This window comes from Ranitomeya variabilis, chromosome 4, assembly GCF_051348905.1.
Source record: "Ranitomeya variabilis isolate aRanVar5 chromosome 4, aRanVar5.hap1, whole genome shotgun sequence".
NCBI classification, from domain to species: domain Eukaryota; kingdom Metazoa; phylum Chordata; class Amphibia; order Anura; family Dendrobatidae; genus Ranitomeya; species Ranitomeya variabilis.
The window spans coordinates 445,909,903-446,054,081 of record NC_135235.1 but is presented as its reverse complement, the minus strand read 5'-3'; positions in this window follow the sequence as shown (position 1 = coordinate 446,054,081).

Here is a 144,179-nt window from a genome sequence, read left to right as displayed (position 1 = left end):
ATAGGGTACGTGCACACAGTCAGTAAACGCTGCAGGTTGGACGCTGCGTACATCTGCAGCATCCAACCGCAGCATCCATATGTTATAGCATAGTGAAGGGGATTTCAAGAAATCTCATCTCCGCTATGCGTTCAAAGATGCAGGCGCTAGACCTGCTTATACGCACATGTGGCACGTCTTTCCAGACCACAGCATGTCTATTTACGATACGGAGACTCTCAGTCCCCGCAGCGTAAATTTCCCATAGACTATCATTGCAAGCAGTAAAACCACATCTAATTATTAGTCGCATGCGTAATAACTGCGGGAACGCAGTGTACTAATTTAAATATGTTGAATCTTGTGTCACATTCGGAAGTACATGACGGGCCGGTGTCAAACTTGTGAGTGTGATGTGAGAAACTCGCGCGAGTGTCTCGCATCAACACCTGGCACTGCCGCCAGCACTCGGACAGGCGTGTGCAGCTGCATGTATTTCTATGCAGCCACACACTCTGGTCCCGAGTGCCGGGTGTTGATGTGAGAGAGTCGCGCGAATTTCTCACATCACACTCGCAAGTGTGACACCGGCCACACAGGAATATGTAATGTCCTTTCCTTTTTTTTTACTAAATAATTTTTTGTTTTAATAATGGCGTGGGCTCCCATGCAATTTTCCAAACCAGCAGAGGGAAAGCCAGTGACTGGGGGCTGATGATAATAGCCTGGGAAGGGGGTAATACCTATGGAGCTTCGCAGGCTATTAATATCAGCTTACAGCTGTATACTTAGCTTTTACTGGCTAGTAAAATAGGGGGACCCCCCAAAAAATGACGTGGGGTCCCGCTATAATTAATAACAAGGAAAGGCTAGGCAGACAGCTGCGGGCTGATATTCATAGCCTACGAAGGGCCCATGGATATTGGCTCCCCCAGCCGAAGATGTGTCAATTCTGGCACTTAGCCTTGCTCTTCCCACTTGCCCTGTAGCGGTGACATAGGGGGTAATAGTTTGGGGTATAATGTCACCTTTGTATTGTAAGGTGACATCAAGCCTGGCTTAGTAATGGACAGGTGTCTAAAAGACACCTATCCATTACTAATCATATAGTTGTTGCAGATATAATAAAGACCCAACCAGAATAAAGTCTTTTAATGAAATAAAACACCACACAGTTTTCCCATCTTCATTGTTCTGCTAATTCCCCAAATGCCTCAATCTCCTGCAAAAAAAAATAAATAAAAATAAACCAACACAAATACTCCCTGTTCCGAAGTAGTGCTTAATAACGAGTGTCCTGTGACGGGTCCAGCTCTGCTACATCTGGATGCCTAACTTCCAGATGTAGCAGAGCTTGTAGGTGACCACCGGAGATAACTCTCCGGCGGTCACCTGCACTGCAGTTCCCACAATCAGCTGATCAGCTTAGTGACCAGAGGTAACCCTGGTGGTCACGTGCACAGCAGTTCTCATGGTGAGCTCAGTCATCGCGAGAACTGCAGTGGACGTGGAATTCTGGCGGTCACAAGGTAAGAGATTATTTAAATTAGTTTGCATGCATAGTAAGCTGCATTTCCGCAGTTATTACGCATGTGACTAATAGATAGATGCGGTTTTTCTGCATCTAACGATAGTCAATGGGAAATTTATGCTGCGGGGACGGAGCGTCTCCTCATCATAAATATACATGCTGCAATCTATAAAGACGCACCGCATGTCCGGATACGCAGGTCTGCCACCTGCATCTCTGAATGTATAGTGAAGATGGGATTTCATGAAATCCCCTCCACTATGCTATAACATCTGGATACTGTGGGTTTGATGCTGTGGCTGTACGCAGCGTCACAACCCACAGCGTTTCCTGACCGTGGAAACACACCCTAAAGGTCTGTGTATATTATTACTGGAGAACTGGCGCCTACCAGTAGACGTTGCTATTCCTCAAATGCCATCTGAATGGCCAGAAGCTCAAGATCACCAAAAGTATAGTTTCGCTCAGCCGGAGAAACAGTTTAGAGAAGAAACCACACAAGACAGACTTAGGCCATGTGCACACGTTCAGTATTTTTTGCGTTTTTTCGCTATAAAAACATGATAAAAATGCAAAAAAAACGCTTACATATGCCTCCCATTATTTTCAGTGTATTCCGCATATCTTGTGCAAATGTTGCATTTTTTTCCACGAAAAAATCGCATCGAGGGAAAAAAAAGCAACATGTTCACTAAATTTGCGGAATTGCGGGGATTCCGCAAAACTAGGAATGCATTGATCTGCTTACTTTCCGCATGTGGCTATGCCCACCATGCGGGAAGTAAGCAGATCATGTGCGGTTGGTACCCAGGGTGGAGGAGAGGAGATTCTCCTCCACGGACTGGGCACTGTATAATTGGTTAAAAAAAAAGAATTAAAATAAAAAATAGTCATATACTCACCTCCAATGGCCCCCGCAGTCCTCCCGCCTCTCAGGTGCACGCTGCCGCTTCCGTTCCTATAGCTGGTGTGTGTGAAAGACCTGCGATGATGTCGCGGTCACATGACCGCGATGACGTAGCGGTCACGTGACCGCGACGTCATCGAAGGTCCTGCACACACCATCTATAGGAACGGAGGCCGCTGAGGAGATTGGCTGTCTGCAGAAGGTGAGTATAACCATTTCTTTTATTTTTTTTATTATTTTTAACATTCTATCTTTTACTATTGATGCTGCATAGGCTGCATCTATAGTAAAAAGTTGGTCACACTTGTCAAACACTATGTTTGACAAGTGTGACCAACCAGTCAATCAGTTTTCCAAGCGGTGCTACAGATCGCTTGGAAAACTTTAGCATTCTGCAAGCTAATTACGCTTGCAAAATGCTAAAAAAAACGTGAAAAAAATGGGAAAAAAACGCAAAAAGAAACATGTGGATTTCTTGCAGAAAATTTCCGGTTTTCTTCAGGAAATTTCTGCAAGAAATCCTGACGTGTGCACATACCCTTAAACAAAGAAGTTCTTTGCAGGAGAACTGCTGGAGCACAGGTAGAGAAGGCACATACCTCCAAGAGAAACTGTTTGTCAGGATTGGGGTTGCGCAACACCAGAGGCCAAAGGCATCTTTCAAATGCTGGAAGGCCTACACAGCCGACTCAGGCCAGACTCTGGCATTAACCTCCTTTCTTGGTTAAGGCGGAGATAGGTGCCATGATGGACAAGAAGTGCAGAATAAATTGTTCTCTATTTGCAATTACGGTAAGTTGGGTGCTAGGTTTTTCTATCTATCATTTAGTATTTTGCACCTGTGTTAACATCTTGCTATATTGGCTGGCTGCACCCTGTAGTGCATTTGTTCTAAGACCTGGGCAGGTAAGTTGTGCTGCCTTTTTTCTGCTGGATTTTTGAATTTTTGGAGGATTTTCATCCTCTTTGTGCCTTTGCTTTTACTTTGGAGGCAAGGCCATGAGAGAACAGCAGAAACCTTTTCATGATCCATTTTGTGACCTTGGCTGGAAATAATGTAGCCGTGGAAAGGCTGGGAGGGTTTTTCGAAGACACATTTGGACAACTTGGCAAACAAACTGTTCTTCCCATAGATGTGGCAGAACCTGACAGATGTGCCTTCTATGGGTTCGTAGATCAGGAGCAAAATCAGGATTCTATCCAAATACATGACCATAGAAACCTAGAAGAGATCCTGGAAGATATCGTTAACAAATTCCTGAAACTCCGCAGACGCGTTGCACACCAAGATACTCATAGTGACCATCACGGGTATTTAAAGGCCGTTTTCCATTCATTACCCTTATGGATACTAATTGAGTTGTAAGTCCCTTGCAGATTCAATTTAGTGAAGACCTTTGCTCCACAGATTCTGTCAAATAGTTCTGAAATCAAAGACAAGGGATATGTCTCGACTCTTTTGTCGAGTGCCCTGGGACCAGGGTCTACTTCCCTGGGACCAGGGTCTACTTCCTTGTCCCTAATGCTAAAGGCGCCTTAGCCCACCGTGTTCATAGTTAAATAGTTACATAGTTATTAAGGTTGAAGGAAGACTTTAAGTCCATCTAGTTCAACCCATAGCCTAACCTAACATGCCCTAACATGTTGATCCAGAGGAAGGCAAAAAAAACCCATGTGGCAAAGTGTAACTCCACCATGGGGAAAAAAATTCCTTCCCGACTCCACATACGGCAATCAGATTAGTTCCCTGGATCAAAGCCCTATCAAGGAATCTAGTGTATATATACCCTGTAACATTATACTTTTCCAGAAAGGTATCCAGTCCCCTCTTAAATTTAAGTAATGAATCACTCATTACAACATCATACGGCAGAGAGTTCCATAGTCTCACTGCTCTTACAGTAAAGAATCTGCGTCTGTTGTTATGCTTAAACCTTTTTTCCTCCAGACGTAGAGGATGCCCCCTTGTCCCTGTCTCAGGTCTATGATTAAAAAGATCATGAGAAAGGTCTTTGTACTGTCCCCTCATATATTTATACATTAACATAAGATCACCCCTTAGTCTTCGTTTTTCCAAACTAAATAGCCCCAAGTGTAATAACCTATCTTGGTATTGCAGACCCCCCAGTCCTCTAATAACCTTGGTCGCTCTTCTCTGCACCCGCTCCAGTTCAGCTATGTCTTTCTTATACACCGGAGACCAGAACTATTCACAGTATTCTAAGTGTGGTCGAACTAGTGACTTGTATAGAGGTAAAATTATGTTCTCCTCATGAGCATCTATGCCTCTTTTAATGCATCCCATTATTTTATTTGCCTTTGTAGCAGCTGCCTGACACTGGCCACTGAATGTGAGTTTGCCATACACCCATACACCCAGGTCTTTTTCATTGACGGTTTTGCCCAGAGTTTTAGAATTAAGCACATAGTTATACATCTTATTACTTCTACCCAAGTGCATGACCTTACATTTATCCCCATTAAAGCTCATTTGCCATTTATCAGCCCAAGCTTCTAGTTTACATAAATCATCCTGTAATATAAAATTGTCCTCCCCTGTATTGATTACCCTGCAGAGTTTAGTGTCATCTGCAAATATTGAAATTCTACTCTGTATGCCCCCCTACAAGGTCATTAATAAATATGTTAAAAAGAAGAGGGCCCAATACTGACCCCTGTGGTACCCCACTGCTAACCGCGACCCAGTCCGAGTGTGCTCCATTAATAACCACCCTTTGTTTCCTATCCCTGAGCCAGCTCTCAATCCACTTACACATATTTTCCCCTATCCCCATTATTCTCATTTTATGTAACAACCTTTTGTGTGGCACCGTATCAAAAGCTTTTGAAAAGTCCATATACACTACGTCCACTGAAATTGATGAGATTAGTCTGACATGAACGGTCCCTAGTAAACCCGTGCTGATACTGGGTCATAAGGTTATTCCTCTTCAGATACTCCAGTATAGCATCCCTTAGAATGCCCTCCAGGATTTTACCCACAGTAGAGGTTAAGCTTACTGGCCTATAATTTCCGAGTTCAGTTTTTGTCCCCTTTTTGAATATTGGCACCACATTTGCTATACGCCAGTCCTGTGGTACAGACCCTGTTATTATGGACTCTTTAAAGATTAAAAATAATGGTCTATCAATGACTGTACTTAGTTCCTGCAGTACTCGGGGGTGTATCCCATCTGGGCCCAGAGATTTGTCAATTTTAGTGATTTTTAGACGCCTCCGTACTTCCTGCTGGGTTAAGCAGGTAACATTTAATTGGGAATTTTTATCACTATTCATTTTGTCTGCCATGGGATTTTCTTGTGTAAATACTGATGAAAAAAAGTCATTTAGCATATTGGCTTTTTCCTCATACTCATCCACCATTTCACCCAGACTATTTTTAAGGGGGCCAACACTATCATTTTTTAGTTTCTTACTATTTATGTAGTTAAAGAATATTTGGGGATTATTTTTACTCTCTCTGGCGAAGAGTCTCTCTGTCTCAATCTTTGCTGCCTTGATTTGCTTTTTACAGAATTTATTTAAATTTTTGTATTTATTTAATGCCTCCTCACTACCTACGTCCTTTAATTCTCTAAATGCTTTCTTTTTGTCACTTATTGCGCCCCTTACAGCTCTATTTAGCCATATTGGTTTCCTCCTATTTCTAGTATGTTTATTCCCATACGGTATATACTGTGCACAGGTCCTATCCAGGATGCTAATAAACGTCTCCCATTTTCTTTGTGTATTTTTATGTCTCAGGATATCGTCCCAGTTAATTGCACCAAGATCCTCTCTCATCCGTTGGAAATTTACCCTCCTGAAGTTTAGTGTCCTTGTAACCCCTCTATTACACATCTTATTAAAGGATACATGAAAACTTTTGTGATCACTATTCCCCAAGTGACCCCCAACCCTTATATTTGATATGCGGTCTGGCCTGTTGGTTAATATTAGGTCTAGCAGTGCCCCCCTTCTTGTTGGGTCCTGAACCAGTTGTGAAAGGTAATTGTCTCTCATAGTTGTCAAAAACCGATTACCTTTGCTGGAACTGCAGGTTTCTGTTCCCCAATCTATTTCAGGGTAGTTGAAGTCCCCCATAATAATGACTTCTCCTTGAGTCGCAGCTTCATCTATTTGCTTTACGAGGATATTCTCCATTGCTTCCATTATTTTTGGAGATTTATAACAAACCCCTATCAGTAATTTATTATTTTTTCCCCCTCCCCTTATCTCCACCCACAGGGACTCTACATTTTCATTAAATTCACCTATATTATCACGCAGGATGGGTTTTAAGGTCGATTTTACAAACAGACACACCCCTCCCCCTCGCTTATCTGTACGGTCATTTCTGAAAAGGCTATAGCCCTGCAAGTTAACAGTCCAGTCATGGCTCTCATCCAGCCATGTTTCAGATATCCCCACCATGTCATAATTATGCTCCAACAACATTAGTTCTAATTCGTCCATTTTGTTGGCGAGGCTTCTGGCATTAGCATACATGCACTTGATGTTCCTCTCTGTACCTCTATTCTTTCTTAAATTATTAACTGTTCTAACCCCACCCCCCATGCCACCGCCACCCCCAACTTCCCCGGATTACTTCTGATGGTGAAAATGTCAGGGCCACGTACCTTGCCTAAGCTCCTGAATCTGCCCATAGTCTGTAGGGGTGTAATAGAGAACCATAATACACCAACCAGACTATCAAGGTAATACGAACAGGGATAAAGAAAAATACCAATCATACAAATATACACACATAAACAACAGAGGTAAACACCGGGGAGTAGAGGATGGGGTTAATCCAAAGTAGGAGAAGAAAGGGAATTATCACACACTCAAAACCTAGCAACAGTCAGGTCGGGTGCACATGATTCGGAAGTGGCAGCACTTTGGAAACAGTGCATGTTCACTGCAACAAAAGCGTTGCTGTCTATTTAATGCAGATGAATTCACATGTGTTCACTGAACCAAGTGGATTCACCGCATTCAATACATTCTATTGGTGAAATTTAGCGTCTCTGTAAGAGAAATAGACATGCTGCGGTCTGGAGAGACGTACCACATGTCCATCTCCATGGGTGAGTCGCGAGCATCTGTGGACCCATAATGGGCATAAGATTTCTTGAAATCCCATCCACTTTGCTTTAACATCTGGATGCTGCGGATTGGATGCTTCACAAGCGTCTGCACATACCCTTTCAGATAAATCCACCAAACGCCTTCTCCAACAACAGCCACCAACAACCTCCAGCCATGGATAAGCTATCTCTGACAATGATTGCTAGCCAGAGTCCAGATTATGTAGGAGATGGGAGTGCACAGGTGAGAACCTTAATGCAGAAAAGCATCAAGGAGCTCTCAACTGAGCAGATTAACCCTTGCACTGCTAAAATAAATTTACACTGTTTAAAATTAAGGTGAAGTGCAGGAGCAGGAGAGATCAGACGCTGTGGTCTTCTTGCTCCTCTCTTTTACTATAAACCGATGACAGAATACTTGTTCTTTATAGCGATTGTGCTAAAATCTCAATAGTCAATACAAGAGCGTAGGGAATGATCCTTCTTAGTCACAAAGAAGAAGCTGGCACCAGCGGGAGAAGAGTACTTTTGGATGAATCCCTTGTATACATTTTCTGGGATGTACTCAGACATTGCCCGAGTCTCAGGTAGAGATAGAGGATACACCCGGCTCTGGTGTGCACAGGTACTAGACAAAAGATTGATAGGTGGTAAGACTGTGCCAGAAGGTTGCCAACAGGGCTTCTTCATTCCAAGCCAGTGCAGCGCCCCAGAGTCCTGGTCATTGCAGTACTGATGCTCCGCCACTAAGGGGGGCTATGGTACGTCTGATGGCACTGAAGGAGTTCACCTGACCAGGTATCACAGACACCAATACACTTCACAGTCTGGCCTCCAGGGGGAGCTAAGGGTGCTATGTATTAGGCCACTCCTCACAATCTGGTAAAACTGGGGGTTAGAAAGGAAGTTAGTCAGAAGCTGACTGGGTTGGAACCAGGCAACATCCTGTGGCAGAGGGTGTTGCAGGGGAAGATTCAGGGGGGTCCCTGTCAGGGGTGGGATCCTGACAGCGGCCTAGCAAACAGAAAGAACGTTACGGGACCACGCCTGCACTTCATCGCGGTGGTACCCCAAGAAAGGACAAGAAGCGAGGTTTATTGTGCTGAGTGAGAAACGAGATCAACGCAACAAGGAGAAACACCAGTAGGAGTCGTGCTGTAAGACGAGGCAACATCCTACTGAGGCGCGTAGCCGGTGGCCGGAACGCCAAGGAAGTATTGAGCTCCAGGCCTTACTTCAAACCTACGGCAGGACAGTCAGTTATAGGCGGGCTGTCTCACCCAACATCACCTAAGCAGACACAGGGGGCAACATCTGGAGAGGGGCGACTCTAGGGTCCCGGAAGACCTCCGAGCCTACCCGTCATACGGGTGCGTCCTAGCCATATCATCTGGGGGACAAAACAGAACATCATAATCGAGTTGTGAGGGAACTTCAGAAACAGACACAACAGTTGTGAGGACTATCCCGTAAGCGCAGCAGGGAAGGACTACAACACACAAGCGCTAGAAGGTAGGCACAGATTTCCACCTGCACAGGGAACTCTGGAGGTGCCATCGGACCGGCTGGACTCACGCAGCCCGGTTAACCGTATTCCGGACTGAGGATCTGGAAGCCTTCAGTAAAGAGGTAAAGAGACTGCAACCAGTGTCCTTGTTATTTACTGCGACCGGCACCACACCACAACACCATCACTCTCCACCTTCATTGGACGCCCCTCAGCAGGGTCACGGGCCGGGCCTAGCCACCGTGACAACCCCAGAACCGAGACAGAGAGGCCCGGTACCGGGTACCCCTCGGCCCTGCAGCAGTGGGGGCGCTCCAACTTGGCGTCACAAACAGGATCTACTTAAGCCTGAAGAATCAGGTCATGTGTGCCTTGGAACTGTGATTTATTATACTTGGACTGTGACTTATTGCAAAGACTGTGCATTGCCACTTGCCGCCAAAAGTTCCCGCCAAAACCCGCCGCCTTTACAGCGCTAAGGAGAGCGCAGAGGAAGAAGGGTGTGTCATGGGAGGAGACTACCAAAGCGGCGCCAAAAGCAGCGACCGCCCCCTCCGACTTCTGCTGCGAGGTGACGACCTGCCCAGCAGCAGAGGAGAACCGCCCCCTGATTTGCAACGGCGGGAACGAGGTGAAGAGGGAGCTCGACCTCGGAGAAATGGCGGAGTCAGGTGCATGCACGCCTGCCGATCTCAAGACAGCGAAGATGATCAGCAGGTGCCCGAGCGAAGGCGAAGTGATCCCGGCTTGCCCTCACCCACCAGAGGCGGAACCGCATCCACCGCAGCTGAAGGATCTGAACTCCTTGGAGCCGCTGGCGGAGGAGCCGAGCCTACCTATCCTGACCACGGAGCCAGCAGGTGCGGAGCCATGGAGAGCGGAGCCACATCGAGAGGCCACCTTGGAGGAGCCGCGGTCCGAGCTGCAGCCGATTCCAGTGTCCTTGTCAACGGAACGGATCGACATCGGTGGAGTCACATCAGGCGCAGGTATGGAAGGCGCCCCTACTCCCCCGGCCGATTCTGCTCCCCCGACCGATCCTGCTCTCCTGACCGATCCCGCTCCCGCGACCGATCCTGCTCTCCAGACCGATCCCGCTCCTGCGACCGCTCCTCACCCCAACAATAACTGTTTCCTCTCGGGGGAGCGGGTGATCCTCACCCCCGACACGATGGGGAGGCTGGTACCTCCACTACCGACCAAGATGGGAGAACCCATAGACGTGAGCGCAGAAGGGGTGATCCTCCAGTGGGACACCCCCTGGATCGGGCCAGATGGAGCTCGGGAGAAGGGCCTCACCCTTGCTGTGCTCACTTGGGAACAATATAAACAATGCTTGATCCTACATTGGAAAAACCGAAAAGAGACAGAACAAACTGACGCGCCAAAAGTGAAACACCCAAAGCCTGCACACGGCAGGAAAGACGTGGTAAAGCGGGGAACTGTGCTGGCCTTTCACCCAAAGCGAGGTTGGGGCTCCATAAAGGAACCGGGACTACCGACTTACGTCTTCGTTACCAGTTGCAACGTGAAGACTCCTTTCCACAACCGATATGGTGACCCACTATTGCAAAGGGGGGATCAGCTGACCTACACCCGCCACCAGAGTGTACAAGGATGGTGCGCTCAGAACGTCCAATGATGTGGGCCTGAGGGGGTGTCACCTGTTGCCTCGACCATGATTGAACCAGACTTGACAGATCTTGCTACTATCACCACCATACGCCTTGTTGCGGCTACTGAGCTTGCAGCTAAGGTTAGCCTTCGAATCCAGACACCGGGTGACCTGACTGCACCCGAGAGACCAACCACTGACACTGACACCACATCAGCCGGGGACCAGGGGCCGAAGCCTGTACGGTCAGGAGTAGTGTTGAGCGATACCGTCCGATACTTGAAAGTATCGGTATCGGAAAGTATCGGCCGATACCGGCAAAGTATCGGATCCAATCCGATACCGATACCCGATACCAATACAAGTCAATGGGACTCAAGTATCGGACGGTATCCCTGATGGTTCCCAGGGTCTGAAGGAGAGGAAACTCTCCTTCAGGCCCTGGGATCCATATTAATGTGTAAAAGAAAGAATTAAAATAAAAAATATTGCAATACTCACCTCACCGAGGGAACCGGCACCGTTGTTTGCTTAAAATTCGCGCGTTTACTTCCTTACGTGAAGTCCCGGCTTGTGATTGGTCGCGTGCCGCCCATGTGGCCGCGACGCGACCAATCACAGCAAGCCGTGACGTAATTTCAGGTCCTTCAGGATTTAAAAATGACGTTCCGGCTTTGTGATTGGTCGCGTCGCGGTCACATGGGCGACGCGACCAATCACAAGCCGTGACGTCACGGGAGGCTGGACAAGCGCGCATTTTTGCGCGCTTGTCCAGCCTCCCGTGACGTCACGGCTTGTGATTGGTCGCGTCGCCCATGTGACCGCGACGCGACCAATCACAGCAAGCCGTGACGTAATTTTAGGTCCTTCAGGATTTTAAAATTACGTTCTGGCTTGTGATTGGTCGCGTCGCGGTCACATGGGCGACGCGACCAATCACAATCCGTGACGTCACGGGAGGCTGGACAAGCGCGCATTTTAAAATGCACGCGTGTCCTGCCTCCCGTGACGTCACGGCTTGTGATTGGTCGCGTCGCCCATGTGGCCGCGACGCGACCAATCACAGCAAGCCGTGACGTAATTTTAGGTCCTTCAGGATTTTAAAATTACGTTCTGGCTTGTGATTGGTCGCGTCGCGGTCACATGGGCGACGCGACCAATCACAATCCGTGACGTCACAGGAGGCTGGACAAGCGCGCATTTTAAAATGCGCGCGTGTCCTGCCTCCCGTGACGTCACGGCTTGTCATTGGTCGCGTCGCCCATGTGACCGCGACGCGACCAATCACAAGCCAGAACGTAATTTTAAAATCCTGAAGGACCTAAAATTACGTCACGGCTTGCTGTGATTGGTCGCGTCGCGGCCACATGGGCGACGCGACCAATCACAAGCCGGGACGTCACGGGAGGCAGGACAAGCGCGCATTTTAAAATGCGCGCGTGTCCAGCCTCCCGTGACGTCACAGCTTGTGATTGGTCGCGTCGCCCATGTGACCGCGACGCGACCAATCACAAGCCAGAACGTAATTTTAAAATCCTGAAGGACCTAAAATTACGTCACGGCTTGCTGTGATTGGTCGCGTCGCGGCCACATGGGCGGCACGCGACCAATCACAAGCCGGGACTTCACGTAAGGAAGTAAACGCGCGGATTTTAAGCAAACAACGCTGCCGGTTCCCTCGCTGAGGTCCAGGCTGCGTCGGAGAGGTGAGTATAGCAATATTTTTAATTTTAATTCTCTCTTTTACACATTATTACATTAATGTTATTTCGATACCGATACCCGATACCACAAAAGTATCGGATCTCGGTATCGGAATTCCGATACCCGCAAGTATCGGCCGATACCCGATACTTGCGGTATCGGAATGCTCAACACTAGTCAGGAGATGTCCACTATCGGCTGATGTCTTGTAATATACTATGAAGCCCTAACACTCGTCAAAATTGTATATAGTTAACTGTCCGTCTTTCTATTTGTCTTCTTGCTGATATAACCCGATTAGGGTTAACTCTTAAAGGGATCCCTTAGTTTACCCGGGATCCCTATTTTTGTCTTTTTGCTTTTGTTTCTTGTTCATCATTGTTGAAAAGAACTGCTGGATCATGAACACTGCATGATTACAAACTTATTGTAAATAGTTTGCACCTTCTTAAAGGTGCCCTCTACTGGTTTTACAAAGAAAAGGACTCTTTGCGAAGAAACCGTTCTTGGAAACAGCACCGGAGTCCTTGCTGTATACGAACTTGCAGCTTGAGAAGTTGCACTACCTCCGAGAGACTTGGTCCCTTCTTAAAGGGGACGTTCACCAATAGCACTTAAAGTCGAATAATGCTTGCATGTCAAAGTTATATGTAGAAAGCTAGTTAATTGTAAGAAATGCTTAATAATGTGTTAGAGAATGAGGACAGGAAGTGAACCCATATGGGGTTAGTCGGTGAGTCCTCCTAGGAGCCAACCTGAGATGGCTCAGCGATCTTGAACTGAGAGAAGGATGATAAGTTCTATACTGTGTATAGTAGCAGAAAGGCAGTAGGCCCGGATGAGAGATGGGGCGGTCCTGAAACAGAGCGAGAGGCAGTAGGCCTGGGGCAGATAGACAGGCGGTCCTGCAGATGTAAAGGTGGAAAATGAAGAAAAGTTGATTAGCCTTATAGTGTTTTATAAGAAGGTCTTTAGTGGATTCAGTGTGTACGTCCTTAAAGGCAACGTTAAATTATTGTTCAGAAATTGCAATAAGTAGAATACCCGGTTGGGTAAGAGAAGTTATTTATAGTATGTTATTTAAAATATTTAACCATGTTTGTAACGTTCAAGTGTCCTCACCTCCCATAAAGGGAAGCCTTGTTAAAGTTTACTTGTTATTGCATTTCAAAATTGTATGTCTTTTTGCTGACATGTATTGTTGTTTTCTTCCCAGTCCAGGAGTACTGGATTTAACCGGGGGGAGTGCAGCGCCCTAGAGTCCTGGTCGTTGCAGTACTGATGCTCCGCCGCTAAGGGGGGCTATGGTACGTCTGATGGCACTGAAGGAGTTCACCTGACCAGGTATCACAGACACCAATACACTTCACAGTCTGGCCTCCAGGGGGAGCTAAGGGTGCTATGTATTAGGCCACTCCTCACAATCTGGTAAAACTGGGGGTTAGAGAGGAAGTTAGTCAGAAGCTGACTGGGTTGGAACCAGGCAAAATCCTATGGCAGAGGGTGTTGCAGGGGAAGATTCATGGGGGTCCCTGTCAGGGGTGGGATCCTGACAGCGGCCTAGCGAACAGAAAGAACGTTACGGGACCGCGCCTGCACTTCATCACGGCGGTACCCCAAGAAAGGACAAGAAGCGAGGTTTATTGTGCTGAGTGAGAAATGAGATCAACGCAACAAGGAGAAACACCAGTAGGAGTCGTGCTGTAGGACGAGGCAACATCCTACTGAGGCGCGTAGCCAGTGGCCGGAACGCCGAGGAAGTATTGAGCTCCAGGCCTTACTTCAAACCTACGGCAGGACAATCAGTTATAGGCGGGCTGTCTCACCCAACATCACCTAAGCAGACACAGGGGGCAACATCTGGAGAGGGGCGACTCTAGGGTCCCGGAAGACCTCTGAGCCTACCTGTCATACGGGTGCGTCCTAGCCATATCATCTGGGGGACGAAACAGAACATCATAATCGAGTTGTGAGGGAACTTCATAAACAGACACAGCAGTTGTGAGGACTATCCCGTAAGCGCAGCAGGGAAGGACTACAACACACAAGCGCTAGAAGGTAGGCACAGATTTCCACCTGCAAAGGGAACTCTGGAGATGCCATCGGACCGGCTGGACTCACGCAGCCCGGTTAACCGTATTCCGGACTGAGGATCCGGAAGCCTTCAGTAAAGAGGTAAAGAGACTGCAACCGGTGTCCTTGTTATTTACTGCGACCGGCACCACAAAACAACAGCATCACTCTCCACCTTCATTGGACGCCCCTCAGCAGGGTCACGGGCCGGGCCTAGCCACCGTGACAACCCCAGAACCGAGACAGAGAGGTCCGGTACCGGGTACCCCTTGGCCCTGCGGCAGTGGGGGCGCTCCACCAGCTCATCAACAATGGTACAGAATTGTGAAGCATACTGAGCCATGATGTTGGTGCCTTGTCTTAGAGTAAGCAGCTGAGACAGTACAGATTGGTTCCTTGAACACAGCTTGGAACTTCTCCAGGAATCTCCCTAAATTGCAGATCACTGGGCTTCCACACTTCCAAATAGGATTTAACAAAGCCAGAGGAGAGAGAGACACCATAAAGGCAATCTTGCTCTGATCTGAATTAAAAAAATCGGTGTGGAGAGTGAAGTGGATCTGACATTGGTTTATGAAGCTGCGGCTCTCCTTGAGGTCTCAATTATAGCTATATAGAAGTAGAAGCTGGAGTTCAGCTGCTCCACCAGAATCTGGTGCCATAGGTGGCTGTCCTGGAGAGGAAGTTGACCTTGAGGAGGGATGGCCTATCATGGTTGGATAGTGGGACAAGGTGGAAACAGAGGTGAATAAATCCTGCAGCTGAGTTATCAGCACCAAAACTACTTGCATCGGCTGGTCTTGGCGCTCATGCTGAGAGTGAATCCCAACTGGATTTATACTTTCGAATTGGAGTTTCTGTGATGATGGTGGGTCCACTGCACCACGGGCCAGACTTCCCCTAAAGGAGCTTGACTAAGCGACTATCTGGTTTTCGGTAGAGCCTTAGATAGTGAGGATAGGCTTGGCCGCAGGTAGTCACCAGTTGTCACTCCAGGGCAGTCCCTGAACCTGCAGCAAGCTAGCCAATGGGTCAGAGCAGGTATACAAAGTACAGTAGGGTGAAACAGAAGCGTAATCAGACAGATGGTCTGAAGTCGGGGCAGACAGTACAGGTTCATTATACAAAGCCAGGGTCAGAAATGAAGAAGTCTGACAAAATGGGTAAACAAGCCGGGTCAGTAGCAGGGAAGATAAGACTAAAAAACACACTGACTGAGTGCTGGAGACAGACAGGAGAAGGAACCTAACTTCAGCCAGGGAACAAGAGGCGGAGCAGATTAATACAGTATATCACATGCAGGCAGGGGAGAAACTGATGAAGCCAAATGCTGCAGCATAAAACAGGGTTAAATTCCTGCAGAATGCGAATGCACCTCCCTATAGCCTGGTGGAGAGAGCAGGGATATGTAGCAGAGGTGTAAGTACAGCTTGAGAACTCAATGTGGCGGCCTGACACAGGGAGAACAGCAGTGAATGAAATGAGTAGCACAGCTCTGGGAATGTGCGTTACTGCTTTGACATAGTATTTTATGCTGATATGAACCAAATTCATGTTGAAATTTTAGGATTTTGATGAACTCTGCAAATTTGTACAATTACCAATCTGCTTAGTGCCAATCACCAAAAATCGCTACTTCCATTTTACAAATTGCAGACAGAGAATGATCACATGACCTCAGGCATGGCTGGGCGGATTTTACCATAATGCGTTGCAGTGATCACATGGTATAGCACAGCCAATCAGGAGTGACTATTGACGCGCCCACAGGGCCGTGGGGTACTCGGTACTGCGTCCTGCGGTTCACAGGGGGATGTCACAGTGGCAAGCCGGTCTGTGGCCCTGGGCATCAACATTAAAGGGAAAGGTCTTTAAAGGGAATAAAGTTTGTGTTCGTGATGCCACCTGTGGTATTCGGTCAGTGGGGACCGACGCTGCTTTAAGGGGTCCTCTGGGGTGATGTTTTGGCAGCTAGATGGTATAACTTCCCACATGTGAAGTATGTCCCCAGGGCTCCCGATGTGTAGATGGAAGATGGTAAGGAGTGCAGTAAAGAATGAGGACACAAGGTTGCAGTCTCTTTACCTTGGTTTACTGAAGACTTCAGCATCCACAGTCCAGAGCACCAAATCACAGGGCAGGCAGGGTCAGGCTGGCTTGAAGGCAAGTTAGGAGTCCCCTTACCCAGGTGGAAATCAAAAGCCTTCCTCTAGCGCCATGGTGTTGTAGTTCCTTATGGCTTAAAGCTCCACATATGGTCCTCACAGGTGTTATCTCTCTCTCTCTCTGTCCCCCGGATAGGATAAGACATAACCCGTATGACTGGTGGCTTGAGGCTGTTTATAGGGACTCTAGCACGCCCCGGCCTCTGAGGGGTGCCACCGTGCTTCCTGGGTGTTAGGTCGGACAGGTAACTTAAAGTTCGGCTGTCCTGCCGATCTCTGATATAAGTCATAGAGGTCCTTACAAACTCGGTGTTCCGGCTACCGGTCTCTGCGCTTCAGAAGGAGGCAGCCTGCTTGGGGCTGGTCTCCCTCTGGTATTCTCTCCTGTGCTTTGCTCTCCTGCACGTTCACTGCAATCAATTCGGCCTTCTAAATGTCTGTTTCCAGGAACTGCTGCACTGCAGCGGCACAGCTCCGTAAAACCTTCCTCTGCCTCAGACTGATCCAGTCTGTTTCCTGGCAAGACTCAACTAACTCTCCCTACAGACTACCAGTTATATATATATATATATATATATATATATATATATATATATATATATATAGGGAGTCACCTAGCAAGTAGGATCAAAAGCTCCCCCTGGTGGCCTGGAGTGTGAATGTGTTGCATGTTTGTGGTACCTGGTTGCAGTTATCCCTTCTTGCCTTCAAGCGTAACATCACTCTCCCCGTGAGGAAAGCAATGCTACTGTGATGACCAGGACCCTGGGGCGCCACACTATCATAGCCTGTACTAAAGTAAAGTCAGGGAATGCAGCAGTCAGTTTGGGGTGAATCTGGATAGTGAGAGGATGTCACAACTCACACAGCTCAGCAATAGAAATAGAGAGAGAAAGCCATAAATAAGTGAACAAATTTCACAGAGAGCAAAGAATTGAAGTATTATTTCCATTCGTTTACCCAGAGCCAGATATGGTAAGGTCGCTTTGGCATTATTAGAAGACTTCAAAGAGTGGTATACTCATCTTTTTAGGGTAACTGTAACACGTGACTTGAGGTGACTCAATTTGCTGCAGATTGAATTTTTTCGTAAAATTATGCGATTTTATGGCGAATTTGAATTTCAAAAGATTCGCTCATCTCTACTTACAGCGTATTCCTAGTTGCATAGCCACACTGCACCAATAGACACAAGTCATTTGTGGATGTTTTGCCACAGCCAAAATATTTCAAAGTTATACCTTTTTGTTATACATGAAAAAAATCTAAAGAAACCAGAGCATCCATCACAAAATAAATGTTATTTATCTTCCCATAATATAATCTTTCTTGTGGCCTTTCCAAATGTTTGGTCAAAGCATTGCTATATTCTGCATTTGGGAAAAATAAATAATATGTTTCTATGATGGATGCTGCAGCTTTCTTCTGATTTTTAACATTTGATTGATTAGACTGTGGTCCTGGATCATAGGCTGTGCTTATGATCTTCATAGTGCTGTTCGTTTATTGCTAGATTATATATACTGTATGATAACGTACAATATTATATATGCTATAGTATATTGTGTTTAAATGTTATATTACTTTACGTCATTATACAGTTAAGTTCATATATATTTGGACAGAGACAACATTTTTCTAATTTTGGTTATAGACATTACCACAATGAATTTTAAACAAAACAATTCAGATGCAGTTGAAGTTCAGACTTTGAGCTTTCATTTGAGGGTATCCACATTAAAATTGGATGAAGGGTTTAGGAGTTTCAGCTCCTTAACATGTGCCACCCTGATTTAAAGGGACGAAAAGTAATTGGACAATTGACTTGAAGGCTATTTCATGGACAGGTCTGGGCAATCCCTTCGTTTTGTCATTCTCAATTAAGCAGATAAAAGGCCTGGAGTTGATTTGAGGTGTGGTGCTTGCATTTGGAAAGTTTTGCTGTGAAGTAAACATGCAGTCAAAGGAGCTCTCCATGCAGGTGAAACAAGCCATCCTTCAGCTGCGAAAACAGAAAAAACCCATCCGAAAAATTGCTACAATATTAGGAGTGGCAACATTTTCTGCCAGCGCAGGAACTGCGATACTGTAGATAAAGTGATCAGAATTTTAGATAACTTGCACGGTGCCACTAACCTAGGTAAGCTACGCATACACATGTGAACACTTTGCAGGCTTTGCAGGAAGTAACGGCCCATATCACTAAGAAGATGCAGGAAGAGGACCAAGGGGTGGCACCATTAGACAAGATGCTGAGGGATCAATTAATTGCAGGCCTGAGAGGCCCCCACTTAAGACAGGCCCTGAAGGAATTCCAATGCTCCAACCCCAACAGGAGCTTTCTGTAAGTTGGGACGGAGGCGAGGGTGTGAAAACGAGAGGCCCCTATACTGACAGGTATGGTCTGGAGCCATGAAGTGATCGTCTCTGAATCACCAAATACTGAACTGGACTGGCTCAAGATCAATGACAGGAGATCTGGGACATTAGGGGAGAATTAAGCAGTATAGGGTAACCTCTGCTAACACCACAATGCTTGGACCTGCGGCCCAATATGAGAAGAAGACAGAGCAGGAATACCTTCCTCCCTGTGGTCAACAGCCACAAACACACCATCCATCAGAAGAACGTGGTGTGGAAAGCTGGGTTTGTGGCGGAAGGGGACACATCTCCCAGTGCAGTCTAGCTCAGGAAAGAAAGTGGAGGGGGTGGCAATTAAACGAATGCACCCCACAGTTGAGGAGCCCTGAGTGGGGCTCAGCACTCCTGGAAGAGGGGATGTAGACTATAAAGATATTGTTTCCAAAAGACTTACTACTTGGGCTGAGTTTAATGGATCTGAAGCTTGATGAATACAGGGGCCACTTCCCAGACGTCACCCGCTCCAGCAAAGAGCTGACTATATGACTTGTGGCTGCTAACCAGCTGCCCATTCTTGTAGCCAGAGTAATGTGGATGTCTATACGAGTGTATAGAGAGCTTCTGGGCAAACCTGACTGAGTTCTCCACCAGACAACAAGTGGGGCAGGTAGAAGACCTACTACAGCGGTACCAAGGGGTGTTTGCTCAACATGATGACGACTTTAGGTGCACTAAAGCGATTCAGCATGAGATCCATAAGGGGACTACAACCCCTATACTAGAACCATGAAGTGAAGGATTTGCTGTAACATATGCTGCAAAATGGAGTGATACAGGGGAGCCAAAGACCCTGGGCTGCACCCATTGTACTGGTTCATAAGAAGGATGGAACATTAAGGTTGTGCATAGACTACCAACAATTGAATACCTGCACTGCATGAGACTCATACTCTCTACCAAGGATAGAAGAATCATGTCTGCCCTGGGGATGCCCAAATATTTCTTGCCCCTTTATCTGGCCAGTGGCTATTAGCAGGTCCCCATACATGAGAAAAAACAACCGAAGACCCCCTTCATTCTTCCCATTGGGCTATTCGAGTTCAATCAGATGTCTTCGGGTAAATGCGCCAGGGACATTTCAGTGCCTGATAGAAAGGTGTATCCGGGGACCTGAACTTTAAAGCATTACTAATATATTTCAATGACATCATAATCTACTCTACCACCTTTGAGGAGCATCTCATCAGGTTGGAATAGGTGTTGGAATGGCTTCAGAGATATGGAATGAAGATAAAGACCCAGAAGTGCCTCTTGTTTCAGAAGGACATTGAGTATCTGGGATGTACAGTCTCCAGCGTAGGGGTCTATGCTCCCATGGAGAAAGTAGCTGCTGTACAAAAATGGCCTACGCCTACAACACTGAGGGAGCTGAAAGCATTCCTTGAGTTGGCCAGGTACTATTGGAGGTTCATCAAGAACTCTGTCAAAACTGCAGCATCATTACATGAGTTATTAAGGGGAGCAGCAAAGGGATCAAGCGACAGCCGATTCAGTGGAGCTCCAGATAACTACAGGCTTTTTGGACTCTGAAGTTGGCGCTGGCCAATGCCCCCTTTTTGGCATATGCTGATTTCTCCCAGCCCTTTCCACCGCCAAGTCACCAGGATGCACCAGGAGACCTAGACCGGTGGAGTGTCGTGAGGCAATGATACAGACAACACCAGTTAAGACCTCTGAACCACACTGCACCAGTCAAGACCCGTGATCCAGGTTTTACTGGTCAAGACCCAAAGCCCAGCTTTATTCGTCCTTGGCCAAGAGACAACCATTGTAGGTCAAGCACCGAAGACCGGGTGCTGACCCACATCCTGAAGTGGATGTCCACTGTGGTGATCAGGAGGTGCAAGTGAACCGGGCCATTTCTTCCCACGCTGACATACAGTACAGTGTACGGTCCAAGACTGTGCAGCAGGCAGGATGTGGTCTGGCTAGTGTGAGGATGGCCCATATTTGATTTGTTAGGAGGACTTAAGGCCTTGTTGAAAATATCGGTGACCACTGTTAACTGTAACTTAAGCAGATCGTGTTGAAGAAACATTTTAGTGGCGTTCTTATTGTTTTCAGCGTCGCTATCAGGAGTCAACACATAGGAGAGATTGATGCACTACACCTACTAGAAAATAGCCAGATAGTATAGAGAATCCTTGCTGCAACTGTTAAAATGTGTTTATTGTCATTTTTGCTGATATTGTATAAGTTAATATCCTGTATTTGAATAATTAACTTCCTACAAAACTTGCTTTTTATCCGTGTTAGGAAAATAAATAGTTTAGTTGGTTACTTCTGCCTTATCCTTCTCTAAGTGTTGCATCCTGTAACCAGCTTTGTTCACATAGCCCTAGCTGAAGCATACACTGTACTGAGTCTGGTAATCTCCAATTAGGAATCAATTTGCATGGCAGTGATTGTCTTCAAGAGTAATCTGAAGCAGGGCCACCCTATTAATTTTTAACCAAGTACGAAAGCTGCATCAGCAGACAGAGGCCTAAAAACAATGTAAAGAGATGTAAAGACCAGATTGAATCTTATTCAGGACTCAATGACACTGCTGGCTTTTAAGATACTCCCTGCCAGTCAGGAGAGAATAGAGAAGACAGAGGAACTAATTTGTGTGGGAGCTATGAGTGTGCATCAATGCAAAGCAGGTGAAAAACAACAACTTTATTGTGCTGACACAGCCCACTTCTTACACGACGCAGGCAGGCATAGGGACATGGTCAATTTTGGTCTTAATAGGTTATTCCTATCTCACATATTTATGGCACATCCATCACACAATATGCAATTAATGTCTAAAACATCCAGGTCCCAACCCTGTGGCTATGTTGAGATTGGTAGTGGAGGTATCTATTTTATACTTGAAAGTTAAGTGATTGTCTGGCCTTCTGTTAAAAGTCTGCAATCACTGTCTATGACTTTAGTTTGCACTGTACTTTGCCAGGATTGTAAAATACTGCTGCCGAGATTGGGCGGTCACGTGACCAAATGTCATTTGCATTCTTTCAGACACACTCTGACTAGACATGCTTGTCCATCTAGTAGGAATGTGGCTGGAAGTATGCAAATCATGTACTTGTGGTGACTTTACCACCCATTCTCTGCAGCAATACCAGAGAATCCTGGCATCATGTGGAGCATGGGCTGAAATGATTCAGAAGTCTGCAGTGACATAGAGTGACTGTAGACATTTAGTAGAAGACCAGATAACCATTTTAAGGAAAGTAGTCAAGCAAGCAGGAGGGACCAAAATATCTAATACATTTATGGCATATCTTGCATGTCATAAATTAATGAGAGGGAACAATCTTTAACGGGGGTTGCTTGAATATGATGACCCTTGAGCATATGCCCATTTAGCATGTTGTGGGGAAGACTCTTCACTTGAGGCTATGTGTGCCGAGTCAGATAGCTGCATTGAAGGAGCAGCTCTTGTTCTGGTGGACATAATTACCATTTAGTGTCTGCCATGGAGTGCTACACTTCCCTGCAGAAGTTATTGAAATATATGGCTGCCCAGAGCTCTAGGACCGGCGTCAGCACCCGGCGCACCTGGGCAAGTGCCGGGGCCCTGGCGAGACGGGGGGCCATTCACAGTACAGTACATTGAGGCTCTGGGGGCCCCTGCAGGTAGGGCCGGCGTTAGGAGCAGGCAGCTGCCTAGGGCCCCCGCTCCCCCAGGGGCCCTCAGCTAGTGGCACATCATGCAGCCGCTATGGAGCCCCTGTGAGGCAGGGGGGCCCGCCTGTCGCCAGCGCCGCCTCCGCCGCCGCATTGAACTATACCAGTATCTGCCGGTACAGTTCAAAGCAATGATGGAGGAGAGAACGTCAGCTGACACTCCCTCTCCCATCATTCTCCGCTCTGTGGGCTGTGTTACATGCTACGTGGGCTGTGCTATATACTATGTGGGCAGTATTATATGCTATGTGGGCTGTACCATATACTACATGGGCTGTGTTATATACTACGTGGCTGTGCTATATACTATGTGGGCTGTGTTATATACTATGTGGCTAAGCTATATACTACATGGGCTGTGTTATATGCTATGTGGCTGTGCTATATACTACATGGGCTGTGTTATATGCTATGTGGGCTGTGCTATATACTACATTTCCTGTGTTGTATACTACGTGGCTGTGTTATATACTACGTGGGCTGTGTTATATACTATGTGGGCTGTGTTATATACTACGTGGCTGTGCTATATACTACGTGGGCTATGTTATATACTATATGGCTGTGCTATATACTACGTGGGCTGTGTTATATACTACATGGCTGTGTTACATACTAGTGGCTGTGTTTTATACTACGTGGCTGTGTTATATACTACATGGCTGTGCTATATACTACATGGCTGTGTTATATACTACATGGGCTGTGTTATATACTATGTGGTTGTGCTATATCCTATGTGGCTGTGCTATATACTACATGGCTGTGCTATATGCTACCCATTTTGCACTTTTACAAATATTCTACATTAATACTTTCTAATGTTTACTTTAAAAAGTTTGCCATTAAAAAATTGTCATATTCAATGTATGCTGTTTTTTCTTTGCAGCAAGTTTAGCTAACAATAAAAGTGCCTACTGGTAACTGAGGAAGAGGGAGTAGGTCTCAAAAATTGACATATAAGGGGTTGACTTATGTAAAGCCCCTCTGCTGTATGGTATTGTAGAATTTACAATAGCTATCACTCATGTAAGAAGTGAAATCTGGCATTGTTCTATACCTATATTTCTCTGCTGTATCAGTGCATCATGAATCGTGGTATGTGTTAAAGGGGGGGCCCACTGAGACTCTTTCGCGCGGGGCCCTCAGGAACCTGAAGCCGGCCCTGCAGAGCTCCCCTGAGTAGTGATGAGCATGCTCCTCACTGTTCGTAACTTGCTTGAGCATCTGGGTGCTTGAGATGCTCGTTACTCGGCTAATATTTTTGAATGCTAGCTCACAAGATTGAGTCCCCATCCTGCATGTTTTGCTCATGTTAGACTGCAAGTAAACATGCTGCGATTGCCTGCCAGTCACTGTAATGCTGTAGCCATAATCAGGGCCGTATTTGCCACTAGGCTCTTGAGGGCACGTGCCTAGGGTGGGACGATTTGGGGGGCGGCACCTGAGCAAGTTTTTTTTTTTTTTTTTTTATTAAAGTCCGGGGTCACCTCCCACCTGCGTACCCCCCGACCGACCACCTCCTTGAAGACGTCATACTCACCTACTCCAGGGATGCCAGGTCTCAGCGCCGGCAGCTCGTCCTGTGTGAGCGGTCACATGGTACTGCTCATTAAGGTGATGAACATGGACACATATTCCGTATTCCTCACCTTAATGAGTGGTACCACGTGACCACTCACGCTGGAAGAAGGTGCTGCGCCGGGACAGAGATGGAGGAATGTTTGGTGCGGTGTGGAAAAGGTGAGCATGACAGCCAGGGAGGACAGGGGGAGGATGAAGGAGGATGGGGAGCGGAACAATGCAAGATGGGAGCGGGGAGCCGATGAGCCATGCATACAGGGAGGGGGGATGATGAGCCATGCAAGATGGGAGTGGGGAGCTGATGAGCCATGCATACAGGGAGGGGGGATGATGAGCCATGCAATATTGGAGCAGGGAGCCGATGAGCCATACATACAGGGAGGGGGGGAGATGAGCCATGCAAGATGGGAGGGGGGATGAGCCATGCATACAGGGAGGGGGGCGATGAGCCATGCATACAGGAGGGGGGAGATGAGCCATGCATACAGGGAGTGGGGGAGATGAGCCATGCATACAGGAGGGGGGGAGATGTTATGGACTGGTAATTTAGGAGCGACATGCGACTAGCTCTGAGCAGGTGGTAACTATACAGACCGCAGTTCCTGATCTTAACACAACACTAGCAGTAGCCGTGGGATGTTCCTGTCACTCCCTGGACACCTCGTCACAGCCGGAGAACTAGCTACCCCTAAAGGTAGAAATAGGAAAGCTATCTTGCCTCAGAGAAAATCCCCAAAGGATAGGACAGCCCCCCACAAATAATGACTGTGAGAGGAGAAGGAAATGACACACGTAGTATGAAACAAGATTTAGCAAAGGAGGCCACTTCTAGCTAGATAGATAGTACAGGAAAGAACACTGTGCGGTCAGTAATAAAAACTAGAAAAAGTCCACCGCAGAGATATGCAAAAATCTCCACACCTGACTAAAGGTGTGGAGGGCAAAATCTGCAGCCCAGAGCTTCCAGCTTAGGTGAATAGATCCATACTGATAAGCTGGACAAATGAGCAAAACATAGAATGTGCTGAACAATAAAGTCCACAACAAGTGGACTGCAAAAGGACAAGCAAGGACTTATCTTTGCTGAACTGGACAGAGTGTCAGGGAAATCCAAAAGTGCAGTGACTCCAAGCAGGAACAATTGAAACTGGCATTGATTGAGGGATAAGGCCAGACTAAAATAGCCGAGCCAGAAAGACAATCAGTGGAAGCAGCTGCTGATGCTAAATCCAAGAAGCAGCTATACCACTCAAAACCACAGGAGGGAGCCCAAGAGCAGAATTCACAAAAGTGCTACTTACAACCACCGGAGGGAGCCCAAGAGCGGAATTCACAACAGGGAGATGAGCCATGCATACAAGGGGGGGGGGGTGGAGATGAGCCATGCATACAGGGAGGGGGGAGATGTGCCATGCATACTGGGAGGGGGGAGATGAGCCATGCATACAGGAGGGGGGAGATGAGCCATGCATACAGGAGGGGGAGAGATGAGCCATGCATACAGGAGGGGGAGAGATGAGCCATGCATATAGGAGGGGGGAGATGAGCCATGCATACAGAGAGGGGGGAGATGAGCCATGCATATAGGAGGGGGAGATGAGCCATGCATACAGGGGGTGGAGATGAGCCATGCATACAGGGAGGGGGGTGGAGATGAGCCATGCATACAGGGAGGGGGAGATGAGCCATGCATACAGGGAGGGGAGAGATGAGCCATGCATACAGGAGGGGGGAGATGAGCCATGCATACAGGAGGGGGAGATGAGCCATGCATACAGGGGGGGTGGAGATAAGCCATGCATACAGGGAGGGGGGTGGAGATGAGCCATGCATACAGGAGGGGGCAGATGAGCCATGCATACAAAAGGGGAGAGATGAGTCATGCATACAAGAGGGGGGAGATGAGCAATGCATACAAGAGGGGGGAGATGAGCGATGCATACAAGAGGGGGGAGATGAACCATGCATACAGGAGGGGCGGGAGATGAGCCATGCATACAGGGAGGGGGGGAGATGAGCCATGCCTACAGGGAGGGGGAGATGAGCCATGCATACAGGAAGGGGGGGAGATGAGCCATGCCTACAGGGAGGGGGGGAGAGATGAGCCATGCATACAGGGAGGGGGGGAGAGATGAGCCATGCATACAGGGAGGGGGGGAGAGATGAGCCATGCATACAGAGAGGGGGGAGATGAGTCATGCATACAGGGAGGGTGAGATGAGCCATGCATACAGGATGGGAGGGGGGAGATGAGCCATGCATACAAGATGGGAGGGGGTGGGCCATTATACAGTATGGAGCATCATATGTGGCCATTATACAGTATTGAGCATCATGTGGGGTCATTATACAGTATTGAGCATCATGTGGGGTCATTATACAGTATGGAGCATCATGTGTTGCCATTATACAGTATGGAGCATCATGTGTGGTGATTATACAGTATTGAGCATCATGTGGGGCCATTTTACAGTATTGAGCATCATGTGGGGCCATTTTACAGTATTGAGCATCATGTATGGCCATTATACTGTATGGAGCACTGTGTGGCCATTATACAGTATGGAGCATCATGTGTGGCCATTATACAGCGTGGAGCATCATGTGTGGCCATTATACAGTATTGAGCATCATGTGGGGCCATTATACAGTATTGAGCATCATGTGGGGCCATTATACAGTATGGAGCATCATGTGGGGCCATTATACAGTATGGAGCATCATGTTTGGCCATTATACAGTATGGAGCATCATGTGTGGCCATTATACAGTATGGAGCACTGTGTGGCCATATTTTTTTGTTTATAATTATTGTTTATGAAACAGTGTGATCAGCAGTGCTAAATGGGTGTGGTTGGGATGTGGATATGGGTGTGACTAGTTGTGAAATGGGTGTGGTCAGAGGTGTAGCCTAAAATTTGCCGCGGTGCGCTAAGGGCACTGCAAACTTTATCCCTCTTTCACCACCTTCAAAAGTTGGGAGGTATGGTACCGCATTTGCCGGATCACAGCAAGTGCCATAAATGTCCGCAAATCCCATAGGGAATGAATGAGGCCAAACTCAGTGTTGCCGTAAGTGATCTGTTACACGGCAGATGCGGAAAAACTGGCGGATCTGCTGCAAAAGGCTACTTTCACATCAGTGATTTTTGCCAAAAGTCACTGCCGATAGGGTCATACTCACCAATGGGGGAGGCAGCACTAAAAGTGCCTAGGGCAGCAGAAACTCTAAATACGGCCCTGGCCATAATGGTAGTGGCATTACTGTGATTGGCTGGCCGAATAGCATCATTGGGTCTATTATAAGACCTTGGACTCTATGCTCGGCAGAATGTACCAACAGAAACAGGCAGAGCAGGTAGAAGTGCTGCTGAACTAGAGACAGAGTTTTACCTGCATTTAAGCAGGGATAATCATTATCAATACTGCTGTTAGCAGCACTAAAGGAGAGATTGTGCCAAAGGGATAGTGTAGGACAGGATCGGGTTAACTGCACATCCTTCCTGCTGCAACTCAAACCAAAAGCCCTTCTCAGAGATAATAATATTCTTTTTGCTCTTAATCTTGCAAATTGTTCTGAGCAGGGAAATATTATATGTCATTTATACTACGCCAGTTGTGCATCAAAATCATACAGCCAGACTCAGTTGGTTGCAACAGAAGTCCATCTGAGGTAGACAAATTTTCCTGTAATATTAATCCTGCAGAGTTTTTTTCAGCAGGGAAATATTATACGCCATTTACCGTATTTTCCGGACCATAAGATGCACTTTTTTCCAAAATTTTTTTGGGGGAAAATGGGGGTGTGTCTTATGGTAGGAATATACTTACAAATTCTGTGATGGTGGCGGTCCCGATGTGGTGCAGCGGTGGCAGGGCTCTGTGGTGGTGGCGGCGCTCCGCCAGCATTTCGTCAAAGCCCGGAAGCCCCCACAGCTCTGTTGCTGTGATGCGGTGCGTTGGTCTCCAGCAAAATGGCCGCTGGGGTGGTGCATGCTCCGATTCTGATCTTTGCAACAAGATCTCGTCCTGAGATCTCATCTTCCGCGATCTCGGGATGAGATCTTGTAGCCAAGATCAGAATCTGAACATGCGCCGCCCCCGGTGGCCATATTGCCAGAGACCACCGCATTGCAGCAACGGAGCTGCGGGGGCTTCCGGGCTTTGACGAAATGTAGGCGGAGCGGAGCCCTGCCACCACATACCACCACAGAGCGCTGCCACCCCACAGAGCCCAGCTACCCCACAGAGCCCAGCCACCCTTCAGAGCACCCCCGCAACACAGAGAACTGCCACTGCACAGAGCAAAGCTGCAACACTGAGCACCGCCACCACACCAGCCTGGGATGGGATTTCGCAGAGGCCACCACAACAGCCTGGACCACCAAACAACCCCTGTGACAACTCCTCCACATGTGCCAATCCCTTCCCTGGTAACCTGAATTCGGACTGTAAGACGGGCCCCCATTTGACACATTTTTTTCCCCTATTTTCCTTGTGAAAATTTGGGGTGCGTCTTATGGTCCGGTGCATCTTATAGTCCGAAAAATACGGTTTACTAATCCAGTTGTTTGTCAAAAGCATACAGCCACACTTAGTTGGCTTGCAATAGCATTGCTATATTGCTACTGCAGTGTAACAAGACCATCTGAGGTGTTCAAATTTTCCTGCGATACTAATCCTGCTAATTTTTTCAGCAGGGGAATATTATATGCCATTTATACTATGCCAGTTGTGCATCAAAAGCATACAGCCAGACATGGTTGGTTATCAATAGCACTGCTATATTGCAACTGCAGTATAACAAGTCCATCTGACGTGGCCAAATTTTCCAGCTATACTAATATACTAATCCTGCAAATATCAAAAGACAGACCAGCACATCCAAACAGGAAATAGGTGTGAACAGTTACCCACTAAGAGTAGCCATCTCCATATATAACCAACAAATAAAGTAGCACTCTGTAGCGCTGTAGCATGCAAACAATAAATATATGAAATTTGAATTTCATTACTGCTCTAGAAAATTAGAAAACTTGAGAATACTTAGCACATAAATTGGACTATATATGTGTACCCAGCAGCCACAATAAAGCAATTCTCATTGCTGGGAACTTGCCTATGTAAATTGTCTCTTGGGCTAAATCCTACATTTATATGAGTAGGATCCGAAATATAATACCGATACAATTTTGAACAATTTTTTTTTAGGCTTATATAGCAACTAAATGTACCCAAGAAGATATAATACCCTATGGGTGAGAAATATAATACTAATACATTTTTAATAAGTTTTCTTAGGCTTTTATAGCTACAAAATGTGCACAAGAAGATGTAATACCCTATGACTGAGCAATATGACACCGATAAATTTTAATCACATTTTTTGAGGGTTATATAGCAATGAAGAGTACCCAAAAAGATGTAATACCCTATAGGGAAGCAATATAATACCGATAAATTTTGAACACGTTTTTTAGGGTTATATACCAACTAGACCACGGAATACCCTATGGGTGAGCAATATAAAAACAATAGCATATTGAACAATCTATGGGTAATCAATAGAATAATGATAAAATAGCCAAGAACACGTAAGACTGTATGTCAGTAAAAAAATTTAACTTTTTTTTGAGTCTTATATATCACAAAAATCTACCCCAGAACAAGGAATAGTGAATGGGTAAGAAATGTGAAGAAACAAGCAAAATTTTCAAACTCTTTTTTCTACTGTTGCAAACCATAAAAATATGACATAAAGCACTTAATACTTTATGGATGAGTAATATAATCTTGAACTATTTTTCTACGCTTTTTGTACATTTTACATACCACCGTAATGCAACAATAAACATGTCAAACTGTGTAGATGAGTCAATAAATCCATAACACCATTTTGAACAAAAATATTTTGAAAGTGTAGTTGATGTACTTATAGAGTCATAAAGATTTTGCAGAAAGTGTAAAGCTAGACAGAAATTATGAGGAGGGTCATCCATACACCTCTGTAAGGCAACAACTGGCATGCCTCATTAAAATATTGAATATTACAAACATTTTATGTGCTGCTTTCATCTGATGTGGAAAGTTGTGGGCTTATACAAGCTTTGTTCATTTTTATGAGAGTGAGCCTGTCTGAATTCTCTGTTAACAGGTGAAAGTACCTGTCTGTTATGACCACCCCTGGTGACACTAAAAAACTGCTTAAAGAAGATGCAAACGGCAGGGCAGCACAACACCTCCAAGGCATAGAGGGACAGCTCATGCCAGGTGTCAAGCTTTGAGACCCAATAATTGAAAATTCCAGTGGAATTAGGGAGTACACTGGTTTGGTAAGCCAGGGCGCTGGGCGCTGAGCTGGTGTCATGAAATTGGCCCTTTTACAGTGTATCTCTGCCTCTGCTGTGTGTCTCCTTGGCCACCTTTCCTCCTTGGTTGGGCAAGGAAGCTTACCCCGTGTTGCTAGCATTGTTTGTGGGGAATCTTTTCAACATATTTTCCATATTGGCCTTCTAGTATAGCACCATTTTAGAAGACCTCTTCACCACAGGAAGAAGAGATGTAAAGTTCTCCTTGTAACCTGGGTCAAGCAGGATGAACCACTAGTACTCTTTTTTTGGCCAAGACTAATGTAACATGAGGATCAGGGAAAGGCAATGGTATATAAAGTGTTGTGAATTCTGCTTTTGGGCTCCCTCCGGTGGTTGTAGGTGGTAATGCAGTTGCCCCTGAGTTGCAGCCCTGGTCAGGTGTATCTGCTGATTGCAGTTCTGACTGGGGTATTTAGGCATGCAGGATTCATTTGTCCTTGCCAGCTATCAATTGTTCTTGGGAGGTTATGGACCTCTGCCTGGTTCCTCCTGCCTTTCTGCCAAATCAGCAAAGATAAGTGTCTGGGTTTTTTTTTCCTGTGGCACACATGCAGTGTGCTTCACAATTCAGTGCTATTCTTTGTGTTTTCTTGTCCAGCTTCGATTGTGTCAGTATTTTCTCAGTCTTGCTGGATTCTCTGGAGTGGCAGATATACATTCCATGTCTTTAGTTAGATTGTGGAACTTTTTGTATTATCTGCTGTGGATGTTTTTGGAAGGGTTTTAATACTGACTGCCTAGTAATCTGTCCTATCCTTTCCTATTTAGCTAGAGTGGCCTCTTTTGCTAAATTCTGTTTCTACCTGCGTGTGTCTATTCTTCTCCTACTCACAGTCATTATTCGTGGGGGGATGCCTATCCTTTGGGGGTCTGCTCTGAGGCAAGGTAGCATTCTTATTTCCCTCTATAGGGGTATTTAGTCCTCCAGCTGTGTCGAGGTGTCTAGGTTCGTGTTAGGCACACCCCACGGCTACTTCTAGTTGCGGTGTTAGTTCAGGATTGCGGTCAGTACAGGTTCCACCGACTCCAGAGAAAGTTTCATGCGGCTCCAAGGTCACCGGATCATAACAATAAAGTCTGCCATTTGTGCCAAGTTCCCTACCGCCAACATTTCCCTGTCTCCACCATGATGGCTACTCTCTATCTCCTCCTTCTCCATCTCTTCCTCGTTATTCTCCTTCTCAGCCCATCCAGGCACGAGAGACGGGATGAAGGTTTTGTGGATACTAGCCTCTGTTGCACTAGCCACCAGCTCCTATTCCTCCTCAGTGTCCACCTCCTTATTGTTAACCAATCTGCGTTGAGCAGATGAGATGAGGCTGAGCTGGACTCCTCTATCTCCACCTGGTCTGCATGCAAAGCTTCATGTTTAATTGTCAGCAGCAACTGTTTTATTAGGCACAGAAGCTGGATTGTTGCACTGATAATGGCAGCATCGCCACTCGCTATCTTTGTGGAGTCCTCAAATTCTTGGAGAACTGCACAAATGTCAGACATCCATGTCCACTCTTTAGTTGTTATGTGTGGAGGCTGACCAGAATACCGCCAGGCATGTTGGAGCTAGTATTCCACAACTGGCCTGTGCTGCTCACAAAGTGTTGACAGCATAATTAGTGTGGAGTTCCAGCACGTGGTCACGTCGCACACCAGTCGATGAGCAGGCACTTGCATGCTGTGAGTAGCAGACTTGTGGAAATGGCTACTGACGTTGTATAACTTGACCAGAAGCTCTGGCAAATCTGGGTATGTTTTCAGAAACCACTGGACTACTAAGTTGAGCATGTTGGTCAAGCATGGTATGTGTGTCAGCCTGCTAAGCTTCACAGTCACCACCAGGTTATCTCCATTATCATACACAACCATGCCTGGTTGTAGATTTAGAGGCGAGAGCCACAGATCTGTCTGGTCTGTCTTTGGCTTCACTAGAGCCTGTTGCAGCTCCACTGAGGCAGTGCTACAGAGCTTCCAGCTGATGTGTGCCCTGAGATAGCATGTTGGAGATGAAGGATGATGAGGAGCAGGAGTGGGTGCAGGAAGTGGTGTAGAAGGTGGAGGAAACTCTGATTGAAGTATAACCATTAATCCTTGGCACCAGTAGCACATATGCCGTGCCAGAGCAAGACTTGGCCCTGGCTGCCACAATGTTCACCCAGTTCACCAGTTTTAATTTTTACTTCAAAATAACGAAATTGCACAAAAACCAAGTTCTACAGTATATATGGCAATAGTCAATTTTTGAACAACCAAATTTGTACACCTGTAGCAAGCCAATTTTGTTTTTTATTTCAAACTAACAAAATTGCTGTCAAACCAAGTTCTACTGTATACAGCTCTGGCAAAAATTAAAAGACCACCACATCAAATCCCTGTCATGGGCAGCCCAATCTCCAGACCTGAACCCCATTGAAAACCTCTGGAATGTAATCAAGAGGATGATGGATAGTCACAAGCCATCAAGCAAAGAAAAGCAGCTTAAATTTTTGCACCAGAAGCAGTGTGAAAGACTGGTGGGAAGCAAACCAAGACGCGTGAAAGCTGTGATTAAAAATCATGGTTATTCCACAAAATATTGATTTCTGAACTCTTCCTGAGTTAAACCATTAGTATTGCTGTTTCTAAATGACTATGAAGTTGTTTTCTTTGCATTATTTGAGGTCTGAAAGCAGTGGGGGGGGGTTTATTTTGACCAATTTTCTTTGTCAGAAAAAAAATACAAAAATTATTGTTTGGAAATTCGGAGACAAGTTGGCAGAAGTTTATAGAATAAAAGAACAATTTAGATTTTACTCAAAAATATACCTATAAAGAGAAAAATCAGACAAACTGAACATTTTGCAGTGGCCTCTCAATTTTTGCCAGAGCTGTATATAACAATAGCCAGTTTTTGAGCAACCAAGTTTGTACACCTGTAGCAGGCCAATTTAGTTTTTTATTTCAAAGTAACAAAATTGCACACAAACCAAATTATACTGTATATATAACAATAGTCAATTTTTGAACAACCAAATTTGTACACCTGTGGCATGCCAATTTTGTTTTTTATTTCAAACTAACGAAATTGCACACAAACCAAGTTCTACTGTATATATAACAAAGTCAATTTGTGAAAAACAACATTTTATATACTACTGCAATGTATGAAGAACCGCTTTAAGCTGTATGAATGAATAATTTCATCCTTAAACAATTTTGTAAGGTTTTTTGGTGTTTTATATACTGTACTACCATAATGAAACTGTATGGATGACTAAATGAATCAATACAAATTTTTGGAAGGTTTTTTTTTAGTTTTACAGTACAGACCAAAAGTTTGGACACACTTTCTCATTTAAAGATTTTTCTGCATTTTCATGACTATGAAAATTGTACATTCACACTGAAGGCATCAAAACTATTAATTAACACATGTGGAATTATATACTTATCAAAAAAGTGTGAAACAACTGAAAATATGTCTTATATTCTAGGCTCTTCAAAGTAGTCACCTTTTGCTTTGATGACTGCTTTGTACACTGTTGGCATTCCCTTGATGAGCTTCAAGAGGTAGTCACCGGGAATGGTTTTCACTTCACAGGTGTGCCCTGTCAGGTTTAATAAGTGGGATTTCTTGCCTTATAAACGGGGTTGGGACCATCAGTGGTGTTGTGCAGAAGTCTGGTGGATACACAGCTGATAGTCCTACTGAATAGACTGTTAGAATTTGTATTATGGCAAGAAAAAAGCATCTAAGTAAAGAAAAACGAGTGGCCATGATTACTTTAACAAACGAAGGTCAGTCAGTCCGAAAAATTGGGAAAACTTTGAAAGTGTCACCAAGTGCAGTGGCAAAAACCTTCAAGTGCTGCAAAGAAACTGGCTCACATGAGGACCGCCCCAGGAAAGGAAGACCAAGAGTCACCTCTGCTTCTGAGGATAAGTTTATCCGAGACACCAGCTGTTGTGAAATTGGATTTTGGGCTCCCCCGGTGGCCACTGGTGGAATTGAACTGGTGTGCATCATCCTCTCTGTTCACCTGTTTCCATCAGGATGTGGGAGTCGCTATTTAGCCTTGCTCCTCTGTCACTTCCATGCCGGTCAACATTGTAATCAGAAGCCTTTCTGTGCATGTTCCTGCTGCTAGACAACTCCCAGCTAAGTTGGACTTAGTCCTTGTTTGTTTTTGCATTTTGTTCCAGTTCACAGCTGTAGTTTCGTTTCTGTGTCTGGAAAGCTCTTGTGATCTGAAATTGCCACTCTGATGTTATGAGTTAATACTAGAGTCTTAAAGTAATTTCAGGATGGTATTTTGATAGGGTTTTCAGCTGACCATGAAAGTGCCCTTTCTGTCTTCCTGCTATCTAGTAAGCGGACCTCAATTTTGCTAAACCTATTTTCATACTACGTTTGTCATTTCATCTAAAATCACCGCCAATATTTGTGGGGGCCTCTGTCTGCCTTTCGGGGAAATTTCTCTAGAGGTGAGCCAGGACTATATTTTCCTCTGCCAGGATTAGTTAGTCCTCCGGCCGGCGCTGGGCGTCTAGGGATAAAACGCAGGCTACGCTACCCGGCTACTGTTAGTTGTGCGGCAGGTTTAGTTCATGGTCAGTTTAGTTTCCATCCTTCCAAGAGCTAGTACTTATGTTTGCTGGGCTATGTTCTCTTGCCATTGAGAACCATAACAGTTTGACCGGCCCAAAAAGGGTTAAATTAATTGACAGAGAAAGGAGAGAAAAGAGAAGTCTGCTGAAGATTTTTTTTTTTTTTTTCTCCGTTCTGAGTGTGCTTGTAATTGAATCTCTTGCAAGTCTGCCTATATTGCAGCCTTTCTCTGTCTCTCTCCTTCTAATCCTGGAATGGCTCTGTGTTCACCTGTTTAAAATGGATATTCAGAGTTTAGCTGCAGGTTTGAATAATCTCACCACGAAAGTTCAAAACTTACAAGATTTTGTTGTTCATGTTCCTATATCTGAACCTAGAATTCCTTTGCCTGAATTTTTCTCGGGGAATAGATCTTGCTTTCAAAATTTCAAAAATAATTGCAAGTTGTTTTTGTCCCTGAAATCTCGCTCTGCTGGAGATCCTGCTCAGCAGGTCAGGATTGTGATTTCTTTGCTCCGGGGCGACCCTCAGGATTGGGCTTTTGCATTGGCTCCAGGGGATCCTGCGTTGCTCAATGTGGATGCGTTTTTTCTGGCCTTGGGGTTGCTTTATGAGGAACCTCAGTTAGAACTTCAGGCGGAAAAGGCCTTGATGTCCCTATCTCAGGGGCAAGACGAAGCTGAAATATACTGCCAGAAATTCCGTAAATGGGCTGTGCTTACTCAGTGGAATGAGTGCGTACTGGCGGCGAATTTCAGAGAGGGTCTCTCTGATGCCATTAAGGATGTTATGGTGGGGTTCCCTGTGCCTGCGGGTCTGAATGAGTCCATGACAATGGCTATCCAGATCGATAGGCGTCTGCGGGAGCGCAAACCTGTGCACCATTTGGCGGTGTCTACTGAGAAGACGCCAGAGAATATGCAATGTGATAGAATTCTGTCCAGAAGTGAACGGCAGAATTTTAGACTAAAAAATGGGTTGTGCTTCTATTGCGGTGATTCAACTCATGTTATATCAGCATGCTCTAAGCGTACTAAGAAGCTTGATAAGTCTGTTTCAATTGGCACTTTACAGTCTAAGTTTATTCTATCTGTGACCCTGATTTGTTCTTTATCATCTATTACCGCGGATGCCTATGTCGACTCTGGCGCCGCTTTGAGTCTTATGGATTGGTCCTTTGCCAAACGCTGTGGGTATGATTTGGAGCCTCTTGAAACTCCTATACCCCTGAAGGGGATTGACTCCACCCCATTGGCTAGCAATAAACCACAATACTGGACACAAGTAACTATGCGGATTAATCCGGATCACCAGGAGATTATTCGCTTTCTTGTGCTGTATAACCTACATGATGTGTTGGTGCTTGGATTGCCATGGCTGCAATCTCATAACCCAGTCCTTGACTGGAAAGCTATGTCTGTGTTAAGCTGGGGATGTAAGGGGACGCATGGGGACGTACCTGTGGTTTCCATTTCATCATCTATTCCCTCTGAGATTCCTGAATTCTTGACTGAATATCGTGACGTTTTTGAAGAACCTAAGCTTGGTTCATTACCTCCGCACCGGGAGTGCGATTGTGCCATAGATTTGATTCCGGGTAGTAAATACCCTAAGAGTCGTTTATTTAATCTGTCTGTGCCTGAACATGCTGCTATGCGAGAATATATAAAGGAGTCCTTGGAAAAGGGACATATTCGTCCTTCGTCATCTCCCTTAGGAGCCGGTTTTTTCTTTGTGGCTAAGAAAGATGGCTCTTTGAGGCCGTGCATTGATTATCGGCTTTTGAATAAAATCACGGTTAAATATCAATATCCGTTGCCACTGCTGACTGATTTGTTTGCTCGCATAAAGGGGGCCAAGTGGTTCTCTAAGATAGATCTTCGTGGGGCGTATAATTTGGTGCGAATTAAGCAGGGGGATGAGTGGAAAACCGCATTTAATACGCCCGAGGGCCACTTTGAGTATTTGGTGATGCCTTTTGGTCTTTCAAATGCCCCTTCAGTCTTTCAGTCCTTTATGCATGACATTTTCCGTGATTATTTGGATAAATTTATGATTGTGTATCTGGATGATATTTTGATTTTTTCGGATGACTGGGACTCTCATGTCCAGCAGGTCAGGAGGGTTTTTCAGGTTTTGCGGTCTAATTCCTTGTGTGTGAAGGGTTCTAAGTGCGTTTTTGGGGTTCAAAAGATTTCCTTTTTGGGATATATTTTTTCCCCCTCTTCCATCGAGATGGATCCTGTCAAGGTTCAGGCTATTTGTGATTGGACGCAACCCTCTTCTCTTAAGAGTCTTCAGAAATTTTTGGGCTTTGCTAACTTTTATCGTCGATTTATTGCTGGTTTTTCTGATGTTGTTAAACCATTGACTGATTTGACTAAGAAGGGTGCTGATGTTGCTGATTGGTCCCCTGCTGCTGTGGAGGCCTTTCGGGAGCTTAAGCGCCGCTTTTCTTCCGCCCCTGTGTTGCGTCAGCCTGATGTTGCTCTTCCTTTTCAGGTTGAGGTCGACGCTTCTGAAATCGGAGCTGGGGCGGTTTTGTCGCAGAGAAGTTACGATTGCTCCGTGATGAGACCTTGTGCTTTTTTCTCGCGTAAATTTTCGCCCGCCGAGCGGAATTATGATGTTGGGAATCGGGAGCTTTTGGCCATGAAGTGGGCTTTTGAGGAGTGGCGTCATTGGCTTGAGGGGGCTAGACATCAGGTGGTGGTATTGACTGACCACAAAAATCTAATTTATCTTGAGTCCGCCAGACGCCTGAATCCTAGACAGGCGCGCTGGTCGTTGTTTTTCTCTCGGTTTAATTTTCTGGTGTCCTACCTGCCGGGTTCTAAGAATGTTAAGGCGGATGCCCTTTCTAGGAGTTTTGAGCCTGACTCCCCTGGTAATTCTGAACCTACAGGTATCCTTAAGGATGGAGTGATATTGTCTGCCGTTTCTCCAGACCTGCGGCGGGCCTTGCAGGAGTTTCAGGCGGATAGACCTGATCGTTGCCCACCTGGTAGACTGTTTGTTCCTGATGATTGGACCAGTAAAGTCATTTCTGAGGTTCATTCTTCTGCGTTGGCAGGTCATCCTGGAATCTTTGGTACCAGGGATTTGGTGGCAAGGTCCTTCTGGTGGCCTTCCCTGTCTCGAGATGTGCGAGGCTTCGTGCAGTCTTGTGACGTTTGTGCTCGGGCCAAGCCTTGTTGTTCTCGGGCTAGTGGATTGTTGTTGCCCTTGCCTATCCCGAAGAGGCCCTGGATGCACATCTCGATGGATTTTATTTCGGATCTTCCTGTTTCTCAGAAGATGTCTGTCATCTGGGTGGTGTGTGATCGTTTCTCTAAGATGGTCCATTTGGTTCCCCTGCCTAAGTTGCCTTCTTCTTCCGAGTTGGTTCCTCTGTTTTTTCAAAATGTGGTCCGTTTGCATGGTATTCCGGAGAATATCGTTTCTGACAGAGGTACCCAATTCGTGTCTAGATTTTGGCGAGCATTCTGTGCTAGGATGGGCATAGATTTGTCTTTCTCGTCTGCTTTCCATCCTCAGACTAATGGCCAGACCGAGCGGACGAATCAGACCTTGGAGACATATTTGAGGTGTTTTGTGTCTGCAGATCAGGATGATTGGGTTGCTTTTTTGCCTTTAGCAGAGTTTGCCCTCAATAATCGGGCCAGCTCTGCCACCTTGGTGTCTCCCTTTTTCTGTAATTCGGGGTTTCATCCTCGATTTTCTTCTGGTCAGGTGGAATCTTCGGATTGTCCTGGAGTGGATGCTGTGGTGGAGAGGTTGCATCAGATTTGGGGGCAGGTAGTGGACAATTTGAAGTTGTCCCAGGAGAAGACTCAGCTTTTTGCCAACCGCCGGCGTCGGGTTGGTCCTCGGCTTTGTGTTGGGGACTTGGTGTGGTTGTCTTCTCGTTTTGTCCCTATGAGGGTTTCTTCTCCCAAGTTTAAGCCTCGGTTCATCGGCCCGTACAAGATATTGGAGATTCTTAACCCTGTGTCCTTCCGTTTGGACCTCCCTGCATCTTTTTCTATTCATAATGTTTTTCATCGGTCATTATTGCGCAGGTATGAGGTACCGGTTGTGCCTTCCGTTGAGCCTCCTGCTCCGGTGTTGGTTGAGGGCGAGTTGGAGTACGTTGTGGAAAAAATCTTGGACTCCCGTGTTTCCAGACGGAAACTCCAGTATCTGGTCAAATGGAAGGGATACGGTCAGGAGGATAATTCTTGGGTGACTGCCTCTGATGTTCATGCCTCCGATTTGGTCCGTGCCTTTCATAGGGCTCATCCTGATCGCCCTGGTGGTTCTGGTGAGGGTTCGGTGCCCCCTCCTTGAGGGGGGGGTACTGTTGTGAAATTGGATTTTGGGCTCCCCCGGTGGCCACTGGTGGAATTGAACTGGTGTGCATCATCCTCTCTGTTCACCTGTTTCCATCAGGATGTGGGAGTCGCTATTTAGCCTTGCTCCTCTGTCACTTCCATGCCGGTCAACATTGTAATCAGAAGCCTTTCTGTGCATGTTCCTGCTGCTAGACAACTCCCAGCTAAGTTGGACTTAGTCCTTGTTTGTTTTTGCATTTTGTTCCAGTTCACAGCTGTAGTTTCGTTTCTGTGTCTGGAAAGCTCTTGTGATCTGAAATTGCCACTCTGATGTTATGAGTTAATACTAGAGTCTTAAAGTAATTTCAGGATGGTATTTTGATAGGGTTTTCAGCTGACCATGAAAGTGCCCTTTCTGTCTTCCTGCTATCTAGTAAGCGGACCTCAATTTTGCTAAACCTATTTTCATACTACGTTTGTCATTTCATCTAAAATCACCGCCAATATTTGTGGGGGCCTCTGTCTGCCTTTCGGGGAAATTTCTCTAGAGGTGAGCCAGGACTATATTTTCCTCTGCCAGGATTAGTTAGTCCTCCGGCCGGCACTGGGCGTCTAGGGATAAAACGCAGGCTACGCTACCCGGCTACTGTTAGTTGTGCGGCAGGTTTAGTTCATGGTCAGTTTAGTTTCCATCCTTCCAAGAGCTAGTACTTATGTTTGCTGGGCTATGTTCTCTTGCCATTGAGAACCATAACAACCAGCCTCAGAAATCGCAGGTTAACAGCAGCTCAGACTAGAGACCAGGTCAATGCCAAACAGAGTTCTAGCAGCAGATACATCTCTACAACAACTGTTAAGAGGAGACTTTGTGCAGCAGACCTTCATGGTAAAATAGCTGCTAGGAAACCACTGCTAAGGACAGGCAACAAGCAGAAGAGACTTGTTTGGGCTAAAGAACACAAGGAATGGACATTAGACCAGTGGAAATCTGTGCTTTGGTCTGATGAGTCCAAATTTGAGATCTTTGGTTCCAACCACCGTGTCTTTGTGCGACGCAGAAAAGGTGAACGGATGGACTCTACATGCCTGGTTCCCACCATGAAGCATAGAGGAGGAGGTGTGATGGTGTGGGGGTGCTTTGCTGGTTACACTGTTGGGGATTAATTCAAAATTGAAGACATACTGAACCAGCATGGCTACCACAGCATCTTGCAGCTGCATGCTATTCCATCTGGTTTGCATTTAGTTGGACCATCATTTATTTTTCAACAGGAAAATGACCCCAAACACACCTCCAGGCTGTGTATGGGCTATTTGACCAAGAAGGCAAGTGATGGGGTGCTACGCCAGATGACCTGGCCTCCACAGTCACCAGACCTGAACCCAATCGAGATGGTTTGGGGTGAGCTGGACCGCAGAGTGAAGGCAAAAGGGCCAACAAGTGCTAAGCATCTCTGGGAACTCCTTCAAGATTGTTGGAAGACCATTCCCGGGGACTACCTCTTGAAGCTTATCAAGAGAATGCCAAGAGTGTGCAAAGCAGTCATCAAAGCAAAAGGTGGTTACTTTGAAGAACCTAGAATATAATACATATTTTCAGTTGTTTCACACTTCTTTGTTAAGTATATAATTCCACATGTGTTAATTCTTAGTTTTGATGCCTTCAGTGTGAATGTACAAGAACCACGTTTAACTGTCTGTCTGCAGAATGTGCAAAGCCAGCAAAAAATTATAAGGAGGGTAATCCAGTCATCCACAGACCCCAGAAAGGGAACAAGTAGCAGGCCTCATTCAAATATTTTTAAAGTGTAGTTGCTGTACTCCTTTATAAGAAGAAGCAAAGTGTTTTTAAGTTGCCCTTTCCTCAGTTCAAATATAATGAAGAAATGGCAGTGGAGGTCAAGATAAGGACCAAGCAAAATGTCAGAGAGAGCCGCTCATAGAATTGCTAGAGAGGCAAATCAGAACCCCTGCTTGACTGCAAAAGACATTTAGAAAGATTTAGCTTAGCAGACTCTGGAATTGTGGTACATTGTTCTACTGTTCAGAGACACCTGCAAATATGACCTTCATGGAAGAGTCATCACAAGAAAACCTCTCCTGCATCCTCACTATAAAATTCAGCAACAGAAGTATGCAAAACAACATCTAAACAAGCCTGGGGCATGTTGGAAACAGGTCCTGTGGACCAATGAGGTTAAAATAAAACTCTTTGGCCACAATGATCAAAGGTTTAATGGGAAAAATAAGTATTTGATGCACTGTCAATTTTACCATCTACAAAGAATGGATAAGTCTTTAATTCTTAGTGTAGGTACACTTCAACTGTGAAAAACAGAATCTTTAAAAAAATAGTCCAGAAAATCACATTGTATGACTTTTAAATAATGAAATTTCATTTTATTGCACAAAATAAGTATTTATTCACCTACCAATCATCAGGAATTCTGGCTTTCACAGACATGTCAGTCTTTCTTTAAGAAGCCCTCCTTCTCTGCATTACTTTTATTTAGTTTTGAACTTGCTATCTGTATAAAAGACACCTGTCCACACGCTCAATCAATCACACTCCAACCTCTCCATCATGGCCAAGACCAAAGGACTATCTAAGGACACCAAGGACAAAATTGCACAAGGCTGGGATGGGCTACAGGGCAATAGGCAAGCAGCTTGGTGCGAAGGCAACAACTGTTGGCACAATTATTAGAAGAAACACAAGATGACTCGGTCTGGAGCTCCATGCAAGATCTTGCATACTGGTGTAATGAATATTCTGAGAAAGGTCAGGAATCAGCCCAGAACTACATGGCATGACCTGGTCCATGACCTGAAGAAAGCTGAAGCCACAATCTCAAACATTACTATTAGTAACACACTATGCCGTCATGAATTAAAATCCAGCAGTTCACACAAGGACCCCCTTCTCATGCTAGCACATCTCCAGGCCTGTTTGTTTCCCAATTTGTTTGCCAATGACCATCTGGATGATCAAGAGGAGGCATGGGTGAAGGTCATGCCGTCAGATGAGACCAAAATATAATTTTTTCGTGTCAACTCCACTTGCCATATTTGTAGGAAGAAGAAGGATGAATACAACTCCGCGATCGCCCTCCAAACCATGAAGCATGGTGCTGGAAACAACATACTTTATTGGTACTTTTTTGCAAAAGGGACAGGGCGACTGCACCGCATTAAAGGGAGGATGCATGGGGTAATATATCATGAAATTTTGACCAATAATCTCAGTCCTTCAGTAAGATCATTTAAGATGGGTCATGGTTGGGTCTTCCAGCATGACAATGACCCAAAGCACACAGCCATGGCAACTAAGGAGTAGCTCCCTAGAAGCATTACAATGTCCTGAAGTGGCCTATCCAGTCTCCAGACCTGAACCTGATAGAAAATCTTTGGAGGGAGCTGAAAATCTATGTTGCCCAGTGACAGCCCCGGCAGTGACAGCCCCAGTAGTTTGACATTAATTGGCTTCACCCAACCACTAACCATGAGTGGAGAAAAAGTTTTGGTATTATCATTCATATTCTCTGAAAAAAGGCCAAAAAGGCAAAAATTCAGCCGGGGTATGTAAACTTTTGAGCACAACTGTACGTACGTATACTGACTGTGTTAAAATCAGATAACAAACGAACAGCACATGGACCAAGGTTACTAAATGGGGATGTTCAGATCATTTTTCTTCACACAGACTGAGTGTCCATGTCTTAAAATAATCGCAAAAAGGACTGGTCTCGTCCATATTTCAGATGAGACTCGCCTAGTCTATGAGTGCACACAAAAAAATCATATCCTATATTTATCATCCGTATTGCATCCAACATTAATTAATATATTGCAATTATTAATATAGGAAACTGTATCTGGTGTTGTAGTTTTTTTTTATTTTGATGTATAAAAACGAGTGCCATATGGATGTGAAGCGCCCCCACTGCCGCAGGGCCGAGGGGTACCCGGTACCGGGCCTCTGAGTCTCTGCTCTGGGGTTGTCACGGTGGCTAGGCTCCGGTCCGTGACCCTGCCGTGGGGCGCACAGCAAATGATAGGACGGATGACGGTGGTGGTGAGGCTGTGATGGTGCGGTGCAGTTGTGGGGTGCAGGTCGCGGTTAAATAACGAGGACACCAGGTTGCAGTCTCTTTACCTCTTTACTGAAGATCTCTGGGTCCTCAGTCCAGAACACGGTTCACCAGGCTGCGCAAGTCCAGCCGGTCCAATGGCACCTCCAGAGTTCTCTTCACAGGTGGAAATCTGTGCCTTCCTTCTAGCGCTATGTGATGCGGTCCTTCCCTGCTGTGCTTACGGAAAGTCCCCACAACTGTTGTGTCTGTTTCTTAAGTTCCCTCACAACTCGATTAGATGATGTTCTGCTAATCCTCCGTCCCTCCCTGATGTCCTGGTAGGGACGGCACCCGTTTGACGGGTAGGCTCGGAGCTCTTCCGGGACCCTAGAGTCGCCCCTCTCCACAAGTTGCCCCCCAAGACTGCATAGGTGATTTAAGTTAGACAGCCCGCCTTAGACTGACTGTCCTGCCGCTGTTTAGAGTATTGCTTGAAGCTAGATATTATGATACTCCCTCGGCGTTCCGGCCACTGGTAGTGCGCCTCAGTAGGGTGTTGCTTCGGTCTTACAGCACGACCCCTACTGGTATTCTCCTATTGCTTGATCTCGTTTCTCACTCAGCACAATCTATCTCGCTTCTGATCCTTCCTTGGGCACCGCCGCTATGCTGAGCAGGCACGGTCCCGTTACGTTCGTTCAAGTTGCCAAGCCTCTGTCAGGATCCCACCCCTGACAGAGACCCTACTGTATCTTCCCCCCACAACACCCTCTGCCACAAGGTGTTGCCTGGTTCCAACCCAGTCAGCTTTCTGATCTAACTTCCTGCCTGACCCCCAGTTTACCCACTATGGTGGGGAGTGGCCTAGTGAATAGAACCCTTAGCTCCCCCCGGAGGCCCGACTGTGAAATGTATTGGTGTCTGTGATACCTGATCAGATGAACTCCTTCAGTGCCATCAGACGTACCATAGCTCCCCTTAGTGGCGGAGCCACAGTACTGCAACGACCAGGACTCTGGGGCGCTGCACTCCCCCCTGGTTAAACACAGTACTCCGGGACTGGGAAGAAAACAACAATACAAATTAGCAAAAAGACATACAGTTTTGTTGAGTGCAATAACAATAAGTATGTTTGAACAGGCTTCCCTTTATGGGAGGTAAGGACACTTGAACGTTACAAACGTGGTTAAATATCATAGCAACATGCTACAAATAACTTTCCTTTTACCCAACCGGGTATTCTACTAAGTGCAAAATTGTTGAACAATAATTTAACATTGCCTTTAAGGACATACACTCTGAATCCACTAAAGACCTTCTTATAATCACATTATAAGGCAATTTAACTTTTTCATTCTCCTACTTTAAATCTGCAGGACCGCCTGTCCTAACGGCACCAGACCTTCTGCCTCTCCTTTCTGTTACAGGACCGCCCCGTTCAGCCCGGGCGTACTGCCTTTACAACTGCTATACACAGTATAGAGCATAACATTACTTTCAATTTAAGAGCACTGAGCCATCTCTACATGACTCCTATGAGGACTCAGGGTTTACCTTCTATCCTCATTGTCTATCAACATTATCAACCATTTTCTTTACATAACATTAAACCTTCTCATTACCTTCTTACTAACACGTATGCAGGACACTACGTCTACCCCTACGAGCCCACTGCATCCTTCTTCTAGCTTTCACTTTCTTTCAGGGAACATCATAAGCATTTCTTTACAATTAACTAGTTGGATACATATAACTTTCTCATATAAACATTATCATCACTTTCTTTCATCAACATTATTGCTATCTCTTAGCCTTTAAAGCAATATCACCATTTAAGTGCAACAAACGAACATCCCCTTTAAGAGGGGACTAAGTCTCTATGGGGTAGCATATCTTCTTAGGCTACCAGTCCGTACTCAGCAAAGGTTCCGGTGTGGTATCTTCACAAAGAGTCCTTTTTGAAGTAAAACCAGTAGGGAGCACCTTTGATAAGGTGTAAACTATGTACAAAAAGTTTGTATCATGCACTGTTCATGATTGCGGCAGTTCTGGAAACTTTGTGCAAAAACTTTAGGAAAAATCAAGCAATACAATAGGGATCCCGGGTCAACAAAAGGATCCCCTTAAGAGTTAACCCTGGACGGGTTTTAGCAGCAACATAAGAGAACAGTAACTATTTACATTTATAAGGCATTCATGCTCACTCATTTTTCGGTAGAGAAGGTGGTTCCCCACCCCTGGCTGAGGCAGCATCCATGCTGGTAGTTGGTCTCTCAGGCGCCATCAGATCAGCCGGTGTTTGGATTTGAAGGCTAATCCTGCTTGCAAGTTCAGTAGCCGCTACAAGGCGTACGGTGGTGATAGGAACAAGATCTGGCAAATCGGGATCAGTCATGGTCGGGGCGACAGGGGGCGCTCGCTCAGGTTCACACCGTCGAACGTTCCGGGCACACCATCCTTGTGCATTCCGATGACGGGTGTAGGTCACCTGATCCCCCCTTTGTAATGGGTCACCATCTCGACTGCAGCAGGGGGTTTTCACGTTATAGCTAGTAACAAAGACATCAGTTTGTAGCCCCGGTTCCTGTATGGAGCCCCATCCCCTCTTCGGGTGGTAGGCCAGCACAGTTCCCCGCTTTACCACGTCTTTCCTGCCGGGCGCAGACTTCCTACGTTGTGTGTCAGGTTGTTCGGTCTCGTCTCGATCTTTCCAGTGTTGCATTAAACATTGCTTATACTGTTCCCAAGTAAGTGCCGCAAGGGTGAGGCCATCCTCCCGGGTCCCATCCGGCCCGGTCCAGGGGGTGTCCCACCGGAGGATCACCCCGTCTAGGCCCACATCTATGGGTTCCCCCATCTTGGTTGGTAGCGGAGGCACTAGCTTCCCCATCGCGTTAGAGGTGAGGATGACCCGTTCCACCAAGAAGGAACGATCATTGCTGGGGTGAGGAACGGTCACAGGAGCGGGAGCTGTCAGGGGAGCCGGATCGGTCGGGAGGGCAGAATCGGCCAGGGGAGTAGGGATGCCGTCCATACCTGCGCCTGATGTGATTCCACCGATGTCGCCTCGGTCCGTTGACAAGGGCACTGGAATCGGCCGCAGCCCGGACCGCGGCTCCTCCGGAGTCACCTCTTGATGTAACTCCGCCCTCCATGGTTCCGTGGCTGGGATAGGTAGGCTCGGCTCCTCCACTGGCGGCTCCAAGGAGTTTGGGTCCCTCACCGGCGGTGGACGCGAGTCCGCTTCTGATGGGTGAGGGCAAGCCGGGATCACCTCGCCGTTGCTCGGGCACTTGCTGCTCATCGTCGCTGTCTGGCATTCGGCGGCAACGCATGCACCTGGCTCCACCATTTCTCCGAGGTCGGGCTCCTCCTTCACCTCGTTCCCGCCATTGCAAATCAGGGGGCGGTTCTCCTCTGCTGCTGGGCAGGTCGTCCTCTCGCAGCAGGAGTTGGAGGGGGCAGTCGCTACCTCTGGCGCCGCTTTGGTAGTCTCCTCCCATGGCACGCCCTTCTTCTTCCTCTGCGCTCCCTGTGACGCTGCAATGGAGGTGGTTTTGGCGCGAACTTTTGGTGGCAAGTGACAATCCACAGTCTTTGCAATAAAGTACAGTCCAAGCACAGTAAATCACAGTCCCAAGGCACACATGACCTGATTCTTCAGGCTTAAGTAGATCCTGTTCGTGACGCCAGGTTGAAGCGCCCCCACTGCCGCAGGGCTGAGGGGTACCCGGTACCGGGCCTCTGAGTCTCTGCTCTGGGGTTGTCACGGTGGCTAGGCCCCGGTCCGTGACCCTGCCGTGGGGCGCACAGCAAATGATAGGACGGATGACGGTGGTGGTGAGGCTGTGATGGTGCGGTGCAGTTGTGGGGTGCAGGTCGCGGTTAAATAACGAGGACACCAGGTTGCAGTCTCTTTACCTCTTTACTGAAGATCTCTGGGTCCTCAGTCCAGAACACGGTTCACCAGGCTGCGCAAGTCCAGCCGGTCTAATGGCACCTCCAGAGTTCTCTTCACAGGTGGAAATCTGTGCCTTCCTTCTAGCGCTATGTGTTGCGGTCCTTCCCTGCTGTGCTTACGGAAAGTCCCCACAACTGTTGTGTCTGTTTCTTAAGTTCCCTCACAACTCGATTAGATGATGTTCTGCTAATCCTCCGTCCCTCCCTGATGTCCTGGTAGGGACGGCACCCGTTTGACGGGTAGGCTCGGAGCTCTTCCGGGACCCTAGAGTCGCCCCTCTCCACAAGTTGCCCCCCAAGACTGCATAGGTGATTTAAGTTAGACAGCCCGCCTTAGACTGACTGTCCTGCTGCTGTTTAGAGTATTGCTTGAAGCTAGATATTATGATACTCCCTCGGCGTTCCGGCCACCGGTAGTGCGCCTCAGTAGGGTGTTGCTTCGGTCTTACAGCACGACCCCTACTGGTATTCTCCTATTGCTTGATCTCGTTTCTCACTCAGCACAATCTATCTCGCTTCTGATCCTTCCTTGGGCACCGCCGCTATGCTGAGCAGGCACGGTCCCGTTACGTTCGTTCAAGTTGCCAAGCCTCTGTCAGGATCCCACCCCTGACAGAGACCCTACTGTATCTTCCTCCCACAACACCCTCTGCCACAAGGTGTTGCCTGGTTCCAACCCAGTCAGCTTTCTGATCTAACTTCCTGCCTGACCCCCAGTTTACCCACTATGGTGGGGAGTGGCCTAGTGAATAGAACCCTTAGCTCCCCCCGGAGGCCCGACTGTGAAATGTATTGGTGTCTGTGATACCTGATCAGATGAACTCCTTCAGTGCCATCAGACGTACCATAGCTCCCCTTAGTGGCGGAGCCACAGTACTGCAACGACCAGGACTCTGGGGCGCTGCAGATGTCATATGGACATAAAAAACAAAAGCTTGGATGGTAGATGGATGACTATATGGATGAAAATCATTTTGTTTTTCTGGATGAAATTTGGACGATTTTATTTGCGCACGAGTGAACCTACCCTAAAGCAAATAAACTATTTCTGCCTTAAAAAATTCCCAGTATAATTCTCTTACTCCAATGATTTCAATAGAAAAGAAATATAACATAGAAATATAAGGAAAATCTACATTTTCTTGTTTCATGTGACATGACATTTCCAGTATTTTGTTTTCTAATAAACAAATAAATGACCCACTACCCAAATATTATACAAGTACAAGAATGCCCAGCATTATATATTTGCTGATAACTAGTTAGGATGTCTTCCTTCTTCGAACCTTCAGGATTCCCAGACATATCGCACTTGTAATGGGTTTTACGGCCATTTAAAGCAACATGTCCGGCCACTGTCTTTAAGCACAGTTAATGAAAGTAACCCCACAAATTCGTTTTAAATAGATGGGAATAGTTAGAAGCCTTGGCTGCAATTTATGGCGTTCATTACAATCCTGCTGAAGTAGGTAATGTAATGGACTATTACTTTTATCATCATTTTAATCCTTCAGAATTATTGAGAGCTGCTACTTGGCATAATTTCATGAGAGAGACATCAAGGCTTTAAGAACCAATGAGTTAGATGACCACCTTCCTGCATTCCATTATATGACGTTTGTATAATAAGGCCACAACGCAGAATAATAATAAGCATGCAGTATGGAGCAAATAATGCAGCACGAAGCATTTATCAACTGGTGGTGGTTTATGGTATGTTCACTTTCAGTTTTTTCTGGATTATAGCAATAATTCTATGCAAAATTTCACAAAAAAAACACATCTATAGTGCATTTTTAACATGTGTTAGATTATGCGTCATGTCAATTCTTTGGTGCATTTTTATCATAGTTTTTTATGTATTTTTTTGGCAAGGTTGCAGCAGCATCACAGAAAAAAATACACCTTAATGCTACTAAATGCTTACTAAAACTTTATTGAAATTAAAAAAGCATAAAAATCCAAGCTGAAAAATTGTGTAAAAAAAATGCATTAAAAGCTGTGTTCTTGCAAAATCACATGCCTTTAAATATCAATTTTAGATGTGATTTTTTTTGCAGAAAAATCCATATAAAAAAAAAGCCACATGAACATACCCTTTGAAACAGTATATGGATATGGATTTTTCAGAAAAAAAAGCACATCAGCTGATTCTGTGTGAATATACCCATATGCCAGATTCTGCATTTGCGGGTTTTTTAAATCACTTTTCTTTTTTTATCTTGTGGTAGTTGATGCTGTTTTTTGTGCCAAATTATTTAAAATGGCACACTTAAGGCCCTGATTCGTCATTGCTTCTGCATCTGTTTTTTTCGCGTCTTTTTTTTTGTCTACCTCAAAATCATTATTTTATTTGAGCCTTTTCAAAGTCTATTTTATATGTTGCTCACCTGTTTGTTTATGCTTTTCCCTTTTAGGGCAGAGTTTAACAATTACAGATGTTTCCACCTAAGTTCATCAATTGTGACTCTTTAAAAAGTTGCAAAACTTGGTGCAATTCCATTCCCGTCTAAAACTGGTGTTATTTTGGTGCAATTTTTGCGCCATTTTCCAAAGTGTCAGACTTTTGGTTCCAAAAAGCCACAAAAAAAGTTCAAAACAGGAAAAAAGACTATTTTGAAGAATTAGCCACGTTGACATAAGAATCTGAAACTTAACTAATCAACAAAAGACAAGTTTAATAAAGGTACAACTTCTCTGATAAAATTATTACAAAGCAAAAAGTCATTTATTTTCAGTAATTCACAAAAAAAACAGGAGAAAATACATTGATGATTCCCTTAATGATTGTTCACGTGAGGTGGATTTGCAGCAGGTTTTGCAAGCAGATTTTACCATGGATTTTGACAATGATCGGCTGCTGATTTGGTTGTAGAGTTTACCCAATGTATTGCAAAGGGTGAAATCCGAAGAAGTAAATCCTCAGAATTAACATTCTGTGGATTGAAAATCTCCACCACATATCAAGTTACATACACGACAATAAAACCTTTTTTATTTGAAAGGGGGGTGTCGGGCCTTAGGCTACAAGTCTACAGTCACTCTATGTGAGCATTATTTGATGCCGGGCGCTGGGAGTGGCGGACAGGTAACCACAGGTATGCGATTTGCATATATGCAGTCATATGCCAACTAGACTTGCACGGCTTTGCTTAATTCAAGTGTGTTGAGTGAGGCTGAACACATCTAGATGGAATATGGGCGGAAGTATGGAAATCGCATACTTGTGGTCACGTGACTGCCCGCTCCTAGCGCCAGCAACGAAGGATCCTCACAGCAAGCAGTGTTGGTTCTATGGGGACTCAAATGTCTGCAGTCACATAGATTGACTACAGGCTTGTACCATTAGGTCAGACAACCCCTTTTAAGACAAGACTTGTGGAAGATGAAATAGGGGCCATATTAGCTGTTGGCTAGTTTTCCAAAAGTTTGAATAAGCAACATTGATGTCATGTTTTACAAACTGATGGAAGAATACAACTCAAAAATTTGTATGTACTGGTGATTTTTAAGGAGGAAATACTCAGTTTTCACCTTCCAAGATAAATACATAAAGTCTTGACATTAAACAGAATGACAGAAAAGAGCAAACTCAGCAAAAAACACATTCTATAAAGCATGATATCCGTTATCTCAAATACATACGAGTGGGCAGTATAAAGTCATACTTTCCACTGCGTAACAAAGGAATTTCCATACTGAGGTGTGCAGTGTGTAAATGATGATAAAACAAGTTTCCGCAGTGTCTCCTCCTAGTATTGAAGGGGGATCATAGCCCTTAGCACCGTTGGTCAATTGTTTGCATGATTCCCAAATACTTTAATAGCGAGAGCACAGCACATGCTTGTCCTCCTCTCCTCTCTTTGAATTGATAAATGAGATTCACAGGTCCCTCATTTAAGAATACAATTTATGTATAAGCTGATTCTTAGAGAAACTAGGACAAAAACAAAATGTTCAAATACCCAGCAGTAAGTAAATAAGCGAGTAGTAAAAGTATATGTAAATAACATAGGGTACTTAGTTGACCCTATTTTGATCAGATGAGCATAAAAGTAAATGGCATCCCACTGCGACAAGGTGTACCAACTCAGGATGAACCCTACCTCTTGTATTTCTCCTCACTAAGCATCAGCAGACCTCAAAATAGATGGGGGGCAGAGCAGGATCCAGACCTGCCTGTTCAGACAAATTGTGTGGAAAGCTATATAGACAAAGTACCTAGCCCAAAAAAAGGGGAGCCACGCTCCTGTTTGTAAAAAAGTACAAAAACTAAAGGAAAACCAAAGAAATAAGCCAAAACACATATTGGTATACCAACATGTGTTCTGGCTCATTCGTTTAGGTTTGTTTTGTTTTTTTTCTAATTATTCTTAGTTTTATAGGGTTTTATCAAATTGATTATCCATAAGACAAAACCTTTAAAGGGTTATACCCATCTTGGACATTTATATAATATATACAGCTCTGAAAAAAATTAAGAGACCACTGCACAGTTTTATAAAAATCAGCTTCTCTACACGTCTGACAGCCATTCCATTCCATTGCCAGTTGAATTCTAACAAGAGCACACCTCATTCTACTTAATGTGCTTCTGATTAGGTGATCACCTGAACCAAATCTTATTTAACAAAGGAAAGTATAAAAAAACACTGCTGTTGTGTTCACAATCCTCTTGCAATAGGGCAAGCTGGATGGCAAAACAAGTGCTAGTAATATTCCAAAAGTAATAACAATTAAAAAATAACTATGCCAAAGGAGTTGAAAAGAAAAGTCTTGAGTGGGGAAAAGAAGGGCTCAATTCTGGCTTTACTAGCAAAGGGACACAGTGAGCATCATGTTGCCTCCATCCTTAAAATTTCTAAGACACCAGTCCATTACAACAAGGTCAAGCGGCAGACATTGGGGACAACAATGCTACAGACCGGCAGAGGGCAAAAACGACCCTCCACTGACCAGGATGACAGTCATCTTATTCGAATGTCACTCAGCAACCACAGGATGACATCAATTGAAATGCAAAATTAATGGCAAATGGCAGCTGGGGTGAAGTGCACAGCAAGAAAAGATCACAACAGGCTCATAGAGGCAGGATTCAAGTCATGTAAAGCTAGAAAAAAGCCTTTTATCAATGAGAAGCAAAGGAGAGCCAGGCTGAAGTTTGCCAAAAACCATACGGATTGGACCATAGAGGACTGGAGTAAGGTAATCTTTTCTGATGAGTCTAATTGTCAGCTTAGCCCAACACCTGGTCATCTAATGGTTAGACGGAGACCTGGAGAAGCGTACAAGCCACAGTGTCTTGCATCCACTGTGAAATTTTGTGGAGGATCGGTGATGATCTAGGGATGCTTCAGCAAGGCTGGAATTGAGCAGGTTAATCTTTGCGCAGGACGTATAAATCAAGTCGTATACAAGGTTATCCTAGAAAAACAGTTGATTCTTTCTGCTCTGAGGAATAGTTTTTCCAGCAGGACAATGCGCCATGCCACACAGCTAGGTCAATCAGGGTATGTTTCCACGGTCAGTATTGCATCAGGGTTTGATCAGGATTTGATGCAGGTAAAATCTGCACCAAATCTGCACCTGAGGTCACTGGCAGGTCACCTGCATTTTTCATGTGTTTATTATGCATTTTGATGCGTTTTTCATGCATTTTTTCATGCGGATTTGTGTGTGTTTTTGTAAGCTCAATAAAGATGTACAAAAAAAAGGTGATGTCATTTCTTGTCCAACATCTTCATTTACATACTCCATTGAAGAATAATGTTTACACACACAGACAGATAGATGATAGATAACAGATAGATGATAGATAGATAGATAGATAGATAGATAGATATGGGATAGATAGATAATAGATAGATCTATCATATCTATCTATCTATCTATCTATCTATCGTATCTATATATCGTATCTATCTATAGTATCTATCCTATCTATTATCTATCTATAAATAATTAATTTTAAAAAACGTAAAAAAAATGGTGTGGGCTCCAATTGCGCAGGAGCCCACGCCATTTTCTGCACCAGAGGGGGAAAGCCGACGGTCGGGGGCCAATATTTGTAGTCTGGAAAGGGGCTAATAACCATGGCCCCTCTCTAGGCTATGAATATCAGCCCGCAGCTGTCTGCGTAGCATTCACTGGCTATTAAAATAGGGGGACCCCAAAAAAAATGATGTGGGTTCCCCCTATATTTAAAATAAAGACACAGCCAGAAAAAAGTTTTTTAATATTCTTAATTTCACCATACTTACCATACTCGATCACCTGCAAAAAATTAAAAATAATAAACCAGCTGTATACTACCTTTACACCGTAGTCCGATTAATAACAAGTGTCTCACGACAATCTCCCCTATAGAATAGTGACATCGGGTGATGTCACTGCTCTATAGGCCCTCCAGGGACACACTGACAGGAGACAATGGCTCCTGCAGTGCATCACTGAAGAGGTTACCTGAGTTCAGGGTCTCACTTTATGGCAAACCTGCATGGGAATTTTCCCACACAGCAGTGCCACAAGTGAGAGTAGGGACTTTTTCTCACAGAGGCGGAGGAATACATTGCTGAAGGATAAGTTCCTTCATTGTATTCCTGGGACCCCTGGAGAGCGGTCGCATCAGCGGATGCTGCTGCTCTCCACGAGAGATCGTCGTGGGACACTCATTTTAATTGGACTTCAGGGAATATATTGTTCGTTTATTTTTGTAATATTTTTTACAGGTGACAATGGCTTCGGGGATCAAGGTGACAAGGTGATGGTGAGTATGTACTCTATGTTATATGTATTGTATGTCTATATGTATGTTGTATGTAGTGTATGTGTGTTGTATGGTGTATGTTGTATGTACTGTATGTTGTATGTTGCATGTCACATGGTGCATGTATGTCGCATGTTGTATGTCGCATGGTGCATGCTGTATGTCGCATGTTGTATGTTGCATGTCGTATCTTGCATTTTGCATGTCGCATGGTGCATGTTGTATGTCGTATGGTGCATGTTGTATGTTGCATGTGACATGTTGCATGGTGCATGTTGTATGTCGCATGGTGCATGTTGCATGGTGCATGTTGTATGTCACATGGTGCATGTCGCATGGTGTATGTTGTATGATAACTCTCCAGCGATCACCTACATTGCAGCATTCTCACAATCAGCTGATCAGCTGTTTGTGAGAACCAGACTAGTGACCGGAGATAACCTGCCGTGCACGTGACCGGAAGTTATCGCAAGAACTGCAGTGGATGAGGGACAGGTGAGCCAGCATGGACATGCGTAGTATGCTGCGATTACTCAGTTACTACGCATGTGACTAATCATTAGATGCGATTTTACCACATCTAATGATTGTCTATGGGTAATTTACAGCGCGGCGATGGAGCGTTGCCGCATTGTAAACAGACATGCTTCATTCTGAAAAGACGCGCCGCATGTCTGTTTACGCGGGTCTGCCGCCTGCGTGTTTTACCGCATAGTGGAGACGGGATTTCATGAAATCTCCTACACTATGCTGTAACATCTGAACGCTGCGTGTTTGATGCTGTGGCTCTACGCAGCGTCAAACACGCACCATTTCCTGAAAGTGGAAAAACACCCTCAAGGTGTGGATGAAGGACCACCACATCAAAACCCTGTCATGGGCAGCCCAATCTCTAGACCTGAACCCCATTGAAAACCTCTGGAATGTAATCAAGATGAAGATGGATGGTGACAAGCCATCAAACAAAGAACTGCTTAAATTTTTGTACCAGGAGTCGCATAAGGTCACCCAAAAGCAGTGTGAAAGACTGGTGGAAAGCATGCCAAGACGCATGAAAGCTGTGATTAAAAATCATGGTTATTCCACATAATATTGATTTCTGAACTCTTCCTGAGGTAAAGCGTTAGTATTGTTGTTTCTAAATGATTATGAACTTGTTTTTTGCATTACTTGAGGTCTGCAAGCAATGCATTTTTTTTGTTATTTTAACCATTTCTCATTTTCAGAAAATAAATACAAAATTTATTGCTTGGAATTTGGAGACATAAAACATAAAAACACCTGCGCTTCCAATGGTCGCTGTTTCTCTTTTAACCACCCACTATGGTTAACAAAAGAAATATGTGTATGAAGAATCATATACTAAGAACATGTTATGTTTAGTGGCTTTCACGGGCAATAGTCAGCAACAGCACAGAGGCTGCCCTGACTTCAGCAGCTTCCACTATCCCCTTCTTTTCCCTACAGGTGCGCCGGTGTATCACTTGTTTGGCAAAAAACTTTGGAGACATGTTGTCAGTAGTTTATAGAATAAAAGAACAATTTACATTTTACTCAAAAATATATCAATATAGAGAAAAATCAGACAAACTGAACCTTTTGCAGTGGTCTCTTTAAGAGCTGTATCTATATACAGTGCAAACCAAAAAGTTTGGACACACCTCATTTAAACAATTTTCTGTATTTTCATGACTATGAAAATTGTACATTCACACTGAAGGCATCAAAACTATGAATTAACACATGTGGAATTATATACTTAACAAAAAAGTGTGAAACAACTGAAATTATGTCTTATATTCTAGGTTCTTCAAAGTAGCCACCTTTGCTTTGACGACTGCTTTGCACACTCTTGGCCTCCACAGTCACCAGACCTGAACCCAATCGAGATGGTTTGGGGTGAGCTGCACCGCAGAGTGAAGGCAAAAGGGCCAACAAGTGCTAAGCATCTCTGGGAACTCCTTCAAGATTGTTGGAAGACCATTCCCGGTGACTACCTTTTGAAGCTCATCAAGAGAATGCCAAGAGTGTGCAAAGCAGTCATCAAAGCAAAAGGTGACTACTTTGAAGAACCTAAAATATAAGACATAATTTCAGTTGTTTCACACTTTTTTGTTAAGTATATAATTCCACATGTGTTAATTCATAGTTTTGATGCCTTCAGTGTGAATGTACAATTTTCATAGTCATGAAAATACAGAAAAACGTTTAAATGAGGTGTGTCCAAACTTTTGGTCTGTACTGTATGTATATATATATATATATATATATATATATATATATATATATATATATATATCCAATGAAGGGCCCAGCTCTTGCCACCAGGAAATGAGAAGCTGCTACACATTCAAGTTTGCTCAGCAATTTTTAGAACTTCCATGCAAATTAATAGAGAGAGGCCTGCATATGCAACCACCTCTTCATCATCAACGGTGTGCGTCTGAGCTCTGTTCTCAAAATAAATAAAAGTTCCAAAACTGGGACCACATCTATTGGACATTTATGACATACCTTGTGGATATGCCATAAATGTCCAGGATGGCACAACCCCTTTGATCAGCATGACTACCCTCACAGGGTTTGCCATATAGACTTTCCAGACTCTAGAACCAACAAATATGCCTTTTTATGCACATGATGTATTTATAAGAGTCTGAGATGCTGGCTGACACCCTAAGGCATTGTTATAAATGGTACTGAGGTAGCAGTCACAGACACTGGAGTCTCAGTTGGCCTAAATACCTCTTTGCTTTTGCTGCAGTTATGGCAGCAATTACTTTCTTTGTCACTTGTCATGACACTTTCCAAGAAATATAACTATAAATGGAAAAATTGTAAGAAAAATAGAAGAGGAAAGATTTAGGAAGATTTAACAAAAAACAAGTTTTATTTGACGTTTCCAATATTCAACAACCCAAAACATTTGCAGGAGCTTCCACCTTTCTGCCTGCTCCCCTGTAATGGGCATGCACACTTCAAGTAGCCTGAGCTAATGTAATGCAATACATATGATTTATCTCTAATTGGGCCTTTTAGTGATTGAATTGACAGTAATGAATGAATAACATCCTCCTAATATGCTTTTTCCATTTGGCTCCATCCTGGAAATATCTCCCTCCTTGCTTCTTCACTTTCCACAAGGGGAGGGTGGCGGAATTTTCAGCTTATCCATACAAAATGTTCGGAGGATGCAATCTAATGCGCTCTGTTTACAATAAACGCCAAAGCATACCGCATTGATTGTCCATCCAGCCTGGGTTACATTAGGTGGCTAGGAGGTTAATGTGAGTCCATTTGACTGGGGAGTGTGCGCTACCCAAATCCGCGTGGGACACGTCAGTGTTTAAGTAAACATGAGTAAATATCCGCATTTGTCAAAATATTGATCAGCTTTAAAAATAACAGAGTTGATTTATTCGTTCTTTGCAGGAGACGGACAAGTGTGCAAATCATCTCTCTTATATTCAATTTCTTTATAAAAGAACACCAGCGGCAAAACGTTAAAAGGGTCATGTGCATTTAAAGCAATAGGACCGTGGGGAATTTCATTCAAGTATTGTTAAAAAACACTATCAAGTTCATCGCGTCTTTTTGGAAGCATTGATCGGAAAGTACAATTTGCTTTGTCTAGAAGTCTTTTCAGCACAGGGAGATCTGTATAGGTAGAATACTAAGTACTGGAAATGTGACAGGTGCTGGATTATTGGAAATATTAAATTACTGGAATTTTGAGAAAACTTATTTTTAAATATCTTACTGCACCTCTTCAAGAATCAGGGGGGTCTGACTCCACCATCAAGACCAGCAAGAAAATCGCGAGTCTTGATGAATCACGGTCATTGTGTTTTGGTCTCCATGTAATCCAGTGTTTCCCAAGCTCCAGGCCTCACGGCCCCCCAGCAGATCATGTTTTCAGTATTTCCTTAGCATTACACAAGTGATGGCAGTGTCATCAAGGCATAGCAAAAGCTATTGAAAAGCTACTAGTATGTTTGTTAAAAAGAACTTGTCATTTTCCATAAATATGTATTTTTTAGCTGATTTTAAATGTCACTGGTCTTCTGAATCTGGCATTTAATTTTTGTTCTTACCCATTTCTAGTCTTTTTATCCAACTGAGTGTGGACCACATGGAGATGCCCATAGAAATAAGTTGAATTGAGGACCATGCCCACTTGACTAAAAAGACTAGATTTACCTACAGGAAAGAGGCGGCCATATCTCTAGAACTAGATTCAAGAGAACAGGCAATAAAAGCACGTATTTATGCCATCAGTTACTTATACAAGTAGACTCTATTATCAGCTTGAGGAATATGTTTTTTATAGGATCCTGCGTAATTTACTGGCCAGTTCCATTCTTCATTTTTGAGGTATACTGACTTAGTAGGCACAATCTTGTGGCCTCCATCGGGTTGATGTAATCTTATGGGCACATTTTGGACTCCATTGGCTAACATAACCCTATGGACACACCAGGATGTTTCCTGGAGTATGCCAATAGGGCCTTACACAGACTTAATTTTCTGGATGCCTGTGCAAAACTGAATTATCTCTCCAACAGGGCTTAAAAAAGCTTCGCAAAGTTGTATAATTTTGGCGCATCTGATAACTGCGACTTTTGGCAACTTTTTAGGCTACTTTTGTTGTTCTTACAAGCATTTTTGCCTGGTTACAATAAAATAGGCAGAGCTGGGGCGGAATGAGTCCGTGGTGACCTTTGCTCCTCAAATTCATGATCCTGCTACGCCACAAAACTTACTCCAGCAGAGGCTGTAGAAGGATTTGTGGTAAGGTGTACACAGAAGAGGCGAAAGCATTTGACTCCAGCGCACCTCTTCATCAAGTCTGGTATGAACAACTTGGTGTATAGTGACCATAGTGTCAGATTTGTCTTCAGATAACATCTGAATAGAACACTTTGTGAGCATAATATTTTCAGCCAACATATTCCGCAGCGCTTATTTAGAGTCATCCCTCTAAAAAGCAGGAAATTCAAAATTGAAAAACCTTTCAGAAGAGAAATCCAGACAAATATTCCATGTCATAAATACATGTGAGAAGGTCACATTGATGAAGTCTGTTGACACTGGCACTGTTGGTAGCTCAATGTGTTCCCTTATTGTATGACAAACAAAATGCTTCTTTTACCCGGTGGATCCTTCAACGTTGTAGTTAATTGCACCTGCTGAATGGACGTGGAGATGGATGAATTAATATTCTATATCCTAAGAAACAGAATATCCTTCTTTGGTTGCTCAAAAAATGGAGGATCTGACATAAGTATGAACTGAGCCTTCCATCCAAATTGAGAATAAAAATGTTTCTTGTTATCATGAACTTCTTAGACAATCTTGTGACCTAACAGCTGGTTATACCTGTCTTCTCAGAACCCATGAATTGCTGTCTTATAACAGAAATCCAGCAGAATTTTGGATGTGACATTCTCTTTGAACACAGTATAAAACATTTATACAATGCCATATAAGCAAAAGCGATATATATCTACATAGGTGGACAGCATTTTATTCAGATTGAACTGGAATGTTGCAAATGCTTGTATGTTTGTCAAAACTGGAGTTCTTTGAAGATAATGGTGTTAATGGTACATTACTATATATACAAAAAACACCATGACTTTATTATCAGTCTATTATTAGATCAGGCATTGGTTTAGTAAGGCTGAATATGAAAAAAATTGTAAACCCATGTAGACTAAATTTTTATCATGGTATATCTCGAAATGGTAGCAATGTTCTTTTAGCCAAAATTGCTTCTTATTCTCAAGCACACCTTAGGTCATCGGCATCTGTGGCTTTGGAGATAATAGTGGTGGGCCTCATAGTAAAAAGTTATAATTATTATTATAAAAATGGGATATAAGTGGATGAGATAAATGCATATATCCATTGGATTTTCTTACTGACACATTTTGAAAACAGCTCCACGGACATTTTAAATGTCTACTTTTATAGTAATTGCTATTTATGCAGAATATAATTATACTTCTAGCTCATTCACAAACAATATCCAAGTTGGAATTAGTACTGACGGAGCACCTTCGGTTTCTTTGATGCCCTTCATGTACTACTCCATTCTTGTGATTTTGCACAGAGATATGTGGATAGCTATATACAATCTATATGGAATAGCACAGACGTGCATGCCACATTGTAAATCATTTCTTCTAGAGGAGAGTATCTTTGTAAGGCCAGCGTCACACTTACCGTATGGAAAATCGGTCCGAGTCACAGTAGTGTTCTCCGTATGGTCATCCGTGTGTAATGAGTTTGCAATGTGATGTTTTCTCCCATAGCACTCGTCCATATTCTACGCTAGTGTGACCCCGGCCTAATATGATACAGACGATACACACAGCACTAATGGAGGCATAGAGGGGCCCATAACTTCTTAGAACAGAGCATCGGGGGGTTCATGTGCCACATTCAGCCACCTCCTTGTGCAATAGATGTCATCTTGTTCCTGTGAAGTTACCATAGCACATTTTATATTTAATTTACTAAATGGGCCATGATGACATTATTATGAAACAAACAATACAAAAATAATAATTTATGTTTGCTTTATTTTATGGTCTGAGATGATTTTTTTCCATACCCAAACAGAAATGGAGCAAGCAGAAATTTTTTTCAGAACAGACAGAATTACAACGCTTACTATCCTAACCACAAGGATTGATAATAGACATGTCAAAGAACACTTCATCAGGAAACAGAAATTAGGTCTTATTAACCAGAACTGATTGATCAAATCTGCTTAATTGTTTTTATTTTTTTAAATCAGGACAAATGTTGATATACATCTCCCAATTGATGCAACGTTGACCTTGATTCCTCTGTCCGTGTGGTTATGGAGCATGTCTTAGTGAGATACATGTCGGAGATTGTGATCTCTTGTGGCCCTTGCGAGTTACTCATGAGGAAAAGAAGCGAGAGAACACAAAATGCGATGTTAAGATAAAGTCTCCAGCAGTTTGATTTCTTTGTCATCTTTCCAGCGTGTCAGCAGAATAAACCTCACCCACAAGAAAAAATGATGTCCAGATATAGAGGACGATATTTCTACCACTCTAGTGACAGGTTTCGTAACCCTAATTTCATTTAGCGTGATAAACAGCTCAATCTCATGATCTGACCCTAAAGACTTAACGTACCACAGAGTTAACGCTTTACCTGTTGTTCTCTCTCGTAGTATACAACAAGAAAAAAAATCAGAAATGTAACATGCAAATAAAGTTTAGATGAGGCTTTATAGCAAAAAAACAAATTGGGCTTTGCATCTAGTTGGCATTTACTCATTATCTTAGTTTGTGCAGGATAGGATGGCAACCACAAAGTTTCACTTGTTCCATTGCCCAAGGGTATGAATATGGAAGACTGGAGCAACCAAAGTTTTATCTCCTCACTCCATGGTGCTCTACATCAGGTACATAATCCTTGATTTTGAAGACATATCATGAGGGTTAGTCTGCCCTACCAGTGAGCCAGCCAACCTATGAGAGATCCACGGTGAAGGCACATGCAGCTGGATATCACATTTATCACTTATTTTGGTAGTAATCCAAATATTCTTTCACTCCATATGACATTGCAAACAGAGTTTACTATGCAGTGGCTAAGCACTAGCTTTGTATTTTCTCTGGCTGTCCCAAAGTACTCAATCCAGCATACAAACTATTGTTACTTACATTGGTTTATAGTGGCTGGTTTTTAGGCCTTCAGTTTGTTTTACCAACTAGGATAAAAAGTAATTGTGTTTGTGATCCCCTTTATGCTCTTTCCATTACCCTAGGTCCAATTTCCCTCTTTAAGCCTAAAAGTGCAGTTCTTTTGGAAAATGGGGTCTTGTACAGGTTCTTCTCACCCCTTATTAGCGCAAAATGTTTGGACCAACCAAAACTGGGTCCCACTCAACAAAGGCGCTAAGCAGCCATATGGGCAGTCTCCATAGTATTTATACACATCAGATAGGACACCTTGCCATTGATTGTAATCAGAATTAAGCTTTAAGCTGATATTACAATGTGGATCACAACTTATAACACAGTCACTGAAAAATGGCTTAAAAAATCCTTTATTCCTCCAGTATTCCTATACAAGTCACCAAAATAATAATAATAAGGGAAGGAATTGCAGTCTCTCCTTGAACTATTCTCAAAGCACAAGGGTAATAATAGGGGATAGGCACCTCCGCCTGGCCCCTACATGTGAACATCCCATTCAAATACCACAGCAATCCATTTCATTTATTTTCCCTCTAAACAAGTTCTTTTATCATGAAGCAATAAATTTGTCTCGGCTCTGGCAAATTTGTTGCGGGTGACAGAACACCAGCAAATTGATTAATCGCCCTTGTACACTGCAAAATGAGAAAAGCAAGGGATTATTATGAATTGCGTCCTTCTTATGCAGTGGAGAGTCATTATTCACTGAGCATATGCTTCCCGTACCCTCTCCGTGCAGTGGATCCCATCTATTTGCTGCAATGCTTACACAAGTCAACAAACATGCATTTATTAAGATGTGAGGGGGATGTTATTACAAGGTGAAAAATAGCTCCTTTTCAGATGTTTGCTGCCCAGGATATTTCAAGTGTGATGCATTTTCAAGATTATTTTTGACTTTTACATTGTCTTTAATAGTATCTAATAAAAAAAAGTCTGAAATTATCCAGAAGGAATAATATCAACATGTGCTCAACCCCCAGTAGAGGCAGTACAGCACCGAATAATTATCATTCCTTGCTTTTTATTAAGCTCCGTCCTATTACTTGAAAACATTGACAAGTAAAGGGATTTCCTAAGAGTAATATAATTGTTACCAAAAAACCTTTTCTCATCCAGCGTTTATCCAGATAATATCTTGCTTAAAGTTATTGTAATTTAACTCTATCTTTACGGCAATTTCATTACCTCCAAGATTCACATCTAGTCCAATATAATACCAATTGGTTTAGCATTACAGAAGATTAAAAATAGTTGTGACTGGTAACAGCATAGTGGTTGAGTATTATTCTTAGCATGCATATAAAGCAAAATATTAGGAATATTAGGGACGTTTAAAAATACATATGAATAGGGACAATCTGACATGACTGCTACCATGATACAGTTTATTAAGTCAATTAAGTGTATTTGAGAAGAACAAGCTTTTTTTTAAAGGGAACCTGTCACCAGGTTTGGCCGATATAAGATACAGCACTGCGTTTTAGGGCTTATCTACAGCATTCTATAATGCTGTAGCTAAGCCCCCGGTCTGACCTGGAAGATAATAAAAATAAGCTTTATTATACTCACCCAGGGGGCGGTCCGGTCCAATGGGTGTCGCAGGTCCGGGTCTGGCACCTCCTATCTTCTTGCGATGCCACCCTCATGTTGCTTCATCGCTCCCTGGCATCGTGCTCCTGCGCTGTTGAGGGCAGAACAAAGTATTGCAGTGCGCAGGCGCCGGACCTCTCTGACCTCTCCCAATGCCTGCGCACTGCAGTACTTTACTCTGCCCTCAACAGGACAGGCAAGTACTTCTGCGCAGGAGCGCGATGATGGGGAGCAATGAAGCAACAGGAGGGCGACATCGCAAGAAGATGGGACGCGCTGCACCCGGACCTGCGACACCCCCCGGGTGAGTATAATAAAACTTATTTTTCTTATCTTTCAGGTCAGACCGGGGGGCTTATCTACGGCATCATAGAATTCTATAGATAAGCCCTGAAAGGCAGTGGCCACATCTTATATCAGCCAAAACTGCTGACAGGTTCCCTTTACATGTCTGCACTCAAAGGGTAATTCCCATCTACAAGATCCTATCCTAATGTGTAGTAGGTGTAATAATAATAATATTAGCAAATACCTCCAATTAGAAATGTAGTATAGTTTTCTTTATTCGCTGTGTCATTTACATCATGTGCAGGCATTGCAGGACCTTAGGAATCCATGGGTATGTCCACTGACGAAGTGACAGTATGCTAGTTGCTATTGGCCATAACCATGGATCCTTAAGATCCTGCAATGCCTGCGCATGAGGAAAGCGACATAGCGAATCAGAAAAACTATACTACATTTCTAATTGGAGGTATTTGCTAATATTATTATTACACCTTTTACATATTGGGATAGAATCTTTGAGATGTGAATAATTTAAGTGCAGACCTTTAAAAAGCTTGTTCTTCTCAAATAAATTTAATTGCCTTAATAAACTGTATCTTGGTAGCAGTCATATCAGCTTATCCCTATGCATACGTATTCTTAAAAGTCCTTTATAATCCAAATATTTTGCTCTATATGCGTGCTAAGAATAATACTCAACCACTATGCTGTTACCAGTTACAACTATTTTTAATCTTCTGTCCTGCCAAACCAATAGGTATTATATTGGACTAGATGTGAACAGTGAATCTTGGAGGCAATGAAATTGCTGTAAAGATAGAGTTAAATTGCAATAACTTTCAGGAAGATATTGTCTGGATAAACGCTGGATGAGAAAATTCTCATCCATGGTGGCTCAGTGGTTAGCACTGCAGCCTTGCTGGGTCCTGGGTTCAAATTCCACCAAGGACAACATCTGCAAGGAGTTTGTATGTTCTTCCCATGTTTGCGTGGGTTTCCTCCGGGATCTCCAATTTTCTCCCACATTCCAAAGACATACTGATAGGGAATTTAGATTGTTAGCCCAATGATGGATGCTATTGACTATAATAGGATCTGTCAGGTTTCAGTCATGGTCTATCATTTTCTCAGAAAAAATAGAGCTGTGTCCTGCATTATTTCTCCTAGCACCCTGAAGCAGATATGACCTAGGCTTACTTGGAAGTTCTAAAATTGGTTGTCAATAAACCCACAGTTTAGTGCATTAATGTCATAACCGGCCTTAGCTTTGTGGAGCTTGATGTATTGTGGCCAGCCAGCTTAGCATAGAAACAGAGTACAGAGCTGCTAGAGATACGATGCATCCTCATTGTGGCTTCTGTTTACACTGGTTCTTCCCTGCGCTATGCTGGTCGAGACTATTGTTGCCCCTGTGAGTGATGATGTCTCAGGAAGCGGCGGAGCATCCCCCATTACAGTACAACTCATACCAGGAGGACAACAGTGAAGGCTACAGGATGGAGCTGTATATAGAGGAGTAATGTACTGCAGGATAGAGTGGTGTATAGAGGATTGATGTACTACAGGATTGGGCTGTATACACAAAAGGAGTGATAAACTATATGATAGAACTGTGTATAGAGGAGCGATATACTGCAGAATAAGGTACTACAGCATGTGGCAGTATATACATGAGAGCAGCATTGGACTGTAGGATCGGGCTGTATGTATTTAAATTCCAATTTTATATATTTCATATTTGCATACTATAGTGTTACAGAGTGCAACTTTATTTGTTAGTTGAGTATGTTGCTGTATTCATGTATTGATGATTGTTCTGGTGCTGTGGTCATATACTGATGATAGTTCTGGTGCTGTATTCATATAGTGATGGTGGTTCTGGTGTTGCATTCATGTTCAGATTAAGGTTCTGGTGCTGTAGTCATGTTCTGATGGTGATTTTTGTGCTGTATACATGTAATGATGGGGTTTGTGGTGCTGTATTCATGTACTGATGATGGTTCTGGTGCTATATTCATGTACTGATGGTGAACTATTCATCTACTGATATTTTATACATTTATGTATATAATATCTTGCTGTACATATTATGTTAACTCTTTATTACATGGCTTAGAGAAGGAATACATCCACACAGGTATAATGTGAAGATTTTTTTTCCAGATTTTACAGCTGGAATATTCGCTACAGATTATAGTATAGTACAATAAAGATAATATCACATCAAACAATTAATACAAAATCATTTTCTAGTATCTAATCATAATTCTCCATTCTACAATACATACACTAGGCTATTGTGGAAGAACTATCTCTTTTCATACTGAAGGCCTCCATACACACTCAGTTGAACCAGCCAGTCTAACACGTTTGGAGGCCTCCCAACTCTTCCTCAAGAGGTGATGTAGAAAAGAGAAGGATCCGGCAGCGACTTTCTCATAAAGAACATAAAAATCGGAGCTGAAGCTGAGACAAACATTTCTGTGCTCTCAAGGGAGAATATTGTTAGCTTTGGCCAACAGCTATCTAATGCGTATGTAGGGCTTAACAAGATTTTCCAGTTTCAACAATGTTTTGTTCCCAGACGAAGTATTGTAAAAAACAAAAACAAAAAAAAATCTTAGAGCTTTTCTCACCCTTCTTGGGTCCAGTGCTGAGTCACCATCACTGCTCCTGGCATCTGTTATTGTCTGTAGCCGGTAGTGAAGCAGACCACAGTTCCATACAATGTGTACTTGTTTTTCTCCTGTACAAACATGCCCTCTCTTATCAGTAATCACAAAATGGAGGCACCAATTTGCAAATTTGCATAGGGCACCATTAGTTTAAGGTTGGACCTGCATAGCACTATATAGATGTTTTATTAGTGTATGTAATTGTAACACATTATATATTTATACAGAAAAACATTTACACAGGTATAATGAGAGAATGCATTCTATGCATTCAGTATACATCTTGTGAGATTTACTGAGCTCTTATCGGGGTTTCTCACTATTTATATGACAGTATAAATGTCTTCTGTTGTAATATAGTAGCGGTGTATTTTATTATTACACATGCAGGTGCAGATTAGCGCCATACCGTATATCTCTACCTGTCCCACATCTCCGTTAAATGGGGAGTACTGTGATCATATATAGTGGTCTCCAATTCCCATCACTTCCAGCCATTGATTAGAGAGTGCATTACTGGGATAAAAGGGACCATTCACAGCACAATCAATTCTTCTCACCCAAGCCAAACTACTTGATCAATTAAATACTAAGTTATTCACGCTGTGAGAAGCAGATTATTCATTTATTTGCAGGGGAATAACTCACTGTAAGAGGCAGGGATGTAAAACATCTTGTGACTGACGTATTCACTTCTAAGGCCTTCATTAATAACAATAGACTAGGCACTGAGTGCGACATGGTTTTCATAAGACAACATTGATGATATCCTAGTAGGATGTCAAAGACCAAAGAGAAAATTCATCAGAGTTATATCCATTGTATAAAAAATGGACTAAATCGCCTAAGAATATGAGACGCTGTCATACCCAGACAATGACTAGCACAATATTTCAGGTCTATATTTCTGCACTAGAAAAACGTACCTAGCAACAATGCTATCAATATACTTAATCATTCATGACTTTTTGCATTTCTAATATGTGTTGGCTAAACCTAGAATAATCCCTATAATCCTTTAATTATTGCTAAATGTCCCAACATGCTTTTGCTCAGCGGCACAATGCAATTAACAGCCTTTTATTTATGACTGGACTGCATGGTAACATTAGCAAAATAAAAAAAGTATATATATTTTGTAGTTCGGTGACCCCTCACCAAAATGCAGTGGTCCAGCAATGGCACCGCTAGGCATGGGGACTGAGCAGTGCAAATCTGCTGTCCAAAAGTTTGTATCTCTAATAGGATTTATTCACTTTCACGTTGGAGGCTCCAGATCTGATTCCTCCACACTAAATGAAAATGTAGCACTGCATCAAGCGTGGTTTTCAGGTAAAGGGACAGACACCGCAGCAGAACACAACACATCCCATTATAAATGAATAGGGTCTGTTGACTGGGCCTGGTGTGTGTCGAGTGACAGATTACAGCGATAATTCTGATTCTCTGTACCTATGTCAAAAAGAAAATTATGAAATCGCCATACAGACGATAAGTCCTACTTATTTTAAACTCTTGCTAAAGATGCAAGAGGTCCCGTCCTACACACCGCGACCAGACGACATGTCTCCACAGCTCTCCCTGAAGCTAAGTCTCTATTTTTGCCCCGCTTTCGCTGTCTGTAAACTCACAAGAAGAGAAGCAAAACCAAACTGCAGGATTGGACTACAGCACATGCTTGAAGTCTATAACCAGGGAGACACATAAAACTGCTTAGAATTTGAATACCAAAATATTAGTATATATTGTACTATTTACAATGTAATTTTTATTCAACACATTCTGGATAGGCAAACAAAAAATGGTGCAAATTTGCAACAATAAAGAGGAGCAAATTTCTTGACATTCGAATTTGTCAGCTTTTGACGAATTTTCCCCACAAAATTGTTTTGCTTAGAATAAATTTGCTTTGAACCTTAGTACTGCAAAACCTCTAATTACCAGGAAACGATGCGTATAATACCCCTAGGTCTCCTAGTAATTTATTGAACCACTTCTGAACTTTTTACTGCAATTGTAAAATTAAGACAGAGGGGTATTAAATTGCCCTCCTTGTTTACAGTGTGTCAAGAATAAAAATAAATGCTATTATTAAGGTTCTGTACTGCAGTATATCACAGATCAATGCTCAGTCACACTGAATCTGCAGGTGCAGCACTTCCCTATATATCACTTGAATATTTGTATTATTATTCACAGACTGAAACTATTACTGAACTGCAGTAGTACATCACAATCAGATGCAGGTCTTTCTATCTCTATCTGTAATAATGTATTCAGAAAAAAATCACTGCAGGCTCTTAGCTTCAGGATGCAAAACTTCCTTATTAGTGATGAGCGAATATACTCGTTACTTGAGATTTCTCGAGCATGCTCGGGGGTCCTCCGAGTATTTTTTTGTGCTCGGAGATTTAGTTTTCATCGCCGCAGCTGAATGATTTACATCTGTTAGCCAGCATAAGTACATGTGGGGGTTGCCTGGTTGCTAGGGAATCCCCACATGTAATCAAGCTGGCTAACAGATGAAAATCATTCAGCTGAGGTGAGGAAAACTAAATCTCTGAGCACTAAAAAATACTCGGAGGACACCAGAGCGTGCTCGGGAAATCTCGAGTAATGAGTATATTCGCTCATCACTATTCCTTATCTATTAAAAGCGCAGAGATATGCCAAAAGTCATGAAAGTGCAGGAGAAAATGCAACATGTTCTGATGTGTAGTAACAGAACACCACTCTTTGACATTGTCAACAAGGCAAAGGAAGGGTCAATACTACTGGGATTCCACATCTTGTCCATGAGCACCTCATACCATAGACTGTGTGCGCGTTAATCCTCCTTATCTACCTGTAATAATGAGCTGTGCCCTGTGAATTCTTATCCATAGGCTGTAAAATCCTAAAATGGCCACTATATTCCCTGCCCATATCTTTTATAGTCCCTGTGATAGTCCCTTCTGTTTGGCTGCACTAGGTCATGTGATGTGATAGCTGTATGGTATATTGGGGAAGCCTTCACAGATGTCCCTGACACCATGAGGACACTGTCTGACCAATGCAATCTTCAACAGTGTGTGAAATGGCCCCAAGTTTTTTTTTGTGAACCTGGCAAATGGAATTGCAAATTTTTCAAATTCAACAGAACTTGAACATTTAATGCAATTCGAATTGAGGTCACTTTGTAGCAGATCCATCTGTTCATCTCTAGTGCACATAGATTGTAAAGAGTTTGCATCTTAAGTAAATACCAGACAATATTTTGAGACACGGTCTCCCAAAAGTAGGTTAACAGCAAAGGTTAATGGTATACATAATATGTGCACCTATGCTGAAAAGTTTCAGCTTGTTATAGATCCCTGTGGCCTATAAACACCAGATGCTGACTTTTTGGGCAGTCTGAAAACTGATATTAAAAAAATCACACACTGAACTGTTGTCTAGTTCTTTCTAATTGCCAATATCCTACCTCAGAGGTGGCTGTACAGAAGTAACAAGATTCCGACAGCACAGGCCTTTCTGCATAAGAAATGTTATGTAAATAGCAGAAATTATTCCATAAGAAGCAGGTCCAACATCTGACAGCTATGTCTGCCTCCAGAATATTGCAGATTTGCCCACCCCTCCCTATGTCCCCCCAACACACAAAAATAAGAATAAAATTCTCTTTGATACACATTCTTTTGTAAGTAAGCGGTGCAATGCCTGCAGTACACAGGACGCCTGGCATAAGCGAGGGAGAATTTAATTACCACTTCTGATGTTTGGCTGACGTCTGAATTCGGCATATATTTATAGCAAGCGTCTCATCCCTATAAATTCACTCACCTTTGAGGTTTTTATCTGAAGGGACGGAAGACTCTTTTGCCCAGGGAAGACTATCTTACGCCAGTAGGTTTAGCCTGGAAGTTTTAGAGAATGGTTTTGAAAATCTGTGTGTTCAGCTAATAAGTTGTAGTTTTGATCGTGGTTCCAGGAATGAGAGAACTCACATGGAAGGAGAAAATATTCTGGGAGATAAATCCAAACTGTTTCATGTGGACTAGCCTTTCCTTGTCAACTTAAAACAACTTTAACCCCATTGAAGATTGTCGGCAGTAGACGTTTTATGGTGATTAAACTTGGCTCTGGTCTACAGAACCTACATAACTTTTCTTGTAGCTTCTCCATACATAATCTTCTATGTGTAGATAGACAAACAATTTTAATAAGTGTCTTTCATCATAAAATTGAATATACTAGAGAATAGCCTATTTCCAGTACAATCAAATACAAAAGGCTTGATAAGTCTTGAGTCTCACACAATAGGTTGGGTCTACACAGAATACCATGGACCAGCTGAATGAGTGAAGGCTTCCCAACATGAGTAAGGGTTGTACCCATAGAAGTATTCCATGTCAGAGCACTGAAGGCTGTCCACCTACTCAAGGCTACTCTACTGATTGATGTTTGAGGAGGTGGGTGAAGAAGAAGAGGAGACTGTGGTTTATCTGTTTAATGATTAACTTCATCTGTTGAAAGTCTCCGATCCCATAGACACATTGATGGCCTGTGTATGTGTGTTGCAGAAGTAGTGTCCTGCTGAGGTAGCACAGAAGTTCTGATTGAGGAGGGATCATTCCCTCCTGTCAGTCACAGAATAGCACACAGGCCAGAAAAGCTGGTCAGCAGAAATTAGACGAGAGCACTACAATATCCCAAACGAAATACCGCACATTCCTTCTTGTGTCTAAAGAGTATCCAAGTGCGTAGATTATAGCTCTAATAAATTAAATCTCAAGTTTAATTCTCTTAAGGGACTGCTTCATTAAATATTAATAAATAGGTTTATCTAGCTCAGTTTAGTTTGGCCTAGAAATTTCTTATTGAAAAATGAATGCATTTTATTTACCTTGCTTCAATATACATATATTAACCGAGTTTTGCTTTCATTTCTCAGCATAAAGCAGGATTTTACTCACCAAGACTGCTGTTTATGGTGCTACACAATACACAACCATGTCTATACTGCATTAGTTCAATATGTTCTATGGATGGGATGTACACATATGCACAACCAACACAGTTACATCAGAGAAACACATATCTTTTGCCATGCTTCTCAAACTGTGATGGGTGTCATGATCTCAATGGCAAGAGAACATAGCATAAGCATATATAGGAACTAGCTCTTGGAAGATGGGAACTGAGCTGACCATGAACTAAACCTAACGCACAACTAGCAGTGGCCGGGTAGCATGCCTACGTTGATTCTAGATGCCCAGCCCAGCCGGAGGACTAAATAAAGCTAGCAGAGGAAAATATTAGTCCTAGCTCACCTCTAGAGAAATACCCCGAAAGGAGACAGAGGCCCCCCACATGTATTGGCGGTGAGTTGAGATGAAATAACAAACGTAGTATGAAAATAGGTTTAGCAAATTTGAGGTCCACTTACTACATAGCAGAAGACAGAAAGGACACTTTCATGGTCAGCTGAAAACCCTATCAAAAAACACCATCCAGAAATTACTTTAAAACTCTGGCATTAACTCATAACACCAGAGTGGCAATTCCCGTTCACAAGAGCTTTCCAGACACAGTAACGAAACTACAGCTGTGAACTGGAACAAAATGCAAAAACAAACATGGACAAGAGTCCAACTTATCTAGTAGTTGTCTAGGAGCAGGAACAAGCACAGAGAGGCTTCTGATAACATTGTTGACCGGCAAGCAACTAACAGAGCAGCAAGGTTATATAGCGACTCCCACATCTTGATGGGAACAGGTGAACAGAGAAGATGAAGACACCAGTTCAATTCCACCAGTAGCCACCGGGGGAGCCCAGAATCCAAATTCACAACAGTACCCCCCCCTCAAGGAGGGGGCACCGAACCCTCACCAGAACCACCAGGGCGATCAGGATGGGCCCTATGAAAGGCACGAACCAGATCGGAGGCATGAACATCAGATGCATTCACCCAAGAATTATCCTCCTGGCCGTATCCCTTCCACTTGACCAGATACTGGAGTCTCCGTCTGGAAACACGAGAGTCCAAGATTTTCTCCACAACGTACTCCAACTCACCCTCAACCAACACCGGAGCAGGAGGCTCAACGGAAGGCACAACCGGTACCTCATACCTGCGCAATAATGACCGATGAAAAACGTTATGAATAGAAAAGGATGCAGGGAGGTCCAAACGGAAGGAAACAGGGTTAAGAATCTCCAAAATCTTATACGGGCCGATAAACCGAGGCTTAAACTTAGGAGAAGAGACCCTCATAGGGACAAAACGAGAAGACAACCACACCAAATCCCCAACAGAAAGCCGAGGACCAACACGACGGTGGCGGTTGGCAAAAAGCTGAGTCTTCTCCTGGGACAACCTCAAATTGTCCACCACCTGCCCCCAGATCTGATGCAATCTCTCCACCACAGCATCCACTCCAGGACAATCCGAAGATTCCACCTGACCAGAGGAAAATCGAGGATGAAACCCCGAATTACAGAAAAACGGGGACACCAAAGTGGCAGAGCTGGCCCGATTATTGAGAGCGAACTCCGCCAATGGCAAAAAAGCAACCCAATCATCCTGGTCAGCAGACACAAAACACCTCAGATATGTCTCCAGGGTCTGATTAATCCGCTCGGTCTGGCCATTCGTCTGAGGATGGAAAGCGGACGAAAAAGATAAATCTATGCCCATCCTAGCACAGAATGCCCGCCAAAATCTAGACACGAATTGGGTCCCTCTGTCAGAAACGATATTCTCAGGAATACCATGCAAACGAACAACATTTTGAAAAAACAGAGGAACCAACTCGGAAGAAGAAGGTAACTTGGGCAGAGGAACCAAATGGACCATCTTAGAAAAACGGTCACACACCACCCAGATGACAGACATCTTCTGAGAAACAGGCAGATCTGAAATAAAATCCATCGAGATGTGCGTCCAAGGCCTCTTAGGAATAGGCAAGGGCAACAATAATCCACTAGCCCGAGAACAACAAGGCTTGGCCCGAGCACAAACGTCACAAGACTGCACAAAGCCTCGCACATCTCGTGACAGGGAAGGCCACCAGAAGGACCTTGCCACCAAATCCCTGGTACCAAAAATGCCAGGATGACCTGCCAACGCAGAAGAATGAACCTCAGAGATGACTCTACTGGTCCAATCATCAGGAACAAACAGTTTATCAGGTGGGCAACGATCAGGTCTCTCCGCCTGAAACTCCTGCAAGGCCCGCCGCAGGTCTGGAGAAACGGCTGACAATACCACTCCATCCTTAAGGATACCTGTGGGCTCAGAGTTACCAGGCGAGTCAGGCTCAAAACTCCTAGAAAGGGCATCCGCCTTAACATTCTTAGAACCCGGTAGGTATGACACCACAAAATTAAACCGAGAGAAAAATAATGACCAGCGCGCCTGTCTAGGATTCAGGCGCCTGGCGGTCTCAAGATAAATCAAATTTTTGTGGTCAGTCAATACCACCACCTGATGTCTGGCCCCCTCAAGCCAATGGCGCCACTCCTCAAAAGCCCACTTCATGGCCAAAAGCTCCCGATTCCCAACATCATAATTCCGCTCAGCGGGCGAAAATTTACGGGAAAAGAAGGCACAAGGCCTCATCACGGAGCAGTCAGAACTTTTCTGCGACAACACTGCCCCATGCGTCCCCTTACATCCCCAGCTTAACACAGACATAGCTTTCCAGTCAAGGACTGGGTTATGAGATTGCAGCCAAGGCAATCCTAGCACCAAATCATCATGTAGATTATACAGCACCAGAAAGCGAATAATCTCCTGGTGATCCGGATTAATACGCATAGTTACTTGTGTCCAGTATTGTGGTTTATTATTAGCCAATGGGGTGGAGTCAATCCCCTTCAGAGGAATAGGAGTCTCCAAAGGCTCTAAATCATACCCACAGCGTTTGGCAAAGGACCAATCCATAAGACTCAAAGCGGCGCCAGAGTCGACATAGGCGTCCGTGGTAATAGATGACAAAGAGCAAATCAGGGTCACAGATAGAATAAATTTAGACGGTAAGGTGCAAATGGAAACAGATTTACCAAGCTTTTTAGTGCGCTTAGAGCATGCTGATATAACATGAGTAGAATCACCACAATAGAAACACAACCCATTTTTCCGTCTAAAATTCTGCCGCTCGCTTCGGGACAGAATTCTATCACACTGCATACTCTCTGGCGACTTCTCAGTGGACACCGCCAGATGGTGCACTGGTTTGCGCTCCCGCAAACGCCTATCGATCTGAATAGCCATTGTCATGGACTCATTCAGACCCGCAGGCACAGGGAACCCCACCATAACATCCTTAATGGCATCAGAGAGACCCTCTCTGAAAGTCGCCGCCAGGGCGCACTCATTCCACTGAGTAAGCACAGACCATTTACGGAATCTTTGGCAGTAAATTTCCGCTTCATCTTGCCCCTGAGATAGGGACATCAAAGTTTTTTCTGCCTGAAGCTCCAAATGAGGTTCGTCATAAAGCAACCCCAAGGCCAGAAAAAACGCATCCACATTGAGCAACGCAGGATCTCCTGGTGTCAATGAAAAAGCCCAGTCTTGAGGGTCGCCCCGGAGCAAGGAAATCACAATCCTGACCTGCTGTGCAGGGTCTCCGGCAGAGCGAGATTTCAGAGACAAAAATAATTTGCAATTATTTCGAAAATTCTGAAACCCGGATCTATTCCCCGAGAAAAATTCCGGCAAAGGAATTCTCGGCTCAGATACAGGTGCATGACAAACAAAATCTTGCAAATTTTGTACCTTCGTGGCGAGATTATTCAAACCTGCAGTTACACTCTGAAGATCCATTACAAACAGGTGGACACAGAGCCATTCAAGGGTTAAGAGGAGGTAAGAAGCAGCTAGACAGCAATTAAGGGCTAGGCAGCAAAACTCTGAGGGGAAAAAAAAAAAAAAAATTTCCCTTCAACACTTCTTTTTCTCCTGCTTCAGCCCAAACAATTAACACTTTGCGGGCCGGTCAAACTGTCATGATCTCAATGGCAAGAGAACATAGCATAAGCATATATAGGAACTAGCTCTTGGAAGATGGGAACTGAGCTGACCATGAACTAAACCTAACGCACAACTAGCAGTGGCCGGGTAGCATGCCTACGTTGATTCTAGATGCCCAGCCCAGCCGGAGGACTAAATAAAGCTAGCAGAGGAAAATATTAGTCCTAGCTCACCTCTAGAGAAATACCCCGAAAGGAGACAGAGGCCCCCCACATGTATTGGCGGTGAGTTGAGATGAAATAACAAACGTAGTATGAAAATAGGTTTAGCAAATTTGAGGTCCACTTACTACATAGCAGAAGACAGAAAGGACACTTTCATGGTCAGCTGAAAACCCTATCAAAAAACACCATCCAGAAATTACTTTAAAACTCTGGCATTAACTCATAACACCAGAGTGGCAATTCCCGTTCACAAGAGCTTTCCAGACACAGTAACGAAACTACAGCTGTGAACTGGAACAAAATGCAAAAACAAACATGGACAAGAGTCCAACTTATCTAGTAGTTGTCTAGGAGCAGGAACAAGCACAGAGAGGCTTCTGATAACATTGTTGACCGGCAAGCAACTAACAGAGCAGCAAGGTTATATAGCGACTCCCACATCTTGATGGGAACAGGTGAACAGAGAAGATGAAGACACCAGTTCAATTCCACCAGTAGCCACCGGGGGAGCCCAGAATCCAAATTCACAACAGATGGGGGCTTCACTAAAGAGAGTTTGTCCAGTTTTTTGAAGGATGCAAGTCGGTGTTCAGTTTTAAAAACAGTGACTATGTGCTTCACAAGATTTGTACCAATTGCAAACATAACTGACTTCTTTAGTAGTAATTCTATTCTTCAGGAGATAAATTTAAAGATAAATTATGGTAATTTAAAAAATGTTAATGTGTTCTTTCTGTTGAGTTTCAAGCAAATGTTGCGAAGTTGTGTAATGGATATTTGGCACCCTCTTTGAAGATCAATCAAAGGTAGTTCCATGTATACTAATAATGAAAATGAAATTCCCAAAAATGTATCTGACATAAGAAAAGTTGACCAAAAAAGAGGGTTTTTAACAAAAGCATCTAAATAGTAAAATTTGCAACACAATTCTAATTTGCAAAGTTAGGCTTTGCAGTTTGGTTTTTGGTGGAACTACAACTAGAATAGGACATTCTGTTGGTATCATCAATAAGGAAATGTGCACAGATAGGTGAACAGGATGAACTTCAAGTATTAATTGGGTAGTGGAAGACACATTTTTATTTCTTTACCTGTGGCTTACCAATGTGGATGGCAGCATTGTCAGACTTTTGCTAAGATGATTCTGATTTGACCAACACATACAGTAGCAGCAGTAATATATAGGGTATATACAGTGTCCAGACTTGAGCAAGTATGCTAGGTACTGAGGGGCAAGACAGTCGGGACAGGCAGTACAAGTTTATAAAGAAAGTTGTGGTCAAGAATAGAGATATCAGAATAAATGCGTTGACAAGCCAGGTTCATAACAGAGGTGTCACGATTCCCCCCGCTCAGTTAGTGATTGCTATGCTGTTCTATGGAAACTGTCTTGCTGAGCGGTCTGTGTCTTCATTGACAGATTGGCTGTCCAATACTGTGATGGGCTTGCTGGGCCATCGCTGCTGCTCTGCTGTCCAATCTGTGACTGGGATGGGCGGGACTTTGTACAGGTGTTCAATGTTCTGGTGATCGCCCAGCTACTTAACTGAGCTGTCCCCCTGATCCCTGCCAGACATAGTTTGTGCTTCTTGGTGAGTGTTAGCCTGATTCTATTGCTCTGAATTCTGATCTCCTCCTGCCTGACCCTTTGGACCGTGTTCTGACTATCCCTTTGTCTTGTCCTTTGGCTTTTGATCCGCTATCTCTTGTTATTGAACCTGGACTGTGATCTGACTCACGCCTTTGTCTTTTCCCTTGGTTATCTACGTACTCTCTTGGTATTGACCTCAGAACGTCTGATTCTTCTGCCTCATGGCCTGTCTGTTATGACCCCAATGGCGAGGGTCTCAGAGATATCAGCAAGTCTGCGAAGTACAAAAATCCAGCTCATAGGGCAGTGGTAACTGGGTTGACCATATATCTACTCCTAACGCCAACACTAGAAGTAACCGGGGAACATGCCTACGTTGGTCGCTAGATGTCTCGCGCCAGCCGGAGGACTAACTACCCCTAGAAGAGGAAAACAAAGACCTCTCTTGCCTCCAGAGAATAGACCCCAAAAGTTGGATACAAGCCCCCCACAAATAATAACGGTGAGGTAAGAGGAAATGACAAACACAGAGATGAACTAGGTTTAGCAAAGAGAGGCCCACTCACTAATAGCAGAATGTAGTAAGATAACTTATATGGTCAACAAAAACCCTACAAAAATCCACACTGGAGATTCAAGAACCCCCGAACCGTCTAACGGCCCGGGGGGAGAACTCCAGCCTCCCTAGAGCTTCCAGCAAGGATAGGATACAGATTATGTACAAGCTGGACAAAAATGCAAACAAAAACAATAGCAAAAAGCAAGAAAGCAGACTTAGCTTAATCAAGCAGGAACCAGGATCAGTAGACAAGAGCACTACAGATTAGCTCTGATATCAACGTTGCCAAGCATTGAACTGAAGGTCCAGGGAGCTAATATAGCAACACCCCTGACCTAACGACCCAGGTGAGCATACAAGGGATGATAGACATACCCAGAGTAAAAACACTAGTAGCCACTAGAGGGAGCCAAAAGGTAAATTCACAACAGTACCCCCCCCCTTAGTGAGGGGTCACCGAACCCTCACCAAGACCACCAGGGCGATCAGGATGAGCGGCGTGAAAGGCGCGAACTAAATCGGCCGCATGCACATCAGAGGCGACCACCCAGGAATTATCCTCCTGACCATAGCCCTTCCACTTGACCAGGTACTGAAGCCTCCACCTGGAGAGACGAGAATCTAAGATCTTCTCCACCATGTACTCCAACTCGCCCTCAACCAACACCGGAGCAGGAGGCTCAGCAGAAGGAACCACAGGCACAACGTACCGCCGCAACAAGGACCTATGAAATACGTTGTGAATGGCAAACGACACCGGAAGATCCAGGCGAAAGGATACAGGATTAAGGATCTCCAATATCTTGTAAGGACCAATGAATCGAGGCTTAAATTTGGGAGAGGAGACCTTCATAGGAACAAATCGAGAAGACAGCCATACCAAATCCCCAACACGAAGTCGGGGACCCACACTGCGGCGGCGATTGGCAAAACGCTGAGCCTTCTCCTGTGACAACTTCAAGTTGTCCACCACATGATTCCAGATCCGCTGCAACCTATCCACCACAGAATCCACTCCAGGACAGTCAGAAGGCTCCACATGTCCCGAGGAAAAACGAGGATGGAAACCGGAGTTGCAGAAAAATGGCGAAACCAAGGTGGCAGAACTAGCCCGATTATTAAGGGCAAATTCAGCCAACGGCAAGAAGGTCACCCAATCATCCTGATCAGAAGAGACAAAACACCTCAAATACGCCTCCAGAGTCTGATTAGTTCGTTCCGTTTGTCCGTTAGTCTGTGGATGAAAAGCGGACGAAAACGACAAATCAATGCCCATCCTACCACAAAAGGATCGCCAGAACCTGGAAACAAACTGGGATCCTCTGTCCGACACAATATTCTCAGGAATGCCGTGCAAACGAACCACGTTCTGGAAGAACACAGGAACCAGATCAGCAGAGGAAGGCAGCTTAGGCAAAGGAACCAGATGGACCATCTTGGAGAAACGATCACATATCACCCAGATGACAGACATGCCTTTAGACACCGGAAGATCCGAAATGAAATCCATAGAGATGTGTGTCCAAGGTCTCTTCGGGACAGGCAAGGGCAAGAGCAACCCGCTGGCACGAGAACAGCAAGGCTTAGCTCGAGCACAAGTACTGCAGGACTGCACAAATGACCGCACATCCCTTGACAAGGAAGGCCACCAAAAGGACCTGGCCACCAGATCTCTGGTGCCAAAAATTCCCGGGTGCCCTGCCAACACTGAGGAATGAACCTCGGAAATGACTCTGCTGGTCCATTTAGCAGGCACAAACAATCTGTCAGGTGGACAAGAGTCAGGCCTATCAGCCTGAAATTTCTGCAACACACGTCGCAGATCTGGAGAAATCGCTGACAAGATAACTCCTTCCTTAAGAATACCCTCAGGTTCAGCGACTCCAAGAGCATCAGGCACAAAGCTCCTAGACAGAGCATCGGCCTTCACATTCTTAGAACCTGGTAAATACGAGACCACAAAGTCAAAACGGGAGAAAAACAATGACCAGCGGGCCTGTCTAGGATTCAGGCGTTTAGCAGACTCGAGATACATCAAATTTTTGTGATCAGTCAAGACCACCACCCGATGCTTAGCACCCTCGAGCCAATGACGCCACTCCTCAAATGCCCACTTCATGGCCAATAACTCCCGATTGCCCACATCATAATTTCGCTCTGCCGGCGAAAACTTCCTAGAGAAAAAGGCACAAGGTCTCATAGTAGAGCAACCAGGGCCTCTCTGCGACAAAACGGCCCCTGCCCCAATCTCCGAAGCATCCACCTCAACCTGAAAGGGAAATGAGACATCAGGCTGGCACAAAACAGGCGCCGAAGTAAACCGGCGTTTCAACTCCTGGAAAGCCTCCACGGCAGCAGGAGCCCAGTTAGCTACATCAGAGCCTTTCTTGGTCATATCCGTCAGCGGTTTAACAACGCTAGAGAAATTTGCGATAAAACGACGGTAGAAGTTAGCAAAACCCAAGAACTTCTGAAGACTCTTAACTGACGAGGGTTGAGTCCAATCATGAATAGCTCGGACCTTGACTGGATCCATCTCCACAGCAGAAGGGGAAAAAATGAACCCCAAAAAGGGAACCTTCTGTACACCAAAGAGACACTTTGAGCTTTTTACAAACAAAGAATTTTCACGCAAAATCTCAAAAACCATCCTGACCTGCTCCACATGCGAGTCCCAATCGTCAGAAAAAACCAGAATATCATCCAGATAAACAATCAAAAATTTATCCAGATACTTCCGGAAAATGTCATGCATGAAGGACTGAAAAACTGAAGGTGCATTAGAGAGCCCAAATGGCATCACCAAGTACTCAAAATGACCTTCAGGCGTATTGAATGCGGTTTTCCATTCATCGCCCTGCCTAATGCGCACAAGGTTGTACGCACCACGAAGGTCTATCTTGGTGAACCACTTGGCACCTTTAATCCGGGCAAACAAATCTGACAACAACGGCAAAGGATACTGAAATTTGACAGTGATCTTATTTAAAAGCCGATAGTCAATACAAGGCCTCAAAGATCCGTCCTTTTTGGCCACAAAAAAGAATCCCGCACCAAGAGGGGAAGAAGAAGGACGGATATGCCCCTTCTCAAGAGACTCCTTGATATATGAACGCATCGCGGTATGTTCAGGTACCGACAAATTAAACAGTCTCCCCTTAGGAAACTTACTGCCAGGGATCAAATCTATTGCACAGTCACATTCCCTATGAGGAGGCAGTGCACTGGACTTAGACTCGCTGAAGACATCCTGATAATCAGACAAATACGCCGGAACTTCCGAAGGCGTAGAAGAAGCAATAGACAAGGGCAGGGAATCTCCATGAATTCCATGGCAGCCCCAACTTGACACTGACATAGCCTTCCAGTCCAAGACTGGATTATGGGTCTGTAACCATGGCAAACCCAAAACAACCAAATCATGCATTTTATGCAGAACAAGAAAACGTATTACCTCCCGATGTTCGGGAGTCATGCACATGGTAACCTGTGTCCAAAACTGCGGTTTATTTTTTGCCAATGGCGTAGAATCAATACCCCTAAGAGGGATAGGATTTTCCAATGGCTCAAGAACAAATCCGCAGCGCTTGGCAAATGACAGATCCATAAGGCTCAGGGCCGCACCTGAGTCCACAAACGCCATGACAGGATACGATGACAGTGAGCAAATCAAAGTTACAGATAGAATAAATTTAGGTTGCAAATTACCAATGACGACCGGACTAACAACCTTAGTAAGACGTTTAGAGCATGCTGAGATAACATGTGTAGAATCACCACAGTAGTAACACAAGCCATTCTGGCGTCTATGAATTTTCCGCTCATTTCTAGTCAGGATTCTATCACATTGCATTAATTCAGGTGCCTGTTCAGACAATACCATGAGGGAATTTGCGGTTTTGCGCTCCCGCAACCGCCGATCGATTTGAATAGCCAGGGCCATAGAATCATTCAGACCTGTGGGAATGGGAAAACCCACCATCACATTCTTAATGGCTTCAGAAAGACCATTTCTAAAATTTGCAGCCAATGCACACTCGTTCCACTGGGTCAGCACGGACCATTTCCGAAATTTTTGGCAATACACTTCAGCCTCGTCCTGGCCCTGAGACATAGCCAGCAAGGCTTTTTCTGCCTGAATCTCAAGATTGGGTTCCTCATAAAGCAAACCGAGCGCCAGAAAAAACGCATCAATATCAGCCAATGCCGGATCTCCTGGCGCCAGCGAGAAAGCCCAATCCTGAGGGTCGCCCCGTAAAAAAGAAATAACAATCTTCACTTGCTGAGCGGAGTCTCCAGAGGAACAGGGTCTCAGGGACAAAAACAATTTACAATTATTCCTGAAATTTCTAAACTTAAATCGGTCTCCGGAAAACAGTTCAGGAATCGGTATCTTAGGTTCTGACATAGGATTTCTGGTAACATAATCTTGTATGCCCTGCACACGAGCAGCAAGCTGGTCCACACTTGTAATCAAGGTCTGGACATTCATGTCTGCAGCAATCACAAGCCACTCAGAGGTAAAGGGGAAAAGAAAAAAAAAATGAGAGAGAGAAAAAAAACTCAGAACTTTCTTTCTTATAATCCCGCTTCTGCAATGCATTTAACATTTAATACTGGCCTGGCAAACTGTTATGACCCCAATGGCGAGGGTCTCAGAGATATCAGCAAGTCTGCGAAGTACAAAAATCCAGCTCATAGGGCAGTGGTAACTGGGTTGACCATATATCTACTCCTAACGCCAACACTAGAAGTAGCCGGGGAACATGCCTATGTTGGTCGCTAGATGTCTCGCGCCAGCCGGAGGACTAACTACCCCTAGAAGAGGAAAACAAAGACCTCTCTTGCCTCCAGAGAATAGACCCCAAAAGTTGGATACAAGCCCCCCACAAATAATAACGGTGAGGTAAGAGGAAATGACAAACACAGAGATGAACTAGGTTTAGCAAAGAGAGGCCCACTCACTAATAGCAGAATGTAGTAAGATAACTTATATGGTCAACAAAAACCCTACAAAAATCCACACTGGAGATTCAAGAACCCCCGAACCGTCTAACGGCCCGGGGGGAGAACTCCAGCCTCCCTAGAGCTTCCAGCAAGGATAGGATACAGATTATGTACAAGCTGGACAAAAATGCAAACAAAAACAATAGCAAAAAGCAAGAAAGCAGACTTAGCTTAATCAAGCAGGAACCAGGATCAGTAGACAAGAGCACTACAGATTAGCTCTGATATCAACGTTGCCAGGCATTGAACTGAAGGTCCAGGGAGCTAATATAGCAACACCCCTGACCTAACGACCCAGGTGAGCATACAAGGGATGATAGACATACCCAGAGTAAAAACACTAGTAGCCACTAGAGGGAGCCAAAAGGTAAATTCACAACACCTGTCCATGAGAAGTGACTACCGTCATATTAGAGACTCGCATCATAAGAGGAGCCTAAACAGGGGTACACTTTAGCAGGAAGCTAGAGGTGAAAGACACTGGACCCTAAGCTCAGGCAAGGTGTGGAGGGCTGCCTGATATAGCACCTGCTGGTTGGTGATTGGCCTGAGAATCCAAACCCTGCAGGAAACAGCATGGTTAAATTCCTGCAAGATCTGGCCGCACCTCCCTATAGAAATTGGGGACCTCTGGTATAAGCAGCACAGTTGGAAGTGCTGTATGACTAGTGTTGAGCGATACCTTCCGATATTTGAAAGTATCGGTATCGGATTGGATCGGCCGATATCCAAAAAATATCGGATATCGCCTATACCGATACCCGATATCAATACAAGTCAATGGGACACAAATATCGGAACATAATAGGGAGCGATCCTGGATGGTTCCCAGGGTCTGAAGGAGAGGAAACTCTCCTTCAGGCCCTGGGATCCATATTCATGTAAAAAATAAAGAATAAAAATAAAAAATATGGATATACTCACCCTCGGACGGCCCCTGGCTGTCACCGCTGCAAGCGTCTGCCTCCGTTCCTAAGAATGCAGAGAGTGAAGGACCTTCGATGACGTCGCGGTCACGTGAGCGGTCACATGAGCGGTCACGCGACCAATCACAAGACCGCGACGTCATCGCAGGTCCTACACTCACTGCATTCTTAGGAACGGAGGCTGCCGGTTGCACCGCTGAGAGCCAGGGGCCGTCGGTGGGTGAGAATATCCATATTTTTTATTTTTATTCTTTATTTTTTACATGAATATGGATCCCGATTCTGATTTCCGACAACGCAAAAATATCGGAACTCGGTATCGGAATTCCGATACAGCGAATATCGGCCGATACCCGATATTTGCAGTATCGGAATGCTCAACACTATGTATGACGCATAAGCGCGGTGGCCTGACAAAAAGGATAAACAGTGTGGCGAATGTAGTGAGTAGAACAGAGTAGGGAATGCATGCAAGTTACTGCCATGACAGCCATATCATCACCTCAAGAAGCTCTCTGAAGCCGTTCTCTACACTTCCGGGTTTATTAATATAGTGAGTGGAATCAGCAGAAAGAAGACAGAGAGGAGAATGCACCCAGCCACTGTGTGCATGCAAGTTGGGCACCTTCCGGCAGTATTCAGATAGTACTTGCTCTGGGAAGTGAGCACTGTCAATCAGAAGCAGGAGAAGTAGTCTGATATGCAAATGAGGAGGCATAAACTCTTGACCACTGAAAGGGTGCATCGTAGCACTCTTATGTGCAGACAAATTAAAAATTAATTTCTCAGTTACTCTATAAATTATTCTATAGTGGTAATACGGTTTTTATAGGGGCTAAGTGCCGTACAAAATTGTATAGCCCATTTAAAATGCATTTTGGGGTTGACAGTCTCCCTTTAATGACATTGTCGGTATGTTTGGCATTGTCATGTTGCAGAATAAATTTGGGGCCAACCAGACGCCTCCCTGTTGGTACTCAATGATGAATAAGTAATCTGCCTGTATTTGTTAGCTTTGAGGACACCAAGAAATGGACAATATTGAGGACCGTATTATAATCAGTGGCCTGCCAAGGAAACTTAGTGTAGCAGATGAAAGACACATCATGCTTACTTCCCTTTGAAATCAAATGTCCAGCAATGCCATCAGCTCAGAACTAGCATAAACCAGTGTGACCCTGCTACAACCATCTACTTTTCTGCAGCGTCTGGTCAGACGTGGTATTCATGGAAGAATTGCAGCCATAAACCATCATTTCAACTTGGAAACAAGTCAAATGTGCAACAAACATTTCCTGTTTTAAAAGCAAAGGGCAGTCAACACCAAAAATTTAATTGGTTTATATTTCACATTTATTCATTTTCTTTACATTCAGTTAATTTATATACATAATCTATAAATAAACTAACACTCCTAATTTTTAAAGCATTCTTACTTTGCAGCATTTTTTCAACACTTTTTCACAGTACCACATATAGTAACACATTACAATAATATACTGATGCCATGTCTTCTGCCTCTCAATGAAGAACACAAACGTTAATTTCCAAAAATGCATCTCTTTGTCACCATAAGAAAGGTAACAATCTCTCTAATGACCTAGACATAGGACATACAGTATATTAAAATTTCTTCAAGCCTGTTACTCCTATGGGAAAATAAAGTGTTAAATTAAAAAAAGGAAAGGCCAGCCAGCCAAGCCTCCTCTCTTGTTAATATGGTGTCATTAAGACGTAGTCCCACACAGGTTAATATAATTGGGTCTGTGTAGGATCGCTGATCCGCAGCCAGTTACTGCACAGAACAAATGACATTTAAGTGTGAGATGTAGAAGTTGGCTTGTTATCCCTGGGACAGGAACGTCACTTCAGCAGAGGGGACAAGGATAAATTGGCCGGGAAGTGGTGAGAACAGTCTGCATTTATTAGAGGCATCTTAGCACAGTGGGGAGTGCTGTGATTATCTCTATTCAGAATTACATGGAGATTACACATTACACTTTCTAAGAATGCGATAAAAGACACACATCTGTAGGTGGGTATACATGAAAATATTGATGAGGGAATTACTCAAATTAGAGAAGTAACGTGAATCCTTTGGGCTCCAGTGTGTAGTCGTTAACATAACCCCCAGTGCCATTTACAATACTGGTGTTTTCTTTTGTGGCAGGGGGGAATTTCGGCCACTTCTAGTACCTAGGCACAGATTTGACTGCTCCTCATACATACCTCATACCATTAAAGCTTCACCTGTTTTGACCGTTCCAAAAGTTTGACCCTTTGTGTTTCCTACCTATGTAACAGAGAAACTCTTATTCCTAATCCTGTATTTTTTAATTTCTCTAAAGAGAACTCATGTCATATGCACTATTCCTAACAACTATGTATAAACATTAGTGATGAGTAGTGTTGAGCATTCCGATACCGCAAGTATCGGGTATCGGCCGATACTAGCGGTATCGGAATTCCGATACCGGGATTCCGATACTTGGCGCGTATCGGATACCGGAATCGGAAGTTCAATGATTCAAAATGCACAAATTCATCCAATGAGAAAGATTCCAAGTGTGGGCACATCCTGTTTAGCATGGAGGGCATGAAACTACTGGCAAGGCTGTGATTGGCTGCTGAAATGATGTCATGATGCAGTTTAAAAGTCGCTGGCGCCATTTTGCGATCACTCTGCTGTGAATTCAGTTAGTGACAGGACGCTGTTTGCTGACTGAGGGACAGTTTAGAGATAGCGATTTGCTTCTTTGTGCTTTCCAAAGGCTAATTTAGCAACCGCTGTGTTCACCTACTATTCACCTTCCTTTTGCCTTGTAGCGCTGTTTTCACAGCGATCTGCAAGGTCTCTCTGTGTGTGTGTGTGAGTGCAGCCCACTCTCTAGTCTGAGTGCAGCCACATAGGCCATCCATAGCTGGTTGTATTCAGTTCAGGGAGGGTGGTTCATTGCCTCATACTGTCCTTTTTTTTTTTTTTTTTGAAGTAGTGCAGGCTGCTGCACATTTTTTCCAAAAATTCCTATTAGTGTCTTTCCACCCGTCTCCAGCTAATTTGTGGAAAAACACTACATAGGATAACGTAGAGGAGGGTTTTTGGGCCTTGCAGCGCCGTTTACGGCTGTCTGCACGGTCTCCGTGTGACTGCAGCTCGCCCTGTAGTCTGTGAGCAGCCGTAGCTTGGTTGTCTCCAGCTCAGGGTTGTTCACTGCGTCATACCGCCAAATCAATTTTCTTTTTTTTCAAAGTAGTGTAGTCTGCTGCTAATTTATTTTAAAAAATCCTATTAGTGTCTTTCCACCCGTCTCCAGCTAATTTGTGGAAAAACACTACATAGGATAAAGTAGAGGAGGGTTTTTGGGCCTTGCAGCGCCGTTTACGGCTGTCTGCACGGTCTCCGTGTGACTGCAGCTCGCCCTGTAGTCTGTGAGCAGCCGTAGCCTGGTTGTCTGCAGCTCAGGGTTTTTCACTGCGTCATACCGCCAAATCAATTTTCTTTTTTTTCAAAGTAGTGTAGTCTGCTGCTAATTTATTTTAAAAAATCCTATTAGTGTCTTTCCACCCGTCTCCAGCTAATTTGTGGAAAAACACTACATAGGATAAAGTAGAGGAGGGTTTTTGGGCCTTGCAGCGCCATTTACGGCTGTCTGCACGGTCTCCGTGTGATTGCAGCTCTATCCGTTGTCAGTTCAGCCCCAAAAAAATAAATAAATAATAAAGTTCACCAAACACACCAGTTACACCACTTTACATTTGTGTAGGCCACATTAGCTCATATTCAAGTCTAGTCCACACTTTAGAAAATTAGTGTGTCTTATACCTGTTAGGAGGAGTTGCTCAGGAATAAGCACACAAAGCCGTTAGTACTTTTCTGCTTATCTTTATCAGTCAACCAAGATGAAGAAGGCAGTGAGTAAGGCACGTGGGCGTGGGCGTGGGCGCGGAGCAGGGAGGGGACGTGGGGATTCTGTGCCTGCTGCGGGCACCGGTGAGTCATCAGCACCCACTTTCACAAGGGAACAGTCGTTCATGCGCAGCTTTGTCGCCGAGCGCCGTACACCGCTGCTGCGTGAAGACCAAATTGAAGCCGTTGTGGGATGGATGGCAGCTAATGCATCAACTTCCATTAGTGCCACATCCTCTCAGACACAGAGCACTGGAGAGCAGCCATCTGTCTCTTCACCACCTGCAAAATTGCCCAGGCAGACAGAGATCCCAGGACAGGAGCAGTCTCTACTTCTGTTCTCTGAATCATCTCTTGGCTTGGAAACAGGGGGCCAGCCAAGCAGCATTGGAGAAATGGAAGAAGAGGCAGGGTGCAGTGATGCCCAACAGCTTTTTCTGTCTTCCTCTGAAGAGGCGGGTGGGCCAGTGGCTCCGGTCACCACCTCGCAGGCCGCATCAGCTGATGATGACACTCAGGTGCCACTTACTGGTGCGTGCTCTGCTGCTGAGACTACCCAGGAGGAGCAGTTGGGGGCAGAGGGTAGTGTAGATGATGAGGTCCTTGACCCATCTTGGCGTCAGGGACAGGAAGGTGGTGGGAGCAGCTCTGAGGAAGAGATTCCCCGTACGGCCCAAAGAGGGAGAGGGAGGGGGAAGACTGCGGATCCTGCAGCCTCCGCTTTGGCACCCGTAAGGAGCATGTCTCTTCCAAAAGTCAAAAGGGGGGCTCCCAAGACTTGCAGTGCCTGGTCCTTTTTTGACACAGTTGCAGATGACATTTGCTATGTCAGATGCAAGGTGTGTCATCAAAAAATCAAAAGAGGTCAAAAAGTCGCCAACCTCAATACCTCCAACATGTGGAAACATGTGCGCAACAGGCACCCGGCGGAGTTAGACAAACACACTGAAGAGCTAGGCCAACCAACAGCGGCAGCTACCACCTCTTCAGCTCGTGTTGCCTCTTCCTCTAGCTCACACGCAGCTGGTTCGGCTTCCTCCCAGGATCGCCGTGGAAGAACCTCTGGCCCTGTTGTCCAGAGACCCGCTGTCATTCCACCCGCAGCACCACTTTCCCAGTCAACCACACACTCCCAGCCCAGTCTACAGCCATCGGTAGTACAGGCATGGGAGAAAAGGCGGCCTTTCTCGTCAAACCACCCACGAGCACAGGCTCTGACTGCAGGCATTGCCAAACTTCTGTCACTGGAAATGCTGTCATTCAGGCTGGTGGAGACTGACAGCTTCCGTGACTTGATGTCATTGGCAGTCCCACAGTACAGTGTGCCCAGCCGCTTTTACTTCAGCAGGCAAGCCGTCCCTGCCCTGCACAAGCATGTGGAGGGACACATAAAACACGCGCTACTGAACGCCGTCAGTAGCAAGGTCCACCTCACCACCGATGCGTGGACCAGTCAACATGGACAGGGGCGATACCTTTCCCTCACTGCCCATTGGGTTAATGTAGTTGAGCCGGGTACAGACCGTGCGAGTGGCGCAGGACGTGTCCTGCCCACTCCAAGGATTGCAGGAATCCATTCTGTACGCATTGACTCCTCCTCTTACACCAGTTCCTCAGAATCATCGCTGCAGGAGCCGTCACAGTCCACCTCCACATGGACCCGTGATGAACGTGTACCTGTTACGACCGACATGAGCACAGCCGTGGCCAAACGTCAACAGGCCGTCTTGAAATTAATTTTTTTGGGGAATCGTAGCCACACAGCGCAGGAGCTCTGGAATGCCATCAAGCAGGAGAGCGATGTGTGGTTTGAGCCAGCGAATCTCCAGCCAGGCATGGTAGTGTGTGATAATGGCCGAAATCTGGTGGCAGCCCTGGGCCTCGGCAACCTCACTCACATCCCATGTCTGGCACATGTGCTCAATTTGGTCGTGCAGAGTTTTTTGAGGGACTATCCGGATCTTGATGCACTGCTGCACAAGGTCCGCCTAGAGTGTGCTCACTTGCGGCGTTCCAGCACGGCAAAAGCGCGCATTGCGGCTCTGCAGCGCCGACACCGCCTGCCGGAACATCGCATCATATGTGACCTACCTACCAGGTGGAATTCCACGTTACATATGTTGGAGCGGTTGTGTGAGCAGCAGCAAGCTGTAATGGAGTACCAGCTGTATCAGGCGCAAAAAAGTCGCAGTCAGCGCCGTACAGACTTCACAACCACAGAGTGGGCCACTATGAAGGATGTCTGCCAGGTTTTGCGTCCCTTTGATTATTCCACGCGGATGGCGAGTGCAGATGATGCACTAGTCAGCATGACTGTCCCCCTTATCTGCCTGCTTGAAAAATCACTGCAAGCGCTAAGGGATGATGTTGTGGAAGAGGTGGAGGATGAGGATTCACCACTTCCATCATCTTCTGGACAGTCAGCGCCACGTGGTTCCTCACAAACGCGTAGGCAGGGGACAGTTTGTGAGGAGGATGAGGAGGAGTCAATGGAGGAGGAAGACATCCGTCCAGAGGAGGGAGTTCCCGAATTGTCCAGTACTCAGTGTGTACAGCGAGGGTGGGGTGATGACGAGCGGGCAGAGATCATGCCTCCAGCTGGGGACAGCGTTTCTTGGGCAGTTGGCAGTCTGCAGCACATGGTGGATTACATGCTGCAGTGCCTGAGAAACGACCGCCGCATCGACCACATTCTCAACATGTCTGATTATTGGGTGTTCACCCTCCTCGATCCTCGCTACCGGGACAACGTAGAAAGCCTCATCACACCGTTGAACCGGGAGCAAAAAATGCGGGAGTACCAAGACACACTGGTCAGTTCCATCATCTTCTCCATTCCAACTGAGAGAAGTGCTGCTAGTGCATTCCAAAGCAGCTCAGTGCGTCCAGGCAGTGGTGGAGGCTCTGCACAAAGAGGGAGCAGAAGCAGTGCCTCTGCCCAAGGCAAGACCAGTATGGCCCAACTGTGGCACAGTTTTCTGTGCCCCCCACAAAAGTCTACACCATCACAGACGGCTCCAGTCAGCAGGAGGCAACGGTTCCGTCAGATGGTGACAGACTACATGTCTTGCCCTCTTGCTGTACTCCCAGACGGCTCTTCCCCTTTCAAGTTTTGGGTCTCAAAGCTGGATACATGGCCAGAGCTAAGCCAGTATGCATTGGAGGTGCTGTCTTGCCCTGCGGCCAGTGTATTATCGGAACGTGTCTTTAGTGCTGCAGGTGGTGTACTAACTGACCGTCGCATGCGACTATCCTCCGATAACGTTGACCGGCTTACTTTCCTGAAAATGAACAAGGCCTGGATCTCGCAGGAATTTGCCACTCCTCCTCCTGATTAAATAATTAGGTCACTGTATACGTTATCCAGGTCTCCTGTTGTGTTCATCTTTCTACCACCTGAACTTAAATTCCTGGGCTCCAACACCGCCAGTTGAGGCTCAGATGTGCCGTCTGCACAGTCAAAACATACGACCCAGTGTTATTGGGTTTCAGTAACGTCAGCTGATCCCCAGCTGTGTAGCCGGCAATGTGTCATGCGACCGCCACGCTGACACAACAACTGAAATGTAAGGGAATCTGTCCCCCCCCCCCAAGGCGTTTGTTACTGAAAGAGCCACCTTGTGCAGCAGTAATGCTGCACAAGGAAAAAGGTAGCTATTTTGGTTTTGCTCCTTGCACACGCAAAACTTAACACTTATAAAATGTGTCCACTGATACCGTAAAACCGTCCCGGAGGTGGGACTTTCCTTCGTAATATGACGCAGCACAGCCGTCATTCCTACCCCCCCGGCGCCGCGCCCCGGCTCCTCAGCGTTGTTTGATTCCGTCCCGGAGCCTGCGCTGTTATGTTATCCCGTGGCCAGGCACACTTAGCGCTGCCCGTCTTCTGGCATCATTTGGTGTCAGGCTGGCTGCGCCTGTGCGGCCACGCTGGCCGAGAGCCCGCCTCGCAGTGTCTTCTGATTTAATCCCACTGGGGGCCTGGGATCTATGGACATGCGCAGTGCATATCTGAACCTCCACCTCTCACTCATCTCCCTATGGCTTCTTCAGACTGTTCGGTGTCAGCTGGTCCCTAATAGCATGCCACGGCCGTGACACCGCACAGTCTGAAAAAGAAGCCGTAGGGAGGGGAGTGAGAGGCGAGGATATGCACTGCGCATGGCCATGGATCCCAGGCCCCCAGTGGGATTACATCAGAAGACACTGCGAGGCGGGCTCTCGGCCAGCGCGGCCGCACAGGCGCAGCCAGCCTGACACCAAATGATGTCAGAAGATGGGCAGCGCTAAGTGTGCCTGGCCACGGGATAACATAACAGCGCAGGCTCCGGGACGGAATCAAACAACGCTGAGGAGCCGGGGCACGGCGGCGGGGGGGTAGTAATGATGGCTGTGCTGCGTCATATTACGAAGGAAAGTCCCACCTCCGGGACGGTTTCACGGCTTCAGGGGACACATTTTAAAAGTGTTTAGTTCTGTGTTTGCAAGGAGCATGATGAAAAGAGCCACCTTTTCCTTTTGCATCTTTTGTGCTGCACAAGCTGGCTCTTTCAGCTACAAACGCCTTGGGGGGGGGGGTTAAAGGTTCCCTTTCGACTTTCTCAGGCTTCGGCCTACATTGTGTTCCTCTGCTTTTCCACCTGCCCCTGGGCTCCAACACCGCTAGTTGCCGTCCAGAAGTGCTGTACGCACAGTCAACAGTCGCTCCTCTGTTATTGGGGTTCAGTAACGTCAGCTGTTCCCCTGCTGTGTGTGTGGCAATCACTCCTACCTCCTCCAACCTCCTCCTCCTCCACCTGTCCCTGGGCTCCAACACCGCCAGTTGCCGTCCAGAAGTGCTGTACGCACAGTCAACAGTCCCTCCTCTGTTATTGGGGTTCAGTAACGTCAGCTGTTCCCCTGCTGTGTGTGTGGCAATCCCTCCTACCTCCTCCAACCTCCTCCTCCTCCACCTGTCCCTGGGCTCCAACACCGCCAGTTGCCGTCCAGAAGTGCTGTACGCACAGTCAACAGTCCCTCCTCTGTTATTGGGGTTCAGTAACGTCAGCTGTTCCCCTGCTGTGTGTGTGGCAATCCCTCCTACCTCCTCCAACCTCCTCCTCCTCCACCTGTCCCTGGGCTCCAACACCGCCAGTTGCCGTCCAGAAGTGCTGTACGCACAGTCAACAGTCCCTCCTCTGTTATTGGGGTTCAGTAACGTCAGCTGTTCCCCTGCTGTGTGTGTGGCAATCCCTCCAACCTCCTCCAACCTCCTCCTCCTCCACCTGTCCCTGGGCTCCAACACCGCCAGTTGCCGTCCAGAAGTGCTGTACGCACAGTCAACAGTCCCTCCTCTGTTATTGGGGTTCAGTAACGTCAGCTGTTCCCCTGCTGTGTGTGTGGCAATCCCTCCTACCTCCTCCAACCTCCTCCTCCTCCACCTGTCCCTGGGCTCCAACACCGCCAGTTGCCGTCCAGAAGTGCTGTACGCACAGTCAACAGTCCCTCCTCTGTTATTGGGGTTCAGTAACGTCAGCTGTTCCCCTGCTGTGTGTGTGACAATCCCTCCTACCTCCTCCAACCTCCTCCTCCTCCACCTGTCCCTGGGCTCCAACACCGCCAGTTGCCGTCCAGAAGTGCTGTACGCACAGTCAACAGTCCCTCCTCTGTTATTGGGGTTCAGTAACGTCAGCTGTTCCCCTGCTGTGTGTGTGGCAATCCCTCCTACCTCCTCCAACCTCCTCCTCCTCCACCTGTCCCTGGGCTCCAACACCGCCAGTTGCCGTCCAGAAGTGCTGTACGCACAGTCAACAGTCCCTCCTCTGTTATTGGGGTTCAGTAACGTCAGCTGTTCCCCTGCTGTGTGTGTGGCAATCCCTCCTACCTCCTCCAACCTCCTCCTCCTCCACCTGTCCCTGGGCTCCAACACCGCCAGTTGCCGTCCAGAAGTGCTGTACGCACAGTCAACAGTCCCTCCTCTGTTATTGGGGTTCAGTAACGTCAGCTGTTCCCCTGCTGTGTGTGTGGCAATCCCTCCTACCTCCTCCAACCTCCTCCAACCTCCTCCTCCTCCACCTGTCCCTGGGCTCCAACACCGCCAGTTGCCGTCCAGAAGTGCTGTACGCACAGTCAACAGTCCCTCCTCTGTTATTGGGGTTCAGTAACGTCAGCTGTTCCCCTGCTGTGTGTGTGGCAATCCCTCCTACCTCTTCCAACCTCCTCCTCCTCCACCTGTCCCTGGGCTCCAACACCGCCAGTTGCCGTCCAGAAGTGCTGTACGCACAGTCAACAGTCCCTCCTCTGTTATTGGGGTTCAGTAACGTCAGCTGTTCCCCTGCTGTGTGTGTGGCAATCACTCCTACCTCCTCCAACCTCCTCCTCCTCCACCTGTCCCTGGGCTCCAACACCGCCAGTTGCCGTCCAGAAGTGCTGTACGCACAGTCAACAGTCCCTCCTCTGTTATTGGGGTTCAGTAACGTCAGCTGTTCCCCTGCTGTGTGTGTGGCAATCCCTCCTACCTCCTCCAACCTCCTCCTCCTCCACCTGTCCCTGGGCTCCAACACCGCCAGTTGCCGTCCAGAAGTGCTGTACGCACAGTCAACAGTCCCTCCTCTGTTATTGGGGTTCAGTAACGTCAGCTGTTCCCCTGCTGTGTGTGTGGCAATCCCTCCTACCTCCTCCAACCTCCTCCTCCTCCACCTGTCCCTGGGCTCCAACACCGCCAGTTGCCGTCCAGAAGTGCTGTACGCACAGTCAACAGTCCCTCCTCTGTTATTGGGGTTCAGTAACGTCAGCTGTTCCCCTGCTGTGTGTGTGGCAATCCCTCCTACCTCCTCCAACCTCCTCCTCCTCCACCTGTCCCTGGGCTCCAACACCGCCAGTTGCCGTCCAGAAGTGCTGTACGCACAGTCAACAGTCCCTCCTCTGTTATTGGGGTTCAGTAACGTCAGCTGTTCCCCTGCTGTGTGTGTGGCAATCCCTCCTACCTCCTCCAACCTCCTCCAACCTCCTCCTCCTCCACCTGTCCCTGGGCTCCAACACCGCCAGTTGCCGTCCAGAAGTGCTGTACGCACAGTCAACAGTCCCTCCTCTGTTATTGGGGTTCAGTAACGTCAGCTGTTCCCCTGCTGTGTGTGTGGCAATCCCTCCTACCTCCTCCAACCTCCTCCTCCTCCACCTGTCCCTGGGCTCCAACACCGCCAGTTGCCGTCCAGAAGTGCTGTACGCACAGTCAACAGTCCCTCCTCTGTTATTGGGGTTCAGTAACGTCAGCTGTTCCCCTGCTGTGTGTGTGGCAATCCCTCCAACCTCCTCCAACCTCCTCCTCCTCCACCTGTCCCTGGGCTCCAACACCGCTAGTTGCCGTCCAGAAGTGCTGTACGCACAGAGCCAAACACCTCGCCAATGTGTTAGTGGGGTTCAGCACCGCCAGCTGTTCCCCTGCTGTGTATACGGCAACGTGTACTGCGACCGCCACGCAGGCACAACAAGTTAAATGTAAGGGAACCTGACCCCCCCCCCCCCCCCAGGCGTTTGTTACTGAAGGAGCCACCTTGTGCAGCAGTAATGATGCAAAGGGAAAAAGTGCCTCTTTTCGTGATGCTCCTTGCACATGCTGAACCAAACACTTATGAAATGTGTCCCCACACAGCGTTAAACCGTCCGGTAGGTGGAACTTTCCTTTGTCGTGTGACGCAGCACAGCCATCATTTTTACCCCCTTGGCGCCGTGCGCCCCCTCCTCAGCGTTGTTTGAATCTGTCCCGGAGCCTGCGCTGTTAGGTTAGCCCTTGGCCATGCACACATGTTGCGCTGCCCGTCTTCTGACCTCATTTGGTGTCAGGCTGGCTGCGCCTGTGCGGGTGCGCTGGCCGAGATCCCGCCTCGCAGTGTCGTCTAATGTAATCCCACCGCGGGCCTGTGATCCGTGCCCGTGCGCAGTGCATATCCTCTCCTCTCACTCCCCTCCCTACGGCTTTTTCAGACTGTGCGGTGTCACGGCCGTGGCATGCTATTAGGGACCAGCTGACAACAACGCTAGTTGCTGTCCGGAAGTGCTGGCTGCACAGAGCCAAACACCTCGCCAATGTGTCAGTGGGGTCCAGCACCGCCAGCTGTTCCCCTGCTGTGTAGCCGGCAACGTGTCCTGCAAAAGCCACGCAGACACAACACACCCAAAGCTGCCGCCAGTGCAGGCTTCGGCCTACACTCCCCTCCCCCTGCTCCTCCTCCTCCTGCTCCTCCTCCTGCTGTCCCTGGGCTCTAACACACCGCCAGTTGGGGCCCAGATGTGCTAGCTGCACAGAGAAAAACACCAGCCAATGTGTCAGTGGGGTCCAGCACCGCCAGCTGTTCCCCTGCTGTGCAGCCGGCAACGTGTCCTGCAAAAGCCACGCAGACACAAGAACTGAAATTGAAGGGAACCTGTCCCCCCTCCCCCAGGCGTTTTTACGTTATCCAGCCACCTTGTACAGCGGTAATGCTGCATGTGTGCAAGGTGGCTCAGAAACGTATTCTTCTCGCACATGTGGAACTGAAAACACGTCTGAAATGTGTCCTCTGTGTGACCATTTAACCGTCCCGGTGGTGTGACTTTCCTTTGTAATGACACGCTGCAACCCCCTTGGTAGCGCTGCCCGTCTTCTGGCATCATTGTTTGGCTGGCTGCGCCTCTGCGGCCGCCCTGACCCACACAACGCCCCTCAGTGTCTTATTTATTGGGACTGCGAGGGTGTGATTCATGGGCAGGATCAGTGCATCAGTTCGCCTGTCCCTCCTCTCCTTCCGCCTTCTTCGGACTGTGCGGCTTCATGGCCGTGGCATGCGATAAGGGATCAGATGACGCCGCACAGTCTGAAGCGGGTGTAAGGACCCGAGTGTGAGAGGCGAACATATGTGCTGCGCCAGGCCCTGAATCCCAGCCCCGCAGTGTTTTAACAATGTTAAGACACTGCGGGGCTGGGATTCATGGTCATCGCGAACCGCACCGGCCGACATTACATGATGCCAGAAGATGGGCAGCGCTAACGGCGCTAGGCCAGGGGATAACACGACAGCGCAGACTCCTGTACAGCAAATAACAACGCTCGGGAGGCTGCACCCAGCACCAAGGTGGGATTCTTGACACCTGTGCTGCGTCTCATTACAAAGGGAACTCTCGCCTCCATTACACAGTTTGACTGTATAAAGGGCTAAATGTTATACGTGTTCCATTCAGCGTGTGCAAGGAGAAAAATTACAAGAGCAACCTTTGACTTGCGCAGCACTGCTGCTGCATAAGCTGTGGCTCTTCTACTTTGTAACCCCTGAGGGGGGGTTAAAGGTGACTTTTGAAATCGGTTCAATTAGGCTTCGGCCTACACTCTGCTCCACCTGCAGAGCCCGGGCTCCAACAACGCTAGTTGCTGTCCGGAAGTGCTGGCTGCACAGAGCCAAACACCTCGCCAATGTGTCAGTGGGGTCCAGCACCGCCAGCTGTTCCCCTGCTGTGTAGCCGGCAACGTGTCCTGCAAAAGCCACGCAGACACAACACACCCAAAGCTGCCGCCAGTGCAGGCTTCGGCCTACACTCCCCTCCCCCTGCTCCTCCTCCTCCTGCTCCTCCTCCTGCTGTCCCTGGGCTCTAACACACCGCCAGTTGGGGCCCAGATGTGCTAGCTGCACAGAGAAAAACACCAGCCAATGTGTCAGTGGGGTCCAGCACCGCCAGCTGTTCCCCTGCTGTGCAGCCGGCAACGTGTCCTGCAAAAGCCACGCAGACACAAGAACTGAAATTGAAGGGAACCTGTCCCCCCTCCCCCAGGCGTTTTTACGTTATCCAGCCACCTTGTACAGCGGTAATGCTGCATGTGTGCAAGGTGGCTCAGAAACGTATTCTCCTCGCACATGTGGAACTGAAAACACGTCTGAAATGTGTCCTCTGTGTGACCATTTAACCGTCCCGGTGGTGTGACTTTCCTTTGTAATGACACGCTGCAACCCCCTTGGTAGCGCTGCCCGTCTTCTGGCATCATTGTTTGGCTGGCTGCGCCTCTGCGGCCGCCCTGACCCACACAACGCCCCTCGGTGTCTTATTTATTGGGACTGCGAGGGTGTGATTCATGGGCAGGATCAGTGCATCAGTTCGCCTGTCCCTCCTCTCCTTCCGCCTTCTTCGGACTGTGCGGCTTCATGGCCGTGGCATGCGATAAGGGATCAGATGACGCCGCACAGTCTGAAGCGGGTGTAAGGACCCGAGTGTGAGAGGCGAACATATGTGCTGCGCCAGGCCCTGAATCCCAGCCCCGCAGTGTTTTAACAATGTTAAGACACTGCGGGGCTGGGATTCATGGTCATCGCGAACCGCACCGGCCGACATTACATGATGCCAGAAGATGGGCAGCGCTAACGGCGCTAGGCCAGGGGATAACACGACAGCGCAGACTCCTGTACAGCAAATAACAACGCTCGGGAGGCTGCACCCAGCACCAAGGTGGGATTCTTGACACCTGTGCTGCGTCTCATTACAAAGGGAACTCTCGCCTCCATTACACAGTTTGACTGTATAAAGGGCTAAATGTTATACGTGTTCCATTCAGCGTGTGCAAGGAGAAAAATTACAAGAGCAACCTTTGACTTGCGCAGCACTGCTGCTGCATAAGCTGTGGCTCTTCTACTTTGTAACCCCTGAGGGGGGGTTAAAGGTGACTTTTGAAATCGGTTCAATTAGGCTTCGGCCTACACTCTGCTCCACCTGCAGAGCCCGGGCTCCAACAACGCTAGTTGCTGTCCGGAAGTGCTGGCTGCACAGAGCCAAACACCTCGCCAATGTGTCAGTGGGGTCCAGCACCGCCAGCTGTTCCCCTGCTGTGTAGCCGGCAACGTGTCCTGCAAAAGCCACGCAGACACAACACACCCAAAGCTGCCGCCAGTGCAGGCTTCGGCCTACACTCCCCTCCCCCTGCTCCTCCTCCTCCTGCTCCTCCTCCTGCTGTCCCTGGGCTCTAACACACCGCCAGTTGGGGCCCAGATGTGCTAGCTGCACAGAGAAAAACACCAGCCAATGTGTCAGTGGGGTCCAGCACCGCCAGCTGTTCCCCTGCTGTGCAGCCGGCAACGTGTCCTGCAAAAGCCACGCAGACACAAGAACTGAAATTGAAGGGAACCTGTCCCCCCTCCCCCAGGCGTTTTTACGTTATCCAGCCACCTTGTACAGCGGTAATGCTGCATGTGTGCAAGGTGGCTCAGAAACGTATTCTCCTCGCACATGTGGAACTGAAAACACGTCTGAAATGTGTCCTCTGTGTGACCATTTAACCGTCCCGGTGGTGTGACTTTCCTTTGTAATGACACGCTGCAACCCCCTTGGTAGCGCTGCCCGTCTTCTGGCATCATTGTTTGGCTGGCTGCGCCTCTGCGGCCGCCCTGACCCACACAACGCCCCTCGGTGTCTTATTTATTGGGACTGCGAGGGTGTGATTCATGGGCAGGATCAGTGCATCAGTTCGCCTGTCCCTCCTCTCCTTCCGCCTTCTTCGGACTGTGCGGCTTCATGGCCGTGGCATGCGATAAGGGATCAGATGACGCCGCACAGTCTGAAGCGGGTGTAAGGACCCGAGTGTGAGAGGCGAACATATGTGCTGCGCCAGGCCCTGAATCCCAGCCCCGCAGTGTTTTAACAATGTTAAGACACTGCGGGGCTGGGATTCATGGTCATCGCGAACCGCACCGGCCGACATTACATGATGCCAGAAGATGGGCAGCGCTAACGGCGCTAGGCCAGGGGATAACACGACAGCGCAGACTCCTGTACAGCAAATAACAACGCTCGGGAGGCTGCACCCAGCACCAAGGTGGGATTCTTGACACCTGTGCTGCGTCTCATTACAAAGGGAACTCTCGCCTCCATTACACAGTTTGACTGTATAAAGGGCTAAATGTTATACGTGTTCCATTCAGCGTGTGCAAGGAGAAAAATTACAAGAGCAACCTTTGACTTGCGCAGCACTGCTGCTGCATAAGCTGTGGCTCTTCTACTTTGTAACCCCTGAGGGGGGGTTAAAGGTGACTTTTGAAATCGGTTCAATTAGGCTTCGGCCTACACTCTGCTCCACCTGCAGAGCCCGGGCTCCAACAACGCTAGTTGCTGTCCGGAAGTGCTGGCTGCACAGAGCCAAACACCTCGCCAATGTGTCAGTGGGGTCCAGCACCGCCAGCTGTTCCCCTGCTGTGTAGCCGGCAACGTGTCCTGCAAAAGCCACGCAGACACAACACACCCAAAGCTGCCGCCAGTGCAGGCTTCGGCCTACACTCCCCTCCCCCTGCTCCTCCTCCTCCTGCTCCTCCTCCTGCTGTCCCTGGGCTCTAACACACCGCCAGTTGGGGCCCAGATGTGCTAGCTGCACAGAGAAAAACACCAGCCAATGTGTCAGTGGGGTCCAGCACCGCCAGCTGTTCCCCTGCTGTGCAGCCGGCAACGTGTCCTGCAAAAGCCACGGAGACACAAGAACTGAAATTGAAGGGAACCTGTCCCCCCTCCCCCAGGCGTTTTTACGTTATCCAGCCACCTTGTACAGCGGTAATGCTGCATGTGTGCAAGGTGGCTCAGAAACGTATTCTCCTCGCACATGTGGAACTGAAAACACGTCTGAAATGTGTCCTCTGTGTGACCATTTAACCGTCCCGGTGGTGTGACTTTCCTTTGTAATGACACGCTGCAACCCCCTTGGTAGCGCTGCCCGTCTTCTGGCATCATTGTTTGGCTGGCTGCGCCTCTGCGGCCGCCCTGACCCACACAACGCCCCTCGGTGTCTTATTTATTGGGACTGCGAGGGTGTGATTCATGGGCAGGATCAGTGCATCAGTTCGCCTGTCCCTCCTCTCCTTCCGCCTTCTTCGGACTGTGCGGCTTCATGGCCGTGGCATGCGATAAGGGATCAGATGACGCCGCACAGTCTGAAGCGGGTGTAAGGACCCGAGTGTGAGAGGCGAACATATGTGCTGCGCCAGGCCCTGAATCCCAGCCCCGCAGTGTTTTAACAATGTTAAGACACTGCGGGGCTGGGATTCATGGTCATCGCGAACCGCACCGGCCGACATTACATGATGCCAGAAGATGGGCAGCGCTAACGGCGCTAGGCCAGGGGATAACACGACAGCGCAGACTCCTGTACAGCAAATAACAACGCTCGGGAGGCTGCACCCAGCACCAAGGTGGGATTCTTGACACCTGTGCTGCGTCTCATTACAAAGGGAACTCTCGCCTCCATTACACAGTTTGACTGTATAAAGGGCTAAATGTTATACGTGTTCCATTCAGCGTGTGCAAGGAGAAAAATTACAAGAGCAACCTTTGACTTGCGCAGCACTGCTGCTGCATAAGCTGTGGCTCTTCTACTTTGTAACCCCTGAGGGGGGGTTAAAGGTGACTTTTGAAATCGGTTCAATTAGGCTTCGGCCTACACTCTGCTCCACCTGCAGAGCCCGGGCTCCAACAACGCTAGTTGCTGTCCGGAAGTGCTGGCTGCACAGAGCCAAACACCTCGCCAATGTGTCAGTGGGGTCCAGCACCGCCAGCTGTTCCCCTGCTGTGTAGCCGGCAACGTGTCCTGCAAAAGCCACGCACACACAACACACCCAAAGCTGCCGCCAGTGCAGGCTTCGGCCTACACTCCCCTCCCCCTGCTCCTCCTCCTCCTGCTCCTCCTCCTGCTGTCCCTGGGCTCTAACACACCGCCAGTTGGGGCCCAGATGTGCTAGCTGCACAGAGAAAAACACCAGCCAATGTGTCAGTGGGGTCCAGCACCGCCAGCTGTTCCCCTGCTGTGCAGCCGGCAACGTGTCCTGCAAAAGCCACGCAGACACAAGAACTGAAATTGAAGGGAACCTGTCCCCCCTCCCCCAGGCGTTTTTACGTTATCCAGCCACCTTGTACAGCGGTAATGCTGCATGTGTGCAAGGTGGCTCAGAAACGTATTCTCCTCGCACATGTGGAACTGAAAACACGTCTGAAATGTGTCCTCTGTGTGACCATTTAACCGTCCCGGTGGTGTGACTTTCCTTTGTAATGACACGCTGCAACCCCCTTGGTAGCGCTGCCCGTCTTCTGGCATCATTGTTTGGCTGGCTGCGCCTCTGCGGCCGCCCTGACCCACACAACGCCCCTCGGTGTCTTATTTATTGGGACTGCGAGGGTGTGATTCATGGGCAGGATCAGTGCATCAGTTCGCCTGTCCCTCCTCTCCTTCCGCCTTCTTCGGACTGTGCGGCTTCATGGCCGTGGCATGCGATAAGGGATCAGATGACGCCGCACAGTCTGAAGCGGGTGTAAGGACCCGAGTGTGAGAGGCGAACATATGTGCTGCGCCAGGCCCTGAATCCCAGCCCCGCAGTGTTTTAACAATGTTAAGACACTGCGGGGCTGGGATTCATGGTCATCGCGAACCGCACCGGCCGACATTACATGATGCCAGAAGATGGGCAGCGCTAACGGCGCTAGGCCAGGGGATAACACGACAGCGCAGACTCCTGTACAGCAAATAACAACGCTCGGGAGGCTGCACCCAGCACCAAGGTGGGATTCTTGACACCTGTGCTGCGTCTCATTACAAAGGGAACTCTCGCCTCCATTACACAGTTTGACTGTATAAAGGGCTAAATGTTATACGTGTTCCATTCAGCGTGTGCAAGGAGAAAAATTACAAGAGCAACCTTTGACTTGCGCAGCACTGCTGCTGCATAAGCTGTGGCTCTTCTACTTTGTAACCCCTGAGGGGGGGTTAAAGGTGACTTTTGAAATCGGTTCAATTAGGCTTCGGCCTACACTCTGCTCCACCTGCAGAGCCCGGGCTCCAACAACGCTAGTTGCTGTCCGGAAGTGCTGGCTGCACAGAGCCAAACACCTCGCCAATGTGTCAGTGGGGTCCAGCACCGCCAGCTGTTCCCCTGCTGTGTAGCCGGCAACGTGTCCTGCAAAAGCCACGCAGACACAACACACCCAAAGCTGCCGCCAGTGCAGGCTTCGGCCTACACTCCCCTCCCCCTGCTCCTCCTCCTCCTGCTCCTCCTCCTGCTGTCCCTGGGCTCTAACACACCGCCAGTTGGGGCCCAGATGTGCTAGCTGCACAGAGAAAAACACCAGCCAATGTGTCAGTGGGGTCCAGCACCGCCAGCTGTTCCCCTGCTGTGCAGCCGGCAACGTGTCCTGCAAAAGCCACGCAGACACAAGAACTGAAATTGAAGGGAACCTGTCCCCCCTCCCCCAGGCGTTTTTACGTTATCCAGCCACCTTGTACAGCGGTAATGCTGCATGTGTGCAAGGTGGCTCAGAAACGTATTCTCCTCGCACATGTGGAACTGAAAACACGTCTGAAATGTGTCCTCTGTGTGACCATTTAACCGTCCCGGTGGTGTGACTTTCCTTTGTAATGACACGCTGCAACCCCCTTGGTAGCGCTGCCCGTCTTCTGGCATCATTGTTTGGCTGGCTGCGCCTCTGCGGCCGCCCTGACCCACACAACGCCCCTCGGTGTCTTATTTATTGGGACTGCGAGGGTGTGATTCATGGGCAGGATCAGTGCATCAGTTCGCCTGTCCCTCCTCTCCTTCCGCCTTCTTCGGACTGTGCGGCTTCATGGCCGTGGCATGCGATAAGGGATCAGATGACGCCGCACAGTCTGAAGCGGGTGTAAGGACCCGAGTGTGAGAGGCGAACATATGTGCTGCGCCAGGCCCTGAATCCCAGCCCCGCAGTGTTTTAACAATGTTAAGACACTGCGGGGCTGGGATTCATGGTCATCGCGAACCGCACCGGCCGACATTACATGATGCCAGAAGATGGGCAGCGCTAACGGCGCTAGGCCAGGGGATAACACGACAGCGCAGACTCCTGTACAGCAAATAACAACGCTCGGGAGGCTGCACCCAGCACCAAGGTGGGATTCTTGACACCTGTGCTGCGTCTCATTACAAAGGGAACTCTCGCCTCCATTACACAGTTTGACTGTATAAAGGGCTAAATGTTATACGTGTTCCATTCAGCGTGTGCAAGGAGAAAAATTACAAGAGCAACCTTTGACTTGCGCAGCACTGCTGCTGCATAAGCTGTGGCTCTTCTACTTTGTAACCCCTGAGGGGGGGTTAAAGGTGACTTTTGAAATCGGTTCAATTAGGCTTCGGCCTACACTCTGCTCCACCTGCAGAGCCCGGGCTCCAACAACGCTAGTTGCTGTCCGGAAGTGCTGGCTGCACAGAGCCAAACACCTCGCCAATGTGTCAGTGGGGTCCAGCACCGCCAGCTGTTCCCCTGCTGTGTAGCCGGCAACGTGTCCTGCAAAAGCCACGCAGACACAACACACCCAAAGCTGCCGCCAGTGCAGGCTTCGGCCTACACTCCCCTCCCCCTGCTCCTCCTCCTCCTGCTCCTCCTCCTGCTGTCCCTGGGCTCTAACACACCGCCAGTTGGGGCCCAGATGTGCTAGCTGCACAGAGAAAAACACCAGCCAATGTGTCAGTGGGGTCCAGCACCGCCAGCTGTTCCCCTGCTGTGCAGCCGGCAACGTGTCCTGCAAAAGCCACGCAGACACAAGAACTGAAATTGAAGGGAACCTGTCCCCCCTCCCCCAGGCGTTTTTACGTTATCCAGCCACCTTGTACAGCGGTAATGCTGCATGTGTGCAAGGTGGCTCAGAAACGTATTCTCCTCGCACATGTGGAACTGAAAACACGTCTGAAATGTGTCCTCTGTGTGACCATTTAACCGTCCCGGTGGTGTGACTTTCCTTTGTAATGACACGCTGCAACCCCCTTGGTAGCGCTGCCCGTCTTCTGGCATCATTGTTTGGCTGGCTGCGCCTCTGCGGCCGCCCTGACCCACACAACGCCCCTCGGTGTCTTATTTATTGGGACTGCGAGGGTGTGATTCATGGGCAGGATCAGTGCATCAGTTCGCCTGTCCCTCCTCTCCTTCCGCCTTCTTCGGACTGTGCGGCTTCATGGCCGTGGCATGCGATAAGGGATCAGATGACGCCGCACAGTCTGAAGCGGGTGTAAGGACCCGAGTGTGAGAGGCGAACATATGTGCTGCGCCAGGCCCTGAATCCCAGCCCCGCAGTGTTTTAACAATGTTAAGACACTGCGGGGCTGGGATTCATGGTCATCGCGAACCGCACCGGCCGACATTACATGATGCCAGAAGATGGGCAGCGCTAACGGCGCTAGGCCAGGGGATAACACGACAGCGCAGACTCCTGTACAGCAAATAACAACGCTCGGGAGGCTGCACCCAGCACCAAGGTGGGATTCTTGACACCTGTGCTGCGTCTCATTACAAAGGGAACTCTCGCCTCCATTACACAGTTTGACTGTATAAAGGGCTAAATGTTATACGTGTTCCATTCAGCGTGTGCAAGGAGAAAAATTACAAGAGCAACCTTTGACTTGCGCAGCACTGCTGCTGCATAAGCTGTGGCTCTTCTACTTTGTAACCCCTGAGGGGGGGTTAAAGGTGACTTTTGAAATCGGTTCAATTAGGCTTCGGCCTACACTCTGCTCCACCTGCAGAGCCCGGGCTCCAACAACGCTAGTTGCTGTCCGGAAGTGCTGGCTGCACAGAGCCAAACACCTCGCCAATGTGTCAGTGGGGTCCAGCACCGCCAGCTGTTCCCCTGCTGTGTAGCCGGCAACGTGTCCTGCAAAAGCCACGCAGACACAACACACCCAAAGCTGCCGCCAGTGCAGGCTTCGGCCTACACTCCCCTCCCCCTGCTCCTCCTCCTCCTGCTCCTCCTCCTGCTGTCCCTGGGCTCTAACACACCGCCAGTTGGGGCCCAGATGTGCTAGCTGCACAGAGAAAAACACCAGCCAATGTGTCAGTGGGGTCCAGCACCGCCAGCTGTTCCCCTGCTGTGCAGCCGGCAACGTGTCCTGCAAAAGCCACGCAGACACAAGAACTGAAATTGAAGGGAACCTGTCCCCCCTCCCCCAGGCGTTTTTACGTTATCCAGCCACCTTGTACAGCGGTAATGCTGCATGTGTGCAAGGTGGCTCAGAAACGTATTCTCCTCGCACATGTGGAACTGAAAACACGTCTGAAATGTGTCCTCTGTGTGACCATTTAACCGTCCCGGTGGTGTGACTTTCCTTTGTAATGACACGCTGCAACCCCCTTGGTAGCGCTGCCCGTCTTCTGGCATCATTGTTTGGCTGGCTGCGCCTCTGCGGCCGCCCTGACCCACACAACGCCCCTCGGTGTCTTATTTATTGGGACTGCGAGGGTGTGATTCATGGGCAGGATCAGTGCATCAGTTCGCCTGTCCCTCCTCTCCTTCCGCCTTCTTCGGACTGTGCGGCTTCATGGCCGTGGCATGCGATAAGGGATCAGATGACGCCGCACAGTCTGAAGCGGGTGTAAGGACCCGAGTGTGAGAGGCGAACATATGTGCTGCGCCAGGCCCTGAATCCCAGCCCCGCAGTGTTTTAACAATGTTAAGACACTGCGGGGCTGGGATTCATGGTCATCGCGAACCGCACCGGCCGACATTACATGATGCCAGAAGATGGGCAGCGCTAACGGCGCTAGGCCAGGGGATAACACGACAGCGCAGACTCCTGTACAGCAAATAACAACGCTCGGGAGGCTGCACCCAGCACCAAGGTGGGATTCTTGACACCTGTGCTGCGTCTCATTACAAAGGGAACTCTCGCCTCCATTACACAGTTTGACTGTATAAAGGGCTAAATGTTATACGTGTTCCATTCAGCGTGTGCAAGGAGAAAAATTACAAGAGCAACCTTTGACTTGCGCAGCACTGCTGCTGCATAAGCTGTGGCTCTTCTACTTTGTAACCCCTGAGGGGGGGTTAAAGGTGACTTTTGAAATCGGTTCAATTAGGCTTCGGCCTACACTCTGCTCCACCTGCAGAGCCCGGGCTCCAACAACGCTAGTTGCTGTCCGGAAGTGCTGGCTGCACAGAGCCAAACACCTCGCCAATGTGTCAGTGGGGTCCAGCACCGCCAGCTGTTCCCCTGCTGTGTAGCCGGCAACGTGTCCTGCAAAAGCCACGCAGACACAACACACCCAAAGCTGCCGCCAGTGCAGGCTTCGGCCTACACTCCCCTCCCCCTGCTCCTCCTCCTCCTGCTGCTCCTCCTGCTGTCCCTGGGCTCTAACACACCGCCAGTTGGGGCCCAGATGTGCTAGCTGCACAGAGAAAAACACCAGCCAATGTGTCAGTGGGGTCCAGCACCGCCAGCTGTTCCCCTGCTGTGCAGCCGGCAACGTGTCCTGCAAAAGCCACGCAGACACAAGAACTGAAATTGAAGGGAACCTGTCCCCCCTCCCCCAGGCGTTTTTACGTTATCCAGCCACCTTGTACAGCGGTAATGCTGCATGTGTGCAAGGTGGCTCAGAAACGTATTCTCCTCGCACATGTGGAACTGAAAACACGTCTGAAATGTGTCCTCTGTGTGACCATTTAACCGTCCCGGTGGTGTGACTTTCCTTTGTAATGACACGCTGCAACCCCCTTGGTAGCGCTGCCCGTCTTCTGGCATCATTGTTTGGCTGGCTGCGCCTCTGCGGCCGCCCTGACCCACACAACGCCCCTCGGTGTCTTATTTATTGGGACTGCGAGGGTGTGATTCATGGGCAGGATCAGTGCATCAGTTCGCCTGTCCCTCCTCTCCTTCCGCCTTCTTCGGACTGTGCGGCTTCATGGCCGTGGCATGCGATAAGGGATCAGATGACGCCGCACAGTCTGAAGCGGGTGTAAGGACCCGAGTGTGAGAGGCGAACATATGTGCTGCGCCAGGCCCTGAATCCCAGCCCCGCAGTGTTTTAACAATGTTAAGACACTGCGGGGCTGGGATTCATGGTCATCGCGAACCGCACCGGCCGACATTACATGATGCCAGAAGATGGGCAGCGCTAACGGCGCTAGGCCAGGGGATAACACGACAGCGCAGACTCCTGTACAGCAAATAACAACGCTCGGGAGGCTGCACCCAGCACCAAGGTGGGATTCTTGACACCTGTGCTGCGTCTCATTACAAAGGGAACTCTCGCCTCCATTACACAGTTTGACTGTATAAAGGGCTAAATGTTATACGTGTTCCATTCAGCGTGTGCAAGGAGAAAAATTACAAGAGCAACCTTTGACTTGCGCAGCACTGCTGCTGCATAAGCTGTGGCTCTTCTACTTTGTAACCCCTGAGGGGGGGTTAAAGGTGACTTTTGAAATCGGTTCAATTAGGCTTCGGCCTACACTCTGCTCCACCTGCAGAGCCCGGGCTCCAACAACGCTAGTTGCTGTCCGGAAGTGCTGGCTGCACAGAGCCAAACACCTCGCCAATGTGTCAGTGGGGTCCAGCACCGCCAGCTGTTCCCCTGCTGTGTAGCCGGCAACGTGTCCTGCAAAAGCCACGCAGACACAACACACCCAAAGCTGCCGCCAGTGCAGGCTTCGGCCTACACTCCCCTCCCCCTGCTCCTCCTCCTCCTGCTCCTCCTCCTGCTGTCCCTGGGCTCTAACACACCGCCAGTTGGGGCCCAGATGTGCTAGCTGCACAGAGAAAAACACCAGCCAATGTGTCAGTGGGGTCCAGCACCGCCAGCTGTTCCCCTGCTGTGCAGCCGGCAACGTGTCCTGCAAAAGCCACGCAGACACAAGAACTGAAATTGAAGGGAACCTGTCCCCCCTCCCCCAGGCGTTTTTACGTTATCCAGCCACCTTGTACAGCGGTAATGCTGCATGTGTGCAAGGTGGCTCAGAAACGTATTCTCCTCGCACATGTGGAACTGAAAACACGTCTGAAATGTGTCCTCTGTGTGACCATTTAACCGTCCCGGTGGTGTGACTTTCCTTTGTAATGACACGCTGCAACCCCCTTGGTAGCGCTGCCCGTCTTCTGGCATCATTGTTTGGCTGGCTGCGCCTCTGCGGCCGCCCTGACCCACACAACGCCCCTCGGTGTCTTATTTATTGGGACTGCGAGGGTGTGATTCATGGGCAGGATCAGTGCATCAGTTCGCCTGTCCCTCCTCTCCTTCCGCCTTCTTCGGACTGTGCGGCTTCATGGCCGTGGCATGCGATAAGGGATCAGATGACGCCGCTCAGTCTGAAGCGGGTGTAAGGACCCGAGTGTGAGAGGCGAACATATGTGCTGCGCCAGGCCCTGAATCCCAGCCCCGCAGTGTTTTAACAATGTTAAGACACTGCGGGGCTGGGATTCATGGTCATCGCGAACCGCACCGGCCGACATTACATGATGCCAGAAGATGGGCAGCGCTAACGGTGCTAGGCCAGGGGATAACACGACAGCGCAGACTCCTGTACAGCAAATAACAACGCTCGGGAGGCTGCACCCAGCACCAAGGTGGGATTCTTGACACCTGTGCTGCGTCTCATTACAAAGGGAACTCTCGCCTCCATTACACAGTTTGACTGTATAAAGGGCTAAATGTTATACGTGTTCCATTCAGCGTGTGCAAGGAGAAAAATTACAAGAGCAACCTTTGACTTGCGCAGCACTGCTGCTGCATAAGCTGTGGCTCTTCTACTTTGTAACCCCTGAGGGGGGGTTAAAGGTGACTTTTGAAATCGGTTCAATTAGGCTTCGGCCTACACTCTGCTCCACCTGCAGAGCCCGGGCTCCAACAACGCTAGTTGCTGTCCGGAAGTGCTGGCTGCACAGAGCCAAACACCTCGCCAATGTGTCAGTGGGGTCCAGCACCGCCAGCTGTTCCCCTGCTGTGTAGCCGGCAACGTGTCCTGCAAAAGCCACGCAGACACAACACACCCAAAGCTGCCGCCAGTGCAGGCTTCGGCCTACACTCCCCTCCCCCTGCTCCTCCTCCTGCTGTCCCTGGGCTCTAACACACCGCCAGTTGGGGCCCTAGGAAGACAAGCTTGAATAGGTCCCCATCCGGGTTCCAGTACCGTCAGCTGGTTCTCGGCAGTGTCTTTTGCTCTTGTACCTTCTGCTCCCCATCCTGGTTCCAGTACCGTCAGCTGGTTCCGGGCAGAGCCTTTGGCTTAGGTGCCTCCCTCTGGGTATCCGAGTTCCACCAACGTCAGGTGGTCCTTGGTAGTGCTTTCAGGCACGGGTACCTCCTGCTTAGAAACCGGGTTCCAGTAACGTCAGCTGGTCCTCGGTAGTTCCATTGGCTCTTGGACCTTCGGCTACCCATCCGGGTTCCAGTACCGTCAGCTGGTTCTCGGCAGTGTCTTTTGCTCTTGTACCTTCTGCTCCCCATCCTGGTTCCAGTACCGTCAGCTGGTTCCGGGCAGAGCCTTTGGCTTAGGTGCCTCCCTCTGGGTATCCGAGTTCCACCAACGTCAGGTGGTCCTTGGTAGTGCTTTCAGGCACGGGTACCTCCTGCTTAGTAACCGGGTTCCAGTAACGTCAGCTGGTCCTCGGTAGTTCCATTGGCTCTTGGACCTTCGGGTAGCCATCCGAGTTCCAGTTCCATCAGCTGTTTCTCGGCATTTTCTCAGCCTTCTTGTACCTTCTGCTACATTTCCAAGTTCAAGACCCGAAAGACGATGACCCGGAAGACCACCCCTAAGATGATGACGACACCAGAGACGACAACCACCGAGATGACGACGACCCTGGAGACGATGACCCTGAAGACGACCCCGATGACGACGACCCCGATGACGACGACCCCGATGACGACGACCCTGGAGATGACGACCCTGGAGATGACGACGACAACCTGGAAGACCGAGAAGCAGAAGAACAAGAGGCTGCAGAACAAAGAGCAGAAGAACATTAAGCATAAGACTAAATATCAGAGCAAAAGATATTATCTAAATTATAAGCAGAAGAAGACTAAGCAGTGTATGGGGGTGAGTCCGTTCCTCCTCGTGGTGCCCCTGGATAAAGCCTGATGCTGCAGGCCAAACTGAACGCGGACAAATGTAACTGTTTTGTGACAGGCAGAACGGAAGGTGTAATCTTCAAACTTTTATAGATAACAACTACGGGAATGCCTGTCACAAATAAGAATATGATGAAGAAGTTGAATATAAAAAAGATAATAGTTAAATAAAAAGAATATGAACAATGTAAAAAAAAATATATATATATACGTAGAAAAGAAGAAGATGAATAAGGTGAAGAAGTTGATGTCACAGAAGCTGATGATGAGGATAATGAAGAAGAAAGTGTGGGAGAAGTAAAAAATAGGGTGAAGGGCGTGGAAGTAGTGAAACATCAATATCTGACAAAATAAATAAAAAATTAACATAGTCAAATTCTTTCTAACGCCGAACGTCATAAAAAAATTAAAAATACTGCTATTCTATTTGATTGGGATAAACCCCTGTGCCTTTAATGTCTCCGCCACCTCCCCCAATACATCCTACATTATTCTTAGTTGTTTTCCTTCATGTAGAATTAACCTACAAGGAAAGAAAGGGTTTATTTTAATTCCGATATTTTCGTCCCATTGACTTGCATTGGGATCGGGTATCGGTATCGGATTGGATTCCGATACTGTGACGGTATCGGCCGATACTTTCCGATACCGATACTTTCCGATATCGGAAAGTATCGCTCAACACTAGTGATGAGCGAATATACTCGTTACTCGAGATTTCCCGAGCATGCTCGGGTGACCTCCGAGTATTTTTTAGTGCTCGGAAATTTCGTTTTTATTGCCGCAGCTGAATGATTTGCATCTCTTAGCCAGCTTGATTACATGTGGGGATTCCCTAGCAACCAGGCAACTCCCACATGTACTTATGCTGGCTAACAGATGTAAATCATTCAGCTGCAGCAATGAAATCTAAATTTCTGAGCACTAAAAAATACTCGGAGGACACCCGAGCGTGCTTGAGAAATCTCGAGTAATGAGTATATTCGCTCATCACTATTCCTTATCTATTAAAAGCACAGAGATATGCCAAAAGTCATAAAAGTGCAGGAGAAAATGCAACATGTTCTGATGTGTACTAACAGAACACCACTCTTTGACATTGTCAACAAGGCAAAGGAAGGGTCAATACTACTGGGATTCCACATCTTGTCCATGAGCACCTCATACCATAGACTGTGTGCGCGTTAATCCTCCTTATCTATCTGTAATAATGAGCTGTGCCCTGTGAATTCTTATCCATAGGCTGTAAAATCCTAAAATGGCCACTATATTCCCTGCCCATATCTTTTATAGTCCCTGTGATAGTCCCTTCTGTTTGGCTGCACTAGGTCATGTGATGTGATAGCTGTATGGTATATTGGGGAAGCCTTCACAGATGTGCCTGACACCATGAGGCCACTTTCTGACCAATGCAATCTTCAACAGTTTGTGAAATGGCCACGTTTTTTTTTTGTGAACCTGGCAAATGGAATTGCAAATTTTTCAAATTGAACAGAGCTTGAAAATTTAATGCAATTCAAATTTAGGTCACTTTGTAGCAGATCCATCTGTTCATCTCTAGTGCGAGTATATTCGCTCATCACTAGTAAACATCTCTCTGATCGTAATTTAATATCATGTGAGAAGGCATTTATTAAAACATATCATTACTTGTTACAGTAGTTTGAGAAAGCATTGTAGCTCAAACCACATTTATCTGCCTACCAAACTCTATCCTGGCACTTTGGGATGCGTGTTGCCGTTGCACCAAGACCACGGTGCCTCGGGGAGTTAAAAGCTTCTGCCTCCATTCCACAAACAAAGATTACCATAGGACTCTTCAAGCCTAGCAATCACCAGCATCTGCCCAGACGTACTTGGTGTCAATGCCATGCCTGTCTCAAAAAAATACTCATATCAGTATGCTAGAAAATATTAAATGACATGTTCAGAAGTAGAAACTGAGCTGCTACACAAGAAACAGCAACGCTGATTCATGGTGGATTCCCAATGTTGCCATGAAGCTCTACACACTGATCGCCATGGTCATACTCAGCTCATGATGGCATGTTCATATCTGAGCAGTAAAACATTTCCAATTCCATCTCTAATGTATAGCATGGTGATGATAAGGCAGGCTCATATCAATGTGTATAAAAAATTGTAGGAGAGCCAAGTAAGAGGCTTAATGGGGTCTGGGCAATTTTCCCCCAGGTTCAAAGGTTGAGAGGCATTCTTTTAAAAAAATAACATTCTAGATAAAACATGTCAATAAAACATTGTATATGATAATATATGAAAGATTATGACAATAAGCATACATAAAAATATGAAGCTCATGGTTGAGTATGTTAATAGATAAATCCTTAGAAGTTCCTAATATATCTTTAGTTCCTCAGGAACAATAATATTGGTAAGGTCAAGTATTACTAGAGGCAGAATAATGCATTGAAAATAGGAGAGAGATTTATGATACTGTGTCCACTAATACAAATAGCCTAAGCTTTGGTACATAAAATATACAGGTAAATATATATCATTTCGAAGTCTAAGTAAAATTAATAGAACTTGATTACCCTTATGTTGTCATTGGCTTATCCTACCTGTTCTCCTTTAAGGAAACCTCTAACCCAAAGGGTCAAAATTTGGTAATTAGATAGATGTAGATGCAGAGTAGAGCACATTGTCATGTATACTGAAATTTGTCACTGTCAAACTGGAATCTAAGTAATGATTTTACTGTATAACATTGAACATTGAGTTGTATCTGAGATTCTGGCTCCTGTCCACCTTCTTTACCATGTATCCAGGTACATGGAATGGTGGTATTAATTTTAAAAAGTGGAAGACTTCAACATGAAATAAAATAGACAACAGAAAGATGTTGATAATTTTACAGGCGGTGTACTTTGGCTACCACAGGGTGGTAACAATGGTTGAACATGGTTGTCCTAATGCTTCCAGTTCCTACCACCAGTAGTTGCACATGTACTTTTCGCAGATTCATAATGCTAAAGGAAGAATATTATGTTGAACGATATACAATACATCAATTCACATTACCTTCTAAAAATAAAATTGAGGTTTGTGGATGCTATTTAGGTATGAGAAATAGTTAAATCCATCTATTGGTTATTTCAGGCTAAGAATCCGTTTGCAAAAGAAGAGTGGTCAAAAATTCCAGGTGACAAGTGTAATAAGCTTGTTCTTATGATGGTTATAGGAAGTGAATGATTGCAGTTATTTATTCCAAAGGTTGTGCAACCAATTATTAAGATAAGGGTGCCAACAGTTTTGTCCAGACCATATTTAAGGTTTTGAGTGAAATTATGTGCAATTTGCCTTTTTTCTGTGTTTGTGTTGTTCCAATACACACAAAGGAAATAAATGTATGTAACAAAACATTAATTGAATTAATTAATGTACCGTATATATGCAGCGCCCCAGAGTCCTGGTCGTTGCAGTACTGTGGCTCCGCCACTAAGGGGAGCTATGGTACGTCTGATGGCACTGAAGGAGTTCATCTGATCAGGTATCACAGACACCAATACATTTCACAGTCGGGCCTCCGGGGGGAGCTAAGGGTTCTATTCACTAGGCCACTCCCCACCATAGTGGGTAAACTGGGGGTCAGGCAGGAAGTTAGAGGAGAAAGCTGACTGGGTTGGAACCAGGCAACACCTTGTGGCAGAGGGTGTTGCAGGGGAAGATACAGTAGGGTCTCTGTCAGGGGTGGGATCCTGACAGAGGCTTGGCAACTTGAACGAACGTAACGGGACCGTGCCTGCTCAGGATAGCGGCGGTGCCCAAGGAAGGATTAGAAGCGAGATAGATTGTGCTGAGTGAGAAACGAGATCAAAGTAAGAGGAGAAATACCAGTAGGAGTCGTGCTGTAAGACCAAGGCAACATCCTACTGAGGCGCACTACCGGTGGCCGGAACGCCGAGGGAGTATTACAATATTCAGCTTCAAGCAATACTCTAAACAGCGGCAGGACAGTCAGTCTAAGGCGGGCTGTCTCACTTAAATCACCTATGCAGTCTTGGGGGGCAACTTGTGGAGAGGGGCGACTCTAGGGTCCCGGAAGAGCTCTGAGCCTACCCGTCAAACGGGTGCCGTCCCAACCAGAACAACAGGGAGGGACGGAGGATTAGCAGAACATCATCTAATCGAGTTGTGAGGGAACTTAAGAAACAGACACAACAGTTGTGGGGACTTTCCGTAAGCACAGCAGGGAAGGACCGCAACACATAGCGCTAGAAGGAAGGCACAGATTTCCACCTGCTAAGAGAACTCTGGAGGTGCCATTGGACCGGCCGGACTTGCGCAGCCTGGTTATCTGGATTCCGGACTGAGGACTCAGAGATCTTCAGTAAAGAGGTAAAGAGACTGCAAACCTGGTGTCCTCGTTATTTACTGCACTGCACCACTAACATCATCTATCCACATCTCTTCACTGTGCGCCCCTCGGCAGGGTCACGGACCGGGGCCTAGCCACCGTGACAACCCCAGAGCAGAGACTCAGAGGCCCGGTACCGGGTACCCCTTGGCCCTGCGGCAGTGGGGGCGCTGCATATACTCGAGTATAAGCCGAGATCTTCAGCCCAAATGTTTGGGCTGAAAGTGCCCCTCTCGGCTTATACTTGAGTCATGTTCGGCGGCGGGGTCGGCGGGTGAGGGGGAGAGAGCAGTGTTGCATACTCACCTGGTCCCGGCGCTCCTAACGCTGTCCCAGCCTGTCCCATGGTCTCCCTGCTGCAGCTCTTCCTCTATTCAGCGGTCACGTGGCACCGCTCATTAAAGTAATGAATATGGACTCCACTCCCATAGGGACGGAGCCGCATATTCATTACTGTAATGAGCGGTACCGGTGACCGCTCATTACAGGAAGAAGCTGCGGTACCATTGGACAGGCAGGGACAGCGTCAGGAGCGCCGGGACCAGGTGAGTATTTCATATTCACCTGTCCGCGCTCCATTCGCCGGGCGCCGCTCCATCTTCCCGTCCTCCTGCAGTGACTGTGCAGGTCAGAAGGTGCGATGACATATTAGTGTGCGCGCCGCTCTCTGCCTGAACAGTCAGTGCGGAGAGACGGGACGCTGAGGGCAGAGACGAGAGGTGAGTATGTGATTTTTTTTATTGCAGCAGATTCCGGACTGAGGACTCAGAGATCTTCAGTAAAGAGGTAAAGAGACTGCAAACCTGGTGTCCTCGTTATTTACTGCACTGCACCACTAACATCATCTATCCACATCTCTTCACTGTGCGCCCCTCGGCAGGGTCACGGACCGGGGCCTAGCCACCGTGACAACCCCAGAGCAGAGACTCAGAGGCCCGGTACCGGGTACCCCTCGGCCCTGCGGCAGTGGGGGCGCTGCAAAACTTGGCGTCACGAACAGGATCTACTTAAGCCTGAAGAATCAGGTCATGTGTGCCTTAGAACTGTGATTTATGGTGCTTGGACTGTACTTTACTGTAAAGACTGTGCTGCGCCATTCCCCGCCAAAACCGCCACCATTATAGTACTATGTGGCGCGCAGGAGAGAGGGGGCGTGTCATCATGGGCGTAGCTTGGAAGAGTGGCGCGAAGATGGAACCCGCCCCTCACAGATACTATTATGTCCAGAGGATATGCTCATCAAGGAGAAGGGCCCGCCTCCTAGTGTGGGATGGTGGAGGAGAGAGGGGCCGCCCTCCGGAAGGGGAGGAGCGAAAGCCTCTGAACGCCACGAGGCAGAATCCGATTGGCAGCATGGAGCGCGGAAGTCACCCCGGAGAGGGAGAGAAGACCCGTACCAGGCCCCGCCAATGGGAGCCGAAGGAGCTCTTACCAGGCTGCGCGAATCAGGAGATCCTCGGGGCGGAGGTAGAGGAGCTGTGCCGGCAGTTCCGGAGTCTGTGTCAGCGAGCAACCACCCCTGGCGAGGAACCGCACCAGCACCAGGCGCCGATCCCGCCGCCGACAACAGAGGAGGCCGGCACCGGAGATGCTTCAGAAGCAGGTAACGGCGCCGACCCTGGCGCGGCGACTGAAGAGCCCCTGCTGGTAGACGTAGACTCACCTCCACCACGACCACCCGGGCGGGTGTGTAGCCGCATTGAATGCGAGAGGCCCTGGGAAACTCTGCAGACAGCCGATAGTCCCCTACGACCCACCAAGCAGCCCATGCAGCTCCAGGGAGAATGGGTAACCTTCAAGTGGACCCGCGCGGCCACTACCAATCTGATGGGGTTTCCAGGGGATGTCCAGGAGGAAGGGGAGAGTATTGAGGTCATCCGCCAGAGGGAATACCGCCAACAGCTGCGCCAGCAGGAAGAGGAGTGGGCCCGCAAGAAGGAGCTCCGGCGTCAGGCTGAGCGAGAGAAGGACCTTCAAACTAAAGCCCAGATCAGGCAGGCTGCTGAGGAGAACTGGGGCCCGCAGCGCTACGGCGTGATCAGCACCTTCCGACTGCAGGGGGGTTGGGGCTTCATTAAAGAGTCCGGTCTTGCCTTGGAGGTGTTTGTAAACCGGCGGGATGTAGAGGCGCACCTCATTGAGGGACACCCAGGCCGGGATCTCTATCCAGGGGACCGAGTTCGGTATACCCGCCACTGGGGAGAAAAAGGGTGGTATGCCTTGCATGTGCGTAAATACAAGCCGGAAGTGACACCACCAGCCTCTGATGATTCCCCAAGACCAGCGGTCATCGCCCCAATCTCCCTGTGTGCCAAATGTTTGCGGACCATCACTCCGAGGAGAACCGTGAGTACCCAGACCCCTATCCAGGGTGCAGACGCCCTTTATGTGGTGGCGGGAGGAGGGCAGTACTCACGGAGGCCACCCCCAGACTTGGAAGGATAAACCTCGATACCATGAGTATGTATATAGTTACTGTTCTCCTGTTTTGCTGCTAAACCCGTTAAGGGTTAACTTTTAAAGGGATCCCTTTGTTGACCCGGGATCCCTATTGTTTTGTTTATTTTTCTAAGTTTTGCACAAGTTTCCAGAACTGCTGCAATCATGAACAGTGCATGATACAAACTTTTTGTAAATAGTTTGCACCTTATTAAAGGTGCTCCCTACTGGTTTTACTTCAAAAAGGACTCTTTGTGAAGATACCACACTGGAACCTTGGTTGAGTACGGACTGGTAGCTCAAGAAGACATGCTACCTCATAGAGACTTGGTCCCCTCTTAAAGGGGACGTTCATGTGTTGCACTTAAGAGAATAGTATTGCTTTAAGACTGAGAGATAGCCATAATGTTTTGATAAAGAGAACGTGATGATAATGTTTGTGTGAGAAAGTTATATGTATCCAACTAGTTAATTGTAAAGAAATGCTGATGATGTTCCCTGAAAGAAAGTGACAGCTAGAAGAAGGTTAAATGTTCTATAGAAAATGTTTGATAATGTTGATAGATAACGAGGATAGAAGGTGAACCCTGAGTCCTCCTTGGAGTCATGTAGAGATGGCTCGGTGCTCTTAAACTGAAAGTAATGTTATGTTCTATACTGTGTATAGTAGTTGAAAAGACAGAAGGCTCGGGCTGAAAGGGGCGGTCCTGTAAGAAAGGAGAGGCAGTAGGTCTGGTGCCGTAAGGACAGGCGGTCCTGCAGATTTAAAGAAGGAGAATGTAAAAGTTAAATTGCCTTATAATGTGATTATAAGAAGGTCTTTAGCGGATTCAGAGTGTACGTCCTTAAAGGCGATGTTAAGTTATTGTTCAAAAGTTTGTACTAGTAGAATACCCGGTTGGGTAAGAAAAGTTATTTATAGCATGTTGCTATGATATTTAACCATGTTTGTAACGTTCAAGTGTCCTCACCTCCCATAAAGGGAAGCTCTGTTTAAATATACTTATTGTTATTGCACTCAACAAAACTGTATGTCTTTTTGCTAACTTGTATTGTTGTTTTCTTCTCAGTCCCGGAGTACTGTGTTTAACCAGGGGGGAGTGCAGCGCCCCAGAGTCCTGGTCGTTGCAGTACTGTGGCTCCGCCACTAAGGGGAGCTATGGTATGTCTGATGGCACTGAAGGAGTTCATCTGATCAGGTATCACAGACACCAATACATTTCACAGTCGGGCCTCCGGGGGGAGCTAAGGGTTCTATTCACTAGGCCACTCCCCACCATAGTGGGTAAACTGGGGGTCAGGCAGGAAGTTAGAGGAGAAAGCTGACTGGGTTGGAACCAGGCAACACCTTGTGGCAGAGGGTGTTGCAGGGGAAGATACAGTAGGGTCTCTGTCAGGGGTGGGATCCTGACAGAGGCTTGGCAACTTGAACGAACGTAACGGGACCGTGCCTGCTCAGGATAGCGGCAGTGCCCAAGGAAGGATTAGAAGCGAGATAGATTGTGCTGAGTGAGAAACGAGATCAAAGTAAGAGGAGAAATACCAGTAGGAGTCGTGCTGTAAGACCGAGGCAACATCCTACTGAGGCGCACTACCGGTGGCCGGAACGCCGAGGGAGTATTACAATATTCAGCTTCAAGCAATACTCTAAACAGCGGCAGGACAGTCAGTCTAAGGCGGGCTGTCTCACTTAAATCACCTATGCAGTCTTGGGGGGCAACTTGTGGAGAGGGGCGACTCTAGGGTCCCGGAAGAGCTCCGAGCCTACCCGTCAAACGGGTGCCGTCCCAACCAGAACATCAGGGAGGGACGGAGGATTAGCAGAACATCATCTAATCGAGTTGTGAGGGAACTTAAGAAACAGACACAACAGTTGTGGGGACTTTCCGTAAGCACAGCAGGGAAGGACCGCAACACATAGCGCTAGAAGGAAGGCACAGATTTCCACCTGCTAAGAGAACTCTGGAGGTGCCATTGGACCGGCCGGACTTGCGCAGCCTGGTTATCTGGATTCCGGACTGAGGACTCAGAGATCTTCAGTAAAGAGGTAAAGAGACTGCAAACCTGGTGTCCTCGTTATTTACTGCACTGCACCACTAACATCATCTATCCACATCTCTTCACTGTGCGCCCCTCGGCAGGGTCACGGACCGGGGCCTAGCCACCGTGACAACCCCAGAGCAGAGACTCAGAGGCCCGGTACCGGGTACCCCTTGGCCCTGCGGCAGTGGGGGCGCTGCATATACTCGAGTATAAGCCGAGATCTTCAGCCCAAATGTTTGGGCTGAAAGTGCCCCTCTCGGCTTATACTTGAGTCATGTTCGGCGGCGGGGTCGGCGGGTGAGGGGGAGAAAGCAGTGTTGCATACTCACCTGGTCCCGGCGCTCCTAACGCTGTCCCAGCCTGTCCCATGGTCTCCCTGCTGCAGCTCTTCCTCTATTCAGCGGTCACGTGGCACCGCTCATTAAAGTAATGAATAATGACTCCACTCCCATAGGGACGGAGCCGCATATTCATTACTGTAATGAGCGGTACCGGTGACCGCTCATTACAGGAAGAAGCTGCGGTACCATTGGACAGGCAGGGACAGCGTCAGGAGCGCCGGGACCAGGTGAGTATTTCATATTCACCTGTCCGCGCTCCATTCGCCGGGCGCCGCTCCATCTTCCCGTCCTCCTGCAGTGACTGTGCAGGTCAGAAGGTGCGATGACATATTAGTGTGCGCGCCGCTCTCTGCCTGAACAGTCAGTGCGGAGAGACGGGACGCTGAGGGCAGAGACGAGAGGTGAGTATGTGATTTTTTTTTATTGCAGCAGCAGCATAGTGCAGCGCCCCAGAGTCCTGGTCGTTGCAGTGATGTCGCTCTGCCACTAAAGGGAGTGATGTTACGTCTGATTGCACTAAAGGAGTTCACCTGACCAGGTAACACACACACTGCACCTTACACTCCGGCCACCAGGGGGAGTGGTTCTATCTAGTAGGCCACTCCTCACACTCTGGTTAAACTGGGGGTTGGACAGGAAGTCAGGGAGAACGTAGCTGGGAAGAGCTAGAGAGAGGACCTGTCAGGGGTGGGATCCCGGCAGAGTCCTAGAAAGAGACAAGATCGTTATGGAGTTGTGCCTGTGCCTTACAGCGGCAGACTCCTAAGAAAGGACAAGAAGCGAGGTTAATTGTGGAGGAGTGAGGAAAGGAAATACAGCAAAAAGGAGACAATACCAGAAGGAGTCGTGCCCCAAGATCAGCAACATCCTTCTGAGGCACGTAGCCGGTGGCCGGAACGCCGAGAAAGTAAGAGACTCCACGGCCGGGCAGTTAAGTTAAGAGACTACGGCCGGGCAGTTAACCATAGGTTGGCTGCCTCATCATTACACCTAACGAAGACAACGGAGGCAAACTGTGGGAGAGGGGCGTCCCTAGGGTCCCTATAAAATAGCTCCAGGCCTACCCCGTCATACGGGTGCGTCCCATCCATATCATCTGGGGGACGGAGAGAGAGAGAGAGAAAGACCAGAAATATACACGACAGTTGTGAGGACTATCCCGTGGTGCTCAGCAGGGAAGTACTACAACACACACAGGCGCTAGAAGGTAGACACTGATTTCCACCTGCAAAGGGAACTCTGGATGTGCCTTCGGACCGGCCGGTCTCAGCCAGCCCTGTTAACATTACTCTGGATTGCGGACCCTAAAGCCTTCAGTAAAGAGGTAAAGAGACTGCAACCCTGTGTCCTCGTTATTCATCCCGACCTGCACCACGCACCACCACCTACAACTTTCATTGGACGTCCCTTAGCAGGGTCACGGACCGGGTCTAGCCACCGTGACAACCCCAGAACTGAGACAGAGAGGCCCGGTACCGAGTACCCCGCGGCCCTGCGTCTGGGGGCGCTCCAATTACATGTGGCACAATGCTATATGGAGCGTCTATGGGGCCATAAAGAACTGCATGGAGCATTATATGGGGCCATAACTGTATGGAGCATTATATTGGGCATCTATGGGGCCATAACTGTATGGAGCATTATATGGGGCATCTATGGGGCCATAACTGTATGGAGCATTATATGGGGCCATAACTGCATGGAGCATTATATGGAGCATTATATGGGGCCATAACTGTATGGAGCATTATATGGGACCATAACTGCAAGGAGCATTATATGGGGCATTATATGGGGCCATAACTGTATGGAGCATTATATGGGGCATTATATGGGGCATAACTGCATGGAGCATTATATGGGGCATCTATGGGGCCATAACTGCATGGAGCATTATATGGGGCATCTATCGGGCCATAACGGCATGGAGCATTATATGGGGCATCTATGGGGCCATAAAGAACTGTATGGAGCACTATATGTGGCTCCTGATTCAATATGGATATTCAAAAACACTTAACCTACTGATGTCTCAATTAATTTTACTTTTATTGGTATCTATTTTTATTTTTGACATATACCGGTAGCTGCTGCATTTTCCATCCTAGGCTTATACTCGAGTCAATACGTTTTCCCAGTTTTTTGTTGCAAAATTAGGGGGGTCGGCTTATACTCGAGTATATACGGTAATTGAAATAATTTTCTGCAGAAATATTTCATTTACTATAAATACTTTAATTGTCTGGAACAATTTCAACTGTGGCAACACTTTCGGTCTTGACTGTATTGCTGCATTTCAGAAAGTCAGACTTGTGTTCTTGTGTTTTTAGTTGTGTAAATTATCTTGACTTTTATACAGAAAAATGTATCCAGAAAAATATTTAGATATCTGTTAAGAAGCTGGTCAACTATTAAAAGAGAAATTTATTGAACATATAGTTTATTGTTTACTTGATATTAATAATATCTTCCATATAACTCTTTGGTAGTGAGTGTGACTAGAGATGAGCAAATATAGCTATAGCGCTTACCGAAGAATCTGCAGCGGGAACCCGCTGTTCAGTTGTTCGGCGCCTGCATGTGTCGCAGTTGTGTGACAGTCACAACACCCAGGCTCTGCATGCATGTGTTGTGACTGTCACACAGCCGTGACACATGCAGCTGCGGTGCCAGACACCTGACTATCGGAGCACTCTAGGTATCAGAGTTCCCGCTGCAGCTTCTTTGGTAAGCTCTATAGCTTGCTGAATAAGGAGGGAGCCGACGATATTCGCCCATGTCTAGTAGTGACCCCATGAGTGAGAACATCAAAGCCCCATTGATGGAGTCTTGATATAGGAGAATTTTCCCTTCATGTTGGCTGTTTTATTTTCCACCATATTTTACATACAGGTGTACCGTGGTGCTAGCTGTGGGCAAGGTACTCGTCTTTTTTGCATCGGGATGAAAGTGGGGGTCCTGGCTGGGAGTGTGGATTTGTACTGTGAGGGCACTACGCCTATGCAAGCTGCATGTAACCAATGTTGCTGGCTTGCCAGGACCAGATGTTTCACAGTTCAATGAGGGAGACCACCATTCAAAAATAAACATTTTACTGAATGGGAACTTGGTAGGGAATATATACACAAGAGATAGTGGGTACATAGTCTTATGAACATTTCTACTACAACTTGAAGCATTTTCCACACAGTTTCCTTCCTTCATTTTTCTACTGTTTTCTATTTCCACTGTTTCTCTCTACTTCACCCCATCCAAGCTTTAACAGTACAGTCCTGCTTAGGCTAGTTTCACACTAGCATTTACCTGATCTGCGGCGGGCTGCGGACTTCCTCCGTGAAGCCCCGCCCCCACCGCACCTCCGCCGCTAGCTCTGCCTACTTCTGCATGCGGCCTGTGTACCTATATTTAACATTACGTATGCAGGTCATGCCGCAGTATGCGGATGGTGCCACATGCGTCATTTTGACGATGCGGTAAAAAAAATGCTACATGGCTGTGTCTACGATGGTCGCCGCATCGTCAAAACGACGCATGCGGCACCATCCGCATACTGCGGATATAGGTTAAATATGTTAAATATAGGTACACAGGCCGCATGCAGAAGTAGGCGGAGCTAGCGGTGGAGGTGCGGCGGGGGGCGAGGCTTCACAGAGGAAGTCCGCAGCCCGCCGCAGATCAGGTAAACGCTAGTGTGAAACTAGCCTTAACAAGAGTCCTCTGCTCGCCCCAAGGTTTCTCATCTTCCTTCCTCTTAATGTGCCAGTATAGCTGAACTTAGCTTCATGCTCTCTGTTGCGCTGGAACTCTGGCCCCTATTTGTCTCTTGTAATCAGTCATGTTTGGGCCCATAATATTCAAGAGTTATTACCTGGGGGCAGGGCCGGCTCCAGGTTTTTGACGGCCCCGGGTAAAAGAGTCTCAGTGGGCCCCTTTAACACATACCTCGATTCATGATTCACAGATACAACAGAGAAATATAGGTATAGTAAAATGCCAGATTTCACTTCTTACATGAGTGATAGCTATTGTAAATTCTGCAATACCATACAGCAGAGGGGCTTTATATAAGTCATCCCCTTATATGCCAATTATGCGAGAGCGATGCGTGAGCCTTGCATTGCATCACCCGAAACGTCCGTATTTCTATGCAGCTGCACACTCCTGTCCAAAGAACAGGCGGCTGTGTAGAGTGAAGTGATGCGAGGCTCTCGCAAGTGGAACTCCGAGTCTGACCTAATATATAGTAATGATTGGTCACTTAGTCACTTACTAGTCCACGTGTGTGCTCTGGAAAATAAGGCCTGATAGTGGCGTTTCTGCACTGTGTCACTCTTGGAGTAGGTGACATGTAGATCCTGTGCTTTAGCAGATGACTAACTCTGGTGAGCTAACTCACACATATAAACAGCGGCCTTTGTTTTGGCCAAAAGATTTTTTAAGCAGCCACCACGACACGGTAGACTCTTTTGGCCGGGCCCTACTCTACTCTAACCCATTAAACATTTGTTAAAATATACAATGCAATTTAGCTGTATTTTAAAATCTTTAAAATGACCAATAATATCACACATAAGGGACAAATACCACGGTACCATGACCAGACACCATATTACCACCACATAGTGACATATAACACCACATACAAAGAACGAATACCACCACACCATGGCCAGACAACATATTACCACCACATAGTGACTGAATACTACAATACTGATCAGTAATAAAAAAAAAACCACAATACTAATATCACCATATGTGCCATTATACAAGGGAGATCTGTACTTAGTATGCGGTGTCAGTGTAAAGTTAATACAGTGATCACTGGTGATATTATACACAGGACCGCTGTATATAGTATACAGTGTATAGTGTCAGTGTATAGGTAACATACTGACTCACCAGTGATGCCTCTAGGTGAAGTCTTTCATCTTTATCCAGCAACGATCGATGTCACGTCTTCCAGCCAGGGCTCGTCTCTGCAGGAAATTACAGAGTTATCTAGAGCACCGCTTGCAGAACACATTACTATTTTTTCCCCCAACTTCTACACTACACCAAACGAAGAAAAAAAGGCAACATAGTGTCAATCTGCACAGTAACAGGATCGCCTCCCCATTTAAAACAGTATACTCAAAAAAATAAAATAAATACATCACTGCAGTAATAATATCCCTTAATTAGCCCCTATGGTAATAATATCCCCCATCCTGGCCCTCATATGTCTCATTCCTGGCTCCAGCCATATGTTCTCCCATCCGGCCCGCATGAGTATCCATTCTGACCCATATGGTCTCCCCATCCTGCCCCACCTGTCCCATGATCCTGCCCTATCTGTCCCATGATCCTGTCCCATGATACTGCTCCATCTGTCCCATGAACCTGCACCATCTGTCTCCATCCTGCCCCATCTGTTTTTATCCTGCCTGATCTGTCTCCATCCCGCACCATGTCTCCAATCCTGCCCCGTGTCTCCAATCCTGCCCCCATATATTTCTCCTGCCACCATGTCTCCCATCCTGCCCCCATATCTTTCATCCTGCCACCATGTCTCCCATCCTGCCCCCATACCTTTCATCCTGCCACCATGTCTCCCATCCTGCCCCCATATCTTTAATTCTGCCCATGTCTCCAATCATGTCCCCTGTGTCTCCAATCATGCCCCGTGTCTCCATTATTCCCACTGTGTCTCCAATCATGCCCCGTTTCCATTATTCCCTGTGTCTCCAATCATGCCCCATGTCTCCAATCCTGCCCCTTGTCTCCAATCATACCCCCCGTGTCTCCAATCATTCCCCCTGTCTCCATTCTACCCCGTCTCTATTCTGCCCCCTGCAGGATGGACACTTGTCTCCATCCTGCCGGCTTGCAGCTTTCAATAAAAATAAAAAAAAATAAAAAAAAAAACCTTTCCTCTTACCTTGCCGCGCGCCTTTGGTGAGCGATCTTCCCTCCAGGCTGAAAGCATGCACTCGCCAGCAAATGACGATGACGTCAGATGACGGCAATGTGCGCGCTGACGTCAGCTGCCAGCCTCCTATTGGCTGGCGGCTTTAACTATTGTCATGTGGGCCCGGTCCTGGGCCTGCACGGGAATAGAGTGTAACTGAACCCTGCGTCTCGGACACAGGGTTCAGTTACTGCACCGGCAAAATTCTGCCGCTGAGGCCTGATCAGCAGAAGAGACGGGGCCTGATGGGGGTCCCCTGCTGACCGGGCCCCATACACCAGTCAGGGCAGTAATGCCCTGATGGCAGCCCTGGCTGTATCCCAGACAGCGTGAGTAGGCCCCCCATCTTGCCAGGGCCCAGGCACTTGCCCATGTGCACCGGGTGCTGACGCTGGCCCTGCCTGGGGGCCTAGTGGCTTGGCGTCCTCTCCCAACACCCGTCTCTAGAAGGTCACACTGTATCTTAGTAACTTCTGCTCCAGATCTCGCTATCCCTTTTTTTTCAGTATCCTCTCACTTAGGGTCACCCCAGAATGCAGCACTGCTCACCTTGAGCCCTATGAAGCAATTAGACAAAAAGGAGGTTTTGGCAAAAATAAACAAACTTAATTGACAATAGATAGAAAAACACATAAACTTGAGAAATGAATGGCAATCAGAAAACAACTTTTAAATGACAAAGCAATTAAATTTTGTGTAGCACAGAAGATTATAGGTCCTAAAGGCAAAAGGCACAGATTAAATTTATATAGAAATGACTATACATAGTAGGTGTGTGGTCTTATAAACTATAAATATCTCTGTGGACATGTATCCCGCAAACCCAATCTGTACATTGGCTAATCAAATAGTCATATCCCTGATATTGTACCCTTACCCATGGTAGACTAAATGGCAGTCACCAAGATAAAAAACAGAGCCCCAATGCGCGTTTCGTGTCTGGTGTTTGCAGCTACATTGGGGGGGGGGGGTGATATTCAATAATGTACCTAATGAATCCATTGTAAATTATCAACATGAACCCTTTAGGTCCCCTTGTGATGCACTCCAGGCCCTATCTGGCTCTGTGACAGGAAATTGCCACTTTCGCTGCGACTCACCCACTTTGGGATAGTCCTAACCATTAACTCTAACTGTCCCTATGGTCAATCCACACACACTAACAGTATTTCTAATAACACCTTCAATGTACATCACAAGTCACATTATACAACATCACATAACATTTTTCAACAATAAACTTGTTTCTTCAAGAAGGAAACATGGGCAGCATATTCATCTCCTTACAAGGGGAATGACCCCTACCTTGAAGAAATACTTTTTTTTTTCATGTAGTTTGGCCTATGCTACGTCCGGTTATATTCTACGAGAAGGACAGCATATAATATGGGGTTGGCCTCATAAGACCTGCAAATACAGTAGCAACATTGCAATAAGCATATGAGCAAATGAGCAGAAAAATATAAGGGGAGGCGTAGAGGATGATGTCCAAAAAGACATAGTACAAAGTAAGCGATAAAAGGCAGACTGAAATAAGGTATAGCAGGAATAAAAGAGGAGCCGACACTTTGTGAGGATTTGACAAGTTATATCTGACATTACAGGAAGAAATAACATTAATATTAATATGTACATAAGAGGAAAGGTTCTTCAAGACGTCTGCAAAAAATACTCTGTCAAAAAGACAAAATAGATGTTTGAAGCCTTAATGCAGGATAACGCTCAACCATACCCAAAGCTACAAGCCGCGCTCTACCAGTGACTGTCAATTCATTAATAATTATACGACTATAGGCCTGTTAACACAAACAGAACTGTTAAGAGATCTCTTTTTTTCAAATTCCGTAAAATAAGCGATAATTGTTACTCCTTTGCTTAAAGTGAAGTCCCACTTTTGCAACCATACATGAAAATAAAAAAAATTTGCAACTTTGACAATAGTGTTTTTAAAATTGTTTATTATTTTGTGCCTTCAACCGCTATTTTCATGGTGGCAGACTACAAATCCTGTGGAGTTTCACCCTGCAGCCTTATTGCTTTCCACCTCTCTCCTACCCTTTGTTGAATTACCTCTTGTTCGTTAGCAAAAAATATAAAGTCAGACCTGGTAGCACACTAAACTACAGTGAAAGGGAACCTGTCAGCAGGTTTTTGTAGCATAAACCAAACACATCTACGTTATACCACTGTAATTCCGTATAAATCTATACTATTTTCGGTGTAATCTTTGCTTCCATTCCAAAATAATTCATGAAGCAATTGTTATGCAAATGAGGAGCAAGGGTACTTACAGCATTCTTTCTTTTTTCCATGTTTCCCTGCCCACCGTCATCTGTAGCTCGTTGATTGACAGTTACTCTTGTAGAAAAGTATAAAAATTTAAATTTTAATATTTTTCTACCTACTAGCTTATAGAGATGAGCGAATTTGATCAGGTCCCTGCTTATTCGGCAAGCTATAGCGCTTACTGAATAAGGTGCAGAGGGAACCCATATACCTGGAGCGCTCCGGCTGATCAGCTGTTTTGAGCCGCACCTGCATGTGTCACGGCTGTGTGATAGTCACAACCCCTGCATGGAGAGCCCAACAAGACAGATATACTGCCACATTATCTAGACCTAGACTCTCAAGACAGAGGCTTTACCAGCACGGTGTCCTCACTATAACGTGGCAATAGGTCCTTCATATCAGCAATTATACCCTTGCGGTATTTCTATCTTACACCGGTTCCTTTTTCATACAAGCAGTCAGTACACTGAAGAAGGTCGACTCGCCACATGACCGAAACATTTTAAATTGATGAACTACCCCTGGACCACATTAAATTTTTTTATTGAACATTAAGTTGAGTGCCAATCACGTTACTCAGACAAATGAGACCTGTCAGTCAGGGAGCTTTAGACGGAAGGAGAAAGATAAAAAGAGGACGGAGATCTGTAAGTGTAGCGCCCCCACTGCCGCAGGGCCGAGGGGTACCCGGTACCGGGCCTCTGAGTCTCTGCTCTGGGGTTGTCACGGTGGCTAGGCCCGGTCCGTGACCCTGCTGAGGGGCGTACAGTGATAGATGTGGGTAGATGATGGTGGTGGTGTTGCTGTAGTGGTGCAGTGCAGTAAATAACGAGGACACCAAGTTGCAGTCTCTTTACCTCTTTACTGAAGATCTCTGGGTCCTCAGTCCGGAGTCCAGATATCCAGGCTATGCAAGTCCGGCCGGTCCAATGGCACCTCCAGAGTTCTCTTAGCAGGTGGAAATCTGTGCCTTCCTTCTAGCGCTATGTGTTGTGGTCCTTCCCTGCTGTGCTTACGGAAAGTCCCCACAACTGTTGTGTCCGTTTCTTAAGTTCCCTCACAACTCGATTAGATGATGTTCTGCTAATTCTCTGTCCCTCCCTGATGTTACGGTTAGAACGGCACCCGTTTGACGGGTAGGCTCGGAGCTCTTCCGGGACCCTAGAGTCGCCCCTCTCCACTAGTTGCCCCCCAAGACTGCATAGGTGATTTAGGTGAGACAGCCCGCCTTAGACTGACTGTCCTGCCGCTGTTTAGAGTATTGCTTGAAGCTGAATATTGTAATACTCCCTCGGCGTTCCGGCCGCCGGTTGTGCGCCTCAGTAGGATGTTGCCTCGGTCTTACAGCACGACCCCTACTGGTATTCTCCTTCTTGCGTTGATCTCGTTTCTCACTCAGCACAATCTATCTCGCTTCCAATCCCTTCTTGGGCACCGCCGCTATACTGAGCAGGCACGGTCCCGTTACTTTCTCTCAAGTTGCCAAGTCTCTGTCAGGATCCCACCCCTGACAGAGACCCTACCGAATCTTCTCCTGCAACACCCTCTGCCACAAGGTGTTGCCTGGTTCCAACCCAGTCAGCTTTCTCCCTAACTTCCTGCCTGACCCCCAGTTTTACCAGTGTGTGAGGAGTGGCCTAATGAATAGAACCCTTAGCTCCCCCTGGAGGCCCGGCGGTGAAATGTATTGGTGTCTGTGATACCTGATCAGATGAACTCCTTCAGTGCCATCGGACGTACCACAGCTCCCCTTAGTCGCGGAGCCACAGTACTGCAACGACCAGGACTCTGGGGCGCTGCACTCCCCCCGGTTAAATCCAGTACTCCGGGACTGGAAGAAAACAACAATACAGTTTAGCAAAAAGACATACAATTTTGTTGAGTGCAATAACAATAAGTATACTTGAACAGAGCTTCCCTTTATGGGAGGTGAGGACACTTGAACGTTACAAACATGGTTAAACATCATAGCAACATGCTATAAATAACTTTTCTTACCCAACCGGGTATTCTACTTAGTACAAATTCTTGAACAATAATTTAACATTGCCTTTAAGGACGTACACTCTGAATCCGCTAAAGACCTTCTTATAATCACATTATAAGGCAATTTAACTTTTACATTCTCCTTCTTTAAATCTGCAGGACCGCCTGTCCTAACGGCACCAGACCTACTGCCTCTCCTTTCTTACAGGACCGCTCCTTTCAGCCCGAGCCTTCTGCCTTTTCAACTACTATACATAGTATAGAACATAACATTACTTTCAGTTTAAGAGCACTGAGCCATCTCTATATGGCTCCTAGGAGGACTCAGGGTTCACCTTCTGTCCTCGTTGTCTATCAACATTATCAAACATTTTCTATATAACATTAAACCTTCTCATTATTTTCTTACTGACATGTATGCTGGGCGCTACGTCTACCCCTACGGGCCCACTGCATCCTTCTTCTAGCTTTCACTTTCTTTCAGGGAACATTATCAGCATTTCTTTACAATTAACTAGTTGGATACACATAACTTTCTCATGCAAACATTATCATCACTTTCTTTCGTCAAAACATTATTGCCATCTGTCTTAAAGCAATATCACCATTTAAGTGCAACAAATGAACATCCCCTTTAAGAGGGGACCAAGTCTCTATGAGGTAGCATATCTTCTCAAGCTACCAGTCCATACTCAGCAAAGGTTCCAGTGTGGTATCTTCACAAAGAGTCCTTTTTGAAGTAAAACCAGTAGGGAGCACCTTTAACCCCTTTCTGTCATTAGACGTACTATTCCGTCCATGTGGGGTGGGCCCTACTTCCCAAGGACGGAATAGTACGTCATACGCGATCGGCCGCGCTCACGGGGGGAGCGCGGCCGATCGCGGCCGGGTGTCAGCTGACTATCGCAGCTGACATCCGGCACTATGTGCCAGGAGCGGTCACGGACCGCCCCCGGCACATTAACCCCCGGCACACCGCGATCAAACATGATCGCGGTGTGCCGGCGGTATAGGGAAGCATCGCGCAGGGAGGGGGCTCCCTGCGGGCTTCCCTGAGACCCCCGGAGCAACGCGATGTGATCGCGTTGCTCTGAGGGTCTCCTACCTCCCTCCTCGCCGCAGGTCCCGGATCCAAGATGGCCGCGGCATCCGGGTCCTGCAGGGAGGGAGGTGGCTTACCGAGTGTCTGCTCAGAGCAGACACTTGGTAAGCCTGCAGCCCTGCACAGCAGATCGCAGATCTGGCAGAGTGCTGTGCACACTGCCAGATCAATGATCTGTAATGTCCCCCCCTGGGACAAAGTAAAAAAGTTAAAAAAAAATGTCCACATGTGTAAAAAAAAAATAAAAAAAAAATTCCTAAATAAATAAATTAAAAAAAAATATTATTCCCATAAATACATTTCTTTATCTAAATAAAAAAAAATCAAACAATAAAAGTACACATGTATAGTATCGCCACGTCCGTAATGACCCCACCTATAAAACTATATCACTAGTTAACCCCTTCAGTGAACACCGTAAAAAAAAAAAAAAAAACGAGGCAAAAAACAACGCTTTATTCTCATACCGCCAAACAAAAAGTGGAATAACACGCGATCAAAAAGACGGATATAAATAACCATGGTACCGCTGAAAACGTCATCTTGTCCCGCAAAAAACGAGCTGCCATACACTATCATGTGCGAAAAAATAAAAAAGTTATAGTCCTCAGAATAAAGCGATGCCAAAATAATTATTTTTTCTATAAAATAGCTTTTATCGTATAAAAGCGCCAAAACAAAAAAAAATTATATAAATGAGGTATCGCTGTAATCGTACTGACCCGAAGAATAAAACTGCTTTATCAATTTTACCAAACGTGGAACGGTATAAACGCCTCCCCCAAAAGAAATTCATGAATAGCTGGTTTTTGGTCATTCTGCCTCACAAAAATCGGAATAAAAAGCGATCAAAAAAATATCCCGTGCCCGAACATGTTACCAATAAAAACGTCAACTCGTCCCACAAAAAACAAGACCTCACATGACTCTGTGGTCTCAAATGTGGAAAAATTATAGCTCTCAAAATGTGGTAACGCAAAAAATATTTTTTGCAATAAAAAGCGTCTTTCATGTGTGATGGCTGCCAATCATAAAAATCCGCTAAATAACCCGCTATAAAAGTAAATCAAACCCCCCTTCATCACCCGCTTAGTTAGGGAAAAATTAAAAAAATGTAAAAAATGTATTTATTTCCATTTTCCCATTAGGGTTAGGGCTAGGGTTAGGGTTAGGGCTAGAGTTGGGGCTAAAGTTAGGGTTAGGGTTTGGATTACATTTACGGTTGGGATTAGGGTTGGGATTAGGGTTAGGGGTGTGTCTGGGTTAGAGGTGTGGTTAGGGTTACCGTTGGGATTAGGGTTAGGGGTGTGTTTGGATTAGGGTTTCAGTTATAATTGGGGGGTTTCCACTGTTTAGGCACATCAGGGGCTCTCCAAACGTGACATGGTGTCCGATTTCAATTCCAGCCAATTCTGCGTTGAAAAAGTAAAACAGTGCTTCTTCCCTTCCAAGCTCTCCCGTGCGCCCAAACAGGGGTTTACCCCAACATATGGGGTATCAGCGTACTCGGAACACATTGGAGAACAACTTTTGGGGTCCAATTTCTCCTGTTACCCTTGGGAAAATACAAAACTAGGGGCTAAAAAATAATTTTTGTGGGAAAAAAAAAAATTTATTTGCATGGATCTGCGTTATAAACTGTAGTGAAACACTTGGGGGTTCAAAGCTCTCACAACACATCTAGATGAGTTCCTTAGGGGTTCTACTTTCCAAAATGGTGTCACTTGTGGGGGGGTTTTACTGTTTAGGTACATTAGGGGCTCTGCAAACGCAATGTGACGCCTGCAGACCATTCCATCTAAGTCTGCATTCCAAATGGCGCTCCTTCCTTTCCGAGCCCTCCCATGCGCCCAAACGGTGGTTCCCCCCCACATATGGGGTATCAGCGTACTCAAAACAAATTGGACAACAACTTTTGCAGTCCAATTTCTCCTGTTACCATTGGGAAAATACAAAACTGGGGGCTAAAAAATAATTTTTGGGGGAAATTTTTTATTTTTTTTATCTTCACGGCTCTGCGTTCTAAACTGTAGTGAAACGCTTGGGGGTTCAAAGTTCTCACAACACAACTAGATAAGTTCCTTGGGGGGTCTAGTTTCCAATATTGGGTCACTTGTGGGGGGTTTATACTGTTTAGGTACATTAGGGGCTCTGCAAACGCAATGTGACGCCTGTAGACCAATCCATCTAAGTCTGCATTGCAAATGATGATCCTTCCCTTCCAAGCTCTGCCATGCGCTCAAACGGTGGTTCACCCCCAGATATCAGGTATCAGCGTACTCAGGACAAATTGGACAACAATATATAGGGTCCAATTTCTCCTGTTACCCTTGGAAAAATACAAAACTGGGGGCTAAAAAATAATTTTTGTGGAAAAAAAATATTTTTTATTTGCACGGCTCTGCGTTATAAACTGTAGTGAAACACTTGGGGGTTCAAAGCTCTCACAACACATCTAGATGAGTTCCTTAGGGGGTCTACTTTCCAAAATGGTGTCACTTGTGGGGGGGTTTTACTGTTTAGGTACATTAGGGGCTCTGCAAACGCAATGTGATGCCTGCAGACCATTCCATCTAAGTCTGCATTCCAAATGGCGCTCCATCCCTTCCGAGCCCTCCCATGCACCCAAACGGTGGTTCCCCCCCACATATGGGGTATCAGCGTACTCAGGACAAATTGGACAACAACTATTGGGGTCCAATTTCTCCTGTTACCCTTGGGAAAATACAAAACTGGGGGCTAAAAAATAATTTTTGTGGGAAAAAAATTTTGTTTTATTTTTACGGCTCTGCATTATAAACTTCTGTGAAGCACTTGGTGGGTCAAAGTGCTCACCACAGCTCTAGATAAGTTCCTTAGGGGGTCTACTTTCCAAAATGGTGTCACTTGTGGGGGGGCTTCAATGTTTAGGCACATCAGTGGCTCTCCAAACGCAACATGGCGTCCCATCTCAATTCCTGTCAATTTTGCAGTGAAAAGTCAAACGACGCTTCTTCCCTTCCGAGCTCTCCCATGCGCCCAAACAGTGGTTTACCCCCACATATGGGGTATCAGCGTACTCAGGACAAATTGTACAACAACTTTTGGGGTCCAATTTCTTCTCTTACCCTTGGGAAAATAAAAAATTGGGGGCGAAAAGATCATTTTTGTGAAAAAATATGATTTTTTATTTTTACGGTTCTGCATTATAAACTTCTGTGAAGCACTTGGTGGGTCAAAGTGCTCACCACACATCTAGATAAGTTCCTTAGGGGGTCTACTTTCCAAAATGGTGTCACTTGTGGGGGGTTTCAATGTTTAGGCACATCAGTGGCTCTCCAAACGCAACATGGCGTCCCATCTCAATTCCTGTCAATTTTGCAGTGAAAAGTCAAATGGCGCTCCTTCCCTTCCGAGCTCTCCCATGCGCCCAAACAGTGGTTTACCCCCACATATGGGGTATCAGCGTACTCAGGACAAATTGTACAACAACTTTTGGGGTCCAATTTCTTCTCTTACCCTTGGGAAAATAAAAAATTGGGGGCAAAAAGATCATTTTTGTGAAAAAATATGATTTTTTATTTTTACGGTTCTGCATTATAAACTTCTGTGAAGCACTTGGTGGGTCAAAGTGCTCACCACACATCTAGATAAGTTCCTTAGGGGGTCTACTTTCCAAAATGGTGTCACTTGTGGGGGGTTTCAATATTTAGGCACATCAGTGGCTCTCCAAACGCAACATGGCGTCCCATCTCAATTCCAGTCAATTTTGCATTGAAAAGTCAAATGGCGCTCCTTCGCTTCCGAGCTCTGTCATGCGCCCAAACAGTGGTTTACCCCTACATATGGAGTATCGGCGTACTCAGGACAAATTGTATAACATCTTTTGGGGTCCATTTTTTCCTGTTACCCTTGGTAAAATAAAACAAATTGGAGCTGAAGTAAATTTTGTGTGAAAAAAAGTTAAATGTTCATTTTTATTTAAACATTCCAAAAATTCCTGTGAAACACTTGAAGGGTTAATAAACTTTTTGAATGTGGTTTTGAGCACCTTGAGGGGTGCAGTTTTTAGAATGGTGTCACACTTGGGTATTTTCTATCATATTGACCCCTCAAAATGACTTCAAATGAGATGTGGTCCCTAAAAAAAATGGTGTTGTAAAAATGAGAAATTGCTGGTCAACTTTTAACCCTTATAACTCCCTAACAAAAAAAAATTTTGGTCCCAAAATGGTGCTGATGTAAAGTAGACATGTGGGAAATGTTACTTATTAAGTATTTTGTGTGACATATCACTGTGATTTAATTGCATAAAAATTCAAATTTGGAAAATTGCGAAATTTTCAAAATTTTCGCCAAATTTCCATTTTTTTCACAAATAAACGCAGGTAATATCAAAGAAATTTTACCACTATCATGAAGTACAATATGTCACGAGAAAACAATGTCAGAATCACCAGGATCCGTTGAAGCGTTCCAGAGTTATAACCTCATAAAGGGACAGTGGTCAGAATTGTAAAAATTGGCCCGGTCCATAACGTGCAATCCACCCTTGGGGGTGAAGGGGTTAATAAGGTGCAAACTATTTACAGAAAGTTTGTATCATGCACTGTTCATGATTGCGGCAGTTCTGGAAACATGTGCAAAACTTAGAGAAAAAAACAAACAAACAAAACAATAGGGATCCCGGGTCAACAAAGGGATCCCTTTAAGAGTTAACCCTCAACGGGTTTAGCAGCAAAACAGTAGAACAGTAACTATTTACATTCTCGTGGTATCGAGGTTTATCCCTCCAAGTCTGGGGGTGGCTTCCGCGGGTACCGCCCTCCGCCTGCCACTACATAAAGGGCGTCTGCACCCTGGATAGGGGTCTGGGTACTCACTGTTCTCCTTGGAGTAATGGTCCGCAAACATTTGGCACACAGGGAGATTGGGGCAATGACCGCTGGTCTCGGTACGTCATCGGAGGGTAGTGTGGTCACTTCCGGCTTGTATTTACGTACGTGCAGGGCATACCACCCTTTGTCTCCCCAGTGGCGGGTATACCGAACTCGGTCCCCCGGGTAGAGATCCCGACCTGGGTGTCCCTCAATGAGGTGCGCCTCCACATCCCGCCGATTTACAAACACTTCCAAGGCGAGACCGGGCTCCTTAATGAAGCCCCAACCCCCCTGCAGCCGGAAGGTGCTGATCACGCCATAGCGCTGCGGGCCCCAGTTCTCCTCGGCAGCCTGCCGGATCTGGGCTTTAGCTTGAAGGTCCTTCTCCCGCTCTGCCTGGCGTCGGAGCTCCTTCTTGCGGGCCCACTCCTCTTCCTGCTGGCGCAGCTGCTGCCGGTATTCCCTCTGGCGGATGACCTCGATACTCTCCCCTTCCTCCTGGGCGTCCCCTGGGAATCCAATCAGATTGCTGGTGGCAGCGCGGGTCCACTTGAAGGTCACCCACTCTCCCTGGAGCTTCACGGGCTGCTCGGTGGGTCGCAGGGGGCTGTCGGCCGTCTGCAGAGTCTCCCAGGGCCTTTCGCATTCAATGCGGCTACACACCCGTCCGGGTGGTCGTGGTGGTGGTGAGTCCACATCCACCAGCAGGGGCTCTTCAGTCGCCACGCCGGGGTCGGCGCCGTTACCGGCTTCTGGTGCATCTCCGGTGCCGGTCCCCTCCGCTATCGTCTGCGGGATCGGGGCCTGGTGCTGGTACGGCCCCTCGCCGGGGGTGGTCGCTCGCTGGCACAGACTCCGAAGCTGCCGGCACAGCTCCTCTACCTCCGCCCCGAGGATTTACTGGTCTGCGCAGTCTGGTAAGAGCTCTCTCGGTTCCAATTGGCGGGGTCTGGTACGGGTCTTCTCCCCCTCTCCTGGGTGACTTCCGTGCTCCATGCTGCCAATCGGATTCTGCCTCGTGGCATCCAGAAGTTCTTGCTCCTCCCCGTCCGGAGGGCGGCCTCTCTCTCCTCCACCATCCCACACTAGGAGGCGGGCCCTTCTCATTGATGAGCATATCTTCTGGACATAGTAGTATCTGTGAGGGGCGGGCTCCATCTTCGCGCCACTCTTCCAGGCTACGCCCACGATGACACGCCCCATCCTTCCTGCGCGCCACATAGTATCGTAATGGCGGCGGTTTTGGCGGGGAATTTCGTAGCACAGTCTTTGCAGCATAATACAGCCTTAGCACAATAAATCACAGTTCCAAGGCACACATGACCTGATTCTTCAGGCTTAACTACATCCTGTTCGTGACGCCAAGTTGTAGCGCCCCCACTGCTGCAGGGCCGAGGGGTACCCGGTACCGGGCCTCTGAGTCTCTGCTCTGGGGTTGTCACGGTGGCTAGGCCCGGTCCGTGACCCTGCTGAGGGGCGTACAGTGATAGATGTGGGTAGATGATGGTGGTGGTGTTGCTGTAGTGGTGCAGTGCAGTAAATAACGAGGACACCAAGTTGCAGTCTCTTTACCTCTTTACTGAAGATCTCTGGGTCCTCAGTCCGGAGTCCAGATATCCAGGCTACGCAAGTCCGGCCGGTCCAATGGCACCTCCAGAGTTCTCTTAGCAGGTGGAAATCTGTGCCTTCCTTCTAGCGCTATGTGTTGCGGTCCTTCCCTGCTGTGCTTACGGAAAGTCCCCACAACTGTTGTGTCCGTTTCTTAAGTTCCCTCACAACTCGATTACATGATGTTCTGCTAATTCTCCGTCCCTCCCTGATGTTACGGTTAGAACGGCACCCGTTTGACGGGTAGGCTCGGAGCTCTTCCGGGACCCTAGAGTCGCCCCTCTCCACTAGTTGCCCCCCAAGACTGCATAGGTGATTTAGGTGAGACAGCCCGCCTTAGACTGACTGTCCTGCCGCTGTTTAGAGTATTGCTTGAAGCTGAATATTGTAATACTCCCTCGGCGTTCCGGCCGCCGGTTGTGCGCCTCAGTAGGATGTTGCCTCGGTCTTACAGCACGACCCCTACTGGTATTCTCCTTCTTGCGTTGATCTCGTTTCTCACTCAGCACAATCTATCTCGCTTCCAATCCCTTCTTGGGCACCGCCGCTATACTGAGCAGGCACGGTCCCGTTACTTTCTCTCAAGTTGCCAAGTCTCTGTCAGGATCCCACCCCTGACAGAGACCCTACCGAATCTTCTCCTGCAACACCCTCTGGTGTTGCCTGGTTCCAACCCAGTCAGCTTTCTCCCTAACTTCCTGCCTGACCCCCAGTTTTACCAGTGTGTGAGGAGTGGCCTAATGAATAGAACCCTTAGCTCCCCCTGGAGGCCCGGCGGTGAAATGTATTGGTGTCTGTGATACCTGATCAGATGAACTCCTTCAGTGCCATCGGACGCACCACAGCTCCCCTTAGTGGCGGAGCCACAGTACTGCAACGACCAGGACTCTGGGGCGCTGCATAAGTGCAAGACCAAGCCCTCTGCACTTGCACTTCAGTTGCATAAAACATGGATAAGGAATTACTTTGGAATGGAAGCAAGGATTTCAGAAAAGAAGATACATATTTATTTGGAATGACAGTGACCTAATATAGATGTGTTTTGGTTTATAGTATATAAATATAGTCCAAACACCTACTGACTGGTTCCCTTTAATTATAGCTATGTGAAACTTGGCTAAAAACCAGCATTTGCTTACACGAGTGCATAGGGGAAACACTAGGTCAAATGTGCATAACAGATTTGTGTAATCAGAACCGATATAACATACATACCATTTTTCCTACGCATTAGTAAAAGACCTTAATCATGATTGTGGTATTTTTGGACCAGTAGATCTAGACCATTTTCGCGCCCATAAAATCAGAATAACTTGCTTATAAAATTAAATAAAATGTGGCTTTTTAACCACCAAACCACTGGTAATAAATAAATCCTGTGGTCCAATAAAGACTGATCATACATCCAATGCTCCTCTCTGACACTTTGCCTTCTATAATGATGAATATCTGTTAATTACACATCCACATGTGAGTATCAGTGTTCTCAGCATGGTTCCTATTGGTATATATTAAACCACAGCTCAAATTACCGTCTCCGCTCCATTATTTACATGTGATTAGCGTGCTTGCCTTTCCCCATTAGCTGACTCTCATTTACCCTGCAGGGCACACAGTGCGTGCTCCATCACTTAACTGTTAACAGTTGGTGGTACGTAACTCATATATACAGATATACACAATTAAAATATTGGCTTGTATCTGGATGAAAAATAAAAAAAGAACTATTATTATAAACATTTCCTAAATTCTTAATCCTGTTTTCTCCCCTAAGGTTTAGTTCCCCCACAATAAGATTTTGAGGAGTTTTTTAATCTATATATTTTCGTTCCACTAAAAACACAGCGTTTCTTACAGTTCCAGCAAAGTGAATAGGATTTATAGAAAGCTAACACCCGCTGTGCTTTATTTTATGCTGTGTAAACTGACCTGTAGTTTTGTCTTTGAAATCCGCAACTTGTCAATGTCTTTTGCGGCTACATAGAGTTTTATGTGCAGATTTTTCCCATAGAATTGTGTTGGATGCTGAAAATCTCCAGGTTAAAAACGTATGTATTTTTTGCTCGCTACAGAAATGCTGTAAAAACACGTGTAATCTGTAGATTTTTTTATAAAAACCCTTTTTAAATGTTGGGTACGTTTTAAAAGGGTTGTCCTGTCACAGTATATTGACGACCTAGCCATAGGATATCCATAGGATAGGTCATCAATATGACATCTGTGACGATCCAACACCCAGCACCGAGATTATTGTACACAAATGTTAGCTGGTTTCTCATCTAAGCTGGTTTCAGATCTAAATTCTTCCGAAGCATTTGTAGTTTCAAATCACTAATCTCTCTGCAGCAGGCAACCAACACAGCTTAGCTCTGGACCAAAGTAGGTTGGATCATTTGAAATTCAGATTCATCAGCTTTGGACTGTAGAGAGTCACCAAGAAAGGGTGTCTTGTAGATGATTCCTTCAGCCAAAGTGCGAAAGAATCCTGGTACAATGGTCAGTCCTTGATCAGATAGACTGACCCTAGTACCTGAGATTCCTGCCCCTACAAGGGCAGTCCACAGCTGACCCTTATACTAGACAGCCCTGGACTGTCCCATCGTGCCTCCCAATTTGCATTGTACCAAGACTCCATTATACTTTGGCTGAAGGACTTATCTACACGACACCCTTTCTTGGTGACTGTCTACAGGAAAGGGTGAGATTGTTCCCTTTATAAAAATAGGGAAATAGTGAATATAGATGTGGATATTTCTGACCACTTTAATGTTTTCTATTACGTCTGTCATGTATGGATAGATTTCTTTTTTTCTCTCTCTTTTTGGGCTGACATCCATTTTATTAAATTTTAAGTCAAGGTTAAGTTTTATCTTTGTGATGTATCCTATTTATCTCTGATACAGAGCAAAGTTTACATTTTGCTGCCTGACAAATTGATTCCTTCACCTTATTGCCTATTTAGATTTTTCCAGCTTTGTCAAATTTTCCCCAAAAAACTGATTCAACTGGTTCACTTTAACATTCTGAGTTCTCCTGGGAGTGTTTTGAAACTATTTTGAGCTGTTTAATGTAAACACAACTTTATTAACCTGTTTACCCCCCAAGCCTTTTTTCACTTTCATGACCAGGCCAAATTTTACAATTCCAACCAGTGTCACTTTATGAGGCAATCACTGTGGAACACTTCAACGGATCCCACTGATACTGAGAGTGTTTTTTTTCTCTCACATGTTGTACTTCATGATAGTGCTAAAATTTCTTTGATATGATTTGCATTTATTTGTGAAAAAATCAGAAATGTTGCAATTTTCAAATTTTGAATCTTATGCCCTTAAACAGGAGAGTTATGTCACACAAAATAGTTAATAAATACCATTTATCACATGTCTACTTTACATCAGCACAATTTTTGAAACAATGTTTTTCTTAAGGCAGCAATATCTCATTTTTCCAACAATTTTTTTTAGGGACCACATCACATTTAAAGTGTCTTTGAGGGGCCTATATGACAGAAAGCACCAAAAAGAGACAACATTCTAAAAACCCCTCAAGGAGCTCAAAACCACATTCAAAGTTTATTAACACTTCAGGTGATTCACAGAAACTGAAGCAATGTGGAAAAAGAAAACATTTTACTTTAGACCCCATTTTTTTATTTCAAAAGAGTAACAGCAAAAAATGGACCACAAAATTGTGCAATTTCTCCTGAGTACTCCGATCTCTGATATGTGGGGGAAAAACACTGTTTCGGTGCACAGCAGGGCTTGGAAGGGATTTTTGAATGCAAAATTGGCTGGAATCATGAGCTGACGCCATATTACATTTGGAGAGCTCCTGATGTGCTTGAACAGTGAAAATCCCCACAAGTAACCCCATTTAAGAAACTAGACCCCTCAATGAATGTATTTACATGTGTGATGAGTACGTTGAACCCCCAGGTGCTTCACTGCTTCACAGACGTTTATAACGTTGAGTTGTGAAAATAATTTTTGCGAAAAAATGTGATTTATTATCTCTAGCCCCCAATTTTTTATTTTCTTAAGGATAAAAGGGGAAAATGCACCCCAAAAATGTAGTGCAATTTCTCGTGTGCATTCCAATATGTAATATGTTGGTAAAAACTACTGTTTGGGCGCATGAATAAACTCAAACTCACAGAAAGAACATGGGTCCCATATAACAAAAAATAATGTCCAAGTGACTTCATATACTTGCCCATGAGGTAACCGGACAATAAGTGTATACTCCCAAAATACATTTAAACACCGAAAAATGAAGTTCCATACACAGGAGAATAAATTGTTTAAAAATTGTACATTAAACATTAAATGTTTGGGCGCATGACAAGGCTTGTAAGGGAAGGAGCACCGTTTGACTTTTTGAACTCAAAATTGGCTGCAATCCAAAGCAGACTCCATGTCGCGTTTGGAGAGCCACTGATGTGCCTAAACAGTGGCAACTCCACAAAAGACCCCATTTTGAAAAGTAAACGCCACAAGGAAATTATGTAAATATGTGGTGAACACCTCAAGCCCCCAAGTGCTTCACAGAAATTTATAGCACTGAGCCGTGAAACTAAAAAAAAGCACATTTTTTCCACAAAAAAAGTAAGTTTAGCCCCCAATTTTTTTATTTTCACAAGAGTAACAGGAGAAAATAGACACCAAAATCTGGTGAGCAATTTCTCCTGAGTATGCTGATACCCCATATGTGGAGAAAAACTACTGTTTGGGTGTACAAAAGGCTCAGAAAGGAACGAGTGATATTTTGAAATGCAGGCTTTGATGGAAGGTTTGTAGGCGTCATGTTGCATTTTTAGAGCCCCTGTTGTGCCTAAACAGTAGAAATCCCACACAAGTGACCCTATATTGGAACTAATCTAGTGTTTTCCTGGTATGTGGTTTTTATAATGTGGTGGCATATCTAAATTGTGTAGAGTGCATCAAGTTGGCATACGTGAATTATGTAGTGTACATCAGATTGTCATTTTTGAGATTTGTAGTGTACGTTAGGTTGACATCCGTGAGTTGTGTTAGTCAGAAATGAATTTAGTAGTCCAGGGATGTGTGGTACAGTTTGAAGCATTCTTTTATACACAGGCCAGGTTTGTCAGGGCAGGTGTCACATTGCCAAATAGTGTCTTTGCATATCCCCCTTCTGTAACACACTTGACACCATTTTTGTGACCTTTCTTTCTATGAGGGACCTCACCGGTGAAGTGTTGGCCTGGTACAATACGAGCAGCTTCAGTTCCGGAAGTACAGGGGCCCACTCCTTTCTGACTGCCAAATATTAGGGCTCTAATAACTATCTCCTGGCACTGAAGGTACGTATCGCTCTGGCCTGCACATTGTGATAACACAAAAGCATTGTACATTGACATCTGTATGATGTGCATGGCCAGCTTCTTGTACCACACTTTGGCTTTTCTCATGGCACTGTAAGGCTGGAGGATTGATCAGAGAGATTAACTTCCCCCATGTTCTTGTTATACCCCAGTACGCAGTTTGGTTTGTGGACCTCATGTAGAGGTATCTCGTATAGTAGTGGGTAGATGCTGCTATCATCATATATGGTGGTCAGGAAAAGGACATCCCTCTTGAACACCAGCATGTTATTGCTACAATAGGCTCTGCGCTCACCATTTCTGCGAAGCTGCCAAATTAGCGTTTTTAGAGAGACATTTTTATGATTTTTGTGGACACTACCGCAGGCTGCGGTAGCTCAAGCAGACAGACTTGAAGAGTGGGATGCTGGTATAAAAGTTATCTACATAGATGTGATAACCTTGATCCAGCAGTGGGTGCACTGCACCAAATCTCACACAATTTCACACTCACTTCCAGGACAGGGGGGCAAGGCTGAATCTGCATATACTTCCCTTCATAAACTCTAAACCAGTGGGCATTCCCTGAGGTGCTCAAGAACAGCTTGCAGAGTTCAATCCCATACCTGGCCCTCTTACTTTGCAGGTATTGCCAGAATTTAAGCCTCCCCTTGAAAGATATTAGGGATTCATCTATGCAGATGTCCCTTTGGGGAATGTACAGTACACCTCAGCAAACTTGTTTCTGAAGTGCTCAGTGACCGGCCGAACTTTGAAAAGACGGTTAAAGTTGGAGTCATCTCGGGGAAGACATTGTGCATTATCAATGTAATGCAAAAATATGTGGATGGCCTCAAAACATTTACAGGTCATAGCCATGCAGAACACTGGAGTGTTGGATAAAACATTAACACTCCAGTATTGCCAAAATGCTGGCTTCTTCTCTTGCCCCATATGAAGGACCAGGCCCCAAAACATCTTCATTTCTTCTGCGTCTACAGGGTTCCAGTTAGAAAATGAAGTAGTGGCGTTTTGGACCAAAAATTGCTGGGAATACAAATTTTTTTGGGCCATCATGAGGTTTACAAAATCCTTAGAGAAAAATGTTCTGATTGGTGTCAAATTGGATTCCTGATTGCACCACAAAATCAGCACTCTGTGTCACGTAATCTTGGGGGAAAAGGTTCATATGGGGTCTGTAACAGTGAGCACTGTTTCATCTTTT